Source organism: Cetorhinus maximus, chromosome 21 (assembly GCF_964194155.1).
Source record: "Cetorhinus maximus chromosome 21, sCetMax3.hap1.1, whole genome shotgun sequence".
NCBI lineage: Eukaryota > Metazoa > Chordata > Chondrichthyes > Lamniformes > Cetorhinidae > Cetorhinus > Cetorhinus maximus.
The window spans coordinates 81,107,701-81,229,596 of NC_135899.1; the positions used below are offsets into that span (position 1 = coordinate 81,107,701).

At 44.3% G+C, this 121,896-nt stretch overlaps 3 protein-coding genes across 8 annotated transcripts in view; 2 read left to right on the top strand and 1 right to left on the bottom strand.

Moving 5' to 3' along the window:
- Positions 1–8,030, top strand: part of pef1 (penta-EF-hand domain containing 1) — a 16,911-nt gene extending 8,881 nt beyond the window's left edge. The window contains exons 3-5 of the mRNA XM_078567283.1: positions 1–62; positions 6,095–6,238; positions 7,246–8,030. The exon at positions 1–62 is cut by the window's left edge and continues 94 nt beyond it. Of these exons, the coding sequence (XP_078423409.1) occupies positions 1–62; positions 6,095–6,238; positions 7,246–7,475 (436 nt within the window). The 3' untranslated portion in view covers positions 7,476–8,030. The remainder of the gene's footprint in view (positions 63–6,094; positions 6,239–7,245) is intronic.
- Positions 8,031–58,169: 50,139 nt separating this feature from the next.
- LOC144696063 (F-box only protein 39-like) lies at positions 58,170–121,642 on the top strand. 4 transcript variants are annotated; one of them, XM_078567269.1, is made up of 6 exons: positions 58,170–58,236; positions 60,158–60,331; positions 98,330–98,797; positions 101,079–101,651; positions 118,877–119,053; positions 120,859–121,642. In XM_078567269.1, the coding sequence occupies exons 3-6, from the start codon at positions 98,351–98,353 to the stop codon at positions 120,985–120,987; spliced, it is 1,326 nt and encodes a 441-aa protein (XP_078423395.1). In that variant the 5' UTR covers positions 58,170–58,236; positions 60,158–60,331; positions 98,330–98,350; the 3' UTR covers positions 120,988–121,642. The 4 variants fall into 4 exon arrangements, with proteins under 4 accessions (XP_078423395.1, XP_078423398.1, XP_078423396.1 ...); XM_078567270.1 differs by having other exon boundaries at positions 58,198–58,250; XM_078567272.1 differs by lacking the exon at positions 60,158–60,331.
- LOC144696066 (CD276 antigen-like) lies at positions 67,592–77,739 on the bottom strand. Of its 3 annotated transcripts, XM_078567285.1 has the most exons (5): positions 77,661–77,739; positions 75,944–76,282; positions 72,438–72,725; positions 67,913–68,429; positions 67,592–67,791 (listed from the first exon to the last, which is right to left on the bottom strand). In XM_078567285.1, the coding sequence occupies exons 1-4, from the start codon at positions 77,716–77,718 to the stop codon at positions 68,266–68,268; spliced, it is 849 nt and encodes a 282-aa protein (XP_078423411.1). In that variant the 5' UTR covers positions 77,719–77,739; the 3' UTR covers positions 67,592–67,791; positions 67,913–68,265. The 3 variants fall into 3 exon arrangements, with proteins under 3 accessions (XP_078423411.1, XP_078423412.1, XP_078423410.1); XM_078567286.1 differs by lacking the exons at positions 67,592–67,791; positions 67,913–68,429 and adding an exon at positions 68,792–69,879; XM_078567284.1 differs by lacking the exons at positions 67,592–67,791; positions 67,913–68,429 and having other exon boundaries at positions 72,059–72,725.
- Positions 121,643–121,896: the final 254 nt, after the last annotated feature.

Below are 121,896 nucleotides of genomic sequence, written 5' to 3' on the forward strand. Positions count from 1 at the left end.
GCAGGCACTTGTTAACAGCAACTGGTCGACGTTTAATGATGACACCTGCTACATGTTGCTCAGTAAGTTTGGAACCCAAATCTCCTCTTATTTAAACCTATTGAAAGTATAGCAATGCTATACGGAATATAATGCTATTTGATTGGGGGGTGGGTGTAGGGGGAGAGCTGGGGAAAGATGAACCACTTTTTCTTAAGGCATCTGCCAATGTTACTGTTATCATTTACTAGGATGTGCACAATAATAGCCCAAAATATCTTTCCCTCATAATGGAAAAGATCCCAATCTCCATTTGGCAACATCCCATGACAACTGAGCTGAGGTTGCAAGCTCTCAGCCTCAGGAATCATGTCACAAATCCATGTCCTTGCAGTCTTGGCAGCTCCAACAACGCTCAAGAAGCTTGACACCATCCAGGACAAAGCAGCCCGCTTGTTTGGCATCCCTTCCACAAACATTCACTCTCCCCACCACCAATGAACAGTGGTAGCAGTGTGTACCATCTACAAGATGCAAAGCAGAAGCTCACTTGGGCTCCTTAGGCAGCACCTTCCAAACCCATGACCTCTACCATTGAGAAGGACAAGGGCAGCAGATACGTGGGAACGCCACAACCTGGAAGTCCCCCTCCAAGCCACTCACCATCCTGACTTGGAAATATATCGCCATTCCTTCACTGTCGCTGGGTCAAAATCCTGGAACTCCCTCCCCAACAGCACTATGGGTGTATCTACATCATAAGACTGCAGTGGTTCAAGAAGACAGCTCACCATCACCTTTTCAAGTTCAAGTACACTTCTTAAATTGTAATAAGTTTAAGAACAAGGTAGAAATTCCCTCCAAAATGGTGAAACAAGCATCGGTTAACAGAAACTTTCTGAAGGAAAGGAACTTAATGTAACAGAATTAAAACTGGAAGGCATATTTTCAGAAATCAACTATGTGAAATATTTTTGCTGAAGTGTCAGAAAATTAAGCAGCTGCTACTGACACAACTTAAGAGTAAGGGTAATCTTTGGTAATTCAACTCTGTCTAACTAATAGCATTACTAAATTGTTAGTTACTACTGCATTGGGGGGGGGTGATGTTACCTGAACACTTTATTCCAGAAGACAGTCACACACCTTGCGCTAGGATCTTCAGTGGTCAGGGACAGGTGGGTGTGACTGCAAGCAAGGCAGGTAAGGGGATCGAAAAGGCAGAAGTGGAAGAGCCGAGACCCTTGCAATTGTCCAGCAGGTTTGAGTTTCTTTCAGCTTGTATGGATGGGAGTGAAGGATGCGTGATAGATCAGCAAACTGACTATGACATAGTGGCATGGGAAGCCATTCAAGTAGGTGGGGTGACTAAGAATGTGGTAGTAGTAGGGGACATTGTAGCCAGGGGGATAGACACAATTCTCTGTAGCTGAGAGCGAAAGTCCTGAAGGCTGTGTTGTCTGCCCAATGCCAGGGTCCGGTACACCTGCTCAGAGCTGGAGAGGAACTTGCAGTGGGAGGGGGCCATGTAGGTACCAATGACGTAGATAGGACAAGGAAAGAGGCTCTGCTTAGAAAGTATGAGTAGCTAGGGGGTAAATTAAAAAGCAGAACCTCAAAGCTAATAATCTCTGGATTATTACCTGAGCCATGAGCAAATTGGCATAGGGTAAATAAGATGAGGGAGTTGAATGAATGGCTCAAAGGTTGGTGTGAGAAGAATGGGGCATTGGCACCAGTACTGGGGAAAGTGGGAACTGTATGTTGGGACAGTCTTCACCTGAACTGTGCTGAGACCAGTGTTCTGGCGAGTCATATAACTAGGGTGATAGATAGGGCTTTAAACTAAATAGAGGGGTGAGGGATCACATGAGGGAAGATGTGGTAAATTAAAGAGAATGGACACAGTAACAGAACAAGGTAGTAATAAAGGTAATGATGATCAAAGTGTGGCCGGAAGGGACAGAACATACGAATGTAAGAATGCACCTGCAGATAAGGCCAGAGTTTGCAAAAAAGGCAGAACTAAAGGCTCTGTATCTGAATGCCAGTAGCATTCATAACAAATTGGATGAATTGTCAGCACAAATAGAAATAAATATGTATGACCTGATAGCTATTACAGAGATGTGGCTGCACGGTGGGCAAGGCTGGGACCTGAATATTCAAGGGTACTTGACATTTTGAGAGAATAGAAAGCTAGGAAAAAGGTGATGGGGTTGCTCTGTTAATTAAGGATGGCATTAGTGCAATAGTGAGAGATGACTTTCATTCTAAAGATCAAGGTGTTGAATCAGTTTGGTTAGAGATAAGAAATAGCAGCATTGAGAAGTCACTTGTGGGAGTAGTTTATAGGCCACATAGTTACACTGCAGGAATGGGTATGCAGGAATAAATAAGGGGGCTTGTAGGAAAGATGTGGCAATAATCATGGGTCATTTTAATCTACATAGATTTGACAAGTCAGATTGGCAAAGGTGGCCTGGAAGGTGAGTTATTAGGGTGTTTTCAGGACAATTTCTTAGAACAGCATTTTCTAGAGCCAACCAGAGAGCAGGCTAGTCTAGATCTGGTACTGTGCAATGAGACAGGATTAATTAATTACCTCATAGTAAAAGAACCTCTGGGTAGCAGTAATCATATTATGATTGATTTTCGCATTCAGTTTGAAGGAGAGAATGGGTCTAAGATGAATGTTTTTTAAAAAAGGCAGTTACAAGGGTATGAAGACAGCTGGCTAAAATGAACTGGGAAATTAGGTTAAGGGGGTAGGTCAGTAGAGATGCAGTAGCAGACATTTAAAGAGATATTCCTTAACACTCAGCATAGGTACATTCCAGTGAGAAAGAAAGACTTGAGAAAGCTGCACCATCCACAGCTAACTAAGGGAGTTAAAGGATAGTATCAAGCTGAAAGAAAAAGCATATAATTCCACGAAGATTAGTGGTAGGACAGATGATTGAACGGAATTCAAAAACCAGCAAAGAATGATGAAAAAAAAAGGAAGGAGAAAACAGAGTATGAGAGAAAGCTAGCTAGAAATATAAAAACAGAGTATTTAAGTACAAGTATTTAAAAAGGAAAATAGTAACAAAAGTGAGTGTTGGTCCGCTAGAGAGAGCCTGGGAAATTAGTAATGGGAAATAAAGGAATAATGGAAGCGTTGAACAGACATTTTGTGTCTGCCTTCACTGCAGAAGACACAAATAACATCTGAGAAACACTTATAAATCAAGAGGTGAAAGGGAGGGAGGAACTGAAAACAATTGAAATCACCAGGGGAAAGGTGGAGAAAACTATTAGAACTAATGGCTGACAAGTCCCCAGGACCTGATGGCCTACATCCTAGGATCTTAAAAGAAGTGACTGCTAAGATAGTTGGATGCATTGGTTGTAATTATCCAAAATTCTCTCGATTCTGGAAAGGTCCCAACAGATTGGAAAATAGTGACAGTAGTCAGTTCAAACAAGGAGGGAGAGAGCAGGAAACTACAAGCCATTAAATTTAAGCTCAATTTATATATTTTTTCTATCCGTGAGTTACAATGTGAAACCTGGGATCTAGTTTCATTTTCGAGTGGAGACAGCAGGTCTAAAGCTCTGTTTGTACACCTGCATTTTTAGAGTTTTATGACCCTCGAAGTGGAGAGCTCTGCTAACAGGGGTGGGGTGGTGCTTAGTGGTTTAGGTAAGTTGAAAGCAAGGCTTAATCAAGGTGTCTAAGAGAAGATTCCAAAGTGAGTTCTTGGTGAGTGGAGATTGGAAACCCTTATGTGAAAGATGGAGTTCAATGAGACCGATTGGCTCACGGTGTGACAAGCACCTGGGGGGGAGTTGATGAAAGATCTGTGGTATCTGTCACTTGGTTTCAGAATGTAGTGTGTTTGACCACAAGTCGCCTATTGGTTTACATGGACTGTGTACTTACTGTAAACATTAGAGTATAAGATGGCTTTTGTAATTTCTTATCCTTACAAATCTGTATAGATTTGTAAAGGTATAGTTGTGGGTGAAGGAGGAAGGAGTATTGTAACATAGTTCATCTTTCCTGGCTTAATAAATGTGTTATTCTTTTGTTAAGTTCATCAGCTGACTCCTGTGACTCTGTTCAGTAGCCCCTTTCCACGTATCTAAACAAAAAATAAAAGGTAGATCTATCAAGCTGGGTTCCACCCTGAGATCTGGCTTGTCCAGTGGTAACAGCAGCTGGGATCATGACAAAAGTGACATAGATTAAGTAAGTGGGCAAAAGTTTGGCAGATGGAGTATAATGTGGGAAAATGTGAGGTTGTCCGCTTTGGCAGGAAGTATAAAAAAAGCTGTATGTTATCTAAATGGGGAGAGATTCCTGTAATCTATGTACAGAGAGGTCTGGGTGTCCTGGTACATGAATCACCAATAGCTAGTATCCAGGTACAACAAGTGACTAGGAAGGTAAATGGAATATTGTCATTTATTGCAAGGGGAATGGAATATAAAAGTAGGGAAGTTTTGTTGCAGTTGTATAGGGCGTTGGTGAGATCACATCTGGAGTACTGTGTATAATTTGGCCTCCTTACTTAAGAAAGGATATAATTGTATTAGAAGCAGTCCAGAGAAGGTTCACTCGACTGATTCCTGGGATGAAGGGGTTATCTTATGAGGAAAGGTTGGACAGGTTGGGCCCATATCCATTGAAATTTAGAAGAACGAGAGATGATCTTATTGAAACATAGAAGACTCTGAGGGTGCTTGGCAGTTTGGATACTGAGAGGATGTTTCCCCTTATGGGAGAAACTAGAACTAGGGAACAGAGTTTAAAAATAAGGGGTCTCCCATTTAAGAGAGAGTGTTGAATTTTTTTCTCTTGAGGGTTGTTGGTCTGTGGAATTCTCTCCCCCAGAGAGCAGTGGAGACTGGGTCATTGAATATTTTATGGCTGAATTAGATTCCTGATTGACAAGGGAGTCAGAAGGGTATAGGGGGGGAAACAGGAAAGGAAAGTTGATGGCACATTTGGATCAGCCATGATCTTATCAAATGGTGGAGCAGGCTCGAGGGGCCAAATGGCCTCCTCCTGCTCCTATATTAAAACAAGTAGTCTCAATTATGTTATCAACACTCAGTTTGAACAGAAATACCAAACAATGCAGGAATAAAATCAAAACTGTTGATCTCAGTACTTTGTGACTGATGGGGTTTTGTTCAGACCTCTTGTAAATTCTTAATCAAAATGAAAGCATACTTTAAGTATTAATTTAATATGGTATTATATACCACTTGACCATAATATGCACTTCTTGGTTTGGTTAATCATAACCTTGTTTTCTCATGCATAGTAACTCAATATAATCTCTCTTTATCTTTCTAAAATGTAGTGCATTACTGCTGCTAAATGGGATAATTTATTGGTCCAATTAAACCAGATTTTAATTTGACTTTCTCTTTTGTAAATTGAGGATAAAATGGGCCTGTCTTTCAGGATTGGTGATCAAAGTGACATCTGGTCCAAATTTTAGGGGCTATTGAAACAAGATTTATTTTTTGGAAGTAAGTATTATAATGACAGGCAGGCAAGCCATTTTGAGTATAACTAAATCACTTCTCATTTGCCTTCCTGCAAAATCAGTATTTTTAGTGAATTATTTGTTTTGGAAAGATTTCAGTTCAGCATTGAACGAGTGTTTTAAATGATGAGGCTAGTGTGCTAGAAAATTATATCCCTTTAAAAGTCACTCTGGAAAATATAAGAATCTATTTAATTTTTATCAATGTTCTTTTTAGAATATGCTTGCAAAATGATGCATCGTGTGCTGTTGATGGCTTTGGCGTATAGTGTGTTCATTTTAGCAAAACATGATCAATTAAAGGGTACGTTTCTTTTTTAAAAAAAAAACACTTGGGTTACCTCCTTTCTAACTAGGATTGAGAGGGCAGGTGACTGACCTACTTTCAGGCTACCACTGATGCTATTCTGAGCTAGTACCATGAGGTGTGCAAGTTTAGTCTGGAGTTGTTTCCTCTCCCATCCGCCCCCCAAATGCTCATCAAAAAGTAGTTTTATTTTTCTCAGGTTCAGCTATTGTGCTTGCACGTGATAAATGATTTAAAGCAATTTTACCCTTCGCCCCTGCAGATATGTTTGACAAAACCAAAATTGGTAAGATTGATCTGTATGGATTTTCCGCACTGTGGGGATTTCTGCAGCAGTGGCGCAACATGTTCCAGCAGTTTGATCGGGATCGATCAGGAGCCATAAACCCCCAGGAGCTGCAACAAGGTGAGCCAAAGAAGCTTGTTTGTGTTTGCTCTCCTTGTATCTACATCACAGTAATTGCACCTCAGTGTAAAGAGTGACCTTTGGCCTGAATTGTACTGAATTAAACAAAATGAGAACAGAAGAGGTGATGGGAGTGAAGTAGGATTAATGCGTGTTTTGTTTACCTTTTTAGTTGAGGGATAGGCTATGTTGAGTACAACCACTACACACTGTAACTGGGTTGAAGAGGGTCTATGTGATAATATAATAAAAACCATGGGGTGAGGATTGTCAGAAATAGTCCATTTATAATTGACAGGAGTAGCTTGGGTCAGGTGATCGTACTCTCTCACCTTTTGAATCAGAATGTTCTGGGTTACTCCTCATGAAAGGATTTGAGCACATATATCTAGGCTGATTCTTCAGTGCAGAGCTGAGATGCAGTTTTTCAGATTAGAGGTTAAACCAAGGTTGTGCCTATAAGGCCAGTTAGATGTAAAAGATCTCGTGACAAAATTTGAAGAACCACTGGGAGATCTCCAGGTCTCCTGGCGAATATTCCCTCCTCAAGCAGTATCACTAAAGCAGATTATCTGGTCATTCGTCTGTTTGTGGGACTTCCACACAACCACAGTGATTGTAGTTCAAAAGTAATTGTTGATAAAGCGTTTTAGGATGTCTTGTGGATTTGATAAAGTCCAAGTTCTTTGCATGGGTATAAAATGAGCATTAGACTGGATAGAAAGTCCTGAATACTGTATATTGGACAACTGAAATTTATTAAAATTGTTATTGAATTTTATCATTTGTACCGTTTAACGTTTGTTTCACCAAACCATCTTTTGGAGTTTGATATTTGTTTTTATGTCCAACTCAATAATTTGCTTCCATGATTTGGCTTGTGCAAGCAATTATCAATTACTGTAATTCAGAATTGAATTTTAATTGGATACTCATTGTTCTTTATTAGAATCTTTCATTACATCTTACCTAAGGCACATTTTTTTGGATTTTGTTCTGTTTTGCAGCGCTCTCTCAGATGGGTTACAACTTAAGCCCACAGTTTGTCCAGTTCCTGATAACACGATATGCACATAAAGCAGCTCAGTCTACCATTCAGCTGGACAGTTTCATCCAGATTTGTACACAGTTGCAAAGCACAACCGATGCCTTCAAAGAGAAAGACACCAACCGTTCTGGAAATGTCCGCATCAGTTATGAGGACTTTCTCATTCTTGCTATATCACGCATGCTATGATCTGTTGTGATATTTGAAAAGGAAAGAAGTTAGGAGAACTAGGTTGAGTGTCCATTCACCGACCGTGGTCAGCTAAATGGATTAAACATAGAATTGTAATTTTTAAAATGTAATGCGAACAAAGGGAGCAATTTGAAATGGATGACAGCACTGTGCTGTCTTGCACCAGTTTTGGACCAATGCTGTACTTTCGATGCACCGTAATTATAACACTGTTTAGCAATGTATTTACAAATAACAAGCTCTCATTGTTTGGAATCTGTTAAAGGGTGTGCTTATTTTTAAAGTTTTCCATAAGTCAAATTGGAATAATGTTTGATTTGAAACCACTTCCAACGTAACACTGACCTGCAGAAAGTGGCTTTGGTGTAAGAGTGGCCCTATACAACATAATTAAAATTTATAGCCTATGGTTTGAAATGGGTGTAATTCTAATAAAACTTCTTTATAAAGCTCTGTATAGAGTAATGACTTATATGGAGTAGATCATACTTTTTCTGTATTGATTTTTTTAGCCATTTTGTCTCCCAAAAATTAAAAAGAAAATTTCAGTGACATTCTGATTGTGCTTTATTATGTGGGGAAAAAATAAGGAATTGGAAGCACCCATAGAGTTATAGGTCTTGATACCCTTTTAAAAGATTGCATTAGATTTTGTTTCAACTGTCCTCTTTGTAGGAGAGCTTTGCACAGAAACTGTCAACCTTTTGCAAATTTGACAAAGATTAGTGATGGGTTTGTTTGTACTGCTAAAGTTTGGACTATTTGATAAAATATTTTTTGAATTGCAGTTATCATTTTCACTAGCTGTGAATTTAGCTGCACATAAACAAACACCAACCTATACTTGTGGACTTTGCAATAGCACTGTAATTTCCAACTTCATTTAGACATGCCAAAAAATAAATAAATATGCAATGAACTGAATTCATTTGCATTCACAAGTAAAAGTATTAGCAAGTAAAATGATCCAACAGTGTGAAGAGTTTTATTTTGGGATTTGTTGGCATCCACAGCATTATATATAAGATTGTTACTGGTCACAGATATGTTGTCTTCAGCAGTACATTAAATGCTGTCCTTTTAACCTATTTGCTTATACTTTTACATAATGTTTTAATACAATGTTTTGGGACAATGTGCCTCTGCATTTAGGCTTATATTATTCTCTAAAATTTGCATCAGTTTTTTTTTCCTCCCATTTGGGATGTAGGGCCATTTACAAGACTGGCATTTATTGCCCATTCTCAATTGTACTTGAAAAAGTAATGGTGAATCATTAAACCTCTGGAGTTTGTGTGGTGAGGTATTCCTACTTTGCTGTTAGGAAGGGAGCACTAGGGGTTTGGCCCTGCAACAATGAAGGACTGGATGATATAATTAAATGGCAAGCAGGAACAGAGAGGGATGATATTACAGGGATGGAAGTAGGCAGTGTCAATGATGGGGAGAATATGGGGTCAAAAGCCGAACTTGGGGTCAAACACCAAGGTTGTGACCAGCATGATTCAGCCTCAGTGGTCAGAGCGGGGGATGGAATCGATGGCTAAGGAATGGAGTTTATAACAAAGGCTGGAGGTTTTTTGTTCATACAAAACTGGATGTCAAGCAAGCAGAGCGACAAATTATAGTAGTGGATGAGCTGGGGTCATTGCTGTAGGAACCTGTCTTCATGTTTTTGCATGATGTTGCTGAGGGGCAGCATCTAGATGAACAGAAACAATCACTGAACAGAACACTGCTATAATCTTAGAAACCAAGAAATTGCTGTTTAATTCCTAGTTTCCGCTTGCTCCCTTCGAATAAAATTTCAACCCAGTTTGTTTACTTTCCTATGAATTTTATAAACCTTGATGATCTCCAATAGTCTCCTATCTGTTATCTTGTCAAAAGCTTCTTGAAAATCCACATTTCCCCCACTATGTCTCTTGGCTCCTCAAGGAACTTATCAGGTTTACTCTTTATGGTTGTTTCTAATTATTTTCTCTTTATCTAGGTCATTACCTTTTTTGGAAATCACTTCCATAGATGAAAAACCAAACAATAATAGGATGATGTAATAAATGTTGATGCATATAGACAGTTATCATTTCTCATGCTTAAAACTTTACCTGTAAAATTAGACATTGTTCCCAGACACACATTGATAACTTGTTGTTCATCATCTTGGTGTAATATATTATCACTCAGGACATTTATATAAACATACATAGTGTTTTCTAAAAACTGGATTTACTGTAGGTGCCAATTGACCTCAATTAGCTTTTTCATACACTTTTTTTTTGTATTGGGTCCAGCTAGCTTTGCTAATATAAAACTCAAGTTTAAAAGCAATGTTTCTGGTATGCCTGATAAGCCATTAGAGAAGAGGCTTGAATTACAACAGTCATTTGAATATCACTTCAATAGCGCAAAAGTGCTTTTAGATTAATCAACCAATGGGAGATTCTAGGAGCTTGGAAACTATATAATCACAGAATCACAGTATAGAAGAGGCCCATTGGCCCATCGAGTCTGCACTGACACGTGAGAAACACCTGACCTACCTACCTAATCCCATTTACCAGCACTTGGCCCATAGCCTTGAATGTTGTGACATGCCAAGTGTTCATCCAGGTACTTTTTAAAGGATGTGAGGCAACCAGCCTCCACCACCCTCCCAGGCAGTGCATTTGAGACCGTCACCACCCTCTGGGTAAAAATGTTTTTCCTCACATCTCCCCTAAACCTCCTGCCCCTCACCTTGAACTTATGCCCCCTTGTGACTGACCCTTCAACTAAGCTGCTCCCTATCCACCCTGTTCATGTCCCTCATAATCTTGTACATCTTGATCAGGTCGCCCCTCAGTCTTCTCTGCTCCAACAAAAACAACCCAAGTCTATCCAACCTCTCTTCATAACTTAAATGTTTCATCCCAGGCAACATCCTGGTGAATCTCCACTACACCCCCTTCAGTGCAATCATATTCTTCCTATAATGTGACCAGAACTGCACACAGCATTCCAGCTATGGCCTCACTAAGGTTCTATACAACTCCAACATGACCTCCCTACTTTTGTAATTTATGCCTCGATTGATAAAGGCAAGTGTCCCATATGTCTTTTTCACCGCCACTCTGACATGCCCCTCTGCCTTCAGAGATCTATGGACACACACGCCAAGGTCCCTTTGTTCCTCAGAACTTCCTAGTGTCATACCGTTCATTGAATACCTCCTTGTCAAATTACTCCTTCCAAAGTGTATCACCTCAAACTTTTCAGGGTTAAATTCCATCTGCCACTTATCTGCCCGTTTGACCATCCCGTCTATATCTTCCTGTAGCCCAAGACACTCAACCTCACTGTTAACCACCTGGCCAATCTTTGTGTCATCCGCAAACTTACTAATCCTACCCTCCACATAGTCATCTATGTCGTTTATATAAATGACAATTAATAGGGCATCCAGCACAGATCCCTGTGGTACGCCACTGGATACTGGCTTCCAATCACTAAAGCATCCTTCTGTCATCACCCTCTGCCTCCTAAAACTAAGCCAATTTTGAACCCACCTTATCAAATTACCCTTTATCCCATGTGCATTTGCCTTCTTTATAAGTCTACCATGTGGGACCTTGTCACAGGCTTTGCTGAAATCCATATAAACTACATCAACTGCAATACCCTCATCTACACACCTGGTCACCTCCTCAAAAAGTTCAATCAATTTTGTTAGGCATAACCTCCCTCTGACAAAGCCATGCTGACTATCCCTGATCAAACCTTGCCTCTCCAAGTGGAGATAGATACTCCCCTTCAGAATTTTCTCCAATAGTTTCCCTAACCTCTGATGTGAGACTCACTGGCCTGTAGTTCCCTGGTTTATCTCTACAACGCTTCTTAAATAGCGGAACCACATTAGCTGTTCTCCACTCCTCTGGCACCTCCCTGTGGCCAGAGAGGAATTGCCTCCCTCAGCAGTCTGGGACATAAATCATCTGGACCTGGAGATTTGTCCACTTTTAAGCCTGCCAACACCTCCAGTACCTTGTCACTCCCTATATCAATTTGCTTAAGAACCTCGCAGTCTCTCTCCCCGAGTTCAATACCTTCATCCTCATTCTCTTGGGTGAAGACGGATGTGAAGTATTCATTCAACACTCTAGGAATGTCCTCTGGCTCCAGCCATAGATTGCCCCTTTGGTCCCTACTCTTTCCCTGGTTATCCTCTTCCCATTGATATACTTATAGAATATCTTGGGATTTTCCTACTTCTACCAGCCAGAGCTTTCTCATATCCCCTCTTTGCTCTCCTAATTGCTTTCTTAAGCTCCACCCTGCACTTTCTGTACTCCACTAATGCCTTTGCTGATTTACTCCCCTTGTACCTGCTAAAAGCCTCTTTTCTTTCTCATCGTATCCTGAATATCTCTGGTTATCCATGGTTCTCTGGGCTTGTTACTCCTTCCTATCACCCCAGGGGGAACATGTTGAGCTTGTACCCTCCCCATTTCCTTTTTGAACGCCCCCGACTACCCCTCTGTAGATTTCCCCACAAGTAACTGTTCCCAGTCTACCTTGGCCAGATCCTGCCTTATTTTACTAAAATCCACTCTTCCCCAATCCAAAACATTTTTTTGCAACTTGTCGATTTCTTTGTCCATAACAAACTTAAACTGTACCAAGTTGTGGTCGCTATCGCTAAAATGCTTGCCCACCACCACCTCAGCCACCTGTCTGGCTTCATTCCCCGGAATTAGGTCCAGCACTGCACCGTCCCTTGTTGGACCCTCTACATAGTGACTTAAAAAGTTCTCCTGTACACATTTCAAGAAATCCACTCCACCCAAGCCCTTAACACTATGTCTATCCCAATTAATGTTGGGAAAGTTGAAATCACTGAATATAATTACCCTATTGTTATTGTTTTTACACACCTCCACAAATTGTGCACATATTTGCTCCTCAATTTCCCGCTGACTATCTGGGGGTCTATAATAAACACCTAACAATGTGGCTGCCCCTTTTTTATTCCTAAGCTCTACCCACAAAGCTTCATTTGATGCCCCCTCCAAGATATCATCTCTCCTTACTACAGTAACTGACTCCTTAATTAATAATGCAACGCCTCCTCCTCTTTTACCCCCTCCCCTGTCTTGCCTGAAGATCCTATATCCCGGAATGTTGATCTGCCAATCCTGCCCTTCCCTCAACTGCGTCTCAGTGATGGCTACTATATCACAATTCCACATGTCAATCCTCACCCTTAACTCATCTGTTTTACCTGTAGTACTCCTGGCATTAAAGTAGAGGCCATCCAGCCTTGCCTTACTCCCTTGAAGCTTATTGCAGCTGTACTCCCTCTGACTTGATTGTTTTACTGTATTATGACGTGTCCCTATTCTGCTAACATAATGCTGCCACTTTATCAGAGACGTTTAAAATAAATGCAGAATATTATGTAGCACAAGGTCACGACTTCAATTTCTGCTCCCTGGAATCTATGGAAGTAGGATTCTTTCAATTTGCAGTAAACTGCATTATCAGAATAGCTCAAATTCAGTACCAGTCCACTGGCTGTTTGCATACACACATGGGATAGCATTAGAAAGAAAGAAAGAGCATTTATACAATGCCTTACATGTCCTTCGAATAGTGATTTACGGCCTGGTTTCTATGTCTCACCTTCAGTCCACTCCTGGCGTCGCTTGCTGGGTGCCAAATCTGCCCCTGAGCCAATTATGTGTTTTACATTTGAAAATAACATCCCAGCACTGACAACGACAGGGAGGTTGGGACTCAGAAATTATCCAAGTGTCAGGTTTCCGACCCCAGATTGAAAATTCAGTTCCATGGAATGCGACGTCTCAGGGTCCCAGCGATATAATTCTTAAGCTTAGAAACATAAGTAGTCAAGGAATGTTGTATGTGATTAAAAATCTTAATTGTATAAAGATAGAGAATAAAGGTTTGTTTGGCTGTGGGTCATCTGGAAAAGTCTACACAAACAAGTCTAATGAAAAATCCAGGCCTTTTCCAGATTCTACGAGACAGAAATGATCAGTTTTCACAAGCTGACCATTTTCTGTCAATATCAGCAAAATGCAAATTTCGACCCCATCTATTTTTTTTATTCACCCACGGGATGTGGGGCTTCACTGGCCGGGCCAGCGTTTATTGCCCATCCCTAGTTACCCTTGAGAAGGTGACAGCCTTCTTGAACCGCTGCAGTCCATGTGGTGTGGGTACATCCACGGTGCTGTTAGGAAGGGAGTTCCAGGATTTTGACCCAGCGACAGTGAAGGAACAGCAATATATTTCCAAGTCAGCATGGTGAGTGACTCAGAGGGGAACCTCCAGGTGGGGATGTTCCCTTCTATCTGCTGCCCTTATCCTTCTAGATAGTAGTGGTCGTGGCTTGTCCAAGGAGCCTTGGTGAATTCCTGCAGCGTATCTTGTAGATGGTACAACTGCTGCTACTGTGTGTCAGTGGTGGAGGGAGTGAATGTGGATGTGGTGCCAATCAAGTGGACTGCTTTGTCCTGGACAGTGTCAAGCTTCTTCAGTGTTGTGTGAGCTGCGCTCATCCAGGCAAGTGGGGAGTATTCCATTACACTCCTGACTTGTGCCTTGTAAATGGTGGACAGGCTTTGGGGAGTCAGGAGGTGAGTTAGTCTTTGCACGATTCCTAGCCTCTGACCTGCTCTTGTGGCCACAGTATTTATATGGCTAGTCCAGTTCAGTTTCTGGTCAATGGTAATGCCCAGGATATTGATAGTGGGAGATTCAGTGATGGTAATGCCATTAAACATCAAGGGGCAATGGTTAGATTCTCTCTTGTTGGAGATGGTCATTGCCTGGCACTTGTGTGGCGCGAATGTTACTTGCCACTTGTCAGCCCAAGCCTGGATATTGTCCAGGTCTTGCTGCATTTGGACAATTGCTTCAGTATCTGAGGAGTCGCGAATGCTGCTGAAGATTGTGCAATCATCAGCGAACATCCCCACTTCATCAAGGTCATTGATGAAGCAGCTGAAGATGGTTGGGGTGAGGACACTACCCTGAGTAACTCCCGCAGTGATGTCCTGGAGCTGAGATGACTGACCTCCAACAACTACAACCATCTTCCTTTGTGCTAAGTATGACTCCAACCAGCTGAGAGTTTTCTCCCTGACTCCCATTGATTCCAGTTTTGCTAGGACTCCTTGAAGCCACACTCGGTCAAATGCTGCCTTGATGTCAAGGACAGTCACTCTCACTTCACCTCAGGAATTCAGCTCATTTGTCCATGTTTGAACCAAGGCTGTAATGAGGTCAGGAGCTGAGTGGCCCTGGTAGAACCCAAACTGGACGTCAGTGAGCAGGTTATTGCTAAGCAAGTGCCGCTCGATAGCACTGTTGATGACCCCCTTCCATTACTTTACTAATGATTGAGAGTAGACTGATGGGGCAGTAATTGGCAGGGTTGGATTTGTCCTGCTTTTTGTGGGCAGGGTGTACCTGGGCAATTTCCCACATAGCTGGGTAGATGCCAGTGTTGTAACTGTACTGGAACAGCTTGGCTAGGGGTGTGGCAAGTTCTGGAGCACAAGTTTTCAGTACTATTGCCGGAATATTGTCAGGGCCCACAGTCTTTGCAGTATCCAGTGCCTTCAGCCATTTTTTGATATCACGTGGAGTGAATCGAATTGGTTGACGACTGGCATCTGTGATGCTGGGGACCTCCGGAGGAGGCCAAGATGGATCATCCACTCGGCCATTCTAGCTGAAGATTGTAGCAAATGCTTCAGCCTTATCTTTTGCACTGATGTGCTGGGCTCCTCCATTATTGAGGATGGGGATATTTGTGGAGCCTCCTCCTCCAGTGAGCTGTATAATTGTCCACCATCTTTCACGATTGGATGTGGCAGGACTGCAGAGCTTGGATCTGATCCATTGGCTGTGGAATCGTTTAGCTCAATCATTTGCTGCGTATGCTGTTTGGCACGCAAGTAGTCCTGTGTTATAGCTTCACCAGGTTGACACCTCATTCCCTGTGGCGTATGCACCAAAGAGGGTTCAGAGAGCTGATTGGTGATGATATTTCCTGCTACCATTCTATTCATAGAAACAATGAAAATGTTTGTCCTTCAACAAATATTGTGTAAACACATTGCACTGTTCAACATGGCGGCTCTGTGACAGTGTTCTCAGAATGGACTGGCCCAAACCTGCTGAAGCACTCCTCAAAACAGCAACACTATCCCTTTGAGAAATCAGTAGCGCTGAATTCAGTGCCTCAACATGCTGAAGGAGCTCTCCATTTGAATAGATTTTTTTGTTTCATGTTAGTAGAATTGATACAGTAATCCCAATCAAAGAGGCAGCATGTATAGGAAATTGAAAAGTTCACAATGATGTTGTAGGGAGTGCTGTTCTGATGTTGATATTAAGTCATACTGTTGGGGTAGAATGGAGGAATGTTTAATATTCAGCTGGTTCTACCAAACTTGATCAGGAAGATTTTGATAGTGACACACTGAGTGCCAAAAATGAGAATGTGTTTGAATTCCAATTATTGAGATTCCTTACCTCAAAGAGCACCAAATTAAATTTTTCCCCCCAAAAAATATATGTTTATTTTCTCCACGCATTTCAGGATTAATGAAAGATGTTCCTCATCCTTCCTGTATTCGTCTTTCAGTTAGAACATTGAATTTTCACTAAAAATGAATAAATTTGGTACCTATTTAATTGAACTGTGTTTAATTATTTAACACAATTAATTTGAAATTGTGCCAATGTCTCATCACGTTAAATGTAATCTTGACCTATCCTTCATATGGGTGAGAGAAATTATTCCTAAGATTTATTCCCACTGCATGTTTACAAATGTACCTCACTCCTTGATTTCTGAACCCGATTTTCACCAGCCAAATGCTTTATAACAGATGCTGTAATGCAGAGTGTCTGAACTAATGTGAATTTGTTTTGTGAAAAACTATTTCTGCCTGGTGATCGCTCAATGTCTCTGGAGGGGACAGAGTGTAGTGAGATGAGGCAGGTTTGCGCCTGCTGCTGTGGGCATCTATCCCATCAAAATCTTGGGGGCGATGATCACCTGAATCTCCAGCACCTACAGCAACGGAACAGAAGGAACCATCCACCCCACCCGCTGAAAAAGCAGGGGCGGGATTTTCCGGATCCGCCAGTGGCGGGCATCATTGCAAAATTCCAAGTTTTCCTGTCCCACCTGCGACGTTGCCTGCCACTGGTGGGACTGGGAAATCCTCTCCTAGATGTCGCTCTGGAGGGGGCACCCAAAAGCCATCATCGGGGTGGTTGGGCCCTTCAGATGGACAGGAGCCCTCTGCTCTCAGCTGGTATAGAATCTGCTGGGTGAGCCGGGCTGAATCCTCACGTAGTTCAGAAATGCTTAAAGCTGGATTTTAATGTAATGGGGATGGTCCTAAGAGGTGGCCTGACCTCCCTTGGGTTTTAATTTTGTTGGAACGATGTGTGGGTGAGAAACTGAGCATATCCAGGCTCTGCCCAAAGTGCGAGTCCCACACCCAGGATTGCACTACAGATCTGGGCTACCTACACAGGAAGAGCAGAATATTTACCCTACAGTGAACCATTTCTCTTGAACTAAATAAGGCAATTTTTTCATTAGTTTACTAATTACATTTTACCCTCTTCTGAAAATTATGGTCAAAATTAAAAAGGGATAGCAATGTGGGTGAAACATGCTGCTCATTTTAGTGTGGGTTACTTGGATAGGAGGTAACGGTTAACTGAATCACGTGCTTCAAGAGAAGTCTGTATAATTCTGCTATTGGACAACACGACCCAGTAGTGTAAAAGCAAAATACTGCGGATGCTGGAAATCTAGAACAAAAACAAAAATAGAAATACCTGGAAAAACTCAGCAGGTCTGACAGCATCTGTGGAGAGGGATACAGTTAACGTTTCGAGTCCGTATGACTCAACTGACCCAATAGTGTATCCTGTTCTCACCTCCCCACTGCTCATCACAGATTGAGAAAAGCAGGGCTTTGTTGGAATGCTGCTGCATTCCATTACAATCCCTTGAGGAATCATTTATCAGCAAGGATATGATCCAGATGCCAATGACACTGTTCCTCGTTCTCTTTGTTGTGCTTTTGAACATTAATGGGTGGCAAATTGCATACGTCAGTACTGAGACAGACACTGATACTGTCTGCAAAAGAAAGGCCATTGTTAAGAGTTAAACCAAAACACAATTATTCTGCTGTGAATCTGAAACCACTTCCATCTGCTTTACTAACAACAGATTATGTTAATCCTATTTTGTGAGCTTTTCTGTAAAGAATCTTAATTTAAAATGTTCTTTTTTTAAAAGTAGTATCTTTATTTTGTAAATTGACCATTGCATTGAGTTAATTTGGTTTCAGATGCATGACAATGTGAAATATTTTTTTCTACAAGATTTTTCTCGCCTTAGTGAATCTGATAAATTTATATTGCGGTTGCCATTGAACAAGCGAGCGCCGCTTGACGGACACCAATGCCAGAAGCTCCCCTTCACAACGATTGGAAAAGCACCTTGAAATCAAAACTTTAATTGTATGAAGTCACATCAAAGCCGATGTTGGCGAGGTTAATCATGCATTAACCCCTTTTACCAATGAGCTCAGTGGAGAGGCCACATTTAGATTATCAGGGTGTATCCTGCTCCATTTGTTAATGAGCAACAAGATAGTTCAAACAATCGCTTGGTAATACAGAGCTTGGATATTGTTGAAAAGTGAAACACGTTGCCAAAGTTTTTCATCTTTCACTCATCAGGCAATGCAAGAATGCCAAATTTATAGCAAGTGTAAATGAGTCACATTAAGATCTTGACTGATTATCTTAAATTATTTGTTAGTGTAGCTATTAGCACACTCAAGATTGTTGAGCAAGTGCTGCCCAATTATGGAATCACATTTAACAATACTGTAATGTGGCTCATTTACACATGCTAGAAGTGACATACATTCATAAGCAAGAACCCATTCTCTGCAAACAGAAGCAATATGTTCAAGCCTTGTGTCTTTTTAAAAAATTACTCGGGTGCTTGGGGAGCCTATAGTTCCCCATTGCTTTCTCCATGGCAACCCCTTGGCCAATCAGAGTCAACCTGCTAACCAATCAGCACCCGTTGCTCCTGTAATATAAATTGTTGTGATCATTTGAAATTTGGCGATCTTGCGTTTGTCCTGATGAGTGCAAGACGAAAAGCTTCAGCAACATGTCTCTCCTTTCAGCAATAACAAGGTAGTTGTTGGTGCAAAGTCATTTTCCTCAGTTTACAACGGGAATATTACAGTCAGATGAAGGGATGAGTACTGAACTGAAATTTAAAACTCAACTCTACCTGAATTGTTCAGTTCGGGTGGCCTTCTAGTTGACCTCAAAGAGACCTTGTATGGACTATGTTTCAAAATAAAAAAAATCTGCAAGGCATTAAATGATGTAGATGGCTGGATTTGGTTTGCAGGCCTCACTGTACTGGAGTTTTGACTCTCCATTAAAAGGTGGGAGTTCAAGGCTACATTTTGACACGCAAACAAACTCTCATTGCAGGAGTTTTCCACTTTGCCATTTAGGCTGTTGGGATTGAGCTCAGTGGGAGAGTAGTATGCTGAGAGGAATGGTTTTCTGTCACAACAGGTCTACCTCCTGTCAGGCAGAAACCAGCTGTAAAGAGCCTGTGGCCTGGACCATCCTTTACATTAGGAGAGGAAGAAAATAGAAAGGACCTAGAAGGGAAAAGCAGCGGTGATTAGAATTTATTTTTAAAAAATGGTCATATAATTAAACAGTGTTAAATGAAGACTGGAAGCCTTAAATTGAGCTGTGGGATACGGGCACAGTCACATGAAATTATTTTCCATGCTGTTTTAATGAAGGTAACATCCCATTTATTTTAAATGAGTTAGTGCCTCTGTTAAAATGTCTTCACACACTTGTAATTGCAAAGACAGGGAGGTTAAATGCTGTTCAAGGAGACAATATAGCTCTACCTGTAAATAGGGTATCACTTTGCAAAGGGTTTGGTCGAAACCCGCCACCAAGCTGACAGATAGCAGTAACCAGCACGTCCGCTAGTGACAGGTTCACAATGAAGTAGTTTGTCACAGTCTGCATGTGGTGGTTCTTCTACACTGCAAAGCACACTAGAACACAGTAAAGGTCAGACAGTATGAAAATGAAAAATCCCATCCAAAATATTAATCAGTTCTCAGTTCACAGGCACTGATTGGCCCCTATTTAGCATTTTTAAAATTTGGAGTTTCTGATTCTTTTATGTACCTTTCTTATTAAGAAGTTTTTGGCACTAGACCCTGGGCTGAAGTTAATACCCTCCCCCATAGGGAGTTTGGTGGCAGGGGGCATTTAATCGGGTGCGAAGGTGGTGGCTGGATAGCTGGTGCGAGTCCTGCATTGCCTCTTTAAGGGATAGCCAGCCGAATGAAGTGCTGGGCACTTAACTAGACACAGTGGCAGGTCTCACCCCCGGGATCAAAGACCCTGGGGGCGAAAGCCTTATTCCGCTCATTGAGTGCAGGAACTCTTTAAGAGGGAAATGGGTACAATAACAACTCTGAATGTTGTCAGGTTCATAAGCTAGTTTCATCAGCAGAGGGCAGTCTAACCTCACAGCAATAAGTTAGCTGAAGAAAACCAGAGGATGGAACTTCAAATGGAGATTGACTGGCTGCAAGTACTGGGTGACCCGCTCACCTGCTACATTATACAAGAAAAACTCCGGGGTCATTGCATCCTATTTAGCCATTCCAAAGTCGATCAACATGCTATGCTTAAATACATAAATAGTAAGAACTGATTAAACCAGTTGAGCAGTGAATCAGTAAAAGTTGCAACATAATTTATAAATTAATTCTAAAAGGAAGAATCTACATTTTTTGGTGAACGTAAATAAAATGTTTAGTGCACAATGATTGAGTAATCCTGAAATCCCTGGTTATTCTGCGCACGTACCCACTGCTTTACGTATTTTGAACTTATTTACTGCCCCTGGATCGTTTCAGAGAAAGAACCAATTCGGGGCCTGAACTTTACTGTGGGCTTTGGGAACCCTGATGTCAGGGCGAAAAGCGGGTCGTGAGCCCAGGGTTCATGAACAGCAGGAGGCCATTCAGCCCGCTGTTTTACCGACCCCGCTGCCTGCCAACCCGCTAGCCGGTCATATTTTGCCGTTAGATAAAAGCAAAAAAACTGCGGATGCTGGAAATCCAAAACAAAAACAAAAATACCTGGAAAAACTCAGCAGGTCTGGCAGCATCTGCGGAGAGGAATACAGTTAACGTTTCGAGTCCGTATGACCCTTCAACAGAACTAAGGAAAAATAGAAAAGAGGTGAAATATAAGCTGGTTTAAGGGGGGGGGGTGGGACAGGTAGAGCTGGATAGAGGGCCAGTGATAGGTGGAGATTGCCAAAAGCTGTCACAGACAAAAGGACAAAGAGGTGTTGAACAACCCACGGTGGTTGACAGGGCCCTCAACCGTGTCAGGCCCATCTCCCGCGCATCCGCCCTCACACCTTCTCCCTCCCAGAAACATGATAGGTTCCCCCTTTTCATCACTTATCACCCCACCAGCCCCCGCATTCAAAGGATCATCCTCCGCCATTTCCGCCAACTCCAGCATGATGCCACCACCAAACACATCTTCCCTTCACCTCCCCCCCGGCGGCATTCCGCAGGGATCGTTCCCTCCGGGACACCCTGGTCCACTCCTCCATCACCCCCTACACCTCAACCCCCTCCCACGGCACCTTCCCATGCAACCACAGAAGGTGCAACACCTGCCCCTTTACTTCCCTTCTCCTCACCGTCCAAGGGCCCAAACACTCCTTTCAAGTGAAGTAGCATTTCACTTGCACTTCCCTCAATTTAGTCTACTGCATGCGTTGCTCCCAATGCGGTTTCCTCTACATTGGAGAGACCAAACGCAGACTGGGTGACCGCTTTGCAGAACACCTACGGTCTGTCTGCAAGCATCACCCAGACCTCCCTGTTACTTGGCATTTCAACACTCCACCCTGCTCTCATGCCCACATGTCTGTCCTTGGCCTGCTGCAATGTTCCAGTGAAGCTCAACACAAACTAGAGGAACAGCACCTCATCTTCCGACTAGGCACTTTACAGCCTTCCGGACTGAATAGTGAGTTCAACAATTTTAGATCATGAACTCTCTCCTCCATCCCCACCCCCTTTCCGATCTCCCTTTTTTTCCAATAATTTATATAGATTTTTCTTTTCCCACCTATTTCCATTATTTTTAAATGTATTTCCATCCATTGTTCTATCTCTACCTTTAGCCTATTTCGATCCCTTCCCCCCACCCCACCCCCGCTAGGGCTATCTGTACCTTGCTTGTCCTGCTTTCTACCCTTAATGTCACCTATTAGCACATTCCTTAGATAATATCACCACCTTCAACACCTCTTTGGCCTTTTGCCTGTGACATCTTTTGGCTATCTCCACCTATCACTGGCCCTCTATCCATGATAAACATGAAGATGTGCTCCATTCCACATCAAACTTCTGTCGTGGCAACAGGCAGAAAAAAACTGCCAGAATCAAACAAAAAAAAGGAGCTTGTTTATATCTGCTCAACAGGATTATAGAGATGTGCATCTGAGGCCGAACATTAAGAATTTTCCTCGGATTGGAACTGTGTCCTGTCCCCCGGCTCCTTGTGCATGGACTGAATATTCATTGATTACCAATTTGAATTTGAGTGCTATTGTTACTTAATGATGCGTAGTTCATTCTTATTAAAGTACATCTGCACCCAATAATCATTTTGAAGTTATGTGATTAGCAACCCGCTGGAGCTCACTCTAATGGGATAATATGGAACAGGTCAGTAAGAGTGAGAGGCAAAGCCCCAGCTGAAAGCTGCACTGAAAGAATTGTTGCAACCAACTTTTGAAGCTGACTTGGCGAGTTACTTGACAAGCTTTCTACTGTATTTAGTTAAATAGATGCTGTCATTTTGTGGTTGAATTTCAAAGTAAAATTGTCAGCCTACTGCTGTTTGATCTGTTCTCCTATATTGTATGGCTGTGAATCAACAAAGAATTGACTAAATATTTAGCTTAAAAATTGCAATGCTGCAATAAGGTCAACTGCCACGTTTGTCATTGTAAAATCAAAAAATCAATCAAAGCTGTAAAACTACGTATTTGTCTATTTTATTTAATCATGTAGGTTAACCAGTAACATTAACCCATTTCTGCATGGTGATAGAACCCCAAGATTTGAAGCTAGACCATAACACCTTTAACGCCAAATATGTAATACAACTGATAGAGACAATCAGCAGTATCTTTGGAGAGAGGAAGCTAGGTTTACTGGCTGGGATTTAATATGGGGGACTCGCCCAACAGTTGGAGAACCTGCATTGCTTTACTCTGGGAGGCCTGGAGCTATTCCAAGATAATAGGGCAGTTACCTGGACAACACCTGGTCTCGCATTGGATTAAGGCTCCAGTCAGGTGGTAATCCCGTCCATGAGAGCAGCCAATCAGATGGTTGGCAGCTCTCCAGTACTGTCAGCGCCACCGGGAGCAGTGGCCACTGCCAGTACTGCATAATGTCAATTTTTGGGAGCGTGAAACGGTCTTGTCATTTATTTGGTCTTTCTCTGTGCTGTCCTGCCAAGCTGGCAAAGTAAACTGGTTTCTATGCCACAGATTTCTGTAGAGTTTATATCAATTCCGCTTTGCGCTGTTCAACGGTTCATAGAACAGGGCTCACCTGGCTGCTAATTATTACTTCAGAACATTCGAAGTGTAAGCAAGAGCTGGTTTCACGTTCACTTGTTTTGACCTGTGAAAATGGTGTCACTGCTGCCGCCCCTGTTCCCACCAGGCTGGAGCTGGACAGCTTCAGAGAGCTCCTAACGGTCACCAGCCCCCACGAAAACCATGAGAAGTCAGAAGGCGAGTTCCTAACGAGCTCCCGAATGACCTCAAGATGGCCAACGAGCGAGGCGAGCTGCTTTACCTTTCCCACCTGTGTCCTCGGAAAAGTCAGCAGAGTTGGGAACGCAGGCTGCATACTGTCCTGTCTCTTCTCCACCCTGACTTGAGACAGGAGGGTCCAGCCTGAGTTCAGACAGCAAAGCAGAGGAAAGCTCAGCTCAGGTTGTGTACCAGGTTGTATAATCTCAACCTGTGATGCCTGAGGAACCGTGTGAAATCAGCTCTTCAAAGTGTTTGATTATGACCACGGTTTTATTGGAATCCAGCCAGTTCTTATCAATCCTTTGATAGTTTTTTATAGGAGGATCAATAATTCATTATCAGTTCTTGCAAAATAAAAGCATTGGAGTTAATGAAATAAACTATGCCTCAAACGCCTGCATCTTGTGGAGAATACCAGCAATATTTCTGACTCTGTATATCTAAGCTCAGTGAAAAGAGGGGCATGTTCCCTAGGCTTTTCGTCTTGCACTCATCAAGACAAACACAAGAATACCAAATTTCAAACCATCTCAACAATTTATACGACAGGAGAAAAGGGTGTTGATTGGTTGGCAGGTTGACTATGGCCAAGTGCCAATCTAGATTGGCAATCCTGAGTGTGCTAATAGCTACAGTAACTACCAATTTAGGATAATCAGTCAGCTCATAATGTGGCACATTTATGCTTGCTAGAAGTGACATACATTAATATTCAGCTAAGCAAAATAAGTGACAGCCATTGGCTGGTTCATTCTGCAGGGCAATGCCTTGACCAATCAGAGTCGAGCTGTCTGGTTTAAATTGCAAACAATGCTTGGCAGTTAATTGTCAGTCACCTTTAACTGATGCATTCTCAATTGCAATGCCTTTACCAATCAGACTCCACTTGCCAAACAATCAGCACTCTCTTCTCATATAGTATAAATTGTTGTTCCCTTTACATTTGGTATTCTTGTGAATTGTTCTGTTGAGCGCAAGATGAAAAGCTTTGGCTTTTTCCCTGCTTTTGTACACTATGCCCCTATTAATAAAGCCAAGGGTACTGTATGCTTTATTAACTGCCCTCTCAACCTGTCCCGCCAACTTGAATGATTAATGCACATGTGCACCCAGGTCCCTCTGCTTCTGCATCCCCTTTAGAATTGTGCCCTTTATTTAGTATTACCTCTCTGCATTCTCCCTACCAAAATGAATCACTTTACACTTCTCTGATTAAATTTCATCTGCCCCTGGTCTGTTCATTCCACCAACCTACGCCCTTTTAAGATTCTACACTATGCTCCTCACGATTGACAATACTTCCAACTTTTATATCAACCGCAAATTTAGAAATCTTGCCCTGTACACCAAGGTCTAAGTCATCAATTCATAATCAGGAAAAGCAGGGGTCCTAACACCGATTCCTGGGGAACTCCACCAAATGTCTTTTGCCAGTCCAAAAAAAAAAACAACCTTCCACCATTACCCTGTGCTTCCTGTCACTCAGCCAATTTTATATCCATGTTGCCCCTGTTCTTTTTATTTCATGAGCTCTAAGTTTGCTCACAAGTCTGCTGTGTGACACTGCGTCAAATGCCTTTTGGAAGTTCACGTACACTATACATTAACAGAATTACCCTCATCAACCCTCTCTGTTACCTCATCAAAAGAACCCCAGCAAGTTAGTTAACCACAGAGGCTAATTTCTGTGCTACTTACAGAGAATGCAGTTTACATTCAATTTGACAGCATAAGTGAGGGGAAGAAGTGAGACTTGTGAATTCTGAATCACCTGTTCTGTTTGATTGAAAATTTGTGCATCTACTGGAAGCACCAGAGTCGTTACAGAAAGCAGAAGCAGTCTTTAAATTGAGAGAATGCAATCTCCATTTCGGAAGTGTACACACCCTTTGAATAGTGGCCTGGGTCTCTGGCTAGGAATTGTATGTGGGCAAGTAGTCCACAGGCCTTTCTGCTTGCCAATCTTTTGGGGCCAAACTTTGCTGGAAAAATAACTGTTAACAATGTACGCCATTCTTGATATGCAAATCAGCCAGCAAGCTCAGATATTTAGGAGATATGCCATGAACTGCAAGTCTCCACTGGCCGATTTTTGCTGCTTAGCAATTTGCTTTGAGGCCTGGCTTCCTGGTTATTTTTACAAATTCTCTGTATTTGTAGAGCGCTGTACTGTCCAGTCAACTCACCACGGAAAGTTAGTGGTGATGAAGAATGTAAGCACCTTTTTTAATGATGTGATAATTAGTAACGCAACACCAATTATCCTCTGGCCCAGCATGGGAACATTTTAAAGTTTTCAATTGCGTTCTTTCACTGAAGCAACTTGCTGTCAGAGATTTTTTTAAATGTTTAATTTTAAAGGGGAGAAGCTCATTCACACCTTCCCATTCACTACATGGCCCTGCACCAATTCCGCATGGAGCGGACACCACTGTAGGCTACTATCTTCACACCATTGATATTAACTCACCTGGAAGGAAGCACCTACAGCAGGACAGTGCGCTTCTCAGTATTCCACAGAAGTAATAGCCTAGGCTTGGTACTTAAATTCTAAGCTGGGGATTCAAACCCACAACCTTCTACCTCAGAGGCAAGATGGGCTAACCACTGAGCCACAGCTGCCAACACCACTGGGGCTGGTTGGATAACTCAACAAGAGGAGAGGGATAGCTCCAATGGCCTCCTTTTATTTTGTAAAGTTTGATGATTTAATCTCTCTGATTTGCGTTCAGAGCAAATTTCGTATCACTGCAGTTAAACTTCTGTTTTGAAAATGCCAAGTGCAGAATCTGAACATAATCAAAATTAATTATTTTAGACTTTCATGTTCATTTAATGAAATAAGCAACACAAGATGAACAACTGAACCTCAAGTAAATTTAAAAGATGGGGTTTTGATTTTCTTTGACTCCACAATTTCTGATGACGCTCCTGCACCTCCTGCCTTTCTTTTTGAAACTCTGAATTATACGCTGCGAAATTCATCTGCATAGAGCTGGTATGTTTGGTGCGACATGTGCCATTTCTGGTGCTGGCCACAATGGGTGCCATTTTGGTAAAGGGTTTAGCGTGGGCACTGGGAGTGCATGCTGAAAGCCTGCAGAGTAGGCTGATCATGGCGACAGGCCGTGTGTTATGCTGATTCGCCATCAGTGGTGCAATTTTCGAACTGAATGCTTTAGCTAAAGTCCTCTCTTCACCTTGCACATGTTCAGCAGCAGGAAGGCTCCCCCACCACCGCAGTATTATCTACATTGATCAGCAACTACTTTCAGGTTAGTTGCTGACTGATATTGGTTGTTGTTGAGTTTGTGGAAATGTTTGGTTGGCTTCTACAGCTGCTTAAAGCTGTTTACTTCTTCAGGGAGTGGAGTGACACATGCTAAAAGCATGTTGGCTCTGACTTCAAGGGCTCTGCTCAGATCACTTGCTCCCAGATTTGGGGACTGTAGCTTTTTTTATTCTTTCAAGGGATGTTGGCTAGGCCAACATTTATCGCCCTTGAGAAGGTGGTGGTGAGCTGCCTTCTTGAACTGCTGCAGTCCATGTGGTGTAGGTACATCCACAGCGCTGTTAGGGAGGGAGTTCCAGGATTTTGACCCAGCGACAGTGAAGGAAACAGTGACATAATTCCAAGTTAGGATGGTGTGTGGCTTGGAGGGGAACTTGCAGGTGGTAGTATTCCCATGTATCTGGTGCCTTGTCCTTTTAGGCAGTAGAGGTTACGGATTTAGAAGGTGCTGTCAAAGGAGCCTTGAGTTTCTCTCCCTCTTGACCCTCAGCGTGACAGGGAGAATGAGCAAAGGCAACGCAGATGGGGACATATTGCTCGAAGAGGAAGAAGGGCGCAAGCAGGAGGCTATTTCCATTCAGTGTCTCCAGGGAGCAATTCTCCTACCTCAATCTCAGTGAGGAACATGTGTGAAATGTCTCAGTTTCACCAAGGACGCCCTCGTTGAAATCTGCCTCCTGCTGCAACCTTAGAAATGGGAAATGACGGCATTGTCAGTGGCAGGTGATAAGACCATAAGACAGAGGAGCAGAAATTAGGCCATTCGGCCCATCGAGTCTGCTCCGCCATTCAGTCATGGCTGATAAGTTTCTCAACCCCATTCTTTGATTAGGGACATGAACTTTTATGAATCAGACTTCTTGCAGGCTGAAGCAGGTGATATTTCCAACATCTTCCCATTCACGGTCCACTATTGTGTAAGGGAGGTCACTGATGCTCTATACAAAGTAAGCTGAATACATTTTATTCTCTTACCACAGAGAAGTAGGCGGACTGAGCTCATGGCTTTGCCAGGCTAGCAGGCGTTTCCATGGTGCAGGGTGCCATTCACAACCCACAAGTTACTTTTACCACTGCCACAAGTAAATTCTGAGATGTACCACAACTGGGAGGAACCCGCTCAGTTAACGGTGTGTGACCGCACTCAATCTATCAGGCCAGTCAGCACCTTGCATCCTGTCAGCAGTCATGATGCCTTCATTCTGCACCAGCTCACTGCATCTGAGACACCAAAGCAAACCTGAGGATGGCTACTGGGTCAAGGGAAATCATTTGACAGAGTGGTTCATAACTGGGGTGCATAACTCATGCACACATGGGCAGCATACATGTAACAAAAGCTATGTTGCTATGTGAACGAGCAGACCAACGGGGTGCTGAGACAATGCTCCCTCTACCTGGACCTCCCTGGAGGAGCCCCGCAGTACTCAGCAGAATGCATGTCATGATTCATTGCGGCCTGCAGCTGCTGCACAACCTCACCATCAGGAGGGGGACAGCCCTTGTTGCCTTTATATGGCAAGCAGCTCAGGAAGAGGAGGAGGAGGAGGAGGAAGAAGAAGAGGAAGAGGTGGAGGAAGGGAGGAAGCAACCAATAATGCCCTTCCTCGCCAAGCTGTCTGCGATCAGCTCATCCGGCTGTGGTACTAGTGAAGGCAACCCCAATTCCTCAATCAGCAACATTCCCAACCCCAATTCCTCAATCTGCAACATTCCCAACCCCAATTCCTCAATCGGCAACATTCCCAACCCCAATTCCTCAATCGGCAACATTCCCAACCCCAATTCCTCAATCAGCAACATTCCCAACCCCAATTCCTCAATCAGCAACATTCCCAACCCCAATTCCTCAATCAGCAACATTCCCACACCTTCACTTCCCTGTTACTGACAATCACAGCATCCACTTGACCACAATGCTGAAATAAAAACTGCCACAAAACAAACACTCAAAACCAATGTTATAAATCAACCATCCGATCTTGCATATAAAAGTCAACTAATCACCTTTGTACATTCCCTTAGTGTCCACCTTAGTGCCTTTGCCTGCCCCCCTGCTCCTGTGCACTGCTATCCCAGTGGCTGCTACATGGCTGGTGGAAGAATGTTATTTTTCACTGATGGAGACTGCATGGCTTCGCAAGGACGACCTCAAGTAGCTCTGGGCTTAGAGGGCCTGGCACTGCCCAGTGTGGGTAGCAGCAGCCTGGGCTGGCTGGCTGACAGGCAACAGCAAAGGCATGGCAGGAGTGGGAGGATGAATGCTGTCATCCTAAGAGAAGACAGTCACTTTATGCTTACTGAGCCATTGCCACTCCTCAGGCAGTCCCTCAGCAATCCTGCCAATGTGGAGGACAGATTGCCAGACCACAGGGACACACTGCAAGCCTCTCCTGCACACTGGTATCCACATACAATCCTGAACTGGCTTGTATGATTTGAGGGCAAGCTTCCCCTGCAGCACTCAGACATTGGTTGCTGCTGGTGCTGCAATAGAAGCTGCAACATTGAGCATCAGACACTGCATCATGGTTGGGTCAGCAAGCGTTCTTCTGGAATCAGCAACTAATTCCACATTGGAAAGGATGGGCTTAAAGATCTGCACAAAGCCCTGTGCCAAGTTGATGCCAGACTCCTCTATGCTCCTTGGTAGTGACTGCGGGCTTTCTGGCAGGTCTGTCAGTGCGCCAAGCATTTCAGTGTGTCTACTGATCGGCCTTTCTCTGTACTTCATGCCATCAAATTCCCCATTTGAGTTCTCTGCACCAGAACTTGTGCGTGACCTCACCCTGTGGCGAGCAGGCAGCTGAGCTACCCTTGTCCCCTGTCCTGCCTCCTGGCCGCTCATGCCTGGTGCCTGGTGTCTTACCATGTGCAGAGCCAGCCTCCAAGTTACTCTCTAAAATACCCGCGGTGTCACTGTCTGAGCTGGGGCTGTGAGTGCGAGTACAAGTGACAATGTTTCTTCATCTTCTGTGTCTTCTGCCTTCCTGCTTCACCACCTCCTCCTCTTCTGCTACTCCCTGGCCAGGTGGCAGTTCTTGGGTATCTGAAAGGATAATGGCACAAGAGTGTGTTTACAGGGAGGAAAGGAAGAGGTGCATGCTTGGACCATCTGCAGAGGAGATTGTGGGAAGAGGAGGAAATGGGATGTGAGGAGGAGGATTATGTCTGAGTATACCATCATTTTTAATGGCTTTAGCCCCACTGCTGCCACGATCTCTGTCATTGCAGCTCCAATGATTTTAAAGTACTGTCTTCTCCATGGGAGTAAGAACATGCAGCTGTACCTAACACCTGCAGTTAGGTGCTGCCAAACTTCAGTTATGTTCCACCTCGTCCTGCAGGAGAGAAGAAAATGCGTCAGTGAGTTGGTTGCAAGGTGTTTAGGTAATGTGGCTTCATGGTTGAATAGCTGGCAGTGTGTGCAAGCTGTGAAATGTGTATGTTTATGTATGTGTGTGCGTGAGTGTGTGTATGCGTCTATGTATGTGTGTGTGTGGCTTGTGGCAATACTAGTTGTCTGAGGACGGGGTGAAGCTATGAATATTAGGTATGTCATCATTGATAGAGGTTATTGCTAGGTAAGTGATGGTGCGGTGCATTGAGCAGTGGCTGAGGCTAATGGTGCAGTTGGTAGGCGATGGCATTTGAAGATCCATTTATATTGACCTTGACCAGTCATGTGAGGTCGTTGAACTTCTTGCGCCACTGCATCTGGGACCATAGCATTGACTGCCACAGCTATGTGCTCCAACTATCTTCTCAGAGTGTGTCTGGAGGCCTCCTGACTGCCTGTGGATAGATAATATCTCTCCTTCTCTGCACTTCTCAACCTAGGCGTCCAGTGCAGTCCAGAAAATCAGTGAATCTGCTCTCTGCCATGTTGTGCCACAATTCAGTGCTATTCTTGCTCACCCTCTCCCCTGCAACCAGTTCTAGCACCCGCTCCAGCCACAATGTGCCTCCCCTTTAAGACGTTGAGGCCAACTTTCAGTTTTTCTAGCCTCTCACAATTTTGCCCCCCCTGCTCAGTCATGCAGCGGCCAGAGTTGCTTAGTGCTGGCTGCATGCTATAATCACTTAACTAAGTATGCAGCATAAAGTTAGTGTGTTGCCCTCGTTAGAAGCAATGGGTGCGGGTTAATAACGCATCATGATCCCAACTTTTGTATCCTGTTATTATCGAATATTTTCAGAATCATAATTAACATCGTTGTTTTTATTCTTTCACAGGATGTGCGTGTCGCTGGCTGGGCCAGCATTTATTGCCCATCCCTAATTTCCCTTGAGGTGATGGTGAGCCATCTTCTTGAACTGCTGCAGTCCATGTGGTGTAGGTACAGCTACAGTACTGTTAGGGAGGGAACTACATAGGATTGAAGTACTTTCTGAAAAGGTTGCTTACTTAACCCTCCTGGTCTTTTGATAGTGAGAAAAGAATGAGAAACTGATAGCAATGGCTAGAAGATTTAAGTTCAAATGAAAGCCTAATTTTCTGAATGGCATATCAAATAAAAGCAAGCATAAGCTGTAGACGCAATAATGAATATTTATTCAAATTATAATCTCTAGCTAAATAGGAATATTCATAGACATGATCAGGAATAATAAGGATTCCAGCCAATAACCCCTTTCAGAGTTCGTGGACAATCTTGTAAATTTTCTGCATTAAGTCACATATAAATCTTATGCATTATGAACCGTGGACAACAGGAATAGTGAGAGTATTATAGTAAACTTTATGCTAAAACAGCGAGTAGACCTCCAGTGGCAGTGCTCGTGCTATGTTGGAAAACATGGCCTCTCTCATATTAGCCCCAGGTTATATACTGGGTCAAAGTCAATAACCCCTGACTCATTCAATCCTGGAGGTGATTGTGTGAATATAGGTGTAGGAGGGTTTTCCATTGGGTACAACCAGTTTCCCTATTTTTCACATCCATGGCCCAGAAAGTGAATTATACTGTGACATCTTGTTCCCTCAGGTAGTGAATTGTTAGAAATGTTAAAAATGTAAGATTTATTTTTTTCTCTTACTTCTCCTTTGTGCCTCCTCACTCTCACTCTCACTCTCTCTCTGTTAATCCAATCTTTCTATTTCTCTTCTGTACCTGGTTTGACCTTAAATTCACCCCTTCTATTTCATCCTCCTTTCTTTGTTTATTTCTCGTTCCTTAAATCTCATTCGTTATGAAGACAGACTGTAGGTTCAGACATTTGCTAAGGCTCCAGGTGCCTCGTTGCCATGCCATTATCTGCTGAAGCGGGGTAAGAAAATGTTTTACCAGCTACCGGCCCCACACGATGCCTCACTCCAGCAAATTTCGGCCCACGAGTTTTCCATGGGAGGCAAGCAGGCCGTCAGCTAAGGCCCATCCCCAGCTGTCGATTTAGTGAGAGACCAGAACATCATCCAGGAAATTTTAGGGGCAGCTGCCTCCTTAAGCAGCTGGCAGGGTTTTACAAGAGGAGAAAATTAATATTGGTGTGTAAAAAGTAAAATTAATTCGTCGTGAGGATAACAATAATCTTCAATGTTTTAATTAACCCAGAAGTTATAAACTGTGAACATTACATCGGATTGCCTTTGGTATTGCATTAGAAAACGTTATTGTAAAAGGACAGTTATAAACATGAGCTAAATAACTACATTCTTTTGTACAGTTGCCAGGAATGGCTAAAGTTCCACAGTAAGTCACCTGCAGCTTAAGTGTTTGAGGTATAAATGCTAAGTCACATCAATATTAATTTTTCAAAACGCATTTTTGCATAAACTCCATCCATATTGACATCTTATGTCTAAAAATCAAATGTAAAGGCAGCAAAGCTGTGAGTTTATATGAAACGTAAACAGAATTCATTAGTTTAAACCCAGGCACTGAAGGACTCTTCATGACAGAATAAGGTAAACCAGATAACACCCATGATCAAATAGAAACTGCAAGGAAAGAGTTTGTCGGGCTGAATGATGCGATAATGGCTCATTAATGAAAACAAAAGGATGACCACAGTTTCCGCAGCATTTTCGTCATTGCAGGATTCTGAAAACTAAAAATCTTCACCTTCGGTTTTCCTGACAATAGTCTGGGGCACGGAGGGTTTGTGGGCAGGGATGTTGAGGGTTGGGGGTTGGGGGTGGGCTGTTTTTTGCTTTCATCGTTTATTAATTAAATTCAACCTAGTGCTGGAGCACAGAGGCAGCCCTGACTTCTAAATCCAGCCCTCTCCCCGGAACGAAAATCGGAACTGCGGGCCGCCATTTTCAAAGGTCGGGGTCCGTAGAGCCGGGAACTCCCCCTGTGTGTCTCTGTGCACCCGACCCGGGAATGAAAACCCGGGCCTGAGCGAATTCATCTTTAACGAAGGACTCCAAAATTTGGTGCCGAATGCTGTGGTTGGACTGAAAGCTGAGTTTAAAGGTGGAAAACTCTGGAAACACTCAGCAGGCCTGGCGGTATTTCCGGGGAGAAAGAAACGGGAAGGGTTAATGCTTTAAGTCGCATGTAGCCCTTTCAGATAAATATAGGGGCTGGAGGACACTGGTGTGCGTCATCGAGGCCACCGCCCATGCTAGTTGGCCAGGAAACCCAGTGGGTCAAACGCAATATCCTGGCTGAGTTAAAAAGCAACCGACAAACGCACTGCTTAGACGTCCAGCTTTCTGGAATGTTCCTGCCCTCCTCCCACTGGAAATATGTCAGAAAGTTAAAAAGCAGCTGTGAAAACCCTTTACATTCAGTGCACCTGGATCATGAACCGCATTTGCAGCCAAGAGGGTTTAAAGTTCAGTTTATTCTTTATCTCAGGATATGCACAAGTGATTTGAGGCCAGGGAAATGTCAAACATTAATCATGCAGGAACTGAACCTCATACTTGGGGAATTATTTCGTTAGCTGCAGGGGTCAGGGACTGTTTTTGCAGCGAATGGACGGCATGGGTGAAAAGCCGGCCGCTCCCAGGGGCAGGATTTTCCGGTCGTCAGGTGGGCTTGGCGGGTGGACCCCGGAGCAGCTGGGGAATGGACCTCCGGCCGCGGTTTCACACCGGCGGGCCAGAGGACCATGAGTGCAAAAGTTTGCGCATGCGCTGGGTGGGGAGCGCTGACTGAAAGCTGCCTGAGGGTACAGGGCTTGCCTCAGGGAGCTGAAGAACTGTGGAAACAAAAAAAAAATAAAGATTTTGCAAATGAGAGAGACTCAGTCACATGAACGTGGCGTGTAAAAAATTTTTATTTAAAAAAAAATTGCTGCTGGATACCTCATCCCGCCCGAGGATGAGGTTTCATAAAACTTCCAAAGGCCACCTGGAAGGTCAGGGTGGCGGGGTTCCCTGGAACTCCGGGTGACCCTGGAGTGAATGCGGAGGATGCTGGTTGCAGAGGCAGGCTGGGCGAAAGGCCTGTTTCGGTGCCCTGGCACTGTATCAAAGTTTTTTTTTACTGGAAAACGTAAAACAGCCCTTACCCCTCACACCCCCTCATGCTCCCCATGGCCCAATCCATACAAATCCATGTCATGTCATATCCTGTACCTGCCCCCATAATCCCTCATACCCTCCATGTCAACATATGTCAATTCCCCCATTGCCCTCTATTTCACCAATGCCAACTTAGTGCCAACTCATGCCAACCCATGCCTCCCACCCACCACCTTTTGTCCTTACACCTACCATGCCAGCTCACTCAGTACCCACCATGGGCAGACCTCAGAGATGCAGAGATGAAATAAAATAATGTTCTAAGTGTCTATTGAAGACTTCATTATATTAAAAGGCACTGTCATTCATAAAAACCCATTTACGTTCCTTGAACTACATTATCCCTAATGACAATAAACATTTCATTCAATTGCATAATACCTTAAAAAAACATGCATTGGAATTCATAGTCCTATTTCAAAAAGTCCACAACCATTCGGAGCTGTCAATTGAACTGTGAAATGGCAGGCATCCTACTGTGATAATCAACAGTTGTGAAATCAGTCATGTAACACTAATCCAGTAATGAAAGCCCTAAGGCTTATGTCAACAGACAGAGTGAAATAGCAAGCAACCATTTTTTTAAACACTGCAGGCTGTCTTTTCAAAGAGGTAAAGGGCAGGAGTTTTAAATGCCTTGACAGCGTGACAAATCGCTTTGACATTTCATCTTGACACTTTTAGTAGCTTTTTACAGTTCCAATGAGCTTCATAGTACCAATGAGTTTATGCACTTTTTATGCACATTCAGGTTTACGTTTAGAAGTCCCAAAGAACATCTCACCGAAAGGTTTACCTCTCCAAAAGGGTACTCTGGCTATCCAAACGAATCCAGAGTTCAGACCTGCTCTGACCAGGTCTAATCTGCACACGTCAGGTTTCAGACATGTTGGGTTTCACAGTTCAGCTGATTTTAATGGGCAGCTCCTTCCACGAAGCAGCACATGCAAATCCTGACCCGAGCCCATTCCCGACCCTGCGAAAACGGTAGGTGACGTGTTCGGGAGCGGGTAAGTTCCGGATTCAAGCCTCTTCCACCATTTTCGCCACGACAGAGAGGTCCAGGAATGAATTGCAAAGGCCATTCCAAACCAGCCTTTAGAGGTACCAGTAATTGTAAACTCTGCTGCTGTTATTTTGCCATGATTGTTACATACTCAGAATATTCCTACAGCACAACAGGAAAATGGGGATTTTTGCAACACACAGGGCAGAGTTTCACGGCCCTGTTTCGGCAGGGATGAGGCTGTAAAATGCGGCGAGACATTCTAAACCTCATTGGCTTAGGCGGGAATGTAAAATCCACCTGCCTTAAAATTTTGCCCATAAAGTTGATTTTCTTTGACAATTGAATTTCAATTCTGACATTATAGGGTAAACTTTGCATGTGGCGAGGAACTTAATTGGTTTGGAATGCCAGTCATAACATCAAATGGGGAGATTGACAGCCTTTTTTATTTTTATGCTCTGCTGCTGACCAGAACAAACCCCCTTACAGCTTTTATTTTTATTCATTTCATGGGATGTGGGCGTTGCTGGCTAGGCCAGCATTTATTGCCCATCCCTAATTGCTCTTGAGAAGGTGGTGGTGAGCCACCTTCTTGAACCGCTGCAGTCTATATGGTGTGGGTCTGGAGTCACATGTAGGCCAGACCAAGTGAGGACAGCAGATTTCCTTCCCTAAAGAGCATTAGTGAACCAAATGGGTTTTTAAGACAATTGACAATGGCTTCATGGTCATCATTAGACTTTTAATTCCAGGTTTTTTTTTATTGAATTCAAATTCCCCCATCTGCCTTGGATTTCAAATCTGGGTCCCCAGAGCATTACCCTGGGTCTCCGAATTACTAGTCCAGGGACAATACCACTACGCCACTGCCTCCGTAATTTGAATAATATGCCAGTGCATCCTGTGCTGTTTCTCCAAGAGCTTTTAAATATTCTGTTGTTACTTCATCTATGCCTGGAGCTTTTCCTGCATTCATCAATTTCAAAGCATTCTCCATCTCTGATACCATAATGTTTGGTCCATCGTTTGCCTCTATATCTTGAGGGTTCCTGAGTTTGGATCATCATCTAGAAGTTAAAAGATGGATTGAGTATGAACACCAAGAAGACAAAAACAATGGTGGTTCGAAAGAACACATTCGAAGGAATTAGAGTGAAAATTAAAATGAATGGTGTCATGCTGGAACAAGTAGATAAGTTTGCCTACTTAGCATAAATGATAACAGAAGATGGTAGATGCGATGCTGAAGTCAGAGGAAGGATAGAGATAGCCAGAAATAATTTTATGAAGATGAGGGATGTGTTAACCACAAGAAAACTCAAGCTTTTAATAAGGGAAAAACTCATAAGATGCTACATTCTCTCCACTTTCCTGTATGTCAGAAACCTGGACAGTAAGTAAAGACCTGTGGAAGAAAATAGGGGCCTTTGAAATGTGGTTGCTAAGACATATGCTTAAAATTCCATATACAGACCATAAGGCAAATGAAGAGGTGTTTGAAATTGCAAGAACGAAAAGAACTCTAAAGAGTGACATCCAGAAAAGAAAATGTCAGTATTTCGGCCATTTAATGAGCTGAAAGGCTACAGAGATCTCACCTGGAGAGCAAAGTGGAGGGCAGCAGAAAGAGGGGACAGCCTAGGTTTGGTTGGATGACAGACGTCACAGAGGGGTTGAAGATGAGCGAGAGTGGACATATGAGGATGGTGCAAGACATTCAAGCATGGCCTACCCTGAAAGCAGATCTCCTGGGAGGAGTAGCTACAACCAGCATCAGGATTGAGGAGCAGGATCCCATGCTAGATTTCAAGAAAAGGAAAAATTTGAAGGGTTACAGGGAAAGAGTGGGGGAGCCAGGCTAATTGGATAGCTCTTCCAAAGGGCTGGCACAGGCCTAGTGGGCCACAAGGTCTCCTTCTGAGTTGTAAGATTTTCCGACTCAATAAAGCAGGCGCATGCCTGTTTAGCTGGTCTAGCTTTTAGAAGTGATCTCTTAAAGCTGCTTTTATTGCTGTTGTTCAATAATTACAATTGCCGCATACATTTGATATTTTTACTTTGCTTAAAACCCTCGTCACTCCAATTGTCGCAATTGCTGAGCAGTTACAATTTAACTTGCAGATGTATCTAGGTGGATGTTCCTTTTGGGGTGAGGGAGTAGAGAATTAAAAACAAAATAGAAGCATAGAAAGATTTATGGCAGAGAGGAGGCCATTCAGCCCATAATGTCTGTGCCAGCCAAAAAAAGAGCTATCCAGTCTAATCCCTCCTTCAATCCCTTGCACCGTAGGCTTATGGGTCACAGCATCTCAAGTGGATATCCAGGCATTTCTTACGTGTGATGAGGGTGTCAGCCTCCATCACCCTATCAAGCAGTGAGTGCCAGAGCCCCACCACCCCTTGGTTACACCTCAAACCTTCTGCATGTACTTGTCCCTACCTCAGAATTCATGTATACAGATCCAGGCATATTTAGCAGTATTTGTCTAGACTTCTCTTCATTGTACTCTCCTTGCAGGATGGGCTGTCATAAGACATCAACTCATTTAGGTTGATCTACAGCCAACTTGTTTGTCAGGAAGACACAGCTAAGAAGGTCACCACCTCATGTAACCAAATATTTGCAGTCCTACTTGACATACATGTATGTCAAATCAGCCTGTCTGCTGTCCAGATTTCCCAGGGAAGTGACTGCAAAGGATGATTTATTAATCACTTTTTCGCTCTGGAAAGATAACATCAGCTCAATGGCAATTTCTTTATGTATAGGCCTGTTTGAGCACGGAATGTTTTTTCAGGGTGGGTAGTTGAGGTTGAGGTCCCTTTAAGGGATCTGGAGTCCCATGTTTTTTCTCCCATTGGAAACTCAGCAGGAATCCTTTTTTCCAAGTACTGAAATGGAGCAAGTCACGGGCAGGGAACACTTAATTGTGATTGATTTTGGACTACTCTAGCAAGAGCCAGCACAAGCATGATGGGCTGAATGGCCTTCTGTGCTGTAAACATTCTATGGTTCCACCTGTAGTTTTCAAAAGCAGACAACAGCATCCACTGCGTGGGAGCACCATCAAGTCACACACCGGCTGGATTTTGTGGAGCCCACTGGAGGGGGCGAGATGGCGGGCGAGCACGGAGAATTGCACAAGGGGCCGTGCATCAGACTCATGGCGATGGGAAAAGTGGAAGCAATGAAGTCAGCGGCGGGAAGGTAACAAAGCTGGAAACTTGCCCGTTAGCAGCGGGAAGATCATGGTTAGGCCTAATTGCCCACTTGCAAACAATTTAAATGCAAATTCAACACGATTTAATCCTCGAGTTAGTGACACTCAGATGTGTCTCTCCTGACTTCAGCAACCCGCCCAGTGAAAGCTGGTGACTTATTGGTGGTTCCCTTGACTCTCTTGTCCTTTGGACATCCACCCTCTCCTCCTTCATCCTCGAGTGCGGGAGGGTATGCTGGACTGGCTGGACTGGGACAACTCGGGCCTCCGTCCAACCCTTTGATGCCGCTGGGTATCTTGTGCGATGGGAGGAGGAATCTTCAACCTGGACTTTGGAATGTCTTTTTCAGCTGGAGCAACAGAAATTCAGACGCTGGAGATTTAAACCTGCAGAGCTCTCTTTCAAAAAAAAACTGCAAGGCAGGGCTGGCTGTCTTTTAAGTAACTGGCCACTTCAAGGTTTCAATTGGGGTCCACCACCCCACTTGTCCAGTAAAATTGTAGACAGGTTGGGGGGGTGGGTGGTGATGGGGAGGTAGGTGGTGGGAAGGTCACCCAGGGAATTTTGCGGGCACCCCACAAAATCCTGCCCCCTGTCCCCAGACAATTAATATAACCACCGGATTAGCACACCCACATCCTGAATCATGTAAAAGCTCTAAAATCCCTGTAGTAAGTTGACAGCAAAATAAATACACATACATATCGATTTTGCATTACGATTACCGCTGTAAATTTTACTATTTTGGGCTGTATTCTTTCAAGAGTCAGGTAAGTATTTCTTTTTCTTCTGTGTTAGGATCACAGGAAACATTTTAATCAGCTCTTTACCATGTGTATAATATTGTTTTAGTTCAGCCTCTCCAATTCGTGTATATATCGAATGTTAATCAAGAGCTTAGTAAACAATTAAAACGTTGGAAAATAATGAGGTATTCGCAGGAACATAAGTAAGGATTGTTTTGAGTACGTGTCTTGTTGGATTATATGACTACCCAAGTCAAAAGTGTTGCTGAAAGTGTCCAACTTCCTATGCCTCATGTGGCATTGTACTTGGAGCTTTCACCATGGAAACCAGTAAACAAATGCGTTACATTGTATGCTGTATTTACGACATTATCAATTGCATAATTTCCTCTAAACGTCAGATAACCCCGGATTAATACGTGTTTATTTTTTTTAACCAGCTTTCACAAACTGAGCGTCAATCCCAAAGAGAACTTTGGAATTGATAATTATGTTGGTAAAAGGTAGATGAATACATATGTTAAATATATTGCAGACATGGTCCTTACTCCCCTTCAAATACTGCTATTACCATTGTCAAAAGTTACTTTGGAGATATCAGTCAGGTCTGACATGCTCAACGTTTAATGGATTAAATCCCAAATAATGTGGGTGAGTATGGACTATAGATCTGGTCTTTCTGCAACTCACAGCAGCAAATTCGACATGGATTTAACGTTATTCCTTCTCAGATGTGATCAAACATTGTTATAAAATAACACAGAAAATGATGTTTCAAAATACTGTGGATGTATATCAGATTTGAAATTATATGTCAAACATTCTGGGCAGAATTTTCTGGCTGATGTGCGGGTGGTGGAGCCCACATGTCAGCGCTTAAAATGTCGTGCGCTGATGTCGGGCGAGCGTCCCGACATCAACGCGATATTTAGGCGGGCGGGCGCTATGAAGCACAAAGCGCGCCCGCCATTAATTAATGGCCTTGTTAAGGCCCTTAACTTGGCAATTGAAGCTGATTTTGAGGAGCCCGTTCGATTTTCACCTTGGTGCACGGGCCCAACGGGCAGGCGGGTAACTGATTTTTTTAACAAACCTCCTCCACGGGCGGGATATGTGGGCTCGGAGGGTTGTTCATGTTTTATCTGAAGTATTTAATGCAGGAAGTGTTTTAAACTTGCCTGTGTGATTGTTAGCAGTTCAGATTGATTTCCAATAGCTTTCTCTGTACTTTGAAGCTTCAGCTCAGCAGGCTGCAGACAGTAATCTTATATCAGGCCTGCAGCTTTCCGGAGGCCTCCATTTAGCGTAGGTATGTCACTGAACGGCTGCAGGGCATCCTGAAGCGGGAGGGTGATAAGGCAGAGGTCATGGTACATGCTGGTACCAATGACATAGGTAGAAAGAGGGATGAGGTCTTGCATCAAGAATTCAGGGAGTTAGGCAGCAGACTAAAAAGCAAGACCTCTTGGGTTGTAATCTCTGGATTACTCCCAGTGCCACGTGCTAGCGAGCTCAGAAATAGGAGAATAGTGCTGATGAACACGTGGCTTAAGAGTTGGTGCAGGAGGGAGGGTTGCCTATGTCGAGCATCCTCACTTATGGGCTTATCCTCACTTGGAGAAACGTGTGGGTCTGTTACCATTGCCTACAGAATGCCATCAGGAACTCATCTCTTCTTTGTTTCCTGAAATGCCCACAGGAATTTTTTCATTTTTCTTCTCATTGTCCAGATTTGATAGAATCTCAGATCGTCAATACCTTTCTTGTCGTTGCTACAGCTGTGGGTGATACGGCGGTGAGAGTCTTCAATGGAGTTGAAGATCCTTTTCTTGCTTTGCTTTGAGGAAACAGAACATTCCTTTTTTATTCATTTACAGTAAGTAGGCATCATTGGCTAGGCCAGCATTTATTGCGTATCCCTAGTTGCCCTTGAGAAGGTGGTGGTGAGCTGCCTTCTTGAACCGCTGCAGTCCATGTGGTGTAGGTACACCCACAGTGCTGTTAGGGAGGGAGTTCCAGGATTTTGACCCAGCAACAGTGAAGGAACGGCGATATGTTTCCAAGTCAGGATGGTGAGTGGCTTGGAGGGGAAGTTCCAGGTGGACGGTGTTCCCATCTATCTGTTGCTCTTGTCCTTCTACATAGTAATTGTTGTGGGCTTGGAAGGTGCTGCCTAAGGAGCTTTGGTGATTTTCTGCAGTGCATTTTGTAGATGGTACACACACTGCTGCTACTGTGCATCGGTGGTGGAGGTAGTGAACGTTTGTGGAAGGGGTGCCAGTCAAACGGGCTGCTTTGTCCTGGATGATGTCAAGCTTCTTGAGTGTTGCTGGAGCTCACTCATCCAGGCAAGCAGAGCTGACTTGTGCCTTGTAGATGGTGGACAGGCTTTGAAGAGTCAGAAGGTGAGTTACTCATCACAGGATTCCTAGCCTCTGACCTGCTCTTGTAGCCACAGTATTTATATGGTTAGTCCAGTCCAATCTCTGGTCAATGGTAACTCCAGGATGTTGATAGTGGGGGATTCAGCAATGTTAATGCCATTAAATGTCATGGGGTGATGGTTAGATTCTCTCTTGTTGGAGATGGTCATTGCCTGGCACTTGTGTGGCGCAAATGTTACTTGCCACTTGTCAGCGCAAGCCTGGATATTGTCCAGGTCTCGCTGCATTTGGACATGGACTGCTTCAGTATCTGAGGGATCGTGAATGTTGCTGAACATTGTGCAATCATCAGCGAACATCCCCACTTCTGACATTATGATGGAAGGAAGGTCATTGATGAAGCAGCTAGAGATGGTTAGGCCTAGGACACTGCCTTGAGGAAGTCCTGTAGTGATGTTCTGGAACTGAGATGATTGACCTCCAACAACTACAACCATCTTCCTTTGTGCTAGGTATGACTCCAACCAGCTGAGAGTTTCGCCCCTGAGTCCCATTGACTCCAGTTTTACTAGGGATCCTTGAAGCCACATTCAGTCAAATGCTGCCTTGATGTCAAGGGCAGCCACTCTCACCACACCTCTGGAGTTCAGCTCTTTTGTGCATGTTTGAACCAAGGCTGTAATGAGGCCAGGAGCTGAGAGAACCTGGCAGAACCCAAACTGAGCATTAGTGAGCAGGTTATTGCTAAGCAAGTGCCTCTTGATAGCACTGTTGACGACCCCTTCCATTACTATACTGATGATCGCGAGTGGACCGATTGGGTGATAATTGGCTTGGGCGATAATTGGCTGTGTTGGATTTGTCCTGCTTTTTGTGGGCAGGACATACCTGGGCAATTTTCCACATTGCCAGGTAAATGGTAGTGTTGTAGCTGTACTGGTACAGGTTGGCTACGGGTGCGGCAAGTTATAGAGCACAAGTTTTCAGTACTATTGCCAGAATATTGTCAGAGCCCATAGTCTTTGCAGTATCCAGTCCCTTCAGCCGTTTCTTGATATAACGTGGAGTGAATCGAATTGGCTGACGACTGTCATCTGTGATGGTGGGGACCTCTGGAAGAGGCCGAGATGGATCATCCACTCGACACTTCTGGCTGAAGATTATTGTGAATGCTTCAGCCTTATCTTTGTACTGCTGTGCTGGGCTCCTTCATCACTGAGGATGGGGATATTTGTGGAGCCTCCTCGTCCAGTGAGTCATTTAATTGTCCACTGCCATTCACAACTGGATGTGGCAGGACTACAGAGCTTAGATCTGATCATTTGGTTGTGGAATTGCTTAGCTTTGTCTATCACTTGTTGTTTATGCTGTTGGCATGCAATTAGTCCTGTGTTGTTGCTTCACCAGGTTGGCACCTCATTATTAGGTATGCCTGGTGCTGCTCCTGGCATGCCCTCCTGCACTCTTCATTGAACCAGGGTTGATCCCCTGGCTTGATGGTAATGGTAGAGTGGGGGATATGCCTGGCCATGAAGTTACAGATTGTGTTCGAGTACAATTCTGCTGCTGCTGCTGATGGCCCACAGCACCTCATGGTTGCCCAGTCTTGAGTTGGTAGATCTGTTTGAAATCTATCTTACTTAGCATGATGGTAGTGCCACACAACACGATGGAGGGTATCCTGAAATTGAAGGTGGGACATTGTCTCTACAAGAACTGTGCAGTGGTCACTCCTGCCAATACTGTGATGGACAGATGCATCTGCAGCAGGCAGGATGGTGAGGATGAGGTCAAGTATGTTTTTCCCTCTTACTGGTTCCTCACCACCTGCCGCAGACCCAGTCTAGCAGCTATGTCCTTTAGGACTCAGCCAGCTTGATCTGTAGTGGTGCTACTGAGCCACTCTTGGTGATGGACATTGAAGCCCCCCACTCAGAGTACATTCTGCACCCTTGCCACCCTCAGTGCTTCCTCCAAGTGGTGCTCAACATGGAGGAGCACTGATTCAGCAGCTGAGGATTTGGGGGTGGGGGGTGTGGTACGTGGTAATCGGCAGGAAGTTTCCTTGCCCATGTTTGACCTGATGCCATGAAACTTCCTGGGGGCCAGAGTCGATGTTGAGAACTCTCAGGGCAATTCCCTCCCGACTGCATACCACTGTGCCACCACCTCTGCTGGGTGCGTCCTGCCGGTGGAACAGGACATACCCAGGGATGGTGATGGTGGTGGTGTCTGGGACATTATCTGTAAGGGATGATTCCATGAGGATGACTATGTCAGGCTGTTGCTTCACTAGTCTGTGAGACAGCTCTCCCAATTTTGGCTCAAGCCCCCAGATGTTAGTAAGGAGGACGTTGCAGGGTTGAAAGGGCTGGGTTCGCCGTTGTTCCCGGTGCCTAGGTTGATGCCGGGTGGTCTGCCTGGTTTCATTCCTTTTTATTGCCTTTGTAGCGGTTTGATACAACTGAATGGCTTGCAAGGCCATTTCAGAGGGCATTTAAGAGTCAACCACATTACAGATGGAGTATAATGTAGGAAAATGTGAAGTTGTTCACTTTGGCAGGAAGAGTAAAAAAGCAGAGTATTACTTAAAAGGAGAATGGCTGCAGAATTCTGAGATGCAGAGTTACCTGGGTGTTCTAGTGCATGAGTCACAACAAGTTAATATGCAAGTACAGCGAGTAATTAAGAAGGCTAATGGAATGCTATCCTTTATTATGAGAGGAATTGAATGTAAAAGTAAGGATGTTTCAGTTGTACAGGACACTGGTGAGACCGCATCTCGAATACTGTGTGCAGTTTTGATCTCCTTATTTAAGGAAGGGTGTAAATGTGTTGGAGACGGTTCAAAGGAGGTTTACTAGATTGATACCTGGAGTGAGTGAATTCTCTTAGGAAGAAAGGTTAGACAGACTGGGCTTGTTTCCACTGGAGTTCAGAAGAGTGAGGGGTGACTTGACTGAAGTATATAAGATCCTGAATGGTATTGTCAAGGTGGATGTGGAAAAGATGATTCCTCTTGTGGGTGAGACCAGAACTTGGCGGCACTGTCTTAAAATTAGGGGTCGCCCTTTTAGGACAGAGATGAGGAGAATTTGTTTCTCTCAGAGGGTTTTGCGACTTTGCAACTCTCTGCCTCAGAAGGCTGTAAAGGCGGGGACATTGAATATTTTTAAGGCAGTGGTAGAGAGATTCTTGTTAGGCAAGGGAATCAAAGGTTATCGGGGGTAGATGGGAATGTGGAATTTGAAACACAAACAGATCAGCCTTGATCTTATTGAATGGCGGAGCAGGCTTGAGAGGCCAAATGGCCTACTTCTGCTCCTATGTTTGTATATTCATATAAAGCATACATTATCCTAGGTGTTATTAATAGGGGCATAGAATATAAGAGCAAGGAAGTTATGTTGAACTTGTATAAGACACTAGTTCTGACTCACTGGAGTAGTGGTCCATTTCTGGGCACTACACTTTAGGAAGAATGTGAAGGCATTGGAGAGAGTGTCAAAAAGATTTGCAAGAATGGTTCTAGGGATGAGGAACTTCAGTTATGAAGATAGATTGGAGGAATTGGGACTGTTTTCCTTGGTGAAGCAAAGGCTGAGAGATTTAATGGAGGTAATCAAAGACATGAAGGGCCTGGACAGAGTAGATCAGGAGAAACTGTTCCCACTCATGAAAGGATTCAGAATGAGAGGGCACAGATTTAAAGCAATTAGCAAAAGAAACAAAAGCAATATGAGAAAAAACTTTTTCACGCAGCGAGTGGTTAAGGTCTGGAATTCATTGCCTGAGCGTTTGGTGGAGGCAGGTTCAATCGAAGCATTCAAAAGGTAATTAGACTGTTATCTGAAAAGGAAGAATGTGCAGGGTTAAGGGGAGAAGGTGGGGGGATGGCACGGGGTTAATTGCTCACTGGGAGAGCTGATGCAGACACGATGGGCTGAACGGCCTCATTCTGCACTGTAACAATTCTGTGATTCTGTGCAAAGTGGAATGATGGCCTTTATTGCAAGGGAGATGGAGCATACACATAGGGAGGTATTGCAACAACTGTACAGGATCTTTGTGAGACTGCACCACGAGTAATGTGTACAGTTTGGGTCTCCTTACCTAAGAATGAACATGCTTGCATTGGAAGCAGTTCAGTCAGTGCACTGGGCTGATTTCTGGGATGAAGGAGTCGTCTTATGAGAAAGGGTTGAGCAGGTTGGGCCTGTATCCACTGGAGTTTAGAGGAATGAGAGGTGATCTTATATAAGATTCTGAGGGGGGTGCTTGACATGGTGAATGCTGAGAGGATGTTTCCCATTGTGGGGGAATGCAGAACGGGGGGGTGGGGGTACAGTTTAAAAGTAAGGGGGTTAGAGGGAGATGAGGAGGAACTTCTTTGATCTTTGGAAATTCCATTCCCCAGAGAGCAGTGACAGCTGGGTCATTGAATATATTCAAGGTTGAGTTGGACTTTTGAGATACAAAGCAGTCAGGGTTTATGGGGGGACAGGCAGGAAAGTGGAGTTAGACCATTTAGGACTGAGATGAGGAGAAACTTCTTCACTCAGAGTGATGAACCTGTAGAATTCTCTACCACAGAAAGCTGTGAAGGCCAAGTCACTGAATATATTTAAGGAGGCAATAGATAGATTTCTGGACACTCAAGGCATCAAGGGGTATGGGGAGAGTGCGGGAGTATGGTGTTGAGATAGAGAATCAGCCATGATCATATTGAATGGCGGAGCAGACTTGAAGGGCCGAATGACCTACTCCTGCTCCTATTTTCTATGTTTCTATGTTACGGCCACAATCATATCAGCCATGATCTTATTGAATGGTGGAGCAGGCTTGAGGGGCTGAAGGGCCTACTCCTACTCCTAATTCTTATGTTCCACGATCTTATTTGTTTTTGCAGTCTTTGGAATATTATTTGGGATTGAACTCAGCACGGCAGCCTGAAAGAAATAAACTTCCAATGGTTCAATTTTGAATGTCATTATTTGGTCAAATATATTAATAATGGGCTTTTAAAAGAAAAGCATCATGGAAATACATATTATTATAGATCAATGGATGCAAGAAACACAAGTGTAGTGCTACTCGCTGCTGACCAATGATTTTTTTATTTGGCATTGCAAACAACAGACATGTTGTAGTGTTTTTGCTGCTCTCTTTCCTGTTTCACATGGCAGACTCTGAGATGAATGACGTTTGAAGAGAACCAGCTTTTAGTTATGAAACATTACAACACATGCCATTCCGTTTTCTAAAAGAAATTGGGAAAAGAAATCACTGTTGATGTTTGTTGCACCAAATGGACTCCCGCTGCCGCGGAGGGGAACCCACGCAATTAACGTTTGCTTATTCGCTTGACCATGGCCAGGAGATTGCACCATTTCATTTCAGGGCAGTCTTATGTAACATTATCATGCTGTTTTCAACTCTTTTGAAGAATTGATTGATGTTCGATGAACAAATGGCTTTAAAAAAAATCTGAAAAATAACGATTAATAAACATGTGAGGGTCAATTTTTTTTAGTGGGTAACCTGTGGTTTAAGCAGAGTTTTCACAAGTAGTGAAAGCTCCTAAAAGAATTGGTGGGTGGCAACAGGTTTAAATGCTCCTTCAGCTGCAACTTTGTTGAAACCAGAAATCATTAAAATCATTGCGGGAACAGCCATATGAAATGACTTTTCATTGGAAACCAAATTTTGCTGTTGTGAAATGGAGTAAGATCTGCAAACACTTTAGCAAAGGAGCATGAGATATGAAGCATATTAGAACAAGTTGGTGCACTTGCAATGTGTGCCAGTTGACAGAGGCCAGAGGTTCATCCATAATTAGGCCTTGTCAACACAATCCTGCTGACTGGGTATCCCGATGCAGCTCAATGGATTTGTTGGCTTCAGTTTGGCCTGGCTTTGATGCTGACAGTGGGCCTTAGTTAAGTCTTTGGAGGAGAGGAGATGTGGTGGCAATTTACCTGGTTTCATACCGGACAGTCCAGCTTTTAGCTGGTCTGTCCAATGTCCAGCTTCATATACCTTTGACATATCAGGGCTAGGACTGAAGATTCATTTAAAGAGGCATGCACCTAAAGGAATTTCGCAAATTACAGGAGTTTAAAAGGCAATGACTAGCCAGGAATATATTACAATTCAGTTCACTGTTCTCAACAACATTTTTCACTTGAAATTAAGCCATTATACTCTCAAACAAGAGGTGGTTCTGGCGCATTTTTAGTTGTGGTTTTATGGATGGGAGGCCCATGATGACATCATCTCTGTGCGCAGTGACGTCTTTCCCTCCATGCCGCAGTGTTGCTGGTCAGGTGCCCTGTGTTCTTGGCCTCTGGCAGTGGTCACCCAAGGAGGAGAATGAGTAGAGGCCTGCAGTAGTGCTCCGGAGCCAGGAGGAACACTTCTGCTTCTCTGAGCTGCACATTAAAAATTCAAAAACCTACATTTTTTTTGGTGTTAAGCGCTGCTTGTTAGGTCGCAGAGAAGGTGCTTCATTCATTCCTGTCGAATTTTGGATTGGGATATTAACCATTTCTTAACAAATGCAATTTGCATTTTCAAATATGCAATATGCCTGTTTTAGCTGACCGTTAGGGATGTGTGTATATCACATGAGCCAATATGGTCTTGGATGTAGGGGGCATGCTCGTGTGGAGTATAAACACCGGCATGGACTGGTTTGGTAGAGTGACCTGTTTCTGTGCTGACATATCCTTATGTACTTCAGGTGCATCTCATCCATGCGATGAGAAGGGATGGAGCAGAGGTTGGGTGAGATGCATGTCCCCTGTGTGTGGGGAGCCGTCCCCAGAAGGGCCAAAGGATGGAGTGTGAGCAACATGATAGATGGGATGGTGGTGATGTGAAAGTCTCGGTGAGAGAACGAGTGTAGATATGTGTCCACCGCTTATGGCTGTGTGAGCCCCCTGAAGAGAGGAGCCGTTTGAGTGTATGATGCCATGATGAGGGTTTGATTTTGGAGGGAGTTGAAGGATGACTTACCCTGGCAGAGCGGATGAGATCATTCATCCTCTTCCTGCACTGGGTGGCATTTCGGGAGCAGGTGCCAGCCTCCTTGAACTGCTCTGTGACGGTGTCCCGGGCCCGAGCGGTGAGGCTGCTGCAGGACTTGCCTGCGCTCCTCTGATCAGGGCCTGGTGAAGCGGGGTCTGCCGCCTTCTTCTGGCTGCGAGACATCTCTGCACGTGTCTGGAAGACAGGTGGGCTGGAGAGAGTGAGATTATGTTGGACTGGCCTTTAAATATGGCACCCGGACCTTCGACCCTGCCGGCTGATGGCGGGCGGACGAATCAGCTCCCGACCCGCCAGGTGATTCACCCTGATACACCAACTGTGCATAATTAATGACCCTCCAAGCGCAGAATCGGGCGCAAGTTCCTGGCATTCCGGCCAGCGGAGTGTGCGCTGTTGAAACGGCCCACCACCGCACTTAGTCTCATAAATGGAATATTCCACCCTACATCTTTTGTCCAATTCAAAAACTTCACATTACACTTAACTGCTTTGTTCGTGCATCAGTTACTATGCAATGTACATGCTGACGCTTGAGCTACATCTAATGGCAACTGATAAATGGATCCCAAGCCAGATGGCGAAGTATGAAACTAGACACAAATTCTTTTCTTCCTCGTTCCTTTTATTTACACATCACTGCGTTATCTATGTCTGTTCCTACACAGTGTCCCGGCAGTCTCCCTTTAAAAGTGCTCTGCGATGGCTTACTTGGCTAGAGAGGTGAGGCTGCTGCGCATCCTGCAGCCATCCCCGGGATACAGGACTTGCCTGTGTGCCTGCACTCCTGTGATCAGGGCCTGGGGGACCTGGTGGGTGAACCGAGCTGCTGCCTTCTTCTTGAGGCTCTCAGCCTTCTTCTTCTGGCTTCAAGACTTCTCTGAACATGTCCGCAACTCAGGTGGGCTGATACACAGGTATCGACGGGCATTGTTTAATTAAGAACATAATTAACACACAATTAACACCAACTAGGGGCCCCTTTTCATTTTTTTGGTATGGAATTGTATGGAACATTACAGCACAGACCAGGCAATTTGGCCAAAATGGTCTATGTTGGCTTTATGCTCCACACAAGCCTCATGTCACCTGTGTATACCTCACCCTATCAGCATATCCTTCTATTTCTTTCTCCCTCCTGTACAGTACATTCTTTTTAAAGGAGAAGTAACTATAAAGCTAGAAAAAGATCGATCACTGGCAGGGGACCTCCAAAATGTTGCCCTCTCAAGCTTTGGAATTCCTGGGGAGGAAAGTCCAGACAGAAACGGCAGTTTTGACTTTCTCTAGCAATGAGCCAGCAGAGACATGATAAATCAAATGGCCTTCTTCTGTGCTGTGCACCTCTATTGTTTTATTGGTCATGCTAACCAGATATAGGGTGTTGCTGATAAAAAGAGATATGCTGTCGAAGCATTTCATCTTGCACTCTTCAGGACAGAATCGCAAGAATACCAAATCTCAAAGGGAACAGCAATTTATACCACATGAGAAGATGGTGCTGATTGGTTGGCAAGTGGACTCTGATTTGTAAAGGCGTTGCCATGGAAAATGCACCAGGGAACAGTTATCTGCCAAGCTTTTGTTTAAATTCAAACCAGGCAGGTTAACTCTGATTGGTCAAGGCATTGCCATGGGGAATGAACCAGGGAATGGCTGTCCCCCAAGCTTTTGTTTGGTTGAAAAACGTACAATGCGTGGGCACGTTCTTCCTGTTTACAAATGACAGGGTCCTCTAGCATGCGTAAGTGAGTCACACTGTGAGCCCAACTGACAATCTTAAAATGGTTGTCAGCGTAATTCTTTGCACAATCAGGATTGTATATCAAGTGTTGTCCAATTGTGGAATCATATCTAATGTTGGACACCATGTTCTGAGCTTTGCAAGCACGGGCTGGTTGAGTACAGTCAGTACTTTGCCTGTTGCAAATAGCCAAAGGGATGTGCTGTTTGATATGATCCCCTTGTCATTGGGACATACAGCTTACATACTTGGTATCTCACTGGCATTGCACATTACTCATTTGTGTGATAGGCAGAACATCTTTCTGGCTTGACGTCAGCATCCTGTTAGTGGAGAAAACCACCTGTATAGGGTGTAGTGTAACAGCGTGCAATGGCTAACTTCACCTGTTGCTTAAATTTTTTGAGATGCCTTACCCTTCCAGGGTAATCTGAGCTTGACTGGGCACTTTTCAGCACTGACAGTGGCGGCCTTAGGCCCAATCATATTGGCAGTTTACGAGGCCAATTAATGCCTGATAAACAGACTTTGCACAGCCATAATTTTTACTTCTTTATCTGAACTCACCTTGTTATCACTCACCTCCTTCAAAGTCTCCGTAGTCCATGAAGCATCAAGAGATGGAGCAGCTGGCCCTCAATGACTTAAGGCTATGCTAATTTGAGATAGCACTGAAAAATTAACATACGAATTAGGAGCAGGGGTAGGCCATTTGGCCCTTCTAGCCTTCTCTGCCATTCACTAAGATCATGGTTGATCTGATTGTGGCCTCCACTCCACTTTTCTACATACCCTTTATATCTTTTGACTCCCTTGTCAATCAAGAATCTATCTAATTCAGCCTTAAAAAGTTTAATGACCCTACCTCCGCCACTACTCTCTGGGGAAGAGAGTTCCACAGACTCCCAACTCTCTGGGAGAAAAAAATTCTCCTCAACCCCTCAATAGGAAGAAACTAAAGCAACAATTATGACAGTGTTACGATCCCAGATGACATTACTGCTGGACAAGTCAAATCCCAGGGTAGAACCTTGCTTGATAGATCCTAACTTTTATTTTTTGTTTAGAAACATGGAGGGCGACTACTGAACAGAGTCACAGGAATCACCTAATGAACTTTTAACAAAAGAACAAAACATTTATTAAACAAGGGAAGATGAAATATGTTATAATACTCCTTCACTCACAACTATACCTTTACAGATATGTACAGATTTGTAAGGATAACACAAGTTACAAAAGCTATCTTATACTCTAATGTTCATAGTAAGTACACAGTCCATGTAAATAAATAGGCAACCTGTGTTTAGACACACTACACTCTGAAACAAAGTGACAGATGCCATCCCAAACAGATGCTATGGATCATTCACCAGCTCCATCCCGACGCATATCACACATCACCGAATAGGACCTTGTTTAGATTCCTGTTCTTCTCCCTTGACTTCACTGTCTTCCCCGGACCATTCTCCTGTTCCAATCCCTGGTTTTGGGACCTTTCCTTTCATTCTTTGGAGTCTGCTTCTTGCAATTCCCTCTCCTGTGTCCAGCTTCTATTGGCACCTGCTTCCAACTGAACTAAAACTGCACTTCGATCTCTGGGGGGCCCCCCTGTTGCTAGGCAAAAGCATAGCTTTTCCTACTTCAAGAGTCATAAAGCCTTGTTAGAATGCAGGTATATAAACAGACCCCCCCAAAGTTGCAGGCATCGGTTTAAAATGAAACTAAAACTCAGGTTCCCTTAACTCACAAATACAGAAATATAAATTAAATTTAAACTTAAAGCTAGTTCCTAACACCCACAAATAAATATACAAGTTACTTAAACTAGTCCCTAACAACAGTGAGAATAAAAGAAAGTAATAAGAAAAGGGAAGAACAGGAAGAAGTTGAAGTGCAGACGTCAGGAAGATGAGAGAGATTGATAGTGACATAACAAGTGGATAAAGATTTGGGGGAGACTAGTTAGCACAAAGATCAAGAGGACTTAGAGGAGGAGAATAATCCTGATTATATTTGTGTCATGCCCCACTATCTTCTGAAATTCAAACTAATTTTTATATTTTAAAATTGAACACCAAGGGCTGCAAAAGATCAGAGGTCACCTGACTTTTTTGGGGATTGAAACCACTCCCCTGTCTCAAGAGGGAACCGTAGGAACATGCCCTTTCCTAAAACTAATCCAAAGGGCATTATCAAATTAAATGGGTCATTCAAATCCAAAGACCCTGACTATCTCAAACTCTCAAGCTGTTAAACAACAAGACAGGATTGGAATACACACCACTGTTTGTTGGGGAAAAAAATACTTTGAACTTGTGGAAGTCACATCATGATGAGACCATTTTGATGTCTGCTTTTAAGTATCAGCAAGGAGCTGTTTGCAGATAGAGTCCCACCAAAAGCTATTGACCTGGCTGCAAGTCAGCAAGCAACCAAGGTCATTAACAGCAATACCTTTGAAAGTGGGAGGCCTCACCTGAGAGAAGGACTCCCTGTTCCACCTGTTCCAGTTAAAGTTCACCTGAGAGCCAACCTTCCAGAAATCCAACGACAAGAAACCTCACTGCCTGCTGAACATCCTCCGCTTTACAAGACCCTCACTTCAACTAAAGCATTGGTCACATCGGAGAAACTACAGGCCGGCCAGGAAAGAGACTGGGATAATTAAAAGTTGTAACTGTGTATTACCTTCACCTGTATTGTGAGAGTATGTGCGAGACGAATGAGTGTGTTATTTTTAGGGTAAGTGCGTGATAATAAATAATATTCTTTATTTTTAACTCGTGAAAAGCTTGCTGCTGGATTTATTTAATTGGGGCACTCACTCTGAGGGTAAGAAAACACACACCTCTTACTGACAAACATATTGATCACAGGCAGTGAAAGGAAACACAAGATCCTGAAGGGACTTGACAGAGTGAACACTGAGATGATGTTTACCCTTGCGGGGAAGTCCAAAACCAGGTTTAAAAATTAGGGGTCTCCCATTTTAAGACTGAGGTAAGGAAAATTTTTTCTCTTAGAGGGTTGTTAGTCTGTCGAATTTTCTCCCCCAGGGAGCAGTGGAGGCTGAATGATTGTTCGGCAAGGGAGTCAAAGGTTATAGGCAGCGGACAGGAAGTTGAAGCCACAATCAGATCAGCGATGATCTTAATGAATGGTAGAGCAGGCTCGAGGGACCGAGTGGCTCACTCTTGCCCCTAGTTCTTGTGTCCTTGTGCATATGAAATGGGTGCAAAAGCGGGTTAGGAAAGAGAAGAAAAAAACTGACAGTGAAAAGTGAAATAAAATTGGTCTCAATTTGTTTGTCTGAAATCCCTTCCTGGCTTTTTTCAGCAGAAGCACTAACCAGGTTATTAACAGGTTCAAACCTTGTTTGAAATAAAATAGGGAGGAATCTCAGATGTACAATCATGAGTGTGGATGCTAGAACCTGTGGTGTAATCTCAAATTCAGGGTTTTTAGAATATGTCTTGTGATCAAAAGATGAGGGTAAGAGAGGCGTATTCAATGCACCTGTGAAAATGTTGCTGGTTTTGAACAGTAGCCAACATTCTGGCAGATATGTTTGAAGGGCAGCCTAAAGAGGCATTGGCTCTCCCATAACATTAGGAAGCTGGAAAATAAAGAGCATGGGAGTCTAATGGATGGACTGAGCACTCTATAAATCTGGCTTCATGTTAATTAAACACTGCATGATGCACAGCATACGCAGCATGAGCTGTCTCCTGCAGTGGTTTAGCAACTGGAAGAAATAAAGTATATTCTCTGCAGATTATTTCTATGAATGATGTTACCTGGTATGCCAACAACAACCACAAAAAAGGTCTGAAGAGGCTGACGAGTAACTATAGTGAAACTGAAGACCACAGGAGGTGGCAGTCAGGCGACAGATGTGCATGAATGTTGCTAGTTTCATTGCAATAGTGTCAGAATTACATTGTTAACACTAATGGAAAACCATTCCGGCATCAAAACCTAACTTTTAGGGTGTACTAAAGCCGAGCAGTGTGTGACTCATTGCAAGAGGCAGCTCATGCTACCTGTGACGTGCATGTTGTGGCATATAAGTAGCATGAAGCCAGATTTATGACGTGCTCAGGCAATTCATTAGACTCCTGTGCACTTTAAATTCCAGATTCTTAATGTTATGGGAAGACAAATACACGCTTTAGCCCGACCTTGAATACTCCTGCCAGGATGAGTGTGTTGTGGGGATTTTCAAGCACCACTCCAGAGGCAGAGATCTGTGGAATATTGAAGTTTATTCAAGCACATGCAGGAGAGAGTCCTTCTCGAAGGGCAGGATTTTCCACTCAGCTAGCCCACCCTGCCAGCGTTGAGCTTCTCAGCGCGCCTTTCACGCTGGCTGGCCCGTCACATCCGCTTGACCACCCGAAAACCATGCCCAAAGTATCAATGGTTACAGTAGCCATATTTATACCTCCTCCGAGAGTGACCATATTATTCTGGCTAGCCCAATTAATCTTAAACTAATAATGACCACATCGGGATTTCAAACTTATTACCCACGCTACTTCAAGTACAAGCTTAATCCTCTATAGAATGGAAGGGTGTGAATTTTTAGCCAGGCCAATTTCAACATGTAGGCCAGGATTTTTACCTTGTCGGGCGGGCGGGCTGGGAGCGGTCGTGAAGCCAACTGCTGCCCGCGATCAGGCCCTGACATCGATTTCCCGCTGGCCAGCCAATTAACAACCAGCCAACGTGAAATGCGTGCTGCAGTGCTTGCTGGGGTGGGGGGGGGGGTGTGGGAGGAGGGTGAGCACGGAAGTATGCGCATGTGCGCGAGTACGCGCAACGAAAGCTCCCTGAGGCACAGCGCTGCCTCAGGGAGCTGAAGATTTAACAAACTCAAAAACAAAAAATTTACCGCTGTTAAAAACATGTCACATGAGCAGGGACATGAAATTTAAAAATTTTTACTTAAGTTTTAATTGCTGTCGGGAACCTCATCCCGCCCGTGGATGAAGTTTCCTAAAAAAACCCAAAGGCCACTTGGCCTTTTCGCCTGCCCCGCCGACTGTAAGGTTAGACGGGCAGCAAAAAATTTCAGTCAATTATTACTTTAATGGCCTTAATAGGCCTGTTAATCGTCGGCACGTGTGCTGATGACTCCCGCGCGCGCACCCGCCGACCGAAATATCGTGTGAGTGCGTGATGACGTTGGAATGCTCGCTCGACATCATCGCCCGTCATTTTACTCTCGAGCAGGTTGGGCACGCGGCTGCCCGTCAGCGCAAATTTCTGCCCATAAACTCTGGTCTTATTGGCTGCATTCCTCCGGTCCTGGACTCTCCAAGTGCGACGCAGCCCCTCATTTTCTTTTTTGAAGTGCTTAGGTGATTTAAGCGCGCTGCCACTTTAAATTTTTTTAGAGCGGCTGCACAGTTTAGAAGCAACACTGCTCAAGTTGGCCAAACCGATAATCATTTAAAGTTTGTTGAATCTTTAGACGTCTTTCCTTTAAACTAGGACCCATCTGTCCTAGCCACTGCAGTGAAAATACTACATATTGTATTCGTTCTTTTATCCTTCGTGCCACGTTTCCTTCACGATTCCCATTTGGACATCTCAATGATTGGATCCCTCAGGCGTACCTGCTCCCCTTGTTGTTCATGGTTGGTTCAGAGTTTAAAGGAGTTATTTCATGCGCGTCACTTGTTGTAGCTTAATGATGCCTTATCTCAAGACTGTACTACTCAGTTCAGCTTATCCCAAAGCAAACAATCCTTTGTTACCTGCTCCCTTTGTGTGACCAATAGGCTGGAATTTTCCAGTTGCTCACTCTGGTGGGATCTTCCGCTCCTGCCGCCATGACTGGAGATTTCAACGGCTCGCTGGCCCTTGCCGTGGGGAATGCGCCGCGGGCGGACTGGAAAATCCTGGCCATGTTCCTGTTTCTCAGTTTGCAGTTTAATGTAGTTTAGCCATCGTTAAAGTTGTTCTAATATAATGAGGATTTCTAGCATTCACAGCATTTTATTGCTGAAAAAAGAAACACGTCTAAGCTTTTTGTCTCGCAATCATCAGGACACTTTGCAAGAATACCAACATAAGGGGAAAACCTAAAACACGGTGTCCAACAATTGGACAACGTTCGCTAAATAATCCTCAGTGTGCTAAGAATTACGCTGACAACCAATTTAAGATTGTCAGTGGGGCTTGCTTGTGGCGCATTTACGTGTACTGGAAGCTACAGATGTTAATACACAGGACCCTGTTCTTTGCAGACAGGAAGAACATGTACATACATTGCGCCTGTTTCAGCTAAACAAAATAAGTGACAGCCATTCGCTGACTTGTCCCTCAGGGCAATGCCTTGACAAATCAGGGTCAAGCTGCCTGGTTTAAATTTCAAGCAATGCTTGGCAGTTAATTGTCAGTCACCATCACTGGTGTATTCTGGATGGCAATACCAATTGCCAACAAATCAGCATTCTCTTCACATACAGTATAAATTGTTGTTTGCACCTTATATTGGGATTCTTGCAAGGTGCCTGATGAGTGCAAGATGAAATGCTTCGACATGTCTCTTTTCTCATCAATACTCTCAAGTTCTTTACTGCCAAATGACTGTTTGTATCCCACAGTATTTTGCTGTTCTTGTTGTTAGCAGTGTTCAAAACAGATTTTCCCTTCACTGGATGAATCTGATATTCTAAAATTAAGAGTTTATTTACTTTTTTCATGATATTTTCCTTTCATCTTTCTTCCCTCCTCCTTCCTCACTGATAGCCCTCATGAAAGCAAATGTGCTTCAATAGGATTCGGCCCTTCCAAACTGAAAAAAAAAGAGTTCAATGGATGAGTCTTGTTAGTGAGTGACAGCAGGCTGCTCAACCATGAAGAGCATCATCAGTGAGCTAGATCCAGGCCTCACCTGCTGCCCCCACATGTACCCTTACCAGCAAGGGGTTAGCAATCAAGGGACAGTACTCAAGCTGACCTTTTCCTTCCCAGTTTTATGAATGCGATTGCCAGCCTGGCTGAGTTTAGCCAGCTGAGGGCAGACCAGGGGTTGAATCTGAAAACTGCTTGGTCCCTGTAGCTCAAGATTGATAACCCACCCCCCACCACCCCCACACCACTCATCCGGCAGACCCCCCACCCGCCCCCTCCTGCCGTGACATTGGTAGAACTTAAAATTGGAATGAGTCACCTATACCACTTTATCAAAAATTCCTTGAGGGGAATCTAGGTATAAATAACAGTTGAAAGTGCTGCATGGAGTTGCTTTGACCAACATTACAACTATTACAAGGATAGCTTTTTTGTTTTAAAAGAAAGGGCAGTTTCTGTAACAGCAAATAAAATTATTTGAGGAAACAAAGATATTGTCAATCACTGAATATTCTATCCATAACATGATAAAAGAAACAACCCTAATTATTATTGTGATTATTATTATTATTATCAATGCTGTCCTCGATTTTTGTGTCTAGAATGTCATATTCAAACTTTAGGATGTACAATCTCAAAATTCCAGAACAAAAAATAAATCAAGTAAAAGCCACCTCTGTGCAATGCCAGTCAGGCCTCGTCCACAGATCATTACCTCCTTCAAGTATTTTCGATATTTTATTTGGAAGCTGAATCAATATTTTCATTTACCTTAGTTGAGAACTGTCACTCGGTATTACAGAACTGGAACTTTGCTGAAAAGAGAGACATGTTGCTGAAGCTTTTTGTCTTGTACTCATCCGGACAAATGCAGGAATGACAAATTTCAAATGATCACCATTTATGTACAGGAGGAAAGGGTGTGGATTGGTTGGCATTGTTATGGAGAAAGCAATGTGGAACTATAGGCTCTCCAAAGTCGCAGGTACTTCAAAGAAGGTGCAAAGCTTGAACATATTCCTTTTGTTTGCAGAGAATGGGTCCCTGCATATGGATGTATGTTGCTTCTAGCAAGTGTAAATGAGCCATGTTACAAGCTCAGCTAATTATCCTAAATTGATAGTTAATGTAGCTGTTAGCACACACAGCATTGTTCAGCAAGTTCTGTCTAATTGCAGAATCAAACATTGAACAGTAGACGTTTTGTTTTGTATTTTGCAAGTGCGGAATGGTTGACTGCGGTTTGTACTAGAAGAGAAAGTACATCGAAATGGACAAACTTGGAATGAAAATGGCAGGAACACGTTGAAAGGAAGTCACATACATTACTCCCTAACTAGTGATAATACATCAGTGACACTAACCCTGGAATTAACTCAATCACATAATTAAGTGAATTTTATCACTTTTAAGAGGTACTTACTGCTGTAAATGTGTTTTATAGGATTAATTCATGGAGAGTTAGGATTTTGTTCACAGAGTGCTTAGGTTTCAAATTTCCCATTTCTGAAATCTGATCTGATTACAGCAAATGTAATTTATTTATTAAAGATTCCACACTGTACAAATAACAAACCAATCTCATTAGTTTTTAATTCCCCCTTGCAAACTAAAGTCAAAATCAAATCTAACTTAAAAAGGATAGCGATTTAAAAAAACGACAAATGCAGAAACCTTAATTAATAACAGAAAAAGCCGGAAATGCACAGCAGGTCAATCAATACCTGAAAGAGAACGAAAGATTAACATTTCAGATGGAAGCCTTCATCTGAGCTCCCATCAAAAGCTCCCACCCAAAACCTTACTCAACCTTTGTCTCTCAAAGAATGATTAAACCGTGATTATGTTCGGCTCTGATGGCTCTTAGACAACCCTTTTTGTCTTGCGATTGCTAATGGGCCCCTGAGGATGGCAGTCATACCACATCAGCCATAACATGCGTTTAACAATATGATTACTATCTAAAACAAAAATAAAAATACCTGGAAAAACTCAGCAGGTCTGGCAGCATCTGCGGAGGGGGATACAGTTAACGTTTTGAGTCCGTATGACCCTTCAACAGAACTAAGGAAAAATAGAAAAGAGGTGAAATATAAGCTGGTTTAAGGGGGGGTGGGACAGGTAGAGCTGGATAGAGGGCCAGTGATAGGTGGAGATAGCCAAAAGATGTCATAGACAAAAGAACAAAGAGGTGTTGAAGGTGGTGATATTATCTAAGGAATGTGCTAACTAAGGATAGAAAGCAGGACAAGCAAGGTACAGATAGCTCTAGTGGGGGTGGGGTGGGGTGAAGGGAAGGGATCTTAGTTTTCTTAGTTCTGTTGAAGAGTCATACGGACTCGAAACGTTAACTGTGTTCCTCTCCGCAGATGCTGCCAGACCTGCTGAGTTTTTCCAGGTATTTTTATTTTTGTTTTGGATTTCCAGCATCCGCAGTTTTTTTGCTTTTATCCTATGATTACTATCTAGGCTGGTTAATGCACAAGTCATATATAGCTCTGTAGGTTGCAGGGGTTACCAGCTGCCTGTCTTTGTAACTTTGTCGCGGGGTTAGCACAGACCCTGGAGAAATATTGTAAATAGGCCCTTTCTCTGTGGCCTCTTAACCAAAGTTATGATGGGATTCCGGTGGTAATCCTGGGAAATATCAGGGACATATTTTGCCAAAATGCCCAGAATTAATCTCCATAATAATCCAAAGAAGACAGTGGCAACAGAATAGGACACAAGGATTAAAAAGATTTTTTGCAGATTTTAAACTACCAAAAATTATGAGAGTTGCATGTTGAGTTACTCTTAATACAGCAGGTCCTCCTTATAACAGACCCTCCAAGGTAGCCCAATCGTCATAACTTGATTCCCGCTGCATTTGCAATGTTGTCATCTGCTACTTGCTCTTTCCTCAGTCAAATCAACCAGCACCTCACCTGGCCTGAAGTACCGAAAGTAGGAAGGTGAAGGGAACCCACAATCTTCTGACTCAGAGGCAAAAACGGTACCATTGAGCTGAGGCTGACACCTCATGCTTGAACACAGAAAGGTATTAGTGGCACAGCATACAAGCTAAAAACTTAACCTTGGTAAGCTGTACTGCTGTGGTGAATTTTGACTAAGCCCTGTAATATTGTGCGAGCAAAAACCCAGCCAAGACAGAGGCATTGTGACACAATGAAGGATCAAATATTTTTGGTAATTCTTAAAGCTTAACTTTATGATGGTATTAATGTGTTACTGCAGGTGCGGTTAAATAAAGCAATGCTAGTTAATGCATTTCTGTAGGGGTCTTGTGGCGCAGGTGGTAGCACCCCTGCTCTAAACTGGAATGCTCCTGGTTTGAGTCCCACTCCAGGGGTTGTTGACCATCAAAGAACCCGCTGGTGCAGGCAAGCCAGCATATATTGCTGTTGGTCCCCAGCCTGGGTAAATCAGGAGGATTAGCAGTCAGAAGGGCATTCAGCTGTAAAACCATCCCTAAATCCAAAAAAGATAGTTGATATGAATGGAGACAGAGAAGAGTGATCAACCAACATTTGGTGTGAGCCATGTAACATGGGCAAAAGCTGAGAGAGGAAGAGTTAGTGCATCTCTTTGTCCAGTTTCATCTGGATGGTGGGAGTGTTGCATGAAATTATGAACTGCATTTGAGTTGGGATTAGTTTGGTCTTGTGTGATGTTGTAAAATTTTGACTCGATTACATAGGACATTGATGTGTTTAGAGCCTGGGTAAATGATAAGAGCATGGTGTGGTTTGACAGCAGGAGTCAGGATGCCGAGTTGTGGGCACATTAGGGAGGGGGTCTCTGGGTGTGAGGCTACAATTAGAAGGGTCTAGAAGGGTCCTATCAAACGAAGGCAATGTCATGGGGGCTACTTCTTAGAAAAGGATGATGCTGTGAAATATTACAATTACAAATCTAATCGGGAGAATAGGTAAGTTGTCTGAAAATTTCTACTGGGACGATTATTGTGATTATTTGTTTTGTCCGAATGTTGTGGGAAACTGCAGCTGTAGGTGAAAGGAAATGAAGTTCAGGAAGAGCACCACACCGCCAGCTGTTAACGTGTTTCAGTTCAAGTGCTGTGTGTTTTTACTGAACATGTAAACTCGTAGGATCACCTATAGGGTGCACGCATTGCATTATATCATTGCTGCTCTTAATATTAATGACCCATGCCGCATATATATCAGAAAATATTTGTAACCAGGCGCCAACGATGGCCATTATTCTTTTACCAGAGCCGCTCTGTGATTGTTTGGTGAATTGATTGATGAATCTTGAAAGAGGAAAAATAATCACATGCTTGTTTGAGGCTTAAGGAACTGAGGCGGTTTAAGGGGGGATTGGGGTGGAATAAAGGACCTGGGAACAGGACATGCGCCAGAGCCCATGATTTATCTCCTGGGCTCTGAATACCAGAGTACAGGAGAGGTGGGGCCAATCATTTTGGAGAATTGTATGGAGGGGTCTTTGGGTCCAGGATGACTGAGGAGATAGTATCTGACATTATAAGATGGGAAACTGGTATCCACTAGTGTTGGGACAGTCCGGTGCTTACCTTGAGGAGTGAAGGAAGGAGTCTGGCATCATTGAAGGTGAGTGTTTGCAGGAGAATTGAGTTTGGAGATTTTGAAAGTCAGTTTCTCAGCACAGAGCGTGTAATCAACACTTAATTGTTCAAATGCTTGTAAAGTCCAGCAAAATCAAGTTGCCTGTGAAAGTCAGCCCTCAATACAGAAGTGAATGTGCCCAGTTTTGTGGTTTCAGTTCCTCTGAAGCAAAAATTCCAAACATAGATATTGCCTTGTTCCTTCAGTTAGCCTAACGTCAACACGAAAAATCAGGCCAGCAGTTTAAATTTAAAACTCCATTCACAGAGAGGATGGAATTTAATGCCCTTCCTCATGGGGGGGGGCGTCATTTAATTGGGCAGGAGAATGATAGGTGTGGAATCCTCCACTTTCCTGCCCCTGCCCCAATTAAGTCCAGGGTGGGAAGGCTCGTTGGCTTGGTGCTAACCGCCGCCAATTAAGTGGTCAGTCAATGCGCACTTAAGGGCCTAATTTCATCACTGCTGGTATTTGCTCAGCGGCGGGCAGGGGAGTCACCACGTGGAGAATCCAAAAAGAAGTCACTCAGGCAGTGCCTAATTGAGGGACCTGGCAACTGCCCCACCCCCATGACCCCCTTCCTGCCCCTCATTCACCTTTGGCCTGGGGTCCTAGGTCTCTCCCTAGGTGCATTGCCAGCAACTACCACCACTCCTGCTGGCACTGCCTGCAATACAAAGCTGCCAGCTCCTGAATAGTTGGCAGCTCTTGGGGATGGGACATCCGCACCCTGGGTCCTCGATTCCGGGAGAGACCAACCACGGGCCACCTAAGCACCGGATCGGCACTTAATTCGGCGGGTCTCCCTGAAAGGAGATGACATGGGTCTCACTCCAGCTCTCGAGCCACCATGTCTGCATTGGCTGTTTGGAAAAGCTTTAATCCCACGCCTCAGCTTTCTCCCTAAAACTGTGCAAATTGATCCTCTTTAGGTATGTGTCTGATTGCCTTTTAGATAGTGCATTCCAGATCACTGCAACCTCATGTGTGAAGAACATTCTCCTAATTTCCCCTCTAGTTCTTTTGCCAATTATGTTAAATCTACGACCTCTTGCTAGAGGAAACAGTATCTCTATTCGCTCAATCAAAACCACTCATAATCTTGAGTACCACTCAATCACTGTCCCCATCCCATCCTCACTGGCGCCTGCCTGACGAGTGCTGGCAAAACTGTTCTCCTTACCTCAACGTCTGGCCTCCAGTGACGATTCTCATGGTGGAATGGCTGCAGTCCCAGGAGTGGCCTCTGCTCCTGGTGCCGCTGCTGGAACTGGACAGCCATTGGCCACCTGATTGGCTGGCAGCTCCTGGAGGTGGGACCTCCTTCCAGATGCAGGCGGAAGCCACAACCTGAGCTAGTTAACAGGCTGACGGCGGTAAAATCAGGTCAGAGCTTCCCGGCCCATGTGAAAGAAGGGAGCAAGCCCCTGTCTTTTCAATCGGTGGGGATGGGGTGGGTCCTCCGCGTAAAATCCCAGCCAACATCTCAGGTTGGTGACCTTTCTCAGGTTGCCAATATTTTAGTGCCATCTCCTTAACTGTCACGTGCGAGAGTTGGCTGCACACCCGCCGACAATGAACCCGCCGACAATGAACCCGCCGACAATGAACCCGCTGACAATGAAAAGGACAGTTAAGGCCATTAATCAATTAATTAAAAGCTATTTTTTGCTGCCCGTCCAACCTTATGATTGGTGGGCGGGCAAATCAGCCAGGCGGCCTTTTGATTTTTTTTTTAGGAAAACTCATCCGCGTCCCGATGTCACCGCAGGTCATTCAGATTTTCAGTCAGGCGGATGCGCAGCCAAGTCAGCTATGTGCCTGCCAAAACTGTCAAAGGCCTGTTAAAAAACTAATTAAAACCGTTAAATGAGCTGCCTGTCCAACCTTAAGGTTGGCGGGAGGCAGGCGAAGAGCCCAGGCGGCCTTCTCATTTTTCATGAAACCTCATCCACGGGCGGGATGAGGTTTCATGAAGCGTTTTAAAATTCAATAAAATGTTAAAAAAAAATTTCATTGACATGTCCCAGCTCATGTGACACTGTCACATGAGGGGACATGTCTTATAATATTTTCTTTTCTGTATTTAGCTTTTAAAAACTTCAACTAATCTCCCGAAAGAGCGCAGGTCCCGACTCAGGGAATCCCCCCCGCCCCCCATCCCTCCCTTGCCCGCACAGGGAGCGCTCAGCACTTCCGGGCGAGCGTCACACTGGGCGGGCCTTAATTGGCTCCGCCCACGTAAAATTGCGGCGCGCAGCCGATCGGGGGCGCCGATCAGGTTCGCGTTCGCTCCTGCCCGACCCCGCACAACCCCCCCCCACCGACAGGGGAAAGTTCAGCCCATGGATCGCTTGTTGATATTCCAACCATTCACTCATTAAATGGTAAAAAGTGCGCATGGAGTCTATCCATTTGTAACCTCCAAAAACCACACAAATCCAGACTTGCGCTGCAGCAGAGAATTGATTACAACAACCATCAGGGTGTTTTGGAAATCCAAGGTGATCTCATGGTGTACCTGGAATAATGTATTTCATTTTCTTTAGTTTGATATATTTGAGTTTTTGTAACACCTTGGCCAGTGCTATTGGGAGGGCTGCATAATAATCATAGGAAGGTTTTGAATCTGGATTGTATTTTCTGAAAATAGAAATTAGGGGAGAAAAATAATTTTATTAATTGAATATAAAGAATCATAAAAATAGGGGATAAAATCAGAATGCGGTTGTATTTAGTTACCACCACAGCTTTCTGCTGGGTAGAACTAACTAAAATGATGAGCACGGACAAAATGCTCGATACTCAATTTAAGTTCACTCCTGATTAAAATTGTATGAACTGAATTGAGTTTTGTAAAGATTCATTTTCTAAAATAAATTGGTGACTCATTCATCATTATTATAAAGGGGAGCCTAGCTCCGCCAGTAGTTTGGTGAGCCTGTCCAGTGAGTAGTTGAGCATTTAACAATTTTTACTGCCTTCGGATTATCAGTGCCCTGGTCCGAAACTGTATCTCTGCGGGTAGGTGATGAGGATGGGATCAGCTCTGATGTCTTCGTGGTTGATCCTCCTGCCAAAACCCACAATTAATGTTCCCACATAAACTTTCACCTCTTTTCTCACTCTTTCCTTCTCCTTGGCTCCATTCCCTCTGTATTCAAATTTAACTCTAGGGTTCTCGCTCTGCATATGTTTTCCTTTTGTTTTTACATCTCACACTCACCCAAAATGGTTGATAAGTACAGTTAGAGAGAGAGAAAGATGGCCAAGTATGGACATTGGAAGCAAAGATCTGACAGCATTGCTCTGGCAACAATTTAAGGAGAAATTGAGAGTAAAAATAGAAGAGGAAGAAGAAAAATTGGATGGGTGGATAACATTGAGAAGTGGACTGAGGGAAGCTTGAAGAAAGCCAGAGAAGTAGCAAGACGATGCCAATGGCCCCACTAAGGCTATGAAGAGAACAAACAAATTAACTCAAACTCTCTCTGCCTATCTGCATGTCTGTCACTCTCTCCTCTTTCCTTTATCTCCCATTGAGGTCTAGAGTCAGACTTGGGGTTCTAAATCTCCATACAGTGACAGAAATGACACCCAACTGGAATGGGAAGGCCAGCAGCTGGGAAGGAAGGGGATGGTAAGCCATGACCTAAGCTAGGGAGAGCATGATTCTATGATGGGAGCACCTGAGCATACTAGTAGAGGTACTGAAGAGGAGGCCTACTCAAAACCTTTCACTGATTGTTCCTTCCTCCACCCACACCGACACACTTTCCCCACAATACTCCAGCCCTGCTTTTTTGGCAGTCCCTGCGCATCATAAGTAATGAGTGATGTACTGGGAGTGCCAAAAAAATAAAAATATTCAATGAGCTTCCCTCACAGGATTGATTGAGAGCAGCCTAGCACATACAAGCATATATAAAACCGTGTGCTGGTGACGACAGAGAAACTGTTAGCCTCCATCATTGTTATCCCACTGAAACTGACATCAACTTTGAGTTGGAGTCACATGTGCAGATTAACGCAGAAGTCGCTGCCAGCGATTCTATGCTTCTCCAAGGAGGTGCTGCTGAGGCACTACTTCCCACATCACCAGAACACAATCTGAAAAACTGAAGAAATTGACACTCTACACAGTGTTAGCCTCACTGTAAAACCCCTTGGAAAAATTACATGTAGTTGAATGGGATGTAACTGGGTTTTGAATGGTGTACTGACTTCATAATTACTATTGAACATCCTCACTGGCCCTGAAAAGCTAATTTTGTATTGTGTATTACCAAATTTCTCCATAAACGATAAAGAAAATGCACATTTCAAACAATATATACTTTTCTCTTTTTAAAAAAGGTGTCTGCTTAGTTTAGCTTCTATCTTGTTTTAATCATAATCGTTTATTTTGGTATCTGAAATTTCAAATTTGAAGTGCTTTTAATTTCCTGATTGGCTGTGTGCGAATATTTCAACGTTATTGGCTCCTTATTTGCTTGCTGACATAGAAACATAGAAAAATAGAAGCAGGAGTAGACCATTCAGGCCTTCAAGCCTGCTCCACCATTCAATTTGATTATGGCTGACCCTCTATCTTAGTGCCATACTCTCTCCCCATACCCCTTGACACCTTTAGAGCCCAGAAATCTATTTCTTTCTTAAATATATTCAGTGACTTGGCCTCCACAGCCCTCTGTGGTAGAGAATTCCACAGGTTACCACCCTCTGAGTGAAGAAGTTTCTCATCTCAGTCCTAACTGGCCTACCCTGTATCCTGAGATCATGACCCCTTGTTCTAGACCCCCCCCAGCCAGAGGAAACATCATCCCTGCATCCAGTCTGTCCAGCCCTGTCAGAATTTTATATGTTTCAATGAGATCCCCTCTCATTCTCCTAAACTCCAGTGAATACAGGCCTAGTCGGCCCAATCTCTCCTCATTCGACAATTCTGCCATCCCTAGAATCAGCCTGGTGAACCTTTGCTGCACTCCCTCTATGGAAAGGATATCCTTTCTTAAGTAAGGAGACCAAAACTGCACACAATACTCCAGGTGTGGTCTCACCAAGGCCCTGCACAGCTGCAGTAAGATATCCTTCCTCCTGTACTCAAGTCCTCTTGCAATGAAGGCCAACATACCATTTGCCTTCTTAACTGCTTGCTGCACCTGCATGCTTGCTGGCTTTCAGTGATTGGTGTACAAGGACACCCAGGTCCCTTTGTACATCAACATTTCCCAATCTATTACCATTTAAATAATAATCTGCCAGTCTGTTTTACCTACCGAAGTGGATAACTTCACTTATCCACGTTATACTGCATTGGCCATGTATTTGCCCACTCAACTCAACTTGTCTAAATTGCCTCTTAACATCCTCCTCACTACTCACATTCCCACCTAGTCTTGTGGCATCATCAAACTTGGAAATATTACATTTGGTTCCCTCATCCACATCACTGCTGTAGAACACCAACACATCCCCTCGATTCGGCGTCAGATTTAAACTGTTGTCGAGAGAGGGAAAACCATGCCACAAAAATAACAGGACCTTACTTTGAGGGCAGAAGCGAGCACCCTTGTTTTGTTGTTGACCGTAAGCTCTGGGGGCAATGTATTTGAGGGCTACTGCTCCCAACAATGCAGTTCTGGACCAGCATTGTTAAACCAAGTGGTGTTCTACCCCTTAAAATTCCACCATTTTGGAGTGAATTAAGTGTGAAACCAGAGCCATACATACTTTGGTTGATAACTTTATTTCCAAATTAAATACAGCAGTGAAATGTAAGAAGTAAAAATGACTGCAATTAAGAGTTTAGACTAACACTCAGGTATCACTCGCAGACATACAACATAGGCAGAATCTAGAAACTCGATCTGCTTTTTCTTCAGTTTAAAAGTTTTTATAGGTTTAAAACACAACCAGTCACCCCTCTCCTGTTCTTACTTAGTTCTGTTGAAGGTCATGAGGACTCAAAACGTCAACTGTACTCTTCTCCGCCGATGCTGCCAGACCTGCTGAGTTTTTCCAGGTATTTTTGTTTCAGTCCCCCAACACTCCTCTTGCTCTCATGTAGCTAAAGAGAGCTCTTCCATGTGGCCAGCTGGATAATCTCTCTCACTGAATATTACAACCACCTCCTTATAATCTGAGGCTCACTCAGTATGCAAACGGGGAGCCCTCACAGATTCAACGTGCCGAACGACCTCCTTCTGTGTCGTAATGATTCCATGACTACAGGTGGATTCCTTGTAGGTTCGACGTGTGGATTGCTCAGTGACATTCCAACCAGGCTCATTAATAAAGAGCACTCCAAGCACACCCATCTGCAACCCTCAAACACCACATTCGCACTTCAGTAGAGAATTGGTTACAATAACCATCAAGGTATTTGGGAAGCCCAAGAGATCTCATGGTGTACCTGAAATAATGTGTTCTATTTTCTTTAGTTTAAACCATTTGAGTTTTTGTAACATTATAGTCAGAGTTATTATATTGAATGTAGGCACCAGAACAAAAATTATGATGACTTTGTAATAATCATGGGAAACGTCTGGCTTCAGGCTTGAATCCTCTGAAGTAGAAATTTTTTTTAAAAAAAAAGAGGGAAAAAGGGTTTTATTCATTGAATATAAGGAATCATAAAAATATAAGCGACAACATCCTTACGATTTTATCAATTATCAGTGCAGTTAATGAAGGGTAGATGAAGCTAAAACAATGACAATTGGCAAATTATTTAATCCAGCCCACTTGATATTAAATACACCATTGATGCAAGTTTGCCTTTAGAAAATAATTTACAAAACAAAAAAAAACTAAGATAATAAATTGCGACTCATCAATGTCCATGAAATCAGGCTGTATAGTTGTTATGGTGCAACAGGCATCCGAAACCGTCGGCTATGATGCTTCTAGCGTGGCGCACCCTGACTTTAAAGGGGCACCAGCATGTGCGGCAAAATCATGGAGTGGGGGCAGACTGTAGCACCAAACAGCCTCTAATGATTATTCACGCACAAACTGCCGCTTTGGACTGGAGAGGTTCAGTTAACACCCTTTCTTAATCACCCTTTCTTAATCACTCTTTCAGCTGCAGCAGGGGCTACCTACTAGCGCCATTTAAAAATGGCCACCTTTCAGATGAGGTGCTTTTGATTTTCCTTTGCTGGTGCAAAGTTTGGAGGGGTGGCTCTACGTTGTGTTATTGGAGGAATATCGCAACTTTTAGGATTTACAAGGAAGAGATTCTGGATCTTGGCAAGGGAGATCAGAGGAGTTGGAAGAGGATCTGATCTGAAGAAGAGTCACACGGACTCTGGGCTGGACCTTCTGGTTGGCGAGTGGGGGCAGGGCCCGCTCGCCGACACATAAAATGATGCGGGATGATGTCAGGTGGTACTCCTGATGTCACCTCGCGTCAATTCCATTTCCAGGTCAGCGGGGGCACAGCCGGATCAGCTGCGTGCCCGCCGACCTGTCAACAGCCTATTGAGGCCATTGAAAAAGTCATTATCATTAATGGACCTGACCGTCTAACTTTAAGGTTGGCGGGCAGGCCGGGAGCCCTGGCAGGCTTAAGAGAAAGCATGAAACCTCATCCACGGGCGGGATGAGTTTTCATGACGGTTTTTAAATACTTAATAAAGGTTTCAGTAAAGAAATACTGCATCTGCAGTATTTTGCCTTTATTATAGAGGAATTGGAAGGGCTGTCAGGAGAAAAAAAATCTGTTTTAGTAATGGGGGAACTATACCTTGTCATTTCCTTACATTCTTTGACAACGTCACTGTTATCAGTTTTTAAAAGGAACACACATTTCTCCTCGTTTGCCTAAGGTAATTGCAAAACATTTTTCTGTTGCTTTTCATAGCTGTTGCAAGTTTCTTTTCATTTTCCCTTTTTTGTAGACCCTGTTTTGTCACTCATTGCTATTCTTTGTATCCTTCTCAGTTGTCAGGATTTGTGCCATCTTTCCATTTTTATATGCTTCCTCTTTTTGTTTGCGTTGTCTCTTGCCTCTACTTGCCAAGGCAAAAACAACCATGGACAATTGGAGCTCCCTCTTAAGGATATAAAATAGTTTTGCGTCACCTCCCCACTGATCTCCTGTCATTTTGCTCAATAGACTGTAACCTCTCCAGTCTGAAATGTTTGGGACCAAATCATTTCTGAGTTTTCAGAGTTGTAGAACGGTGTTAGAATGCCTAACCAGAAGTGTGTGAACGGAAAATGCTGTAGATATTAATACTTACCCGAAACATAAAAAAGAGTGATGAAACATTATAAAGCAGTAATAACAACTGTTTTACTTATCCAAATACTGGGGTGCTTGGGTCTGCTCCAAACAATGGGCATTTCCGAAGAAAAGATTACGTGGCCGGAGAGATTACAGTGTACCAGGTTTTCCCTCTTTACAGTTTCCCTCTGTCTCATCCTATTGAAGTCGGCCTTACCTAAATCTAGAATTTTAGTAACCATTTCATGTTTCTACCTTTCAAACAATACATTGAACTCAATTGTGTTATCGTTGCTGTTAGATAAATGCTCACATTCCATTAGGCTGTTTACTAAGTCTTGCTCATGATTCATTACTTAACTGAATACAGCCCATCTCCTTGCTGGCTACAGGACATAATGCGACAGAAAACTATCTTGGACACACTTAAAATTTCATTCCCTTTCTGACACGTGCTAGTCTGCTCATCACGATTTATCTAAGAGCTAAAATCGCCCATTAAAACCATTCTTTGTTACATGCTTGTCTAATTTCTGCATTTATACAAAATCGACCCACTTCAGAGGTGTTACCAGAAGGTTTATACACCGCAGTTTTAAAATCCCCTTTACATTTCCTAATTCTACTCATTATGTCACCACTTCCCCACTTATACGTTAATTATGAGTAGGTGTGATGAAGAACAGCTTTCCATTTAATTTGTTTTATGTAATGCCAAGCACCACACCATTAAATGTGATTGTGTTCCAACAAGCCTCTGGCTGCTTCATTAGTTCTGCAGGTGCAGGGTAACCCATGAGGTTATGAGTGACTTGTTTTGTCACTGAACTTTATTGAAATGGTACATAGCGCCTGTTGTGGGCCAAGTAAATGTTGCTCTCAGGTATCAGGCATGGAGCCTGCAACCCTGGCATGTGTTGCTGGTTCATCTTTGGTAGGCTAGCTGAAGGAGCGTTGGTTCAAAGCCTCCCAGGTGTCCCTGCCTCCCTGGAGGTTGCCCAGGTCAGTGTCTATCCCCTCAGCGTACTCCTGACTGTGCTGGATCTCACTATAGCTCGCATTAGCGAGCCCACCCACCCCCCTTATCCCGCCTGTGGATGGGGTTTTTGAAAATAAGGCCTACCCGCCTGCCCGTTGCGCCCATGCCATGCCCCTGAAAAATCGCACAGGCTGTGTAAAATCAAAGACAATCGGTGGCTCAAAGGACTTCACTGACCTGTTAATTAATGGCGGGTACGCCTCCGTCATCATCACGTGACCCCCCGCCCCCCCCAACCACTAACCAAACATCGCGAGGGTGAGCGGCGACGTCAGGACGCCTGCCCGACGTCATCACGCGTCATTTTACGTACGTCAGGGCGTGTCGGGGGCCCCACCCACCCCCTCAGGGAGTGTCGGGGGCCCCCCCACCCCCTCAGGGAGTGTCGGGGGCCCGCCCCCCTTCAGGGCGTGTCGGGCCCGCCCCCCCTCTCAGCGCGTGTCTGGACCGCCCCCCTCTCAGCGCGTGTCGGGACCGCCCCCCGCACGCCGAATGTAAAATTCTGCCTAGTGACCTTACCTTACATGAGCTTTTGGAACTTTGTCCAGCATTCCAGTCAATTTCTTGGGGCTAGACTCACACAATCGGCCTACCTGGCCACCCTTTCCTTCTCAGGCTGGTGGTGCTTCCAGGGTCCTCCAGCCTCTCCTTTTAACCTCCCATCACCAAAGCCTTTAGGGCTACATCCAACAAACCCCGGGGGCCCCTCTCTCTCTCTGGCTGGTTGCTCCATTTGCTGCCCTCAACCTTCCAGCCATGCCCTCCTGAAAGTGTTACGGCATCTCCTGTTGTAACGAGTGCAGCTGCTCTTTAAGAGCTCCACACTACCTGTACATCATTCATGCCAGCCACACACTGGGGTTCCAGCCGGTCAAAACGTGTTTTATTGCAATAAAAGTGGGAGAGCAGGTTAGGTGGGGTCTCCCACATTGAGCCTAAATCCAATTTTCACCCCAAAAAGGTACTAAAAAAAAGAAAGGCTCAGTTCTGCCAGTGACTCCCTAAATCTGTCTAGCGAGCAGCTGAATGATGTAGCCTTGCGTTCAATGTGCGCTGAATGAGTTGCTAATAGCTGGGACCTCAGTACCAAATGACAACTGGTCTAAAAGCCCTGCTGACTCCACTCTGAAACTGCACCCTTGCAGAAAGAAACCCAGGTGCCACTCTGACGTTTCCACGGTAGATCCTCCCGTTAAAACCCACCAGTAATGCACATGTAAGCAATAACCCACCCAAGTACAATAGCGGCCTTGACCCTTCAGGAGAGGAGGCGGAAAATTGGTGAAAAAAACAGCAGAGCTTACCTCTAATTAACAAAGTAAGTGTCCGCGAGATAGTTTGATTGACAGCAGCATTTCTTAAAACAAATGTATAGGTTCGGTTTCTTTCTGCGACATTGATTTCCATGGTGCTTCGGACTGTGTGCAGACCATCAGCAGTTTGAGCGTAGGAACTGTTGGACAAAGAGGAAACATGTAGGTTGTCTCCATTGTACCAAGAAACATTAGCCTTTGGGTAGCCACAGGACGCAAATGTTAAAATGGTACTCAACAGTTTCTGTTCGACGATCAGCATTGGCTCATTGTAGTAGGCTGTGAAATAACAAAAGTAATAAGTGAAACAATGCCATTGCCGGAGGCTTTTGGTGTAAGTGATGTAGGCAGCATGCAAATGTTATGCTAATTACTAATGATAATGATCTAGGTGGCCCAAGTTTGTGCGGGGCTCAAGACTACTTAAAACTAGCCTGCACTACTTAAAGCTGGTCTCCACCTCAAAGGTGAAATGCTTTCTGGCTGCAGTAGGACCTGACTGCACACACATATCACTCTGCAGGCACTGCATCTCAAAGATGAGATGTTACCAAACTGCAAAAGTTTTCACTCACTCAAATGCGCAGTTGCTGTGTGACTATGTCCAGCACATCATGCTGGCACATGCCCACTATCCTGGCAGCAGTCATGAGGAGTCCATTCTGTACTAGGATGTAGCACAGTCTCAATCAATGGGTGGGAATCAGATAGCTTCCCTATTAAATCTGGAGTCAGGCAGGGCTGTCCTCTCTTGCCTGTTCTTTTCGTGTGTTGCATAGGACCCTTTGCTGAGTCCATCAGGAAGGATCTGGGCATAACAGGAGTGACGATCCCAGGCAGTGGAGGCACTCAGGTCAAAGCCTCCCTGTACATGGATGATGTCGCCGTCTTCTGCTCGGATCCGCTGTCGGTGCGCGGACTGATCCACATCTGCGACCAGTTCGAACTGGCCTCGGGAGCCAAGGTAAATCGTGGGAAGAGCGAGGCCATGTTCTTTGGGAACTGGGCTGACTGATCCTTTGTCCCCTTCACTGTCAGGGCTGACGGCCTGAAGGTGCTGGGGATATGGTTCGGAGGGACCAGGGTATGCGTTAGAAACTGGAAGGAGCGAGTGTCTATGGTGAAAAGAAAACTGGGCATGTGGGAGCGATGGTCCCTCTCCATTGCGGGTAAGAACCTGGTCATCAGGTGTGAGGCACTCTCGCTGTTGCTGTACGTGGCGCAGGTCTGGCCCATTCCACACTCCTGCGCGATGGCGATCACTCGAGCCATCTTTCGCTTTATCTGGAGGTCGAAAATGGATCGTGTCCGCAGGGACGCGATGTACAAGCCTCTAGATAAAGGGGGAGAAAACGTGCCCAACATCGCCCTCATACTGATGGCCACCTTTGTGTGTGGCTGCATCAAGCTGTGCATAGATCCTCAGTACGCAAACACCAAGTGTCACTACGTGCTGAGGTTCTACCTGTCCCCGGTGTTGCGAAGGATGGGTCTGGCCACTCTGCCGCGGAACGCTCCAAGTAGTTGGACTGTGCCATACCACCTGTCCCTCGTGGAAAAATTTAGGCAGAGAAACAGCTTTGACCACAAGTCCATCAGACAGTGGTCGGCACGTAACGTCTTAGAGGCCCTGCGGGAAAAGGAGAGGATGGATCCTGTGGGATGGTTCCCCGAGCAGACTGTCAAAGTCATTTGGCAGAATGCCTCATCGCTAGAACTTTCCAACAAGCACCAACAAGTTTGGCTGGTGGTGAGAAAGGCCCTCCCCGTCAGATCCTTCCAACACGGCAGGAGTCTCTCCCTCTCTGCACGTTGCCCTCGAGGTGGCTGTGGTGGGGACAAGACCGTTGTTCACTTCCTTGTAGATTGTGCCTTTGCAAAGAAGGTCTGGAGAGAGATGCAGTGGTTTCTGTCGAGGTTCATCCCGAGCAGTTCTGTGACACAGGACTCTGTGCTCTACGGGCTGTTCCCAGGGACACACACCGAGACAAACATCAACTGCAGCTGGAGGATCATCAACTCGGTGAAAGACACTCTTTGATCTGCCCGAAACTTGTTGGTCTTCCAGCGCAAAGAGTTGTCTCCGACCGAGTGTTGCAGACGGGCACATTCCAAGGTCCAGGACTACGTGCTGAGGGACGCACTAAAGCTTGGGGCAGCTGCCGCAAAGGCGCAATGGGGAAGGGTCGCTGTCTAAGACCTTTCTGCCACAGTGCACCGAGAGACTGGGAACTGTTTAAATCCCCTCGGGCTGTACAGCTCAAAATGAATGTCTGCAAATGATTGTAATATTCATTGATTGTATTGGTGCACCTCGTGATACAGGTTGTAGAAGTTGAACCTGATTGTACCTTTGTGATGGCGATTTTGAAATGGTTTGGAATGTTCTTCCAGATATTTTATGAATAAAGTATATTTTTCCAAAAAAAAACTAGGATCCTGACACACTGAAATCCAGGGGAACAGTCACTTTCACACTCCCCTACAGTGCCGTCCTTGTACAGCTCTGAGGCTGCAGGTCTGGTTCCAAGAGGTGACAATGTTTTGTGACCACCTTTGTGAATCACAGACAACAAACACACTGCTCCTGGCTTAGGTGGAGGTGAGAAAAATTCTTCTGGAAGACTCCAGGTGGATAAGGCCTCCTCCTGAGAATCTTCTCCCACCCCCCAACCCAGTTGTCCTCCTCCCGCAGAAAGAAGCGTGTCTTATTTGCCACCTCTGTACCGTCTCCATCCCACGTTGCAACCGTAGGGGAAATGCTATGGTATCTGGGACATGCCAGAGCCTTTACAATCACAACCAATGCCTTCTCTACATGCAGTACCGCTCCCTGAAGAGTTCACCGACTCTAATCAGCTCTTCAAAACACCCAGCTCTTCCACAAACACAAACCAAGCCAGTAGGAGATTACTCAACAACTGATCTGTAAGTTGTTAATGGTCCCCTCAAATAGCACTATTGGCAGTGCTATTTCTTTCTACTGCTGAATCCAGGTTTGGACGTATATGCTTAAGAGATAATGTTAACCAGGATGATGTGGTTCAAAATAGCAGTGCTGGTGTCAAATCAGTATTAGATACTGACTGACATCAGGATCTGCTGACTCTCCAGCACACGCTCATAACACACACACTAACTCCCTCACCAAGATGGTGTTCTGGAGAGAGGAGGGCCAGGAAATTCAGCCCCCAATACTATTTTAAGTCATAAAACTAACTGTTCCAATATAGTGATTCTCTTCTAACTTTATCCAATGATCTTAGAGAAAGGCACTTTGAGAAATGTATTGCTAACACAGGTTATATATAATGGCCATAATAGCTTCATTCTGCTCTGTGCTTAACACTTAATGAGGAGATGTTTACAATACATGATATGTTACTCATTCGCGATAAATAAATAGAGAGGATGTTTTGCAGGTACCTTGCATGAAGCATCACTTATTTCATAGTTTCCCACCTTGCCTGAAAGAGAAATATATTAAGTCTACTTACCTGCAAGTATGACAGAAATTATCGTTTCTTTATTTCCACTGACATAGCACTGGTATTTTCCATCGTCCTCTGGGCTTACACTGGCTAGTCTCAACGAAGCATTTCCATTTTTAAACTCCTCTGAGAATAGGCTTGTCCTGCCTGAATATCGAGGGGATTGCTTGCTGAGCTGGTCTTTTCCATAATAATAACTGTGGACAACCTCATTTGTCTCGGCACGCTGCCAAGTGACAACAATGCTCTCTAAGGATGCAACTACTGTGAAGCTGCATTTGAGCATAATAGTTTGGTTAATGATTGCCGTTAGATTCTCATTAACCATTTGGATTTCGAATCCTGCTGAAAATCAAAGGAGAAAAATAAAATGTTGGAAATCTGAAACAAATACAGAAATACAGTGTCTGCAGAAACATACAAAGAAAATGATTTGCATTTATATAGTGCGTTCACAACGGGAGGGGCATCGGGTGGCCCGTTCACCCATGGGTTACTTAATGGCCACTTAAGGGCCTCCTCCTGCCACGACTGGGATTTTATCCATGCCAGTGCATGCGAGAGCCAAGTGTCAGCCATGGGGCTAGGGTGGGGTGCCTCCTGTTTGGGGACCCTGTGCCCAATGGAGCTCCCCAACACCATCCCCACCCCTCCCACCCAAGGCAGTTTCCCGACGCTCCCACTCAGCCCTTAATGACCCTGGCCTCCCACCCCAAGTCCCTGGCAAAACCCTGGATTTACCTCGAAGTACCACTCTCTGCAGAGTTCATCAACTCTAAATCATCTCTTCAAAAAAAAACCCAGCCCCTTCCACAAACACAAACAGGGCCAGTAAGATTATTCAACAACAGAGTTGCAAGTTGTGGACGGTTCCCTTAAATAGCACTGATAGGGTGGCGGCCAAGGGGGGAAAATTCTTTCTACTGGCTGAATCCTGGTTCAAATGTATATGCTTAGGACAGAATGTTAACCAGGGTGATGAGGTTCAAAATGGCAGCGCTGGTATCAAATCAGTATTAGATGCTGACTGACATCAAAATTTGCTGGCTCTGCAATACCTCGAGCACATGTGTATAAAACATACACACTAACTCCCACACCAAGATAAGGCTCTAGCCTCCAGTACTATTTTTAAGTCATCATAAAGGGTTCCTGGTTCCCCTTCTTCAGTCCCAGCAGTAGCCACCAATTCTGGGGGCGCTGCTGGACCTCAAGATCTGCTGGCCAGCTGATGGCCGACAGCTCTTGGAGGTCAGACTTCCTCTCCAATGGGGATGGAAGTCCTGCCCCAAGCCAATTAACAGGGAATCAAGACTGAAGACCAATTCGGTCAAGCAGGGTGGTTGGAATAATTGGATCACATAAGTAAGGGCAGAAAGGAAGAAAAAATGACTTTGAGTCATTCACTTTACCAGCATAAATTGGCTTATATTTCTGATCTTAGAGACAACATTCTAATGGAGAAACAGCCCTTTGTCTTCACTGGCTCTCAGGACTATACCATGGAGCATTGATTAAAACTTTATATGTGGCCAACAACGTTCCCATTAACTTACAATTCACTAGCTACAGAAAGAATTATGCAATGTTATAGTACAGAAGGAGAACATTTGGCCTGTTGAGTTTCTGCCAGTTCTGTACAAATATTGAGCAGTGACAAAAAAAAGGAAAACCCGCAAGTCATATCTAATTTCTTGAAATTATTAAACCATTGATGACTTACCACCAACTGCGAGTTGCCCCCAGAGAATAAGAAAATTGAAGTGAGATTTGGTTCCCATTGCTGCTTCACTTTGCTGATAAACTTCCCAAAGAAAGGACAAACAAGGCAAATTATTAAGTGAGTTACTCAACCGTAATCGACAAGTTTGCACAAGTGGTCATTCTACATTTGTGCTTTTTGCGGTCTTGTGGAGTCCGTGGACCACGTTTATATAGGGTGTTGTAGGCTGCACTCCCTTTTTAGTTATTTAAAAAACCTTTTGTTACTATTTTGTTTGCACTTCAGTCCCACGCTCCTGATCTACGGACACCCGGTGCGGAAGGGGGTCGGGACGGAGGAGGACCTCCTCGTGAACCTGCTCCTGGGCTTGGCCAGGTTGGCCATTAACAAGTCCAGGCAGCGGGCAATCGAGGGGGGAGTCCCGCCCGATTGTTTGTCCCTCTTCCGCGGCTACGTTCGCGGCCGGGTGTCCCTGGAAAGGGAGCACGTGGTGTCTGCCGGCACCATCGAGGCCTTCCGTGCCCGGTGGGCACCGCGGGGGCTGGGGTGTTTTGTTGACCCCTTTAATCACATCTTGGTTTGATGTTTGTAAGGTTCCTTTAAAGTTTTTCCTTGATTTTACAGCTGACCTGAATGAGGGGCTGTGCTTGATTTCTCCCTTGTTATTGTTAATTTAGTTAATTGTTTTGACTCTACAAGAGATACATTTGTGAACCCCGAAAGTGAATGGCTATTTGGCAAAGGGAGGCACCACAGCCTCGTCTCACTGCCCTCACGCGATGACCAGAACGGTGGCTTCCAACCAAGTTACTGTGGAGGGATCAGGAGTAGCTTTTCCCATGTGTAGTGCAGCAAAATTACCGCACTCGCAGAGGCGTTGACTCGTTAAGCGATTAACTTGCAAATACCAATCCAGGTTAAAAAATAACTGCCAACCCAGGCATTTCTTCCGAAGCAGTAAATGGGAGAGGGGGCGGGGTCACTTCCTTCTAAGTAACAATGCCCCATTTACCTTCCACCCTGAGGACAGGAGAGGTTGCTCATGGCGCTATGCAAATACTGCTACCTTCTCTCCGGAGTCCCAGGCTGTTCCCTCTCTGACCTTATAATTTGTTCCGATTGCAACGCGCGGAGGAAACTTAATCAGCCAAACGAGGATGGAAGCAAGAGTTTCAAAGGACATCTTTACCTCTTTTGAGTGTCACCCTTCCCGAGCTCGGAATAAGCAGTAATTTCGCTCCGCGGGTTGGAGCCGAGCTGTCAGCAGCAGCAGAGCTGGAGGGGTCTGTGTCAGTGAGGGAACCTCGGAGCTGTTACTTAAGTTCTGCTCGTTCCTGACGCAAGCGGGCGTTTCCAGACGAGAAAAGCTGGCTGCTTCTTACTGACGGCCGGGGGGGCAACCAAGAGCAAACTCAAAAAAAAACACACACACACACACACACACAAATCCAGGGCAACCATTTCAAAACACAGAACAACACGACCTGTCACGAAAGGTTAGAATTCTGATCAGCTTTTCCCAAGAATTCTGTTCAAGATCTGAGAGAGAAGGGAGGGGAAGAAGTGTTTTGCTGACAACTGGCTAGGAAATGCTGGCTCAAACAAAGCTACACAGACGAACTCGCACGTAGCAGGCTACTCATTATAGCCAGGGAGAGAAATCATGGGTAAAAACAACAAAAAAAACTACTGCGGATGCTGGAAATCCAAAACAAAAACGGAATTACCTGGGAAAAACTCAGCAGGTCCGGCAGCATCGGTGGAGAAGGAAAAGAGTTTGACGTTTCGAGTCCTCATGACCCTTCAGCAGAACTGAGTATAGTTAGGAGAGGGGTGAAATATAAGCTGGTTTAAGGTGGGGGGAGAGAAGTTGAGGGGGGGTGTGGTTGTAGGGACAAGCAAGCAGTGATAGGAGCAGATAATCAAACGATGTCACAGACAAAAGGAACAAAGAGGTGTCGAAGGTGGTGATATTATCTAAGAAAATGTGCTAATTAAGAACGGAGACGGAGACAGTCACTGAGAAAGGAGATATGGCTGTGAAAGCGGGTTTTAGTAAACACCTTGTCAAACACCAGGAGAGAAATGGAAAGCAATGAAGGTGAACAAGGCAGAAGAGACAGACGGAAATCCTGTCGGAGAGCAGAGCAATACTTCTTCAAGGTAGGCATTTCTTGAAGAGGAGTGGCAGTCAATTAAACACAGAGATAAAAACAAAAAACTACTGCGGATGCTGGAAATCCAAAACAAAAACAGAATTACCTGGAAAAACTCAGCAAGTCTGGCAGCATCGGCGGAGAAGAAAGGAGTTGACGTTTCGAGTCCTCATGCTGTGTTTAATTGACTGCCACTTCTCTTCAAGAAATGCCTACCTTGAAGAAGTACTGCTCTGCTCTCCAACAGGATTTCCGCCTGTCTCTTCTGCCTTCTTCAACTTCATTGCTTTCCATTTCTCTCCTGGTGTTTGACAAGGTGTTTACTAAAACCCGCTTTCACAGCCATATTTCCTTCCTCAGTGACTGTCTCCGTCTCCATTCTTAATTAGCACATTTTCTTAGATAATATCACCACCTTCAACACCTCTTTGTTCCTTTTGTCTGTGACATCTTTTGATTATCTGCTGCTATCACTGCTTGCTTGTCCCTACAACCACACCACCTCCCCAACTCCGCCCCCCCCCACCTTAAACCAGCTTATATTTCACCCCTCTCCTAACTTTACTCTGTTCTGCTGAAGGGTCATGAGGACTCGAAACGTCAACTCTTTTCTTCTCCGCCGATGCTACCAGACCTGCTGCGTTTTTCCAGGTAATTCTGTTTTTGTTGAGAAATCATGGGCTCTGGTGCTTGTCCCGTTTCTGGGCCCCTTATCCCATCCCTGTCCTTTAACCCTCTCTCAATCGTGCATGATATTTTTTCCCATTCATGATTCACCTATCAATTCACTCAACAATCACAGGAAAGGCGCTGGTGAAATGATGACCCCCTATCATTGGCATCTGGTTAGAAATATCATCTGATATATATGCAGCATAGGTCATTAATATGAAGAGCAGCAATGATATAATGCATAAGATACAGGCAAAACACTTCAAAGGATTATGGTCTGTATAAACTATTGTTTCTGATGAATTGTTTGCAACATAAATTTCAAAATGTTGCAATGCTAACATCAAACTCAAACTCCCTTTTTTGATTGTTGAATATCTTCTGTTGTATATTCAGCTTCCGTGAAAAATACCCTATCGGTTTTTCAATTCCAGTGTCATCTTCTTGTAACCATACGGCCCCAATGCCTATATCGCTTGCCTCAATGGCCAACTTGAATTGCTCGGCATAATTGGGTACTGCCAACACTGGTGTTGCAGCTAATACAGTTTTCAAACTATCAAATGACTTCTGACACCCCAGTGTCCATTGAAACTTCTTGTTCCTTTTTAATAGTTCAGTCAGTGGAGCAACCACTTGGCTAAAGTTTGGTACAAATTTCTGGTAAAACCCACTCATGCCCAGAAATCTCAAAACTTCTCATTTTGTTGTAGGCACAGGGAAATCCATGATAGCCTTGACTTTCACATCTCTCGGAGCCACCTTACCATGTCCAATGGTATGGCTTAGATACGTAATTTGCGCTTTTGCAAATTCACTTTTAGCCAAGTTCATCACTAAATTAGCTTCTTGTAGCTGAGTAAATAATTCTTCCAGTTGCTGTAAATGCTCCTCCCATGTCTGACTGAAAACAATTAGATCATCAATATAAACCGCACAATTGCTTACACCTTCAATTACTTTGTCAACTTTTGAAATATCGCAGGTGCATTCTTCATACCAAATGGCATCACTTAAAACTGATATAGTCCACTTGGCATTACGAAAGCTGATATCTCCTTTGCTCTTTCCAACAATGGTACCTGCCAATATCCTTTTAGCAAGTCGATATTTGTGATAAATTTCAATTGTCGCACTTTCGCAATGTAATCCTCCAACCGTGGTGTGGGATATGAATCCGCTTTCGTCACCGCATTCACCTTTCGATAGTCCACACACAGTCTTTGTGTTCCATCGGTCTCGGTACCAGCACAATAAGCGAACTCCAGTTACTGAAACTAGACTCAATGATATAATTTTGAAGCATGAAATCAATTTCTTTTTGTACTTGTGATAATTTTGCCGCATTTAACCTACAAGGTTGTTGCCTTATTGAAGATGATATTCATATACATACATCATGTAAAGCTAAATGTGTCTTTCCCAACTTATTTCCACAAATAGGTTTGTGTGACTGCAATAGCTTTTCCAAATTGCTTTGACACTTGCTTGGAAGGTGACTCAATATTTCATTTAAATTTTCTAGCGCCCCCTCATTATCCAATTTGATTAGAGGAAAATCAATCTCAGAGTCCTGCACTTCAACCTCTTTCTCATCATCCACCATCACTAACATCTCTTTTTGCTCCTCTTCCCTGTCAAAGTACTTTTTAAGCATATTTACATGGCACACCCTCTGCTTCTTTCTTTTATCTGGAGTATTTATTAAATAATTTACTTCACTCAATTTCCTTTCAATCCTGTAAGGCCCACTAAATCTTGCATTTATGGAATCCCCTAGTACTGGTAACAAAACTAGTACTTTCTCTCCAGAAACAGAACTGCGAAGTTTAGCCGCCTTACCTGCTTTCACTTTCATCACTTGCTGTGGTATCTTTAAATGTTTCCTAGCCAACTCACATGCTGTGTTCAATCTTTCCCTGAAATTTGATACGTAATCCTGGAGAGTAGTTTCTGAATTTTGACCCACCAATTTCTCACGAATCAATTTCAGTGGTCCCCTTACCTCATGACCATAAACTAGTTCAAAAGGGCTAAAACCAGTGGCTGCATTAGCAGCATCTCTAATAGCAAATAACAAATATGGAACCCCTGTATCCCAATCCTGTGCATAATCCTGACAGTATGCTCTTATCATAGTTTTTAAATTTTGATACCATCTTTCCAAAGCTACTGGGGTATGTCTGATGGACAAATCCTGGGGATAGTGTCATTAGTGTAAAAGGGGCAGTTGCCATTTATGGAATATTGTGGGCGCCAAAGAAGTCAGAATGGTAAGGTTGTATTAGCTACAAGAGTTGAATTGTTTTGTAAGTGTAATGATTTCTTTTTAGCCACTTTCCTAACATAAGCTGATTTCTCTGTGATTAATTATCCTTAGAGAATAAGCATTGGGCCTCCAATTTCACCATTGCTACTGTCACTCTGCCTACTGCATGCAGGTATAATGAAAGAAAGACCAAACTTACATTTATACAGCACCTTTCACAATGTCTCAAATTGCATTACAGCTAATTCAAGACTTTTGAGTTGTAGTCACCGGTATAACATCGGCAATGTTATCAAAAAGGTGGAGCAGGCTGAAAGGACCGAATGGCCTACACCTGCTCCTAATGTTTGTATGTCATTCTGGGATGGATGAGATGAGCTGGGCTAGATAGCCTTTGTCATCCATAATTATCTTGCGAACAGAGGGTGAAATCATGGTTGGAATTCTGTTTCTTTTGTTGCTAATGGAAGTTTACTGTGGGCAGGTTTTGTGCGGTGAAATTGCCAGGACAGGAGTGTGTAATGGGCTCATGGTGAATCAGTAACCTGTTTTACCCTGCACACGATTCTCAAGAGTCTTTTCCAATGACTTCAATCTTGTCCTTTTGTCTGCTTACCGATTACCTCACTCTACCTTGGTGCTTTCATGGGCCGAATTTTACACTGATTGGGCAGGTGTGGGCCCGACCTGATTGGATGTGAAATTGCGTGAGATGACATCTTGCGGGGGGTCCTGATTTCCAACGCAGAAGTCCGAAGCGCGCCCGCCAACAATTAAGAGGGCAATTTAGCCCTGTAGTGGCACAATTGTCTGTCATTTTGCACAGCCTGTCCAACCTTATGGCTGGTGGACGGGTGAATCAGCCAGACGGCCTTGGCATTTTTCAACAAACCTCACCCGTGGAGGGGGACGAGATTTCCATGATAAAATAAAACCGTGGACGGCATTTTCAAAGGCTAAATTTTCAGCTGATTGGTTATGATGCATGGACACTTTTTTTTTCAGCTTTTGGAACCTTTATTCTTGCTGTCTCATGTCTTCAGCCCCCCCGAGGCAGCTCTCTGCCTTCAGGGAGCCTTCTGTCGGCGCTGGCCTGCGCCTGCGTTGACCTCATCACCTGCCCACCACCCCCCCCCCCCCACCCCCCACCAACCCCCGACAGCGATGAGCTTTTCAGCACGCAGTCGAGGGTCGACCGTGGTCGGTGGTCCACTTCTGGCCGATCCCGAGCCCACCAATGGTGCCCACCTGCCGGTCTGAAAATTCGGGTCGACGGCGTTATTGAGGTGTTGAAATACCATAATAAAGTTATGTTGCAGAGTAGATATTGAAAATATCTTGTAGTGAGAAGCAGCAATCGGCAGAGTCTTCAGACTCGCTGATCAAGATAACAGATACAATTGAGAGCCAACTCAGTCTTTGTCCTCTGGCCTCTTAAAAGTTGTGTCACACAGAGACCTCCAATGATCCTCACTGACAGTGAAGACCGATGTTGTTCAATCGTTCCACTTTGCTGCTCGGAAGTCAGTTGATCTTTCTACCCCCCTGAGATTACTGATAAAATAGAATCCAATCACACCCTTGTATGAAATAATTATATTTATATTGATAATTATATGCACCCGCCCAGGTATGAGCGCGTCTTCTAACTCTGCTAGAGAACGGACAAGATTTTCTGCAGTTTATCTGGGTTGCAAGAATCGAATCTTTCCCACAAATATGAATTTACTGTTACCGTGTCCATAGGTGCAACATGCAGAACAGGTTAATGAGGGACGAGGCAGTCACCGAAACCTGTGTTATCGCAGTGCGATAAATAACAATGGAATATTTTCCAATCAGATTAACAAGATTGTACAATGCTGTTGAAGTAAAATTTGTACTCTCTGGTTTCTTTAATAGTCGGGATGAGGTCACCTATAGGGTACACACACTAACACTGCATTATATCGTTTGCTGCTCTTAGCATTAATGATCAATGCAGGATGATATTTGTAACCAATGCCAACAATGGGTATTATCATTTCACTAGGACCTTTCTGTGGTTGGTGAACTGATTGGTGAATCATGAAAAGAGAAGAAGTATCATGCATGATTGCAGGGGATGGTTAAGTGGTGGGGTGGGTGGTGGGGAGGGGGTGTAGTGGGGCGGATGTGTGTGGAGGGAACAAGGGAGCCTGGGAAGAGGTGAAGCACCAGTAGCCATGATTCCTTTCCCTGGCCCTGCTTAGAATTCCAGGGGGAGAATTTTCTCCCCGCCGGGCGGGCTGGGCGGGAGCGGGTGGACACGCAGCCGATCACTGCCCGCTATCAGCTGCGTGCCGCCATTTTATGTGGGTGGGTGGGCCAATTAAGATCCGCCCAGCGTGACCTGCGCCCGGAAGTGCTCAGCGCTACCTGCGCGGGCGGGGTAGGAGGGAGGCATGCACGCGAAAGAGCGCAGAAATCTCCCTGAGGCACGGAGCTGCCTCAAGAAGATTAAGAAAAGCCATAAAAATGTGAGAAATAAAAAAAAAAAATTATTCAGACATGTCCCCGCATGTGACCTGTGACCTCAGAGGATTAGCCTGGGTCTCTGAATTGTTGGTTCGGTACCACCACCATCCTCCCCCCACCCCCTCTGGGTTCAGGGATGGCGGTAAAACATGGCGACCCATGCAATTACACAGGGCAGGTGCAGAATTGTCTTTGAACTGATGTAAATGGATCTATTTCTATATTACTTAGTGCAAACATGTCTCTTCAGGATTCTGATCTGTGTAGATAAACCAAAGAGAATAATATTATAATTATATCGAGTAATATCATGCACCCTGGCAGGAGGAAAATCTTTTAATCCTTCTACAGAATCGAAAGTCTTCTGCAGTTTATCTGGGTTGCAAGTATTGAATCTTTCCCACAAATATGAATTGACTGTTTCCGTGTCCATACGGTGCAATGTGCAGAACAGGTTAACGAGGAATGAGGCAGCCACAGAGACACAGAGAGCCACAGCCACAGCCCAGTACTAGAAATAACCAAGGCAATATTTTCCTGTCACTTTAACATGATTGCGCCAGTACTAGAAATAACCAAGGCAATATTTTCCTGTCACTTTAACATGATTGCACAATGCCTTTGAAGTAAAATTTGTAAAGTAAAACTATAGCTATGATTCTGACAGGCAATTTCAGACAGGTTGGAGTGGGTTTTACACAACTCTCACCATCAGGGCTGAAAGTATGTAGTTTCGCAGGTGGAGTTACACATGGGATTTTAAAAATATTTGTTCACGGTGTGGGTTTTGCTGGCTAGGTGATAGTGAACTACCCTTTTGAAATGCTGCAGTCCATGTCATGTGGGTGCACCCACATTGCTGTTGGGAAGGGAATTCCAGGATTTTGGCCCAGCGACAGTGAATGCCTAGGTTGATGCTTGGTGGCCCGACTGGTTTCATTGCTTTGAGACTTCTTGGCTGTTTGATACAACTGTGTGACTTGCTAGGCCAGTTCAGAGGGCAGTTAAAGGTCAACCACATTGCTGTGGGTCTAGAGTCACATGTAAGCCAGACCAGGTAAGGATGGCAGATTTCCTTCTCTAAAATACATTAGTGAACCAGGCTTTTTTTTGACAATTGATGATAGTTTCATAGTCACCATTACTGAGACTAGCTTTTAATTCCAGATTTTTCTTTATTATTAGAATTGAAATTCCATATTATCAGAGGTGGGCAGGCGTCCAGTGAGATAGTATGGGCGGGGGCAATGTTCAGGACCACTGATTGATGGCGCCTTCTTTAAAAGCTAGGCACCAGACCCGATGCAGCACAGAATATTACAGCAGTCCGTAAGGAAGCGATATAGAGGAATTGGATGAAGGAAGTGGTGATGGAGGTGCCCAGGTATTTCAGATGCATGACAGTTTCTCCATGCAAGAAACCAGTTAGTCAGAGGATGACGCCTGCACAGCCAGTGTTGATTGGCCACATACAGGAGGCATGCCTGTGGCACCATGTTGGGCCGTCAGGCTGCCACTGACATCGGCGTTATGACTCCCTTTGATGGGTGACTAACAATGGGAATGAACCAATAGGTGCATAGTCATAAAATTTAGCCAGCATCCTTCCTGACAGTAGATAGATTTTGAAATTCAAATGCCACTGATCGGGCCAGCAGCAAATTTGGCACCCAATTAGTGGCACCAACTGTGTCCAGGAAGCAGGAGCTGCCTGAGAGAGTGAGTGGGAAAGGCAGATAGCAGCCATGTTGCTTTGCTGAAGACAGCAGACAGCTCCTTAGAAAGCCACAAAAGCATTAGAAGGCATCCAAACGAGGTAATGAGTGTGATCTGGTGCAAGTTCCTAGGGCCCAATAATTTTCAATGCCCAATAATAAACTTTCCCTCGACCCCACTATGAACCCGATACTAATGTGCAGCAGACTGTTCAGGTTTCCCAAAATCTCTTTTGAAAATCGCATTCTCGCCCCCTCTGGCCTGTTAACAAGTTCCTCAAGGATCTTAATGAGCCGTTAATTGGAGGTGAGTGGGCTCCCTGTTTGCTCTACCCCAGCCTCACTTCGAAAATTGGAGTCTAGAATCCAAAGATACCCTCTGGGACTGCGGGTTTTAAAATGCGCCCGCGCCTGTTCCTGACCCGGCTGGCAATTAGAAATCTGGCCCCATTGAAACTACGCCTGGGATCCTCCTTTCTCCTGTTCATCACAGGTGAGAATGATGAGAGGTTCACGTGGTGAGGCCTACTCTTGTCTCACTACTCAACTGGTATTTAGCTTCCCACTGTCTGTCACATCGCTGGCAAATTCATTGTCCTTGCGCCATGGGAGTTTCCTAGTATCGGCCTGGTTACCACTGGCTCTGGGGCGAACCGGAAGGAGAGAGGGTGGGGGAGGGCGGCAAGTCCAGTAGGCGGCACTAGTGACCCTCAGGTGTCCTTATGGAAGGGATGTCAGCTGTGACTTAGTTGGTAGCACTCTTGCTTCTGAACCACAAGGTCTTTGGCTTGAGCACATGAAAACCCAGGCTGACACTCCAGTGCACCGCGCTGTTGGAGGGGGCCATCTTTTTGGATAGGATGTTAAACCAAGGTCCCATCTGCCCGTTCGGGTGGATGTAAAAGATCCCAGGGCACTATTCTGAAGAAGAGCTGGGGAGTTATCCCCAATATTTATCCTGGCCAATATTTATCTCCCAATTAACATTACAAAAATAAAATTGCCTGGTCATTATTACATTGTTAAACACATTCAGAATTTAAAAAAAATGTTGGTGGTATATAGGCGTTAGTCTGACACCGACACAACTGAAGGAGGTGAAGAAGACAATTCCAGTGTTTCTCCCTGGACTGATGACAGATTCATGACACAAGGAAGCCTGCAGTGCATATTTTGATGATGCGTATCCCAGAGGATAATCCTTACGCTTTTAGCAAATGTTTTTGATTTAAATTTTGGATTCCAATAGCTTGCATGCGGGGGACTTGTGTGCTGATGTGAATCATCTGATCCAGCCAACAGAAGACAGATTTAACAGCTTACAAACTCAGAGACAGCAGACAGCTAAGATCCAGACGTAAGGAAGAATCTGCCGTTGTTTACCATACATTCATTAACGTCCTTCTTATTTTCAGGATCCCTTAACTCCAGTTCGTAAGAGCATTGCCAAAAGTGCATCATGGTTAGGAACATATTGCTTAATCTTTGACAGTTGAAATTGCGGGGGTTGTATTGAAATCAAATTACAACTTTTGTGCTAAATAAGTTTCATTACATCAGCCATTGAGTGAGAGGAGTGAATTAAATTTCATATGTTCTGGGACAGAGATAGAAGTTGTTTTTGAATAAACAAGAAATTTGCTGTTGGTGCTTTTGTTGAATTTACTTATGTGGTGTGTTAGAATGACTGAAAGCGAATTACACCTTCCCTTCCTTCACTACACGAATCTCTCCTGTTTGGCACACAAAGTAGTGAGGTAAATGTGACTAGAAAGCATTGTGATGACAGGGCTTTGTCACCGATAGTAGATCAGAGGGAGAAGCGGGACAAGAGGTATGTTGCCTCTGCCAGGAGAGGTTCAAATCGAAATACAGCTGAATTATGTTGCAAGGCCGCAGGTCCCAGTGGTGGCACTGGAAGCAGGTGTTGCTTCTGTTTGGTCATCCAGCAACTGGCTGCACGAGATCAGGTAGCGACTGGCCAAGTAACTTAGGGGAGGTGCAGGGCCCATTAATTTAAAGAGCTGAGGCAGGAAGCGAGCTGCTAAACATTCATTCCCTCCACCGGTGGCTGCGTTGTGTACCGTCTACAAGTCGTACTGCAACCCGCCAAGGCTCCTGCAACGGCACTCGCAAACCCACTCAACCATCCCACAGGAAAAGGCTGACAGACACTTGGGAACGCCACTGCCTGCTGGTTCCCCTCCAAGGGACACACCATTGTGATTTGGAAATATGCTGTCATTCCTTCATTATCACTGGGTCAAAATCCTGGAGCTTCACCCCCAACAGCAGTGTGACTGTAGCTGGACCACAAAAGCTGCATGGATTGAAGAAGGTGGCTCACCATCACCTTCTCAAGGGCAATTAGTGATGGACAATAATGGTCATGCCAGCAATGCTCACATTCCGTGAATGAATTCAAAAACAACAAATTAAAAGTTGAATGTTGACCTAGGCTGGAATGTTATGCCACCCCCCCCACCCCCCGGGAGTGGGCAGGCAGGCTCGGGAGGGAGGTGGAAGGTTGTGTAAAATCGGTTGTGTCAGCACGGTGGGGGATGTTTTACCCTCGCCTACCCACCTCCAATAGTTTTTTTTAACCAGCGATGGGGTAGGTGGCAGATGGCTGGCCTGCCTTTGGGCCAATTGAGACCCTTGAGTGGCTAATTGATGGACACTTAAGGGCTTCCTTCCTCTGGCTGCAGACTTGGCTTGTGGGGTGGTGGGTGTAGGCAGTTCCATCAGTTCAGGTACCTTGTACCCAATGGAGGCCAGCCCCCACCACCCCACCCCCCACCACATTGATAATCGCCACCCCTGCATTTAACCTCAGCCTGGCTTTGCAATTGTGGCACCTCACTCCCCCCTTATCTGGGTCTGCTTGGCTGATCCCAGCAAAGACGTCCTTGCACACACTATTGAACCCGGCCTCCAGGCTGCTCTTCATGTTGGGCTGGCTGCAGTCCCAGCATGGGCCACCACTCCCGATGGCGCCACTGGAACTGGAGAGCTAGCTGCCAGCTATCTGATTGGGCAGCAGCTCTCAGAGGCAGGACATCCTCCTGGACGGTGGTGGAGCCACGACCTTAACCACTTAACATCCAGATGGTCTTTAAATCAGCTCGAGGCTGCCTGGCCCTGCAGAGGTGGGCTCACTCCTGACTTTTCAGCCAGAGGGCAGGGCCAACATTTTGGTGACAAATTCCAGCCAGAGTGCATGGTTAACTCCTTAAATTCAAGTCCACTCTACTCAACTCTGTGAATAAAGACATTTCTCAAGTTGTTTGTTCTAACTCTTAAAATTTAATCCTGTATCTGTCTCTGGGTCAAAATCCTGGAAATCCCTCCCTAACAACATTGTGGATGTACCTACACCACATGGACTCCAGTGGTTCAAGAAGGTAGCTCACCACCACCTTCTCAAGGGCAATTAGGGATGGGCAATAAATGCCAATAGAGAAATATATATTTTTATGCTGCAGCGACATCACAGATCACAAAGGCACCAGGTGCTTTTCTGTTCCTCTAGCAGTTTTCATTTTATCTTGACACTAGAGGCCAAATTCCTGTGGGATTAGCAAGAACTGAGCACAAATTGCAACAGGAGAAAGTATGATGTTGGGACAGATACTTGCAGAGGCTTGTGAGCAAGCCTATAATCTACTTGATGACAGAATGAATGAGTGTTAACCGCAATGAAGCCTTTTTATTTTCAACTCGCAGACACTTCCTCCTACCTCTCCCTGGACCATGACCCCACCACTGAACATCAAGCCATTGTTTCCAGGACTGTCACTGACCTCATCTCCTCTGGAGATCTTCCTTCCACAGCTTCCAGCCTGATAGTCGCCCAACCTCGGAGGGCCCGCTTCTACCTCCTACCCAAAATCCACAAACAGGACTGTTCCGGCAGACCGATCGTGTCAGCCTGTTCCTGCCCCACGGAACTCATTTCTCGTTATCTTGACTCCCTTCTCTCTCCCCTTGTCCAGTCCCTTCCCACCTACATCCGTGATTCCTCTGACACCTTACGTCACATCAACAATTTCCAGTTCCCTGGCCCCAACCGCCTCCTCTTCACCATGGACGTCCAATCCCTCTACACCTCCATCCCCCACCAGGATGGTCTGGTGGATCTCCGCTTCTTCCTCGAACAGAGGCCCGAACAATCCCCATCCACCACTACTCTCCTCCATCTGGCTGAACTTGTTCTCACACTGAACAATTTCTCCTTTAACTCCTCTCACTTCCTCCAAATAAAAGGTGTGGCTATGGGTACCCGCATGGGCCCTAGCTATGCCTGTCTCTTTATGGGGTATGTGGAATATTCCTCGTTCCAGTCTACTCCGGCCCCCTCCCACAACTCTTTCTCCGGTACATCGATGATTACTTCTCGCTTCATGCTCTCGTCGGGACCTGGAAAAATTTATTAACTTTGCTTCCAATCTCCACCCCTCCATCATTTTCACATGGTCCATCTCTGACACTTCCCTTCCCTTCCTTGACCTCTCTATCTCAATTTCTGGTGATAGACTGTCCACCAATATCCATTACAAACCTACTGACTCCCACAGCTACCTTGACTACAGCTCCTCACACCCCGCTTCCTGTAAGGACTCCATCCCATTCTCTCAGTTCCTTCGCCTCCGTCGCATCTGTTCTGATGATGCCACTTTCAAAAACAGTTCCTCTGACATGTCTTCCTTCTTCCTTAACCGAGGTTTTCCACCCACGGTGGTTGACAGGGCCCTCAACTGTATCCGGCCCATCTCCCACGCATCTTCCCTCATGCCTTCTCCCTCCCAGAACCATGATAGAGTCCCCCTTGTTCTCACTTATCACCCCACCAGTCTCCGCATTCAAAGGATCATCCTCCGCCATTTCCGCCAACTCCAGCATGATGCCACCACCAAACACATCTTCCCTTCACCCCGCCCTGGCGGCATTCCATAGGGATCGTTCCCTCCGTGACACCCTGGTCCACTCCTCCATCACCCCCTACTCCTTAACACCCTCCCTCGGCACCTACCCATGTGACCGCAGAAGGTGCAAAACCTGCCCCTTCACTTCCCCTCTCCTCACCGTCCAAGGGCCCAAACACTCCTTTCAAGTGAAGCAGCTTTTCACTTGCACTTCCCTCAACTTAGTCTACTGCATTTGTTGCTCCCAATGTGGTTTCCTCTACATTGGAGAGACCAAACGCAGACTGGGTGACCACTTTGCAGAACAGCTTCGGTCTGTCCGCAAGCATTACCCAGACCGCCCTGTCACTTGCCATTTCAACACGCTACCCTGCTCTCTTGCCCACATGTCCGTCCTTGGCTTGCTGCATTGTTCCAATGAAGCTCAACGCAAACTGGAGGAACAGCATCTCATCTTCCGACTAGGCACTTTACAGCCTTCCGGACTGAATATTGAGTTCAACAATTTTAGATCTTGAACTCTCTCCTCCATCCCCACCCCGTTTCTCCCCCCTCCCTTTTTGTTTTTTCCAATAGTTTATATAGATTTTTCTTTTCCCACCTACTTCCATTATTTTTAAATGTATTTCCACCCATTGTTTATTTCTACCTTTTAGTATTCCCCCAGCCCCACTAGAGCTATCTGTACCTTATCTGTCCTGTCTTCTACTCTTAATTAGCACATTAGATAATATCACCACCTTCAACACCTCTTTGGTCTTTTGTCTGTGACAGCTTTTGGTTATCTCTACCTATTACTGGCTGCTTGTCCCAACAAACCCCCCCCCCAGTTAAACCAGCTTATATTTCACCCCTTTCCTATTTTTACTTAGTTCTGTTGAAGGGTCATGAGGACTTGAAATGTCAACTGTGCTCTTCTCCGCCGATGCTGCCAGACCTGCTGAGTTTTTCCGGGTGTTTCTGTTTCTGTTTTTGCTTTGGATTTCCAGCATCCGCAGTTTTTTGCTTTTACCTTTTTATCTGTTGTTTGATTGAATGAGGAGGACCGATTTCAATGGGGGAATTTTACCAAAACTGACACAAAGTGAAATGTCACAATCAGAGCATGATGTCATAGTGGTTGCTATGATCTGACTGCGCTTGAGACATCGCTGATCAGTTTTAATGGCAGCACAGGAGAGAAACTTTGATTCATTGTTTATAGTGAAAGGGGTCTTGACTGACAGTGAAGCTAGTATTTGTGGGCAAGTACGGTTTGATGAAAAATACACTAAAGCAATTGGTTACCAACCCGTGCTTAAAACAGTCCTTCAAGAATATATTCATCTTTGACTGGATTGGTGCCCATTCTGTGACGTGGAGTGTGATGTGACAAGTCTTTTATTGATGAATTAACTGTGATCAGAAACTAGTAAGTTACCTGTCTGACTCCTATTAAGAATTGTTTTATTTTTATTGTGAACTGAGTTGTGTAGAAAGAAGAGATGCAACTCATCACCATTTTTATCAAATGGGCACTTCATGGAGCTGGTTTACTTGGCTCAGTTACTGATCTCAATCAGTCATCGACTTGGAGTCATCTCAAATTGTTAATTTTTAATCCCCTCAGCTGATAAATAAAATAATTTTAAAAATATAAAATGGCAATAGAACGGGGATAAGGATGCTTCAGAAACTCACACTACACATCCACGTATAGGCCAGAGCCTGCTGTTAACATTGTAACAGTAGACAGCAAGATTGAATGGGAAATGTTGACATTACAATTTACAACGGAGACAAAAAATGTGACCAAAAATCATGACAATACAAAATAAGCTTTTTGGGGAGCAAGTGTGTTACTTATGCAAGATTGTTAATATATAGTGTTAATGTGTTGTTAATAAAGTATACAGTATCCTGGGCTTTATTAATAGGGTCACAGAGTAAAAGAGCAAGAAGGTTATGTTAAACTTGTATAAAAGACTGGTTCAGCCTCAACTGCAGTGTTGCATCAGTTCTGGGGAACACACTTTAGGAAAGATATGAAGGCTTTAGAGAGGGTGCAGAAAAGATTCATGAAAACGGTTCCAGGGATGAGAAACTTCAATTATGTAATTAGATTTGAGAAGTTGGGCCTATTTTCTTTGGAGAAGAGAAGGTTGAGAGGAGCTTTGATAGAGGTATTCAAAATCACGAGGGGCCCGGACGGAGTAGATAGGGAGAAACTGTTCCCATTGGTGGGAGAATTGAGAATGAGAGGGCACAGATTTAAGGTAATTGGCAAAAGGAGCAATAGAGACATGAGGAGAAACTTTTTCAGGCAGCTAGTGGTTAAGATCTGGAATGCGCTGCCTGAGAATGTGGTGGAGGCGGGTTCAATCAAGGCATTCAAGAGGGAATTAGATTATTATTTGAAAAGGCAGAATGCGCAGGGTTATGGGGAGAAGCTGGGGGAATAGCACTAAGTGAATAGCTCATTCGGAGAGTTGGTGCAGGCACAGTGGGTCAAATGGCCTCCTGTGCTGCAATAATTCTGTGATTCTATAGATTCTTGGGTTTTAATCGGTGATCTAATTACACACATTGCAATTAAATGCAGCATTACATAGTAAGTGGACAGTAGAAAATGAGAAAGAGGGAGGTACATGGAAGAGGTAGAAGGGAAATGGTACATCATGGTCATAGGTCTATATAAATCCCCCAAAAGGCCCGAGGGTTGAAAAGTGGGAAATAAATATGGGTATAGTGACAAACCCTGATCCTGAAAACAGGTGTAGGAATGCAGAGAAGTCCACAATTAAACTGACAATAAGTCATAGACGGATTACGGGAGTGGGCAAAACTCTTACGAATGGAGTTCAACGTGGGCAAGTTTTAGACCATCCCATTTTGGATGCAAGAGAGATAAATTTCCTAAATAGTGAGGAACTACGAACTGTAGAAGAGCAAAGCGATTAAAAACACAATCATTAAAAGCCAGTAACAGGTCCAAAAATCAATCACAAAGACAAATGTAACATTAACTAGTCACTGGACCAGTGATTTCGAGGCCCAGGCTGGTACTCTGGGGACATGGGTTCAAACCCCACCACTGCAGCTGGTGGAATTTGAGTTCAATTAATAAATCTGGAATGTAAAGCCAGCCTCAGTAACGGTGACCATGAAATTATCTTTGATTGTTGTAAAAACTCATCTGATTCACTGGTCCTTAGGGAAGGAAATCTGCCATCCTTGCCTGGTCTGGCCTACATGTGACTCCAGGTCCACTGCAATGAAAACACCCTCTGAAATGGCCTAGCAAGCCACTCAGTTCAAGGGCATTGAGTGATGGGCAACAAATGCTGGCCTTGCCAGTGATGCCCACATCTGATGAAAGAATAAAGAAAAAAAAAGCTTTGAGTCAAGGGGATTGAAATACAAAAATGGGTAAGTGATTTAAAAAAAAAGGTTATATAGGGATGCATCTTCCGGTCGGCGAGCGGGGGGGCGGGGTGGGGGGCCCACTCGCCGACGAGTAAAATGACGCGGGGTGACGTCGGGCTTGCGTCCCGATGTCACCCCCTGTCGGCCACGCATTCGCCAAACTGTCAAAGGCCTACTAAGGCCATTAAAAATGTAGTTAAACTGATTAATGGACCGGCCCATCCAACCTTAAGGCAGGCAAAGAGCCCAGGCGGCCTTCAGATAAAACACAAAACCTCATCCAAGGGCGGGATGATGTTTCATGAGGGTATTAAAATTTGTATGAAATATCGAAATTAAAGAAATTGACATGTCCCAGTTCATATGACAGTGTCACATGAGGGGACCTGTCAATAATTTTTTTTCTCATCGTTATTCAATGTTTAAAGCCTGAGCCGCTCTCCCTGAGGCAGCTCCACAGGGAGATCTGTGCGCTCTTAAAGAGCACACTCCCAGCTCAAGGAATCCCCCCCCACCCACCACCCGCACAGGGAGCGCACAGCGCTTCCTGGTGGACGTCACGCTGGGTGGGCCTGAATTGGCCTGCCCATGTAAATTGGCAGCATGCCCCCGATTGGGGTGCCGATCGGGAACCCGCCCACTCGCGCCCGCTCCCGCACAACCCCTCCCCCCCTCGGGGGGAAGATCCTGCCTCAAGCGTCAGTGAACAGTCAGGTTGAGTCAGTCAATGAGTCAGTTTTAATCTGAAGCGAAGTATCTCAGAGAGAGGGGCAAGGGAATGGGACAGGGAGAGGTCCCAAAAGGGAGTCCCAGGTAATGGAAAAAGACAGGGTACAGAAACAGGCTCCAAGTTAGAGAAAGGGCTGTACAGAGCAGACTTTAAGGAAACAGGTGCCATTGGGGCAAAAGTACCTTTTTGGAGAAGTGGTGTTCTGCTTGGGCACGTCCAACGATCTGAAACTGTGCTTGTAAATTGATGCTTGAGTGTACTCAGGGGAACCTAATCTTGGAAGGCGAGATTGAAACCCTGTGAGGTGGGCTGTCATTGAAACCGTCCGAGTGGGAGCGACTTTCGGAGAGAATTCCAAGGCGGGATCATTGAATGTGGTGATTGGAAACCCTCATGAGAAAGACAAAGTTTCAGTGAGATTGGTTGGTTCACAATGTGACAAGTGTCTTGGTGGGTTGTTGAGAAACCTATGGAATTGGATTTTGGCTGCATCTGTCATCTATTGCGTAGTGCTGTGTGCCTGATCACAGTTTGCCTGTTAATTCACACGTACCCCATACTTACCCTGAATGCTAGAATATAAGATAGATATTGTAAATTGATTTATCTTTCTGACTTTGTGTAGTAAAGTTTATTTTTGTTTGTTCAAAACCTGTGGAATCTTGTGACTTTATTCACTGAGCAAGCGCCTTAAATCTCAAACTTTGTCTACTTTAAACAAAATGTTATTGGTCCCTAACCGGATTTCACCAACAACTTGGGGTCTGGCCAAGGACCATAACAAGTACAGAATTCAGTTTTGGGAAGCATGATATATATTGTGGTTATATCCAAGGATATATTGGCCTTGGAGGAGATGGAGTGTAGATTTACCAGAACGATTCAAGGTTTAGAGGGTTAAATTGTCAGGACTGATTCCCTAAACTTGGATTGTCTTCTCTTGAGAGTAGAAGGTTGAGGGCTGATCTGATTGAAACGTTTAAAATATTAAGAGGATTCAATAGGATATAGAGAAATCTCAAAGTTAGAGCCAGGCCAATCAGGAAGCAATTTTTCACACAAAGGGATGATTAAAACTTTCAAGATTGGGACAGGTGGATTTTTGTTGTAAATCTTTGTGATCAAGAGATGTGGAGAAAAGGCAGGAAACTGGCATATACATATCAGCCATGACCTACTTGAATGATGGAGCAGGCCAGAGGGGCTGAATGGCCTACTCTTATTCCTAATGTCCCTAGATGCTGCAGAGATGTGCTCTGGGGTGGACTGAGGATGATTAGTTAGAACCTTTATGTGGAAAAATTCTTGTCAATACAGAAAAACCTATTGTCTGGAACACCAAGCTAGGCGAATCTGTAATTCGATTTACACAGCTACTTAAAGGTGGGGAACAGGTACTACAGATATTATAGTGAGTTTTGCAATGGGGGCAAGATTCACATGAAAGTTTCCAATTAAGTGTGTGCCCTCCAGAGTGAATTTAATATATAATGGATTTGGGCTTGATTTTCAGTCTGGGGTTCAAACCCAGTCTGGTGCCACACTGCTTCATTCAGGCAACACAGTCATCAAGTGTAAATGCCCCAATTGGGTCAGAGGTGAGCTTGACGCCCAATTAGTGGCACCAAATTAACCCAGTTAGTTTCCAGGAGGTGGGGGCTGCCTGCAGAGCCAGAGTGGCAAAGGCAGACGGCAGCCATGATGGAGCCTGTTGCTGCCTTGCAGAAGAGAGGAGGCAGCACCTCGGAGAGCCAGAAGCTTCACTGCACTCAAAAAACTGAAAGACTCTGTGCCTGACCTGGAGCAAGATCCCTTAGTTCCCAAAATTTTCCCTCATAAAAAATAATTTCTGCCCGCAGCTGTGCACTAACAGGCAACAGACGTTAGCATTCGGCAATTTACAAATTGGAAATTACATTCTCATCCTCCCTGGTCCATGAAAAAGAACCTCAAGAAGATTAACAGGCCATTGATTGGAGGCAAGCAGGTTCCTGATTCCCCACCTCCCACACTCACTTTGAAAATTCTAGTGCATTCTGAAGGCATTGGAACATTGACACACCATCCGAGAGTGCTATTTGCAAACCCCCCATGGGCAATTGAAGATCCCAGTCAATATGTTGCCGGACCTTAGTTTTAAATCTCACCATGTAACACTAGCTGGTTGGTACTCAACATGTTGATTAATAATGAGGCCTTCAATAAAGTATTTGAAACAGTATCTGTTCTGTCCTGTGTGATTGACATTTCGACTGGTTCTGACCTATCTAATGTTTGGGTTTTAATCCTTGTCGATCCTAGCATTCACCGTATGTGAACGGGATGGAGATAGCCCATGATCAGTTAACAGAGGCAGGAAATTGGAGTGAGCTGCCAGAGGTGTCCCTGAGACAGGTGTTCCGTTGGCTTGGCGACCAAGACAGGGTCCGGGCAGCCCTGGTGTGTAAATGTTGGAACCATGTGATGCATTCGCCAGCTCTTTGGAGATCCAGAACATTCACCTTCTGTGGGAGACCATCCAAATACCGGCGGGCTGAGTATGAATCTGCCATCTGGTATGCCAAGAAGTTTGGCAGATACCTGGTAAACTGTGAAATTAAATTCATGAATCCCTACAATTCCCTTCTGACAAGAAGATTCCAAATAACAATGAGGAGCTTCCTAGCTCGCTTAGGAAACGAAAACAACAGATTAAAATCTTTCACTATCCAACATCTGGAGTTGGACCGCCTTGTGTGGAGTTCATCGGTTAGGAATGCCTTCTTAAAGGTATAGTCTTACAATGAAAAGCTTTATCCGTTATTTGAATTTACATATTTCAACATTTTTAATATAATCTCCTGCCAAGGGAACCTAAATGCACAGTCTTTTTAAGACCGAAGACACTGAGTGATTGACTCTCCTCCATGCCATCTCTTTGCCCCAAGAGAGGGAATAAATGGAGTTGCAGTTTCCTACACCAGGCCCTTTCTGCTGGGCTTCTGGGTCGGTGAACTCCTCCAAGTAATCTTTACGCTGGAGGTCCCCGAAGTGAGCACAATTGTAACTGGCGGACTGGCCTGACAGTGTCAGCTGTGCCTCAGTTTGTAGCACTCCTGCCCCTGAGTCAGAAGGTCCTAGGTTTAAGTCCCACTCCAGGACAAAAATCAAAGCTGACACTCCAGTGCAGTACTGAGGGAGTGCTGCACTGTTGGAGGTGCTGCCTTTTGGATAAGAAGTTAAACTGAGGCCCCATTTACCTGCTGGGGCGGATGTGAAAGATCTATGACACTATTTGGAAGAGGAGCAGGGGAGTGAGTTACCCCTGGTGTCCTGGCCAATATTTGTCCCTCAATCAACATTATCTGAAACAGATTATCTGGTTTTCATTACAATGCTGTTTGTGGGAGTTTGCTGTGTGCATATTGTCTGCCACAGTTCCTACATTCCAACAGAGGCTACAGTTCAAAAAATACCTCATTGGTTGTTAAGTGTTTTGAGACGTCCCATAGTCATAAAAAGTGCAATATAATGCAAGTCTTTCTTTCTGTCAGGGGGCTCTGGGATTCAAACACTTGAACACTGTGTTAAAAAGGTGTTAAATGTTCATTTAGTAATTTACACTACAACACTCTGTCCCATCCTTATATCATTTAAAATCTCTGACATTCTTAATAGTTTTTTTTGAAGTAAATAATGATCTGAATTTTCTTTGGTCCCTCTGCCCTTCTCCTTTTTAAAACCAAGCTCTCATCAGGCTACAGGTCATCCCTCTAGATATCGCTTTCTTGGGCTCATCCATTTTATTGATAATAATATTTGATAATTTGTTTCACAGCACCATATAAACGCAAGTAGAAGTAGTTGCTCGAGCGACTGAGCTAGTAACAGTGAAGTTACTGTAACACAACTGAGCTGTTGTGGCTGCCTCTGGTTTCCTGTATCTCTTGCTTGTCTGACTGCCATAACTTTCTCCATTCAATTTCCAGTTGTCTCATTGTTAGAAGTAACAATTGCCCTTGCCAAACGCAGGAGAAGACAGTAAAGGAATTAAATCAAGCACGATTCCTCAAGAATTGTTTTATCAGACTTCTGTTGCAACTGATATCATTTTCTGAATTTTATTACCGACTGATTTTTTTAAAAATATGAAATTATTTGAATAAAACATTTGCAGTACAGTTCACCACCATGTTCTTTAGACAAACCAACTACACTTCTTAATTACTCCCTAACATCTGCAGTGTAACGAGGTTTCCAGTTTGCATTTTCACAGTAGCAAAGTCTTTTTTAACATGAGAAAATAGCTACATGTGTATAAGAAGTTCAAGTGGGAATAAAGCCTTTATAAGAACTCAGGGAAGTGTGCCATTAGAAAATGCTGTTCACTGAACCAACTCCTTTCCCAGATAACGTATACACTGTAATCTATAAGATAATCGATAGAATATCTCACAACAGAAGACCATAACTAACTCCCCTTTTCACTGTATAATTGTGTTTATAACTTATGGGGGATTTCTAACAGTGCAAACAAAATAACACAAAACACTCATTGTTCCACACCAGAAACAATGAGGTAAAATTTTTAATGTTTCTAATACTAATATTGCTCAGTATCTTAACCTTCTTTGAGGGTTAATAACCAGTACAGAAAAAAATTTAATTACATGCTGAATTTTGAAATTAGAGAAGCTGTAGCAGTGCAAGATCTACATGCTATATTTAATTGGAAGACCTGTATTCTGTAGTCTAGATATAACAGATATGACAGACAGATTCGCAAAATACCAAATCTCAAAAGGAACAACAATGAACAAAAGTTTGGCAGTTCCTGGTGCATTTTCCGTGGCAATGCCTCTACCAGTCTTAGTCCACAACCAATCAGCATCCTCTTCACATGCAGTGTAAAGTGTTGTTCCCTTTGAGGTTTGGTATTCTTGCAAATCTGTCCTGATGAGTGGAAGACGAAAAGCTTCAACAGCATGTCTCATTTTTCAGCGATACTCAAGTTCTGTGCTACCAAGTGACTATATATAAGAGAATTGATCTTTTTTCCCTTTTGTTAAAGAGCCTGAACTTTTTCCTCCGCCGTGAGTGCAGACACCTTCAGTCATTCAATCTGAGAGGAGCACGGTTAGGCATGGAACAGGGCTTTTCCATCTTAAACTCACTGATCCACCAGAGAAACAGGAGCTCTATTTCCGAGCTCAACATGGAAGATTTCTTCAGCCATCACCTAGCCATCTATGCCAGCCCCGCCTTCCCCAAGATTGTCCGCAGCTTCTGCAACCTTACCAGCATTTCGATCAATTATAATTGCATCTCTGATGATCTCCTGGACACCCTGTGTGAAAGCTGTTACCAGACCCTCAGAACCATGAATATTAAATGCCATATCCACGACCCTCACAACCAGGTTGTATGGGGGCTCTCCTGGTCCAAGCTTGCTAAACGCGCCACCAACCTGAAAGTCAATTTTTATTTTGAGCTTGTGATGAAGAACGATCGGCTGACTCGCATTTTGGTGCCAGAGATCCCAGTGAGGAGCTTAAATTTTAGGAGCTGCTACTTTAGTGACCCAGATTGGACTATGAAACCCACTCTGACCGATCTAATTCCACACTACAAGAACACACTACAGGTAGGAGATGTTTCATAGATACGCCCAAAGACAGGTCAGTGCAATTTCAATTTGTTAAGATCAAACGACTCAAGTCAGAAATTCTGACAGACACGTTGGCCGATTCTTTACACATAACATCAAAAAGACGCGCAGTAAAAATTTGGTGAATCTATTCGGTTCAGAAGAAATGACGAGAAGAGATTTTTTTCTCTCAGAGGGTCATGAATCTTTGGAACTCTCTTCTCCAGAGAGCGATGGAGTCAGGGTCATTGAATATTTTTAAGGCAGAGGTAGATAGGTTCTTGACTAACAAGGAAATTAACGGTTATCAGGGGTAGGCGGGAAAGCGGAGTCGGGGCCACAATCAGATCAGCCATGATCTTATTGACTGGCGGAGCAGGTGCAAGGGGCAGAGTGGCCTGTTCCTGCTTCTAATTTGCATGTTCGCATATTCAGAAAGAGTCTTGAGATAAGCTGCCTGAGACCTACAATTGTCTGAATGACAAAACTCTGTGTCAAAAGGGTTGCATGAGAAAAAAAGCAATGCAACTCTTTGTGGATTGAGTTGGAAAGACCAATATGACTGAGGCACGCAGACCAGATACATAGTCTGAGCTTGGTGGGAGATGCCCCTAAACCAGCGAAAGGAAAATAGGCCAGGATCCCTGCAGTGACCCCCTCCTGGATAATGGGCATTTGTGATATGAGTGATGACTGAAACATGCTCGATTGTGATGCCCTCCATGGTCAAATTGCTCACTGACACTTCCTTTATAGCTCACGCCTGAAGAATGTCCACTCGATAAGGTGTCCGAGGGTGCCCAGCAAAAAGTCTTTTTTTACTTCGTTCACAGGATGTGGACGTCGCTGGCTAGGCCAGCATTTATTGCCCCTCCCTAACTGCCCATGAGAAGGTGGTGGTGAGTTACCTTCTTGAACCGCTGCAGCCCATGCCTTAACAAGAGATGAGAAAAACGGATGAAAAATAAGGCACAATGCAGAGTTCATTCCATTACCAAGAATGTATTTTTAGGGTCAGTTTATCACATTTTCTAATCCTCAAACCTTAGATTAAACAAAAAACAAAATTTACAAGTGAAAAAGCTTATTAAAGATTATGGCCAGGATTTTCCCCTCGGCGATTTGGGGGCGGGGCCCGGTCGCCAAGGGGAAAATGACACGGGATGACGTCGGGAGGAATCCACAATGTAATCCCGGTCCCTTTAAATTTTTAGGAAGGCGGGCGGACAGCGAAATCATCTGTCCGCCCGCCAACCTGTCCATGGCCAATTGAGGCCATTGACAGGCTAATTAAAGTAATTAAAGACAAGGCTGGCGGGCAGGCCAGGAGCCCCAGCGGGCTCCAGATTATTGATAAAACTTCATCCACTGGCAGGATGAAGTTTCATGTCCGCATTTTAAAAAAATGAGTAAAGTTTATGTGGTCTTTATTAACATGTCCCATCTCGTGTGACATTGTCACATGAGGGGGACATGTTAATAATCTTTTAATGTTTCTATTTTTAATGTTTTTGACACTGTCAGTATTCTCCCTGAGACAGGACTTTGCCTCAGGGAGAAGTGCGCTCTTTCGCGCGCATGCTGGGGATTCCGCTGGGTGGGCCTTAATTGGCCCGTCCACTTAAAATGGCGGCGGGCCCCGTTTCAGTGGCAGGGGTCAGCTGCCCACCCACCGCCAAGCCGGTGGGGCCCGCCTGCCATCCGAGGGCAAGATTCTGCCCTATATATAATCAAACCCAGATTTCAAACGTTTGGTATGTCAGTGGTTTTGGCACAGGTTGATCCACTTGTGCAGCTCTATGTCATAGAAAACGGATCACCCATAAATTAGGCCAGAGTTGAATCCACTTGAGAATAGTTACAGATGAGAAACACCCCTGTGAGGGATTGAATTGAGGACCAGACAAGTCCTAACCTCTAATATTTGAATAGCACAATCGCAACCTATCTTGTGTTCTTTGAAAAATTGATGTGTTTCCCCTAAAAACCTTCATTTGCATGAACATTGAGGACTAGAATCACCTTTACTCACACAGCTACATTGAGAACCAATGAAGATGTACAATTTTCTCCTGTGTTGGCTGTAGCAGGTTCACTGATGGTTGTTTCAAAAGGCAATGCTGCTATTACTCCAAGCCCCTCCCACCCCACAATATACAATCATCTTTCATGTTAACGTGCAGAAATTGTAATATTTTATCTGGGAATTGAATGGTCCCCATACCCTGTAATGAGAGGCAAAAGAAACCTGCAAATCAAAAGAAAAATGATGGTTATCCACAAGAGGTCAATCAACATTGGAGAGATAAGGTTAATGTCTCAAGTGGACCGTCACATGTGAACCAATTTGCTGACATTTGAGTATTTCTGAAAAAAGAGACATGCTATCAAAACTTTTCATCTTGCACTCATCAGGACAGCTACGCAAGATAAACCAACAGTAAAGGGAACATCAATTTATACTGCATGAAAAGAGGGTGCTGATCGGTTGGCAAATGGACTCTGATTGGTAGAGCTGTTGCCATGGAGAATGCAGCAGAGAACAGTTAACTTTTAACTGCCAAGCTTTTGTTTAAAATTCAAACCAGGCAGGTCAATTCTGATTGGTCAAAGCATTCCCATGGGGAATGAACCAGGAAATTGCAGTCCCCCAAGCTTTTGTTTAGTTGGAAAAGGCATAAGGCATGGACATGCTCCTTCTGTCTGCAAAGGACAGGGCCCTGTGTGTGAATATCTGTAGCTTGTAGCACGCATAGGTGAGCCACACTGCAAGCACGACTGATAATCTTAAATTGGTTTTCGGCGTAATTCTTAGCCCAATCAGGACTGTTTAATAAGTGTCGCCAATCACAGAATAACATCTAATTTTGGACATTGTATTTTGAATTTTGCAATCATGGGCTGGCTGGGTACGGTCTGTAGTTTGCTTGTTGTGACCAGCCAATGGCACATGCTGTTTGATATGATCCGCCAATCACTGGGACATGCAGCCTACATACCTGGAAAGTTTTCCACATACATGGAGAAGGATTCCTTCACCTTTGCAAAGACCATGCTGGACTTGCATATCGACAGCAATGCCATGTCCATGTGCTCAGTTGACATTGCTAGCCTATTCATCAATGTACCACTCAAGGAAGCCACATCACTATATAATGGTGATCTAGACACACCTCCAGTGCCTGAATCTGTATTCATTGAACTTATGAACTCAGCAACTTGTGCAGTTGAGTTCAGTTTTAGCGACACTATTAATGCCCTAATAGATGGTGTTGCCATGGGATCCCCTTTAGGCCCAGCTCTCGCAAACATCTTTGTCAATTTCCACAAGAAGCTCATCGACAATGGAATGACATCCAACCTCTTACCCCGTGAATATCTCCAATACATAGATGGTATATTTGCTGTATTTGAATCCATAGCTGCAAGTAAGAGCTTCCTTAACCGGCTCCATCCTACACTCAAATTCACCTTTGAAATGGAACAGTCAAATTCTCTCTTTGACATGCCAGCTGAGAAATCTACCGCAAGCCTACCTTCACTGGTCATTACGTGCACTGGGATTCCTACAGTTCCACATGCTATAGTATTGACCTTATCTGCAATCTTGTAAATAGGACCCTGAGTAATTTGCTCACTGTGCAAACTTGATGCTGAAATAGGGTGCAGGATAATGGCTATCCCGATCAGATCATTGCTAGCTGTACATCGCGGAAACTCATGAATGGGCCTAAGGCTGCCACTTTTGGCCCGGAAAAGTGCCCAGTCTACCTCAGGTTACTCTGGAAGGGTAAGGTGTCTCAAAGGTTTGAGCAACTGATGCAGTTAGTCATTGCACACTATTACTATACAATAGCAACACCAGCGGTATTCTCCATTAACAGGATGCTGCTGTCAAGCCAGAAAGATGTTTTTTTTTATTTGTTCATGGGATGTGGGCGTCGCTGGCTCGGCCAGCAATTATTGCCCATCCCTAATTGCCCTTGAGAAGGTGATGATGAACTGCCTTCTTGAGCTGCAGTCCATGTGGTGTAGGCACACCCACAGTGCTGTTAGGGAGGGAGTTCCAGGAGTTTGACCCAGCGACAGTGAAGGAATGGCGATATATTTCCAAGTCAGGATGGTGAGTGGCTTGGAGGGGAACTTCCAGATAGTGGAGTTCCCACCTATCTGCTGCCCATGTGCTTCTAGACGGTAGTGGTCATGGGTTTGGAAAGTGCTATCTGAGGAGGGTTGGTGAGTTACTGCATTGCATCTTGTAGATGGTACACACTGCTACCACTGTGTGTCGGTGGTGGAGGCAGTGAATATTTGTGGATGGGGTGCCAATCAAGCGGGCTGCTCTGACCTGGATGGTGTCAAGCTTCTTGAGCATTGTTGGAGCTGCACTCATCAAAGGCAAGTGGAGAGTATTCTACCATACTCCTGACTTGTGCCTTGTAGATGGTGGACAGGCTCAGGATGTGAGTTACCTCGCTGCAGGATTCCTGGCATCTGACTTGGTCTTATAGCCATTGTATTGATATGGCTAGTCCAGTTCAGTTTCTAGTCAATGGTAACCCCCAGGATGTTGAAAGTGGGGATTCAGTGATGGTAATGCCATTGACTGTCAAGGGGTGATGGTTAGATTCTCTCTTGTTGGAGATGGTCATTGCCTGGCACTTGTGTGGGGTGAATGTTACTTGCCAGTTCTTGGTCTCAGAGGAGGTGATGGTGCAATGGAATTGTTGGATTAGTAATCTAGAGACCAAGGGTAATGGGTTCTGCTCTGGGCACCCGGGTTCAAATCCCACCGTGGCAGATGGTGGAATTTGAATTCAATGAAAATCTAGAATTAAAAGTGTAACGATGACCATGAAACCATTGTTGATTGTTGTAAAAACCCCTTTAGGGAAGGAAACCTGCTGTCCTTACCCGGCCTACATCTGACTCCAGCAATGTGGTTGACTCTTAATGCCCTCTGAAATGGCCTAGCAAGCCACTTGGTTGTATCAAACTGCTACAAAGCCTCAGAAAAGGAATGAAACTGGATGGACCACATGACAATGACCTTATAAAGTCCTCCTTACTAACATCTGGGGGCTAGTGCCAAAATTGTGAGAGCTATGTCCTTTACAGCTCGGTCAGTAGCGGTGCTACTGAGATACTCTTGGCAACGGACATTGAAGTCCCCCACCCAGAGTACATTCTGTGCCCTTGCCACTCTCTGTGCTTCCTCCAAGTGGTGCTCAACATGGAGGAATATTGATTCATCAGCTGAGGGGTACGTGGTAATCAGCAGGCAACAGCCCGACATAGTCATCCTCATGGAATCTTACAGATAATGTCCCAGACACCACCATCACCATCCTTGGTATGTCCTGTCCCACACCGGCAGGACAGACCCAGCAGAGCTGGGGTATACAGTTGGGAGGGAGTTGCCCTGGGAGTCATCAACATCGACTCCGGATCTCATGAAGTCTCATAGCATTGGGTCAAACATGGACAAGGAAACCTCCTGCTGATTACCATGTACCGCCCTCCTTCAGCTGATGAATCCCTGGGTGGGGGACTTCAAGGTAATCACCTAGAGTGGCTCGGTAGCACCACTACTGACCGAGCTGGCCAAGTCCTAAAGGACGTAGCTGCTAGACTGGGTCTGTGGCAGGTGGTGAAGGAAAAACATTCTTGACCTCATCCTCACCAACCTGCCTGCCGCAGATGCATCTGTCCATGACGGTATTGGTAGGAGTGACCACTGCACAGCCTTTGTGGAGATGAAATCCCGCCTTCACATTGGGGATAGCCTCCATTGTGCTAAATGGGATAGATTTCAAACAGATCTAACAACTCAATCAAATGCTGCATTAATGTCAAGGGCAGTCACTCTCACCTCAGCTCTGGAGTTCAGCTCTTTTGTCCATGTTTGAATCAAGGCTGTAATTGAGGCCATTAGCTGAGTTGCCCTGGCAGAACCCAAACTGAACGGCAGTGAACAAGTTATTGCTAAGCAAGCGCTGCTTGATAGCACTGTTGATGACTCCTCATATCACTTTACTGATGATGGAGAGTGGATTGATGGGGCAGTATTTGGCCGGGTTGGATTTGTCCTGCTTTTTGTGTACAGGACATACCTGGGCAATTTTCCACATAGCCGGGTAGATGCCAGTGTTGTAGCTGTACTGGAACAGCTTGGCTAGGGGCATGGCAATTTCTGGAGCACACGTCTTCAGTACTATTGCTGGAATATTGTCAGGGCCCTGTAGCCTTTGCATGTATCCAGTGCCTTCAGGCGTTTCTTGATATCACGTGGAGTGAATCGAACTGGCTGAAGACTGGCATTAGTGATGCTGGGGACCTGCCTAACAAACAAATGAGCAATGTGGTATATGAATTTCAGTGTTGGTGTGATGCCAGGTATGTCGGCTGTGTGTCCCAATGATTGACAGGTCATATCAAAAGCATATCCCTTTGGCTTTTTGCAATAGGCAAGGTACTTGATAGCATCCAACCAGCCCATGCTTGCAAAACTCAAAACACAAAGTCCAACATTAGATGTGATTCGGTGATTGGACAACACTTGCAAAACACTCCTGAGTGTGCTAAGAAATACACTGACAACCAATTTAAGATTATCGATTGGGCTTGAAGTGTGGCTCACTTACGTGTGCTAGAAGCTACATATATTCACATATAGAGCTCTGTCTTTTGCAGACAGAAGGAACATGTCCACACATTCCAGCTTTTCAAACTAAATGAAAACTTAGGGGGTTGCGATTCCCTGGTTTATTTCCCATGACAATGGCTTGACCAATCAGAATTGACCTGCCCAGTTTGCATTTGAAACAAAAGCTTGGCAGTTAACAGTTCTCTGTTGCATTCTCCATGGCAACGTCTCCACCAATCAGAACCCAGAGGAAAAAACAATAAAAACTGGGAAATAAGAGTGCTGGTCTGAACTGTTTTTTCCTTCTGGGAGTCCATTTGCCAACTGATCAGCACTCTCATGCAGTACAAATCGTTGTTCCGTTTACTGTTGATTTATCTTGCGTAGCTGTCCTGATGAGTGCAAGATGAAAAGCTTCGACAGCATGTCTCTTTTTTCAGAAATACTCAAATGTCAGCACATTGGGTTCACATGTAATGGTCCACTTGAAGCATTAACCTTATCTCACCAATATTTATCATCAATACTCAAGTTCTGTGCTACTGTTGTAGTTTGTCTTAAAAACCACCAGGAGACTCAGGTATGGGCCACAATCGTTTATTAATGATTTAAGCGTACGCAGGGACCGACAGCCTTGGGCATTCCAAGACTGAGCTCTAAAACATTAGAAATGTTCTTCCTTATAAACACCTTGAGTCACGTACACATATTTTAATCTTGTCAACTCACTACCACAGGGTCAACAGATGCCTCCAGCTTTGGTCACTTATTTCCCGTGAGTACAGGCACTGGACATTGTTCTCATCCTCGCAAGGCCACCATATCTTGCTGATTGTGCAGGAGCCTGGGCCTCCTTGATTCCAACACCCACTCCCTGGATCTTGTTCTTTGTTTTACTAGCCTGCCTATCTCATTTCTTCTCCTGCCCGAAACACACCCGTTACTTCCCAGTTCTGCTTTTCTGCTTACGGTTCTGATGTTACTGAAACGCACTGCTAACAAAATAAAACTTTATTAACCCTTTCAATCCCCCCTTTTGATCCTTGGTGTAGCCCAAGGTAGCCAACTCAGTGGTATTGCCCCTTTCCGTGTGCTCCACTGCCCATTGACACTGGCCAGGTATTGAACTTAGGGTTAATAAGGGTATCGGGTTATACCATCTGTACAGGTTGGCCGTGTAATATGGGCACTTGACTCTCTTGTTTAGCTCCCATCTTCCTGAACTTCCTTACTCTTTACCATCTCTTGTGTGGCCTTCTGATGCGGTGAACCAAATATGTCAAGTATAGAACTAATACCAACTGGGTGATAATCAAAACACGGGAGATGATCCTAATTCATTGGTGTATCTGTACATTCAGTCCCCAATTACAAAGGTCCTCCCACCAAGTAGGGGTATCTATTTGTTCCCCATCATCAGTGTTTTAACCCATTGCTGCAGCGTATAATATGTTCTACGCACTTTTTGGGTCTCATCGCCGATATCTGTAAAGTGTTCAGGTAACAGTGGGATTACATAGGAGAACTGGCTCAAATACTGTGTCAGGTTTTCTTTATGTTTTCCTCTGCCTGCACATTAACTGTTTCCCTCTTGTAGATTTCCACCAGTTCTACCCTTCCCACCCTAGCTGGTACCTGTGGGTGTAGCCAAACCACAGGGCTGGTTACAGGACAAAATCGATTGTTTCCATATTGGTATTCTTGTTTTGATGTGGTGATGCAATATCTCCCTGTACCCAGGTATGCAACGTGGTTTGGTTCCAACATAGTCCACATAGCTTACATTGTGCAATTGGCTGTTGCATTAAACCTGCACCTGGCTTCCTCTGTCTCATATATCGGATGTGGACACACTACTGAAGAGGCCTCTACTCTGCATCTCTCTAAAGTGGCGCTCCCATACTTTACCATCTATCTCTGCTGCATATGGCGGTATATTAGGATACCTTATATAATAAACCCCCCCCAACTACCCCAATATTTTCTACCCTATAGGATGTCTTTATGGGTGTTGATTCTGGTACAACTGGGATTACCAAAACAATAACAGTCAACATATTATTATGAACAACACACTTAGTATCTGCCTGTCATCATGGTGTTAATCCTGTGGTTGTACTTTTTGTAGCTCACAGGCATATTAATATAGTCAGTAATACATGTAATTAGCCTTTTTCCAGCTTTCCCTTTACCTGTACTCATCTTGTGGTAAATTGTTGTTAAGTATTATTTCTCCTCATCCTTCAACTGCCTCAACTACAGATTCCTTATAGTTTTACCTTTAAGTTTTTGTTTAACTCCCTCTGACCATGATCATCCTAAGATTCTCTTAAGATCAGTTTCTCTATTGCCTTGATCGTTTAAAATGCTTCCTTACTCTTTAGGCCATATTAACCATTCCATGTCCACAGGGATCTCTGTCTCTAGGTCTTTGATTATCCCCCCCTGTGCGGTTTCAATGTCTCAGGTGATGGCCAGATTATTAAACTCAGTTCTCATAAAACAGTTTGTACATTGTGTCTTCTTTCCCTAACTCTATTTCCTACCCTTAATCATTTCCTCATATCATCTTACACATCAATAGCTACCATCTTATCTCATTCAGGTTGTTTGGAGAGAATTTGCAATCCAATAGAGTGTTCTCATAACATTTATATACATGCGTCAGATCCCTAAACTGGCAACCAGTCATATCATGATTCTTATGCTGTGACAGGTTAAACAAGTGTCTATTTGTTATCCATAAGGGTACCTCACCTTAATGGGCAAGACTTTTGCATTGGCGAGTGAGGGTGGGGCCCGCTTGCCGACGCATAAAATGACGCGCGGTGATGCCAGGGGGAACTCCCGACGTCACCGTGCCCCATTTAAATTTTCAGGAAGGCGGGGGCACAGCAAAATCAGCTGCGCGCCCGCCGACCTGTCAATGGCCAATTGATGCCATTGACAGAGTCAATTAAACAATTAAAGGACCTGCCCGTCCAACCTTAAGGTTGGCGGGTTGGCCAGGAGTCCTGGTGTGAACTAGAAAAAATATGAAACCTCATCCACTGGCGGGATGAGGTTTCATGTAGGTTTTTAAAAAATTTAATAAAGGTTTTGTAAAAATTATGGACATGTCCCAACTCATGTGACATGTTAGGGAGATTTTATTTTTCTATTTTTAGGTTTTTAACATTTTGAGCTGTTGTGGTGCTAACTATATTTCCTTCTATGTCTACTGCGTATGGCAGAATATCGTGATACTTAATATAGTAATCCCCCCGTATAACACCAATATTTTCTACTCTATATAATGTGCTGCTGGGTGTTGACATAGGTATGACAGGTATTACTAATACAATGCCTATTAGCATATTACTATTCACTATACGTTCAACATTCATTCTATATACGCGTGTTAAACCTCTGAGCTGGCAACCAGTCAAGTCATGATTCTTGTGTTGTGAAAGATTCAATAAATGCTCATTAGTTACCCATAAAGGGACTTCCCCTTCTTTAATCTGTCTTAAATTCCCTTGGGCTTGTTCCAACGCCCAAGATCCATAGGTGCTGCATACATCATTTCTGCTCGCTTCGTCTGAAACATCTTTCCCTATTTCAATTAATTTATTGATAGTCTCCGCACGACCTTCGAGCAGGGTAGCCAGGCTTTGGATTAACCGTGTCACGTCTTGGTCCGTATCTAATTGGGTATCCTGGATCCCCTGTCCCCGCCCTAAAATCTCTTTAAACTTAAAGCTCAGGGTACAGACCTTCTGATCTACAGTTGCCAGGTCGATGGAATTAACTATTGATGTCCCTGTATTAAATAACGTGGCAGCGTCACTTATCAGGCTGCATTTAGCTCGGTCCCCCTCTGGGCCTGATCGCGTCCCGCCGTTAAACTGGACCACTTCAGCCATCAACTGGCTGGTCAGAGCCGTATACAGCGCTTGGGTGTGGGTTGGGCACCACTGGGGCAGGGAGACACCGGATACATTCAAGACTATGGGTACCAGCTCATGGTGTACATTACCATACAAAACTTTATTTTGGTTGATCAATACGAGACCATTTGTTGGCCCTGGGTACATGACCGGGCCAAGGTGGCAAGGTTTGAGAGGCTTTGGCTACCTCGGCTTGGGTTGTGGGGCTGGTCGTGGGAGGTGGTTGGGTAGTGGTACTAATTTCCTCTTTTTGGGTGGACCTCCCATATCCACCTCTGGTCACCCTTTCCCCAAGTCGGTATATCATTATTATTATTTGGGCTACAAATATTCGGTTTACAATCGCTATCGTGAGAATGAGTAACCATGGTTTCATACATTGTTAAACACGCTACATAAACGTGACTCTCTAATTCGCAGACAAATTCCAACTGCCCAGCCCGTGCCTTATGCTTAAAACACACACTAGTTAAATTTGGGAATTTGACAGAAGTGCCAACTTTCGCAAACAGCCCCCACCGATCTCTCGCATGTGTCAGGCCTCGGATACTACCGCGCCCGATTTGGAGCAAACCCTTACTGCAATTCAAGAGCGCTTGTTTTCCGACTGTTACATTTATCATCCCCCCCGTGGTGAATCACATTCGGCACTGTCCATGCTGTGCCAAAGTCCCTCCGGTGGTGCGGTTGTTGTCACCATCGCCATGCTCACGAGGGTTGACACTATAATTAACATTCTGTGAACTCAAGCAGATAACCGTCCCTTACCGGTTGTTGAGGTTAGTTCTGTGGGTAAGAATCAGTTAGTAAAATGCTTCAATTGTGACCAGTGTTTCCAGCGCCCCTTTCCCCTCAAGTCTACACATCCACATGTATCACTGGTCATGATTACTTCATATGATCCCACCCATCTGGGTGCAAACCCAAGCTTCTCGGGGGAAATCTTGACCGTAACCTTCTCCCCCACGCCAGGCACTTTAGCTTGATCTGACCTGACCTCCCCTTCCAAGTCCCGTATAATCTGCTGATCCCTGGCTTCCTGTCTTAGCCCGTGAAGCTGTCTACACAGCTCCCGGACCAATTGCCTCATTCTCTCCTTTACCGGACCCACCTCCTTGCTGCCAGTTATGACATCTCCCGGCAACCTCATTGCTCTCCCTGTCATCAACTCGTATGGAGTTAACCCCGTTGATCTGTTAGGCGTTGCCCGAAGCCCCTTAAGGACGCTGGGCAATAAGTCTGCCCAGCCTTGCCCTGTATCCTGGATGGCCTTTGCCAATGCTCGTTTTAGGGTCCTATTCATTCGTTCAACCATGCCTGAGCTCTGTGGATGGTAAGGGACATGGAACTTCTGTTTGATTCCTAGCCACTTACATATTTCTTTTAGTAGGCGTCCTGTAAAATGCGTACCTTGGTCTGAATCCATCTGCAAGGGTATTCCCCAGCGCGGAATCACTTCTTCTAACATTACCCGGGCCACAGTTGTGGCTGAGCAATCCCGTGTGGGGAAAGCCTCTACCCGCCTCGTGAATTGGTCGATGATAACCAGGCAATAGGTTTTCCCTCGGCTCGGTGGGAGGGGTCCTGTAAAGTCTATTTGTATCTGTTCCCAGGGGCCCCTCGGTCGGGGTTGGTGTGACATGCGAATTTTTATGGGCCTACCTGGATTATGTTGGGCACATATCAGACACTGCTGGCAACATTTAGCTACATCTCTTCCCGTTCCCTGCCACCACCAGCATCTGCCCAACCGCCCTAACAGAGCCGATCTCCCTGAGGCTGCACTTAATTGGCCCACCCACGTAAAATGGTGCCACGCCCCCGATTGGGGGCGACAATTGGAAGCGCGCTTGTGCGTGCCCGCCATTCAACTCCCCCCCCCACCACCCCCCCTCCTCCGACCGGTGGGGGGGGTGAAATTCAGCCCAATGAGTTTGTCTCAAGTTTCCCCATGTCTGCTCGAGCATCCATGATGTCATTCCTGGCCATGTCTTCGGAGAGGTTTCTCTCTACATTAATCAATTTGTTAATGCTCCATGGCTCTCTAGCACAGTGGCCAAGCTCCGAATTATCCGTGTCAGGTCTTGGTCCGTACTGAGTTGCCTGTCCTGGGCTCCCTGCCCCCCCCTCCAGAATTTTCTTAAGCTGCGAGCTTAAGGTGGGGACCTATTGGTCCCCTGTTGCCATCATCAATCGAATCTACTGCAGAGGTTCCTGTGTTAAATGCTGTGGCGATGTCATTAACCAGACTATACTTTAACCCACCTTTTCCCCGTACAGGGGGTGCAGACATGGGCCGCCCTCCACTATTAGACCGAGCCACCTGTGTTGTCACTTGTCTTACCAGAGCTGCACACAGTGCTCGGGTCTGACCTGAGCACCACTCAGGCATGCCAATATTGGAGATGTTTAAGACGATGGGTACCAGCTCATGGCGTACATTATCATACCGAGGTTTGTCCGCCTTTATCTCACTATCCATTCTTTGGTCCAGGGCTTAATGCTGGACAAAGGGGATCAGTTAATTGTGGCCATGGTGTTTTGCCTCCACTTTGTTAAGCCAGTTAGCGCTGTTGCTGTAGCATCATTCCTGTGGATTCAAGTACAAAACCTCCCCGTCGTCACTAGTTGGTTGCGATTAGTTCTGTAAAAGAAGATCAGTTAGTAACATGCTTCAAGTGCGACCAGTGCTTCCAGGGCTTCTTCCCTTTCATATCCACACAGGGGCAAGTACTGATAATCATTATTATCCCGTAAGGTCCTATTGACTTGGGTGCAAAACCTAGTTTCTCGGGTGTTACCTTCACCATTACCGTGTCCCTCACTTCTGACATGTCCTGGGGGAGCCGCTCCCCCTCATTCTTTCCTGGTCCACTATCTCCTGCTGCCACCTCACCTCGGACCTCAATTCCTTAAGCTGTCTACACAACTCTACAATGCACCTTCTTACCCTATCTTTCAATGGCTCAGTGTCTTCACTTCCAGTCTTCTCTCTGGGAGTTACTTAACTCTGCACGTGATCAATGGTGTTAATCCTGTGGTCTTACTTTTTGTAGCTCACAGGCACATTAATATAATCAGTTATACATCTAATTAGCCTTTTTCCAGCTTCCCCTTTACCTGTACTCATCTGGTGGTAAATTGTTGTTAAGTATTATTTCTCCTCATCCTTCAAGTGCCTCAACTACAGATTCCTTATACTTTTACCTTTAAGTTTTTGTTTAACTCCCTCTGACCATGATCATCCTAAGATTCTCTTAAGGTCAGTTTCTCTATTGACTTGATCGTTTAAAATGCTTCCTTACTCTTTAGGCCATATTAACCATTCCATGTCCACAGGGATCTCTGTCTCTCGGTCTTTGATTATCTCCCCCTGTGCGGTTTCAATGTCTCAGGTGATGGCCGGATTATTAAATTCAGTTCTCATAAAACGCTTTGCACATTGTGTCCTTCCCTTAATCATCTCCTCATATCATCTTAGACATGCAATAGCTACTATCTTATCTCGTTCAGCTTGTCTGGAGAGACTTTACACTCCAATAAAGTATTCTCATAACATTTTAAAACAGAAATCAAACATTTCTATTTGATTCCAGGCATTAACAGGTTTTTGTTCCTTATCTTCTTCTCAAACAACATTTCATTCTCGCCAAGGTAACCCACCAGATTGTGTCCGACCTTTTACTCATTTTAAAATTATCCCTGATTCTTTAACTCTTGCCAAAAATTGGATTTCTGCCAGACTTTGACAAGGTCTTGAGCTTAACTTTATATTTTGGAAACAGACTTTACAAATGCAAAAAGCTCGCAGCATTTGAATTAGTGTCAATTGTCGCCACACCTTTCAAAATAAAAACTGCCCTTTGAGAACTTTATCGGGAACCAAACCTCAAATTTTTAAACTTTGTAAGAACTGTAATTTACACAATCGAAATTAAAACCACCTCTTTCCCATGTGTGTACATTTGTGTCCAGGTTAAAAGTCCCACTTGTGTATCGACACATATTTCTTATCTTGGATAGCATCCTAGTTAGTCAAAAGTAACCCGCTAAATTACTCTGCACTTTTCAAATCTCAAGATTGTCCCAATTCAAATAAAAGTGCTGTTGGCCTGCAGATTTCCTTTCCTATTTAATTCATCTCTTCTTCAAAAGAAACCCCTTTTTTATCCAAAGAAACCAGCTAGACTGTATGTTTATGCCTTTTGGTTTTCCTAGAATCCTTCTGAATTTCAGGTAATTTTTTTTCCTCAGAATTTTTAGAATACCAACTTGTATGAACTAAAATTAATTCCTCAATCCCAATCAGCTTGGAAGCTGATGGAAAGATTCACTCCTTGCTAGTCTGCAAAGGGGGTGGTACAAAGGCTGGTTCATCTCAAACAAAGGAAAACGCTGTTTTATCTTTAGACTACCTTTGAATTGTGATTTTTTTTTTTGCCAGAAATCTCAACTCGAACCTTATATTCAAAGCATTGGAATGTTTGAGTATACTTTTCTTTTAATCGACTATGAGGCTTTTGACTCTAAAGTGCTGAACTCCACACACAAATGACGATTTAGGGAAGAAAACACACCAAAGCTCACATACAAATGCTTCCTTGCACACAAACACTTCATTGCGCACAACCACACGCATATATATGAAGGCACGGATTTCCATTCTTATAACATTCATCTTAACAACTTAAAACTTTCATACTCTAAACAAAACTTTAAGCAGCAGTGGGGCAGAATAAAGGGGTCTTCAAGGCTCCACCTACAGAGACAATCAAAACGACTGAGGCTTACATCTCCTCTGCTCCTGCCTGTCACTACTCATTAACGCCCTCAGAGGTACCCCCACCGCCCTCTCTCTTTATTTCTCTCCCTCTGTTTCTGGCACAAACACCTCTTGTGACTTAGATCAATTAATTTTTTAACTTGTTTGCCAAAAATTCTTTGGGATCCCACCTGTGCTTCTGGTTATTTTTTGATGTGCTGCTATGAACCCCGTAACAGAGCTTTCCGGTCCCCGGTTGAGGTCCATGGTGCCCTTCGTCTCCTCCTTCTCTCCCGAAAACATCTTGGGCAGGATTTTACGTCCCGCAGGTGGGCGCGTGCCCGACCCGATCGGGTGTAAAATAGCACGTGATGATGTCGGGCGAGCGTCCCGACATCATCGCGTATTCACGTGATATTTTGGTCGGCGGGTGCAAGCGAGAGTTGGCAGTGCACCCGCCGACAATTAAGAGGCCCGTTAATCAATTCATTTAAAGCAATTTTCCACTGCCCGTCCAATCTTATGGTTGGTGGGCAGGTGAATCGAGCAGGTGGCCTTTGGATTGTTTTAGGAAACCTCATCCACAGGTTGGATGAGGTTTCCAACATTAATTTAAAAAAAAACGTTTTGACATAAGTTTTGTAACGTTTATGTTCATGTGAGTGAGTCCTAGGCGGGGACATTTTTTTCACATTTTCTAAATCTTTATTGTTGTTTTTTTTACAATTCTTCAGCTCCGTGAGGCAGTTCCCCACCTTCAGAGAGCTTTCAGTGCGCACTCCCTCCCCTCGTGTGCAAACATTTGCGCTCGTACTTCTCCCACCCCTACCCCAGGCAGCGCTGAGCGTTTCAGCGCGCCTTTCACGCTGGCTGCCAGTTAATTGGCCAGCAGGCGTGAAATCGTGGTCGGGGGCCGATCGCGGGTGGCGGACTGTTTCCCGGCCGCTCCTGGGCCGCACCCACCTGACCACCCAAAAATCCTGTCCCTTGCTCTTTTTTTTGCCCGGCCCCTGTGCGGCTTTGGCTGACTTATTCCGCTCGCAACTTCGAGGGGTCTGACCTGCTTGCGCGTCTTTGGCTTTCTTAGCCCACCAGCGCCGTTCCACCTCCTCTCCCGCCGCCTCCTGACCCGAGTTCTCCTTCGGATTCTTTGGATACTCGGGTATGCTTACCGCTCTGACTATGGGTGGCAAATACTGGGACTCACCTGTTTGCAGTGCTGCTCCGGTGATCTGGTATGAGTACCCTGCTCGCAGTGCCAATTGTTGTCGTTCACCTCGACAAACCACCAGGAGACTCAGGTATGGGCCACAATCGTTTATTAATGATTCAGGGAGCGACAGCCTTGGGCATTCCAAGACTGAGCTCTAAAACATTAGAAATGTTCTTCCTTATAAACACCTTGAGTCACGTACACATATTTTAATCCTGTCAACTCACTACCACAGGGTCAACAGATGCCTCCAGCTTTGGTCACTTATTTCCCGTGAGTACAGACACTGGACATTGTTCTCATCCTCGCAAGGCCACCATATCTTGCTGATTGTGCAGGAGCCTGGGCCTCCTTGATTCCAACACCCACTCCCTGGATCTTGTTCTTTGTTTTACTAGCCTGCCTATCTCATTTCTTCTCCTGCCCGAAACACACCCGTTACTTCCCAGTTCTGCTTTTCTGCTTACGGTTCTGATGTTGCTGAAACGCACTGCTAACAAAATAAAACTTTATTAACCCTTACACTACCAAAGAACTATTTGCTGACATTGGTTAGATATGTGCACCAATCAGAACCAACATTGATTCTGCTAAGCATATAGTATAACGATGTTTACGTCTATATATTGCGCAGTCCTCATTTCTGAGTTGCGATTTTTTTTTTCTTCCCAGAAACTGACATTAGAATTTAACAATAGTCACGAACGGATTGATGATGAATTGCTTCAACTGGTGTTAACATGTGAACGGCTGCACTACATGAAAATCTGGGCCTTCCTCAGCATTAAGTTTATCGAGACAATGCTACAGTATCGCCAGGAAGGAAAATCCAACTTCCGCACCCTTAAGGTAGAGCGACTGTTTTTATTAACAGGATCTTCGGGCCGCTTAAGCACCAGTGAAGGCCTGGTCACCGAGATAATGGCAAATTGCTCAGGTTAATGACCGCTGTGGTCGACCAGGTCCGGAATGGTCCAGCAGTAGCTCCTCATCCTGTAGGGGGGCGACCGAGTTCACCAACGGCTTGGGCCTTTGTCCCACAATATTATTATTATTAGAGCTATCGTTACGTTTGGGTTCTGTGGCTGTGAATCCTTGCCTCTGCTACGGTTTGATCTTTTGTCCCGGGTTTATTCCCAGAAGGAAAAAAAAACAGTAAAAAAACCTGGACATAAGGATACTGGTCCAAACTGGTCTTGTACACCTTACAATGTAACGTGGAGGTGTCAGCTGTGGCTCAGTTCATAGCACCCTCGCCTTTGAATCAGAGGGTTGTGGGTTCATGTCCCACTCCCGGAAACCAAGAACTGTGATTGTACTCGAAAGAGTTGCAATCTGTGACTGTTGATAACTCGAAAGAGTTTCCAGTGGCTTGAGGAGATGTCAGCTGTGGCTCAGTTCATAGCACCCTCGCCTTTGAATCAGAGGGTTGTGGGTTTATGTCCCACTCCCGGAAACCAAGAACTGTGATTGTACTCGAAAAAGTTGCAATCTGTGACTGTTGATAACTCGAAAGAGTTTCAACATTGATAGATACCCTTCTGCCAGCAAAAAATTACAATGTAATGTCAGTAATACTGGGAAATAAGAGCATAATCCGAACTGTTTTTTCCCTCTGGGTTTCCAGCAGTATTATTCCGCTCTTTCTTCCCCTTCCTTTGAATTTTAACCTATTTGTACCTTATGATAAGGAATCACATCAATTCACCTCTTGAACGTTGTCTTTAATGCTATTGGAACCTTTTTGTGGATGAGTGCTGTAAAAACTCTATTGTTCAATTGATATCCTAGAGGGAAAGTTTAGGAAGTTTTATTTTGCTATGTGTGCATATCCTAATCTGTATTATCCTCTCCGTTACTAATGCTTTAATCACTTTGTGTTGTGGGTGTGGTCACATTCCTTTCACTGGCTCCTTTAATCTTTCAGACCTATTTGCTTCCAGGTCGCCTTGTCTAGTACCTTGGAAGCTGGAGTCAATGCATCCTTGGCAGTCAGCCTCTGCCCCCTAGTGGTTAGGTTCATAAAGACACCGCCTGTACAAAGCAGAGAACTCCCCGCATTTAATCCCTTGTCTGCGCTGCTAACTAATCTCAATCATGTTAGCAGCAGATTCTGTTGTACACTTCTACTCCTGCGGGTTAGGGCGGGGGGGCTAAGATAAGACGGTTCGTGTTTCCCGATCACTATGCTCTGATCCTTTTTAGAAAACGTAGAATTTTGGGTTAGAACCAGAGAAAATCAGGCAATGTATCAATTTGGATGAACAGTCGGGTTATCTGATCTGCATTAAATTTGATTAATTGGTTCTACCCATGTACCTTACAAATGCTTTCCATAAACAGAGACTACCATTTGTAAAAGGTTCAGGTAATAAAACTGATTTACCTTAAGTTTGATTGACCATAATGGTTGGCAAGGCCAGTAATTGTAGCCCATCCCGAATTGCTCTTGAATTGAGTGGTTTGCCAGGCCCTTTCAGAGAGTAGTTAATAGTCAACCACATTCCTGTGATATGATGATTTATACATTGCACAATGTCCCAGGAATGAACAAAATAAGCTTGCCTTAGATGGATTTGGGAATAATACAGCTTGATTACCGTAATAAAATGTTTGAGACTATTGATGTGACGGAGACTTTGTTTAATCTGCAGGTGAGAATTTACATGCACAAGTATGAAACGAATGAAGAAGATAAGTTGCTGCGTAACTTATACATGAAGTACAGGGATCTAATCGACACAGAACTCAATTATTTTGTAATTACTTACCCCTTGATGTAAAGGACAGCACTATTGAATGGACAACCCAATTATGATACATTTAAGCAGTTAGAGAATCAATAAGTGTATTCCTCTGCCAGTCAAATAAAACCTTCAGAAACAAAGATGTTATCAGAGACACCCAATGTGTAGGAATAACTGGGACTTATATTATATCATTTACAATATAAAATATTTGAGTAGCACAGTCTATTCCAGTTCTTATTATTGACATTGGGAAGAAGGTTGGAACTTAAGATACAAAACGCTATGGCATTGAATTCACTGGCTGTAGTATTTCACTGGGGTCAGTAATTCATGTCTGAGGCGGCAATAAAACGCTAGCTGAGGTCTCTGTGTGTGTGCGATTCTGTAATTGTACAGAACAAGCCGGAGGTCTCACTTTTGCGGAGATTAATTTCCTTTTCAACAGAAGGGAAAGCCCAGGACGCGAAGTACAAGGACATCTTATGTATTATCAGACCTGAATGTTGTAACTGACCCGCAGTCAGCCCAAGGTATTCTTAATGTATCTGTGTTGTCTGCCTATGAAGATTTAAAACGGATTTTCATCCGACGCTCTTGGCTGTCCAGACCTCCTGATACCTATTAGAAAAACTGTAAACCAGTGACAATGGGTGAAAACAACAGATATTGTCGATAGATGCAAACATCTGTAAAGGGGGGTCAAAGCAATACGTTGAAGCTCATATTCACCATATTTCCTTGTATTTTTTAAATTTATGCATGGTTATAGCAAGTGTTCCAATGTGTGTTAATCCTTGAAGGGCCCCCCTCAAGCTGCACAAGCCCTGGGAGAGGAGGACCACATGTATAAAAAGACACTGCCTAGCCAACATGGAACCCCAATGGGACAAGTAAGATATTCATTTGAAACCGTGGCATAGCAAACCGAAACATTGACAGGAC

Excerpts from the sequence above, each read along its gene's own strand:
- LOC144696066 (XM_078567284.1), bottom strand. The coding sequence starts at position 77,718 with ATGGGAACCAAATCTCACTTCAATTTTCTTATTCTCTGGGGGCAACTC. Across the intron at positions 76,283-77,660 it reads GGGGCAACTCGCAGTTGGTG|CAGGATTCGAAATCCAAATG; the intron begins GTAAGTCATCAA and ends TTTGATTTTCAG. Across the intron at positions 72,726-75,943 it reads AATTTCTGTCATACTTGCAG|CCTACTACAATGAGCCAATG; the intron begins GTAAGTAGACTT and ends GTTATTTCACAG.
- LOC144696063 (XM_078567269.1), top strand. The coding sequence starts at position 98,351 with ATGGAGATAGCCCATGATCAGTTAACAGAGGCAGGAAATTGGAGTGAG. Across the intron at positions 98,798-101,078 it reads TTAGGAATGCCTTCTTAAAG|AGCCTGAACTTTTTCCTCCG; the intron begins GTATAGTCTTAC and ends CTTTTGTTAAAG. Across the intron at positions 101,652-118,876 it reads ACTACAAGAACACACTACAG|AAACTGACATTAGAATTTAA; the intron begins GTAGGAGATGTT and ends TTTTCTTCCCAG.